Source organism: Passer montanus, unplaced genomic scaffold (assembly GCF_014805655.1).
Source record: "Passer montanus isolate IOZ18808 unplaced genomic scaffold, ASM1480565v1 scaffold13, whole genome shotgun sequence".
Taxonomy (NCBI): Eukaryota; Metazoa; Chordata; class Aves; order Passeriformes; family Passeridae; genus Passer; species Passer montanus.
The window spans coordinates 3,894,352-4,001,235 of record NW_024359832.1 but is presented as its reverse complement, the minus strand read 5'-3'; the positions used below and the strand labels follow the sequence as shown (position 1 = coordinate 4,001,235).

Genomic DNA, 106,884 nt, shown 5'->3' with positions numbered 1-106,884 from the left:
TCACGACTATCTCTATTCTCCTACATTTTATCTATCTATCTACTTCAGGTAGGTCTCACCAGGGCAGAACATCAAGCTGCACCTCTATCAAGCTGCTTTTGGTGCAGCACAGAATGCCATTGGCCTTCTGGGCTGTGAGCACACACTGATAGGTCACGGCCATATTTTCATCTGCAAGAATCCCCAAGCCCTTCTCTGCAGAGAATGACATCTTCTCTCAGTCTGGGCTCATGTCTGGGACTGCCCCAACCTAGGTGCAGCATGTTGCACCTGGACTTGCTGAAACTCATGAGGTTTCCATGGGCCCACTTCCCATGTATGTCTAGGTCCCCCTGAATGGCATTCCTTACTTCCTCTGTGTCACCTGCACTGCTCAGCTTTGTGCCATTGGTGAACTTGCTGACGGTGCATGAATGTCATTGTCCGTGTCCTTGACAAAGATATTGAAGAGCATCAATCCCAAAACAGCTCCCTGAGGGACACCTCTTGTCACTGACCTCCACCTGGACATTGAGCCATTTGCCACAGCTGTCTATATCCATCCAGCCAGTTCCTTACTCGTCATATAGTCCACATCTCAAATCCATGTCTTACCAATCTGGACAGGAGGATGTCATGTCCTTCATCATCTATGAAGAACATTTATGTGTTTCTTGTGAGAACATGTGACTTTACAGGAAAAGAAAGGATCATCTCAGAAAAATCTACAGCTTTTCCACTGAAATACTTGGAATCATAATGCTCACTTTAAAACAAATAAAAAAACAAAAACAAAACCAAAAAATCCAAACCCAAACCTTACTAACAGTATAGTCTTCTGTTTGTTTCTAAGTAAGCTTTGTTACCCCACATACTCCCACTAATGAATTAAGCTGTCTGGTAGGAGGTTTCTTGTGCTCCACATCATTCAGTTGTTAGTTTATACCCAGCAGCAACATGTTTTATAACCTTCAGAAAATATGAAACATTGCCATTTGTAATATGAATACATTAGGGTATTCTCATTATATAAATGGGAAATCTGTTAAACTCTCGCCAAGCTGAGGAATATTTTCTTTTCAATATATTGTTTGTTTCCTTTGGGAAATACTGTCTTTAATAAAAAAGTACCTTCATGGAGACTGTAATGGGTTGTTTAAAAACAAGAAAATGAAAAACCCACACACAAGTCCTAAGAGAGAAGACATGAAGGGAATTAAATATTTGTGCTGTCAAAGCATTAAAAACAAAAATACAAAATGTGCTATATTTAAATTAACTTTAATAAGAAGTACAAAAAGATAATGTTAAGCAATATTTTGCATGTGGTTAATAAATATTCTTCAACAGCAAGCAGTGACACATTCAAACATAAATCCAGTTATTTCTTTTACATTTTAGAAAAGTAACGATTTTCCCAGTTAAAACAAGGTCACAAATTACAGAATATTATAATCTTCTTTAATTATTTATAACTATGAAACCTACTAAATAAGTAAACTGTCACCCAGAAGATTGTATATGACATTGATGTTCAAGGTTAAGTATACTTACATTTATCATGCAGTTTCTTATTGTGCATATTTGATTGGTGTTTAATTTCAAAATTATTGGTTTCATTCTTCCCATTCCCTTTTTTCTTTTTAATATACTGGGAGTGCCTATTTTCCAAGTCCTATACATTTTCACACCCAAGTGACTCACTAAAGTAGATGTGTCATACAATGCATAAATGTTTTCTGACTCCAGCCCAGCTGAGAAATTGCAAACTATGTATGAATCAGAGACCGCTTTGTTTTTACTATTTTTTTTAATCAAGTATAACAACACTTAGTGTAATCACTTCCATCAAAATTAAAGTGCCTTCAAATGTTTCCTAATAAAGTGACTATTTGGAGGGCAGAGGGTGAAGGGGTGCAGTTTAGGAACTGATATTTTAACAGTTTATAGATACGGTGCATATGTATTCTAACAGATGTAAAGTACTACATTGCATTCCGTGCTATTGCTAAGCTACAGTAGCCTATAAACTGAAAAATTCAGCCAAAATGAACATCTAATAAAGACTATCAAAAGCAGTTGATCAAAGTAATATCTTGTTCCATTCGCTATTTCCATCCATCCTCAATGGCGTAGTTTGATGGATAAAGTATAGGAAAGCAAATATAACACTTCAACCTGTTGAAGCTCACCCCTTTTAATATCAGATGAATGAAAGCACTCATTGCAATCATTAAAAACCTTGAATGCATAAGGACACACTCCAGAACACCTTATCAAGTAAAGTATTCACATTATTAATTTGAAAGCAAAATAGAACTTTAAATTATCCAACAATAAAAATATAATCATATATATTTATGTAGACTCCAACACTAGAGGAAGAGTATACATTATCTTGCATATTTTAAAGCATCCTCCAAATTCCTTTTTGTTAGTGTTATCACCTCATCCTAACTTAGAGCATTTTTACAATATTCTTAAAGGGCATTAATAAATATCAAGAAAAAATCAGACAAAGCTCTGTATTCCACTCTGGTTGACACTTCTTTTAAGGGTTTATTTTCATGGACTAAAGAACTGACAACCCATATCCAAAAGAGAGGCCAGGTGTAGTTAGGTGTACTTCTCTTCTGGAAAAGTCCTTACTGACTTCACTGATAGAGATAAATAGGATGAGGATGTAAATTAGATTTATTTTAAATTCAGTGCGAATTTTGCCCTGATCTCCACCAGAGATGTCAAGCCCTCAAAATTTATCCTCTTCCAATAAGATATAATCACAGATTCCAAAAACATCAGTTAAAAGATTCACCTAGAAAATTTGAATCTAGAAAATTAAGTAGTTTAAAGTAGAGAGAAAACATTTTATGCAATTAACATATTCCAGGCATTGTAACAAAGTTTTGATCCTTTAACTTCTATTACTAAAGACCCTCACTGATTCTCAGATGGCTGAAATTAATAATTTGATTTAGAAAATAATTAAAAGTTCTACTTGTTAGGGAGTTTGGGTCATCTACAGAAATGAGGTGGAAATTTCCTTGACTGAAGAGAAAAAAAAAAAAAGAGATATTAAAAGGATGTAACTTGAATTTATATTGTGGACTAAGAGCATTCTAGAAGAAGGTTCACCCATGCTGGGATGAGATGGAAGGAATCCTAACACTGCTTTATAAAGAACCATTAACTTTACTCAAGGCTGAAGGGTGATCTGACTTTTACACAAATTCACGTAATTATTTTAGCATTTAAATATGTGTAAGATAAAAACTTTATATGTGACATGAAATTATACTACATTCAGAGAGTCTATTTAGGTATGTTTAAGCATTTCTACAATTCTTAAACTGTGTTTTTTAAATGAAGCCATTTAACTTACTGGGTTTATTTTAAAATGTTTTCTTCCTCTACTTTAAAACTCATTGCATGGCTTTATAAATTTTAGCATTATGTGTCTGCACATAATCGGGCATAGATGATGATAGCTTCATATCCACACTGAAATAGTCTTTCATGCAAATTTGTTAGGAGTGGTAATGTTCAGCACCATGGACTTCATCTCTTACGTGAAGGCCAAGGCAAAACCTGTGCACTACTAAGCTTTCAGAATAAGAATGAGAGGTATGGAGGATGAGTGCTGACTCTCTGCTTAAGTGAAAGCCATGCTTTTTAAGAAAACAAAGTGTAGAATTAACAAAATTCTACTTAATTTCTGAAGCTTCTTTTCTCCTTCCACCCAAGATGTCCCAAACAGCAGGAGACACACAGTATTGCATGGTCTGTTTTCACAAAGCAGTCACTAGAGGCCTCTCACTTTCAAAGGCACAACTCACGTCCCTCAAGTTCAGTAGAATTATACAAGTATTTCCATTTTATGTGCTCTAGAAGTTACTGTCCACAACTCACATGTGGCAGTGAAGGCTCAGAACTGAAGCTGAAACAAAAATACATATTACCTCCCTCAGCGACTTCCTCCTCAGTTATCTCACATTCCACTGCCATGGTAACAAAGCCATTTGTGTGCTTTCTTTTCTCCTTTCCTCCCCCATACATCCCTACCTCCTCCCTGCTGCTTCTCGTTGATTTCATGCAGACAGTTTTGGTCTCTTTTGAAAAGTCTCATCACCCTGTATGTTATCTGTAACCACTGGGAAGGGAAGGTGTTTCAGTAAGGCTCCTGTTCAGTCTCTAGATGCTCTTTTCTGTGACTATATGGGCAAATTGACTCCTTAATTTAGAATAATCTTCAGTGGCATGAGTGGTCTGCCAAACTAAAGCTCATATCTCAGAACCCCTACCATAATATTTTTTTAAAGATGCTCAACAATGCAGCAGTTACAAGCTGAATTAGCTCACATAAGACAGGTGGAGGTAATTTAATTTGCCACAGCATAATTGAGAATTTTCTACTCTTCTGTCATGAAGTCTCCAGCAGACAACTCTGGCTGATAAACTGTGCTGATCTCTACTTTTCATGCTGATTTATAAATTACTGTTAAATTAACTGACACATGCATCCAGAAGTATGTGCCCCAGTACTACACTGGAAGCCTACTTCATAAACCTCATTTAGAATTACTGTAATTCCAATCTAACCTTACCACAGTGTTTTATCTTTGTATTTATTTTATTAATTTCTTAAATCATAAAATATGACATACTGACCCAAGAATAATAGAAGTAGATTAGATTAATATGTCAACCAAAAAATTCACTGTCAGATTCTATGTGCAAGTCCTTGAGAGAGAAATTACTTGCATTTTCTCACTCATACTCCCCACTTGAAGTATTTAAGACCTGATTTACTCAAATTATAGGAAACCTCTACATATTTGGCACATAGATTTGTGACATTAGCTTTAAAATCCCAGACACAGATTCTATAGTAAATGAAGTGACACAGATTCCTTCTAAAGGAAAGTAAGGCCTAACTCTTGTAGTCTGGTACTCCTTGCACAATGCTCCCATTCACTTAAATCTTTACATTTATATTTACTTATCCAGATGGTAGTCTTACAAATTTACAACTTATGTGTACGCAGCTGGGCCACTGTAAATGTTTGAGCAGTGAAACAGTAAAGCATACTCCTTCTTCCCATAGAATGAGATTGCTTTAATGTTGACCAATTTACTAAATTTTCTGGAGCGTGCCCATTTAAAAGCCCTGCTGATGCCCACAATAACTACAGGTATACATTTAAAATGTTTTGGATTTTTTTTCACTAAGTTTATATAGTATGCCTACTTTTCTATGTAACTGGGCAATAAATGTAACTTTACCACGTGATAAACATGTTTCTTCTACTGACTCAAGAAAGGTTAGAGAAAAGGGTCAGTGAATGAAAAAATAGTTGTACCTAATGAAAGTGGAAGCAGGAGGGCTGACTAACATGAGACAGCGTTGGGCTTCTTGTGCAAACTGAAGATGGGCTTTTTGCAGGCAGCTCTGAGTTACCCAGATGGCATTTTCCAGAGAAGTCTTGCTGGAGATGACTCTATCATTAAAAGCCTTTGAGGAGGTCCCATTCTTGGATAAGGATGCAAGATCCTTCCTTATCAGGTAATTCAACATGACTGAGCACACTCATTTGGCATGGGGAGACTTCTGACTATACAGTGTCGTGCATGGAGAAATACACAACAGTTTCAACACTGTGAAGGGTTTGAGTACCTGGGATGATGTAGCCAAGGGTGAAGCACAAAACTCTGCTTCTCACACCCCAGTCTGGTGAGGTTTGGAGAGTCCCTAGATCTTGCTGATAAGAACAGAAGGTAAGAGCTCTCACTAGGTCACAGGAAGGAGACCTCAGCCACAGAAAACATAATTGAGCTATTCAAGTTCAAGAGCATTTTAGCAGGGGCCTCCATTAAACTATACAGTCAGAGCCCTTTGCCAAAAACAGAGCTAAAAGTGAAGGGATTTTTCTACAGTCCTAATATTTACAATTATTTGTACATATGTACATATTTATATATTTATTCATACCTCGACAATGTGATGTTGAAGGGAAAATTTTTAATTTACAAATGAAACATTTTAAAAATGTATGCTTATACCATGAAAAACCCTTTTTTTATTGCTTGCCTTCTAGCCTTTTGTTCATAATCACACTATTGCACACATCTCCATGTTACATGGAAGATCTACATTTACATATAAATATATATGAAAATAAGGATATTTTTATTTCAATGTTCTGAGTAAAGTGCTCATTTTTAAGCTACTGTTGATGAGAAAGGTTTAGTCTGACAGTTTAATTAGAGGGAATTCAAGGGATACACACCTTGTCCATGCTTCTCCCTTTCTTTTATAACCTACTAAATGTCTTTATTTTACTGATGTCAACTCTGTCTTAACTATTAATTCTATTTATAATATGCATTTGTGACCTTGGCATCTATACTGTCACACAAAGTACAAAACAGAATCACATCCAAAGCAAAGAAAAAGCAAGAAAATAAAACAGCAAAAGAAAGCGGTGTTTCTCTTTGTTGTTTTTAGCACACTTCCATGTCTTAAGATACTCTTTTATTTGATTTTAGAAATATTTGTACAACTTTTTTTAAACTCTGAACATATCTATTTTATGCACTATACTCAAGTTACTGTACAAAACTGCAATAAATGACACTATACGACTACATATGTCTCTACTAGAAGACATCATCATAAAGGTGTATCTTTTTTAAAGGTCAACTAATAACTGCTAATGTATGTGTGAATCAAAATAGTTTTCATTGGCCAAGTATACTAAAATCTAAATACAGTACACAATTATTATTTATGCTATGATTTACCAGGCCTTTAGGGGCATAAAGAATCTTTGCAAAGGCTCAGAAGAAAAACAATTTTACTGATAGTATTAAATGTTCTTATAAAATTGCCAATGGCAGATCCAATTTTGTTGTATTTGTGTATATGAAATACAGTTGATGCCTACTGATGATGCATGACCTTTTATTAAAAAAATAACATTCAAATCTTAGCAAAATCATTTCTAGTATACAAAGTTGTTGTAAAGTTATGTCAGCGAAATGTAAAGTTGCAATTTACAAAAGCAGCAGTAAATTTTATTATATGGACATATTCCTGAACTTAAATCATGGTTCTTGTTTCCCTTGAAAACAGTGCTTCCTGGGACAAATACAGGTAAATATTGTAATGGCAGACTTTAGGAAAACATTAAGCAAAGAAAAAAGTATATTATATTACTGATAAAATTAAACCTGAAAAATGTCTGAGTGATTCTATAAACCTGAAAATTAGAACAAAATTAAGAACAAAATCAAAAATAATAATTAAAAAAATCCAGCTTTGCTGAACCAGACAATCCAGCTTAATAATATAAAATAAATAAAACAGTGAAAAAATAAGTATCTCACTAGCAGAAGTTGGTTGATATTGAATTTGATTTACCCTTTTCCCTGAAATCAATCAGATGTATTTATTAACAACTTCAAAGAGGACAGAAGTAAGAAACTTGTGGCTTTTGCCATACAGTAGTGTTTACTACCTCCTCAATCTAACTTGTATCCAGAATGTTTGTGAAGAGCAGAACTGTACGACCTCCGTACTCTGTTATGTACATGGGTACTGCTATTGTATGAAACAATTACACCTTTTTAAAAAAATCACTTTTTTAAATGACAGTTTCTTTCACTAAAGTAGAATTAGTTACTTTATAGAAAAATATTTTAACTTTAAATTAAAAAAATACTGCTCCTAAATAATTATGTAAGATCACATCTTCATCTCATTGTACGGAGAGAATATAATTCTGTATATTTGAATCCTAGTTTAACAGAAGTCCCCTGGGTTTAACTTTTAAAGAGCTGGCTGTATTTGCCATGGGTGCTATCTGTTTACAGACCCATGAATTAACGCTGTGTCCCTCCTTTGGAGACACACAGACAAGACATTTATATACACACTGTACAGAATGGTTCACAGATTAGCAGTTATTAGTCGGACTGTACATAGCGAACAACCTATCTGATTAGAATGATGCTTGAAGTCCTCAGTGCAAGTCAGCTTTTAGGTTGATGGTGCGAAGCCAAGTAAGACAGGCTCCCTGTTTAAATATGTAGCCCAATACACTAAATTAAAAGTACCAAATAAGACTGGAAACACTATTCTAGACATTCTGTCAATTTTGCTAACACTGTTGAATGTCTTCTTTGCTTCTTGTGGCTTCGCTTCTGGTTTTGCCTTGTTGGGTTCTGCAGTTGTAGCACTCTTGGAGATGGTTGGTAGCACTGAGTCCTTGGTAATATTTGGAGCATAGTTGGCAACAGCCACTGCATAGGCATTGTTTTTCTTAATGACAGATGCTTTTTCTTTTTTCTATTGGAAGACAGCAGGAAGTTAAATATTTCATGTGTATTTGCCAGAATAGACTTAATAAAGCATAATTTCAAAAGTAAAAGAAACAAGCGAGCATATTAAAATAAATACCATGCCAATAACTTCAGATATAAAGAAAGACATTTCCAGTCTATCCAAAAAGAAGGTTGAGGTGACAAAAGATTGCTCTTGCACCATCAAATGCCCTATGGAAGTTATGTGAGGAAGTCTCTGTGACTGTGATTGTAAGCATAACTGGAGAACTGCTGGCCTTTCTGTGGTGGCTTTGCATCTGTCTCCTTACAACAGAATTGCAAGTTCTTTACAATGTTTTCTGTGAAGACGACCCGTCAGTAAAATTAAAATTAGGCCACCTTTCTCACATTAAACTAGCATGGCTATTATTTGGGCATGTCATAACATACCACTAATAAATACATGAATTTCAGTTAAGGGTATACATTTTTTAGAGACTCTGGAGAAATGTGTTTACACATCTATATACATAGACACACATAGAGAGAGGTCAGGAAGAGATTGCAATTAAGTGAAAGAATCCAGACCGATAGTTTTAGAACTGAGCTGAGATTCAGCCCTAGAACTATTTCTGTTTTTCATAAATTATTGGTTAAAATATGCTTAACAATGACGAAAACAGGACTAAGAACCCAAAAAACAGCAGAAGATAAAGACAGTGGGATGGAATTAATGTAATGAAGCTCAGAAAAGGGAAATTTAAGTGCTGCACCTGGGGAGGAATAAGCTATGCACCAGTGCAGGTTGAGGCTAATGGCTTAGAAAGAAGCTTTGTAGGAAAAGCTCGGGGGTCCGGGTGGCCACCAAGTTGAACACAAGCCAGCAGTGAGCCCTAGCAGAAACAAGGGCCAACAGCCTCCTGGGCTGCATCACACAGTGCTGCCAGCTAGCCAAGGGAAGTGATCATTCCCCTTGACTCAGCTCTGGTGAGGCAAATCTGCAGTGCTAGATCCAGTGCTGTGCTTCCCAGGTCAAGAGAGAATGGACATAATGAAACTGCTCTAGTAAAGGACCTCAGAGATGATTTAAAGCCTGAAGCATGTGAAATACAAAAGGCCAAGAGAGCTGGGGCTGTTCAGCCTGGAAAAGAGAAGGCTCATGGGGAGTCTTGTCAATATATGTGAGTATCTGAGAATAAAGATTAGGCTTTCCCCAGTGAAATACAGTTGAAGGACAAGAGGCAATAAGCACAAAATGAAATACAGAGTATTCCACTTAAGTATTAAAAAACCTCCCATTTTTACTATGAGCATGACCTAGCACTGGCACAGGTTACCTAGAGAGGTTGTGGAATCTTCATCTTCGAAGATATCCAAAAAATATCTGGACAATGACCCTGAGCAACCATCCTAAGTGACCCTGCCTGCACTAGGGGAGATAAACTCAATGATCTCCAGAGGTCAATTCCAACTGCACCAGTTCTGTGTTGTTATGGAACTGTGTGTGCTTTCAAAGGGCTACAGTTCAGCCAGGGGCAGTTCAGTGGAGAGTCCATGTGTACACATGGGCACAGGGATGGACAGGGAATGAATACAGGCTTGGGGTTTTAGAGCAACACATAGGTTCACAGACTAGTTCTGCAATAAGACTGTAATGCTGTAAATTAATCCAATGCTTTGCAGCAATCTCAGACTAAGGAATTTCTAATAACTTACAGGAAAGAATGGAAGGCAGTTTCTCAGGAAGCAATATATATTATTTACATATATATAAATATAACATATCATTTATATATAAAACAATACAATAATAAAATGTATGTATATATATATTACATACTTGTATGTATTTAACATACATAAAATATATGTATGTAATTTAGAGACGAGCAAATAAATATTAGATTTAGTCCGTCTCTTCCACAAAATACAAAATTAAGCAGATGAAAAAATAGCTAAATTCTGGATCATATATAAATCATCAGTTGTATTGGTCTGTTTTGATTTTTCATCTGATAGAAGTGACACAACTAAGGGAATTCTCATATAGGTGCATTTCATTTTTTTACTTCCACTGGGAGGCATCTATTCCATTTGCAATTTTGGTTTTAAATTACATCCAATTTGATATTTATCTGGGCCATCTAAAAACCTTGCTCAGATCTTTATGGTTAGATGTTGTGCCTAAAACACCTTGTCTTAGGAGATGGTGTCACATGAAAAGAGAATCTGGGAACCAGTTGGGAATTCAACACTGTTGCTTATCAACTGGAGTGTGAAAAATAGTTGATCAAACATGTGGCTTTTTCCTGCACCTTCCTTCCTGTGAGGCAAATTCCCTGTCAACAGCACTTAGACAAGAGTTTCCATATAATGTGAACACAGACAATTGCCACTGAGAAAACTTATTTCATTTTAATTAGTGAAGAGTAAGTCTGGCTTTAGGTGCACAGATGCCTTCAGCTAAAAAAAAAGAGCAAATTACCAAATCAAATTATAGGAGGAACACTTTAATTCATCTATAAGTCCTTCCTTTCAGACACAATTAGTGTGTTTTTAAAAGGTATCTGCAATACCATTATGAGATCTGCATAATAAAGCTGAACCATATTTTTGTATAAGAAGCTATGGCTATGTTAAAAGCTTATCTTTGTGTTAAGTCACTTTGAAGAAAGAAGAGAACTGGACACATGGATGGTGTATAAATCTTAAAATGTGATGGATGCTATTGTCACTCCTAGGGAAGAAATACTGCCTAGCTGTTAAACAGTTGCCACTCCTAGGATCATGAAACAACACTGTTGTACTTTAAAGGAATGACCAAAGGATGATCAGGGAAGTTTATAACGGCTTCCTACATTATTACAATTACAATTGCCATTATTATAATAATGGCAATAACTGGCACACAGGGCAACGTGCCAGTCTGAAAAGCTTCACTCATGACACACTGATAAACTCGCCCTGATCTACCTCTAGCAGGAGATAACAGATACTGAAGTTATGGATAGTTCATGCCCTTCCAGAAGTCACAGGGAATTATGAAGAATGAACATTTCTTCTAATTCTCCTTTACTATTAACTGAACATTTTGCTTCTTTATTAATTGCTTCTCTGTGAATTGCTTCTTTATGCATTTAAAATGATGAGAAATCAGTTAATGAAACCTGCTTCACATTTAATATAATCATTTAGGAAGCAAATAAAATTCTATCCTATTTTAAGAAGGATCACTGAAATCTGTGTATTTTTCAGAAGAAATCTGTTTTCATTGGTAAAATCAAGGACTGAGATAGGAAAAAAGGATAAAATATATTAAGTCACTCAAAACAAGTGAGCTTAAATAATTGTTCTGTGTTATTATAATTCTAAAGTGCAAATACACAAATTTAGGTGTGTCACTAGCTCATTTCTATTTGCAAAATGAGAAATTCTATCAGGTCAAAACTTCTTCATTCCATCACAGTATAAAGACCAGAAAATTAAGGCATGACTGTGTTTCTGTGTGGTCAAAGCATCAACATGTCATAGGTGACGAATTTTGTACATCTGCTGTCTAAAGTGGTTTAAAATTAATGTCTAGCTATCAGTAGGAACAAGTTTCAGAATACTGGAAATGTTAAAAAATTCTAGATTTTGTTTACTTACAGATATGGATATTAATTTGCTTTTCTAAACCTTACATAACATGAAAATTAATATACATTATATATTTCTGTTGGGTTTTTTTTAATTTCCAACTCAACTGAATTAAAAAATACAAAAAGTGATCCACCAATATAATCTGGATTGAATTTTATGAATAACCAGATAAATGGTTGTATCTGATGATTTGAAAAACAAGACAGACAATTCCCAAAATAAAAAAGTAATGTTCTTGATAACCAAATCTGGATCAGTGAAACCAAATGAGATTAGCATAAGGGCAGAATTATTCCTGTTAAGGACAGAAAACACATGTACATTCTTTTGATTTAAAGCTTTTTTTATATATATATATATATATAGCAAAATATCATAACATATTAGAGCTGGTTTAGGTAATTGACTGGAAGTAGGACTATTTCCTTAGGACTTACCTTATCATTCACTACACTTTTTCCATCCCAGGCCCATCCTCGTTTTGTGAAATAATTTACAGTTGCAAATTCGATTAATGCAGAGAATACAAATGCATAACAAACAGCAATAAACCAATCCATAGCTGTTGCATATGCTACTTTGGGCAGAGAATTTCGAGCACTGATGCTTAGTGTTGTCATTGTCAACACAGTTGTTACTCCTGCAAAGGGACACAGAAACAGAATCAACAATTTCACTTGGATTTTCAATGTTAGCAAAAATAAACCAAAAAATATCATGGTATGCTTCTGAAACACAAAGAATTTTTTTTTCTGTGTTGGTGACAAACATTGCTAGAATTGTATAAAATGTTGTATCTGGATTTTCCTTTGAAGTAATTTCAGTTCAATTTCTTGTCTAAACTTTCCTTTTTAAATTAGCTGATGATTTAACTTACAGAATATATTTTTCTAACCTGTCAGGGCAGGATAGGTTATTGTAAGGAACAAAATTAATAATTTCTTTACAGATTCATAATATTTAGTAACATTACAGTAATGTTGATTAATAAGTTAATGTTTGGTAGCTGGCTTCTCTGCAATGGCTGCAGGTTTGGTACCCATATTTTCTGAAATTACCACACAAATACACTTTTTTATGTATGTTTTTTCTTTACAGCTGCTGTCTTACTAACCATTCAGTGACATACTCAAAGACATAAAAAGGGTAAGCTCTCATTCAGGTAACATGGATTGTATTCTAGAACAGCATTGATTTGATTTACTATTGTAACTGTATTATGCGTCAGAAAACAAGAGCTGGTGATACAGGAAGGCTCTGCATTCACTGTAGCAGTTACTAAAAGAACTTTGCAGTACTTTTTACATAATGAGGACCCAGCAAAAAAAGAAAAAAAATACCTCCCAAATGAATTAGGAAGAAGATACATGGGAGGAAAGGAAGAGAAGAACTTTTGTCTGAGTCAGATTTAGAAGCAGAAATCCTCAGCCATAAATACAGTCTCCATTCCTTAAGTAAATCAGTTCTCCCACCTCAGGCTGAATCACACTTAGACAAACTAAACTATTCCCTTTGTGGCACACCATTAAGTATGTCTGCAGAACTAAAGGCACCACAAAGTGATATACTCAGCACAGATCAGCAAACCTACACTTCACTATGACAGGCAAAGGAGATGCCATGGCAGAAATATTAGTAACAGCACATCACAGCTTCAACAAATACACACTCATAAAACTGGTGTAGGAGGCTTCCCAAGAGAAAGTAAAGTCACTCTCCCTAAGCCAGATCTTCTGCTGTCAGCAATCTGTCACCTGGGTTCTGGAGGATCAACACAGCTCTGATTTTCCTTCTGCTACAAGAAAAGAAGCAATTTTATCCACGGTGTGAAACAGAAGAGAGCCAGCAATTTCATCTACTGAGACCTCCTCAGACTCCACAATTTTCATCCCTGCAGTAAAGATTCTCCATCTCTGAAGGTGCCACAAAGGGTGACAGAGCAAAGCTAAGTGGACTCAGCCTCAGTGCTCTCAAAGGTCTGTGCAGCAGGGAAAACAACACACAGAAACATCCTGCTGAGTCACACAGGAGACACTTTAGCAAGCATAAATCTCTAATTTTTTCAGCCTCCATAAATTGAAGAAGTGGATGGCCTGGAATCAGCCATGACACTGTTGGCATCTACTAGGCTATACAATGAAAAGGAAGCAGCTATCATATGGAACAGTATGAAAATCTATAGTCAAAATATATTTTGTAAAGAACTTAGTCTCTCCTAATGCTTACAGAACATATGGCTTAATTATTTTCAGCACCTCAGGGAAAAGACAGCCTATCTTATGTTTATAATTATCACATGTAAATTTTAACACTGATCCCGAGCTGCAGATAAATCATTATAATTATACAGAGGTATCAGTAAAGTGAATGTTTCTCAGATATAAGGTGACCTTATTCACATGTAAATATATACAGTTGCTAAGGTATTGCTCAGTTTAAATCCCACTTCATAGAGTAAATTAATCTTCTGGAAATCACATTGACTTCTTCAGAAATCTGATTTAAGATTTAATGCTGACCTTTCCTAGTCCCAGTTAAAACATTGTGAATTTGTATCTTGTTACCCATGCTACCACTTGACAATTTCTCTAAAAAGTTCACCAAGTTACACCACTTTGTGACCCAAATGCTAATCAAGCAGCACATTGTCAGACCATTGCCAACATACTTTCATTTATTCCTTCACTCTATAAATTCAGCAATATTCTAGCTACCACAGTCATTTAACCCGAATTGAATGGGAAAAATTGGACAGAAAATTTCATCTGTAATATCTGTCAGTTTAGGATTCTCTAGTCCTTTTAGATTGCTATTATTCTTCAGAGAAAAGACAGATGATTTTGCACATTATAGTTAATTTGAAAAATCAGTTTTATCAAGTCTTCTTTATGAAAAAGGACTGAATGGAAATAACTGCCTCCTTGCCACTGCTAAACCTGAGAGGACTGAAAAGTTATTAATGTGGAAGAACATGGTCAACTTGAGAAAACAAAATTAATTTATTTCACAAAGATTTAACTTAAAACCTCACAAAACCCATACACTGATCAGAACAAAACTGTTCCTCATTGCTCATCTAATTCATAGCACTAGTGAACTAAAATTGGTATAAAAAACAGCGAGTAGATTGTAGCCCCTACTATGAAGTGGTCAATAAAACCCCACAAACATTTAAAAGGCTACGTAAAGACTGAATGATATCTCACTATGATGTAGAAAAAACAGTTTACATACAGGGCAAGAACTCTCTTCTATAGCCCCGTACCCAGCAGATGTGGCAACTGAACTAGTACGAGAAGAAACAATCACGTATTATTTTGTAAGGGACCATGAGCAGTCATCAGTTTGTCTTTGAAAAAGATACAAAAAATAAACCATCCAACCACCTTCTTTCTCCAAAGACCAAGCATTTTTTACTTAACAGTAAACATCCTTACAAGGTTTGTTCTCATCAGTGCATGTCTACAAAGCTAAATATCTTCTATCACTAAAGGTTTATCCACTGCAGCCAAGACTGGAGCTATTTGATTGCCTGGGATTTCTTTTTTTTTTATGGTGCTACTTTTGAAACAGCATTTGCTTACTGGAGAGAGAAAATCCATCTCCAGAGCTGCAAATTCAACAATTTTCACTGGCACTAAACTTATATATCTGGAAAATAGCAGCTCTGTTATGCTTATAACAGTGGAAGAAGTAACCTGAAAAACTAAAAATGTCTAACTAGAAACAGAGAGTGGAAATTGGAGGAGTTAACACTTAAATATTAAAGTTATGATCTGTCAAGATGACTACTTTATGACCACATTTGTTACTTATACGTAATGATTGAAGAACATATCACAAAAGGATTGATAAACTTTTTTTTAAATTTAGGAAATTATTTTGTTTTATTTTTTTAACAGCAACTGCAATTGTGTTTTGGTAATTAGATATCCCAACCTGGTCCAAAACCCAAAGATATTCATAAATACAAATAACAGCAGAAAGAAAAGATTGTTGACCATTTCAGAGATATAGATTGCCACCTCATTTTATCATTCCAAGACCAAACAGATACAAGTGCAAACAAAAGTTTCAAAATTCTGTATGTAGCATGATATTAAAGCATTGCATCATAGCATTTTGCTACACGCAATGATGTTTGCTGTTATTTACTCAATGGATATGTGTTAGCAGGGAATGCAATACAAAAGGAGTGTTCTGTGATTTTGCTCCACCACCAGCAGGTAAGTCTGAACAACTATTGAGCAAAAGATTATAGGAAATAGCTCAAGCACTCTGTCTACCCTTTTCACTAAAATAACAACACTAACCAGCCTTTTTAAATAGCTTGGGAGGCAAGAACCATAACAAAATCTATTTCCAGAAAAGTTGAATTCAGTCAGCTGGGTAAGCTGCGTGTCCATATGGTGAAGTCGGTACCATGCTGCTTCACTGTATCAATACTGAGCAATGGAACACAATTTCCCATTGAGCAACAGACAAGCTTATTCCCAAAGCCAAATGGCAAATGGCTATTTACCCCAGCTCCAGGAAAAGTTGCATGCAATTATTCCACCCCTGGAATATGAACTAGTGTCTTCACACATAACTAAGTTGAGGAGACATATTGGTTTGTTTGCAGCCAGCTCAGTCTCTTACTCAGGGCTAGTTTTCCACTACCCACTGCCTATCACTCTATTATGATACCTACATTTAGCAGGAATTCCCAATTAAGAAATTATAAACAGAAATGTGCAAGTGGCAGGATATCTCCAAAGGCACAAAAGATAATCCGCAGCACGTAGAAGGAGAGACGAATAAAGACAATTGAGATTTTTTTTTTCAATGAAATGGGAAAATGTACTTTGTATTTAAAGAATTGTTCAAAAGGATGGGTCTCTATTATTCAATTCCCATGTGAAAATAAGCAGAGAACAAATTTGAACTTTTCTTGGGTTCCTCTTTTTGTAGTGTCACAATTAAAAAGTTGCTTTGGGTTTGCATGGCAAGGTTTTGGTAGTGGGGGGCTGAAGAGGTGGCTTCTGTGAGAAGCTGCCAGGAGCTTCCCCCATGCCTGAGAGATCCAAAGCCAGCCAGCTCCAAGAGGGACCCACCACTGCTGGCAAGGCCAAGCCCAAGGACAACACTGGCAGTGCCTCTGGGATCACATATTTAAGATGGAGAAAATATCATACTGAGCAGAAGCAACTGCAGCCAGAGAAGACAAGTGAGAATATGTGACAGAAACAGCTCTGCAGACACCCAGGTCAGTGGAGAGGGAGAGGGAGGAGGCGCTCCAGGCACCAGAGATGAGCTCCCCCTGCAGCCTGTGGTAAAAGCCATGGGGAAGCAGCAGTTTCCCCAGCAGCCCACTGAGAGGTCCATGGTGCAGCACAGATTGACCTCCAGCCCAAGAAGGACCCCACAAAAGAAGAGCTGAATGCCTGCAGGAGGCTGTGACACCATGGAAAACCTGTGCTGGAGCAGGCTTCCAGCAGGACCTGTGGCTCCACAGGGGATCCATGCTGGAGCACTCTGCTCCTGAAGGACTGCAGCCCATGGAAAGGACCCACATCAAAAACAAGTGAAAACGACACAGGAACTCAGAGTAACAATAAAATTATCACAGTGAACTGACAAAAGAACATAGCCATGTGAATTTAAATATAATAACTAATAAGACTAATTTTTGTTCTTTCCTGCTTCAGTTAACAAAGATTATATACCTAACTACCTTTATTTTATCATTCTCATTGATACTCCATGTGAGTTAAAGCATAGATAACTGTAGCACTAGGAAAACTAATTTCTGATTTTCTGTCACCTGCATCTAATGCTGCTATTCAAACACATGTGATGCTTCTAAGTGCTATGACCCATTAAAAATAAGCAAGAATCCAATAAGCTGCACAAGATTAGTTTTGCTAATATTGTTGACATTAAATGCATAACAATAAACACATTACTAAATGAAACAGATTGTAATCTTGCACTAAATGAAGGCATTATGAACCAGTCTTATTCTCTTTCATTAAGAATGCAATCAGATTTATATGCTAGAGAAAACACATTCAAGACTTAGTTAATCAACGATGACGAAACTTTCTTTTTCCAATAATTTAAAGCAAAGTTGAAGCAATAGAGTAATGTTAAATAGATGCCATAAAGAAAAGGGATTAAAGAGCTCAACTATAAAATAAGCCTCATTATACCAACCCCTAATGTTAGCCTAGAACTTGAAACCACATTGCAAGAGAATAAAAAGGGAAAAGAAAAGTAATTTCTTTCACCCATGAAATAACACATGCTAAGTGGTGCTTTGAATAACTAGAAGTTATGTTTCATTGAAAGGAACAGTATTTCAGTAGTTGGTCCTTAGCTCTCAAGAAGGTCATTGAAATAAATTTCTCATTGATTTTCAAAAACACTTTGTCAAACCCATAACTTCTGTTTAGTTATATTTTAAAATTGATATATTTAATATACAATGCTAAGACGGGTATCTAACAAGTGACTACTCCATATAGAAACTAAAAATTAAGTATGATCAATAAAAGTGTAAAGGAATACCCCCTACAATTTTTATATTCTCTGCTGAATGTAGCTCATTTCATTAATGGAACTGCAGTATGAGCTTCTTTTGTCACTGGATGGAGCCTGCTTCAAAGAATCACCCAAATTAAACCTCGAGTGTACCAGCCCAGCTCCAACTGACAAGAATATTTTAGTACACTCAAAAACCACTAAAGAGCTAGAGAGGAACTTTGTTATGAAACTCTGAGTAACTGCACATTTTTGTAACACATTCAGGCAAGAGACCAGAGCATATCAGAAATCCCAGTGACAACTGCTGCCAGTGGGAATGGAGAAAGCCTGGGAGATCCACTTGAGGCTGTGTACTTAGAGAGCCCATTGGCAGCTTATGCTAACAATCTCATCTAGAGTGTAAAAGAATGTTATGAAATAGCTCCTCAGGGAAAATCCAACCCGACCCAATGAAAAAGGCTAAGCCTGAGGAGCAAATGCTGCATGATGGGACTATGGTTTCTCCAAAAGGCAGAGCCTGGATGTGTCTTGTTTCCCTGGGTGAAGGGTGCCTGGAGGGGACAGAGCCCTTAGTGGCATACAGGGTGCATATCTGTGTGGCAGGAATAAAATACTAGCATAAAACTGCTATGTCTGCCATAAACCCATCGTTTTTAGTCATGAGATTTCAGGTTTGGTGTCACTGAGTGGTGTGATTCTGTTCTTGTGGCCCTCCTATGCACTTCCCTCAAGACATCCTGAAGCAGGACACTTCATTATCCATGTTACACTAAACCCCAGGAGAGCAAAGCTGCCATGCAGATACTACTTATTTCTAAAAAATATATAAATTAAACAGAAAATAAATCAAGAACAAAGAAGAGGTGTGCAGGAAGGGACATATTTCAGGAGAATTATCCCACGACCTTGTTATGGATGGAGTGCCTTGTTAACAGTGACACATAACAGAAAGTGCATTTTAGGAAGAGCAGATGTGTGAGATTTTTTTTGGAGAAACCAGTCACTCTGTCCTATATGTATTGGAGGGGATACAGAAAAGGGCAAAGACAGAGATACCAGAAGGATTTGACAGTGTAATTGCAAGGCTGGAAAACAGGAGTGTACATTTTCATAATAAAAAATGGATCAATTCACGGAAGATTTTGAAGACAAAGAATCTACTGACAGCTGCCTGGTAGAAAACCATGGTAGAATTCTGGTCCCACTGAAACTACTGACCCATTTCATCTGACTTCTGTAAGGCTCATATTCAAACCTGCAATTTTTACAGTGCTTTGTGTGGCATATTCTCTACCAGGAGAGACAGTAAATGCTTTGTTGTGCATCATATTTAATATGCATTGGAGTTTGGCCTATATTTTGAAGAGTACATGGTGCTTACTGATGACTAAGCATACAATTTTATGCAGCATTTTTGATGGCTGATTCCATTCAGCCAATAATTTTATTGTGCTAATCTCTTTTTCTTTAAAAGCAAACAAACTAAATGTACTTTGCTTTGCAAATAAGAAAGACGTTTTTTACTTTGAGAAACACCATTTTATTGCTTGCTGAACCTGTCTGCTGGCTCACAGTACTCTCCAATTTGAATCAGCGAAAAAGTGTTGCCCAAAAGCCCAGAACAGGGTTTCTTTAAATGAACTTCAGCTTGAAATTTGAACAAAAATAATTCAACAAATTCAAGTTTAATTTGCCTAATTTACAAATAAATTTAGAAATTTGCCTATCTACCAAGTACCAGAATACTTGGATAATACCAAGGTAAGTAAGATATTTCAGAAAATCATCTAAGTTTACTAAATTTAGTTTTTAAATAGAAACATTATCGTCTTTTTATATTCTTTGATTTCTTTTTCCTCTTAAGAGTCAAGGATATGAGGACAGTTGGCTTGCATGTACTAATTTCCAAAACCTTTGGGATTCTCAGGAGATGTGTGAGCTGCAGCTGAAAGTTGTTTGGACTAGAAAGCATATCACATTCTACAAACATTTTAACTTGAATGAAAAAGCCCTTTTTCAGAAGTACTTTCTAGCATCTTCAGCTACTGCAAACAGAGCTAATGCTACTCAGTATACTCACCAAAGACTGTCCTGGCAGGTACAGATTCTCTGTTCAGCCAGAATGACACTTGAGACAGAATGACAGTCATGATACAGGGGAGGTAAGTCTGAATGACAAAATAACCAATTTTTCTCTTCAAGTGAAAATGAGCCGTCATTACTGTATATTCACCTAGGTGCCACAAACAAACAAAATACAGTGAAACAAAAGGTTATCAACTTAAGAAAGTCCATTTCTTTGGTAAGAGAAAGTTTGCTATATTCATGTGAAACAAATGTTCTAGGGTTACATTGTACCTAAGATATTTTGTAATAAAAAGCATCCTATTGAGTATAAGAAAGATTTTGTGTACAGTTATTTCTTATTCCCACTGTGTTCCATGAAAGTGGAACAGTGAGTGTTAAGGAACTTCCAGGAAGTTTTGTTTGCACTGAAAAGTACTTCAGCCTTGAAGGCTTCTGCTTATAAGCAACTCTCTGCATTCACACACCACCTCTCTGAGAATTTAATCATGGTTAGAAAGCAGCCAAGGGGGCCATCACAGCCTGGCACGTGCAGGAAAACAGTCTAGAGTCTAGCAGAATAGTCCAGTATTTCATGTCAAAAACATGATGGAAGGGAAGCATGGTTGAAACCTGTCTGCTTTACCATTTACTAGACAAAATCTATGTCACTTGCAATATGAAATTTAACAAATATCCTAACCCTGGGTTACAAATGTTAGGATTAAACATGAAGCTCCAGATAGCATTTTAAAAAACAGTTACTTAGGGCAAGTTCACCTATGCCATCACCAGTTAATTACAATTCGAAAGAATCAGTGAAGTGCTGTTTTGTGTTACTTGTACAGTACATGCCTAAGAGATCACATTTTGCAACATTCTTTTTCAGAAGCCTGTAACACCACCTGGGATATAGTTTTCACAGCCAGTAACTGCCTTTTTCTCCAAAATATTTCAAAATATCTTTTACTAACCTGTACTTGACTTAACTGTCTCTTTTCCAATTGTTTGGCCTAAAAGATCATACTGATTCAGTCTTGACCCATCTGGTGCCACTTGCACTGAATCTGAAGCATTATAAGTCCAAATGTATGTCACTTCTGAAGTTGTGTATGCATCTGTGAGAAACAAGGTAAAATGTGTTGCCAACAATTTAAATTAAACAGCATCCATCAAAACTCACAGAATTACAAGAGCCACTTATTTTTAAAATAAAAACCCCAAAGAATTTAAAATTATGTTATAAAAAAATATCTTTGGCCATTTAAAATAGCTTTACTGTAAATTAAGTGCCTATTGCAGCACAGGAAGAGGGCACTCACTTGTGAACTTATTAACTACAATTTCTTTCTATTAAACTAAAAACAACATGTCTTCTACATGGTTAAAATACTTGTCAGAGATTAGATATTATATGTATCCTATAATTTGTGATAAGGCAGATGAACAGAAGAACCATTTTCAAGATTCAGAACACACAAAATTTTTAAAAATTCATTCCTGTATAGTTCTGACCTTCCATTGTCTCCACACTCAACTTCAGGGATGTGTCACAAGAATTTTATTGTTAGTTGAAATCCAGACTTAAATATGGGAAGCCAGCAGTGAAAACACCCTGGTACTTTGTTCTGCCTACCCTCTTAAATCTCACTAGTGTTCATTATTTTGGGGGGCACACCAATATTAAACAGGCTGCTCTCTCAGTACATTCATGATCAAACATACATTTAGTCTGGTCTCTCAAAATAAACTAGTATGAAAGCAAATCAACACTGTATTTTAAACAGCACTAATGCCTCTCCAGTAAGTAAGAAAAAAAAAAAAAAGAGTATGTCCTGAAAGTTTTTCCAGTCTAATATGCTTTTAACAAATGGAATATGAAAGAAAAAGGGTAAACCACTGATGGAAGAAGTTGGATGTTCATTTTGATTGACTGAGACAAGTACATTTTATATCCTACACCATAACTGCAGTGCAATTAAAAAGTAAAGCATTATTACTGTTGGTCTGCAAACATTTTCACTTGAGAAATCTCTAGAGGCTCAGAAAGTAGCTTCTTCATGCAACTAGCCATAAATTGCATGACTAACAAAATCTAGCAGGTGGGTAGCAAGTAGAGATTTTTAACACTTCCCATGTGTCCTTCCCGCTTAACACAAAAAATATTTCTGCTTTAGTGCAAAGCAGCAGTATGGCAAATTGGGCAAATAGTTGATTTGTCTCCATTCTCTTCACTGTCAGCTAGACTTTTTGAAAAGAATAAAGAAAAGCAATCTATTAAGCTACAGCTTCTCCCATACATTGTTTGGCTTTTCTCTTATGTATAAAAAGAGACATTCATACACGCTGATGATCCTCCTAGCAACGTAAGATTAGCAGCATATGAAGAGCTGTGACAAATGTATACCACTGGCAAACTTGCCTTAACCAAAATCCTCAGGATTCCTGCTTATTTTCACCACTATTCTTCATTCAAATTCTATCCCAGACTAAAAGGTGAAAAATGCACAGTTGACTAGAATTGAGTCCTAGGTAAAGAAATAAAATGTGTGTGAAGCCATTCAAAATGAACAGAAGAGTCCCCTGAATGTGCCAACAGGCACGAGTGACTTTGAGGGAAATGAAATACACTTTTTAAAATCACATTGCTCACATTTAGAATTCCTCTGATTATTGGAAAATCATAGGCAGAGAAAAAAAGAGCAAGCTGGTAAGAAAAAACAAACAATCAAGACAAAAGGACAAAAAAGGAAGTGACTCACACAAAGTCTAATACATCCAGTAATAAGGGTTTCCAACCTAAAACTGCTGCTGAAGAAAGCAGTCTTTTGGCCTGAGTATAAGTTCCATTATTACAGGAGTTTTCAAATTGTTTTGAGTCTTATATAGGAGTATTTTTTTCCTGCAACACCTTATAAATCCAACATGCCTAGCTGGGCATTTATATGTAAATATTATTAGTCAGTGGCTGATTTTGGCTAACATCTCAGCTGATTTAGGCTGCATTATGTATCACAAATATAATACTGAGGGGGCAGGAAAAGGCTCCATGATGCAAATAGTATTCATTCTATTCTTTTATCTCCATAGCTAAGATTTCCTTCAAATGTGGAAACATCATCAGAAGCAAAGGCTTTGTTTAATTTGCTACAAACTCCAAGGAAAAGGGATGTTGGAGCACAGTGGAGAGAGTGTGCCCAGTAGCACAGTGCTATGACAAGCATCATGTGGCTAATGAGGTCCTTAATGGCAGCATATCCCCTGTTTTGTATTCTGTGGGTGCTACAATTATTGTAAAGTCAGCCAGAATTTATAGGCTTTAACTTGTTTCCTCAAAAAACCCAATTTCCTTTCCTGAGCACAGCAGAGAATGCAGGCGGCAGCCAAAGGAAGAAAAAAAAAACTTTTAGAGTAAAAAATCCAGGAAATATATATAATCAAGAAGAAAAACAATGCCTGTAATCTAAGAAGGTGAAATAATGCTGCTTTTAAAAATAATACCAGTGAGGTCAAATTCCACCTGTCTGTAACATGAATATGCACTGAAGAATAAATTTTTTTGTCAAATGAAGCCATTCGTTATTGCTTTCATTGAATAACATTAAAAATACCATTTACAATAAAGAGAAATTAAGTTTTGGTGATAAATTTAAAAAACCCACTCACTGAATTCCTTGATCTGCTCTTTGTTAATGCTACACAGGTTATGTGCACCCAGTTCTGTGTTGGTCAGTATGATTTACACACTGCAATGAAAGTAGACCAGTGCAGTGCCGATCAGGTGCAGGTGTTTATTGTGATTGGAGCAATTAAATCTTTAAAATACACTAGAAGACACAATACTTGAATACAGAAAATAGATTTTGATGTGTCAGGATACAGATTTTTTTTTTAAGTCCCATCTTGTGGTTTACATTTCCCATGTAACAATTTACTGAAACAAAATTATGCTGAGAAATGTTAGATATTCACTAATCAAAGGTTCTACTTCCCATTATATACTTACAGCTGCCAAATTTCAGTGGGCACGAGTGAGCATCCATAGGGAAGTCCTCCAAGTGCATTGGACATTCAGCTTGGACTGTAAGCCTAAAAGGCAAAAAATCTCTATGCATTTAAGTAATTTAGCAGGACAAGAAAATCAGTTCCACAGAAATGAACAGAGTTCATGCCAATTTAGTAGACTGAATTGAAATTTTAGATTAAACTAACAAGAATTTAAATCAGCTTTTACTTCTTCCATTTTATGTGTTCCTTTGAAAAGCATTTACTTATCAAGTACCTGTAAAAGTTGACCTCAAAATTATGAACAAAGGTCACTTAAAGAAAAATACAAATTAAGTGCTGCCAGGTTGTTAAGAAAAATAATTTTCTTCTCATAATATTCTGTGGTACTTGTGTGCTACTATAGCTCTTAAAGGCTCATTAAAAAGCATCTAAAATACAATTAACTTGCCAAAGAACTCTAGTCCAGTCTTTTAAATTAATTTTTTTTACAGTTTGAATTGAAGATACAGAGAAAAAAATATTTGTGTTCTTTCAAAAGATTGCTGCTCCTCATTCTCCATGTTACTAGTGATTATTATTTACATTTATGTAAAGTGTGACAGTATGTTAACAAACATCCACTTTTGCCCATTTTTGTGAAATATCCCAGTATCATATAAGGGGATTACTACAATAAAAATAATTTAAAACAATTTGAAGAAAGCTTTTCATGGACTTCCCCATTATTTTTAATTAAAAAAAAAAAAAGAAGCCAAGGAAAACCCCTATGTTTCTCCTTCATATCCTTTAAGTCTTCTCTGGGCAGAGGATTTTTCTATATGTCTTTTCTTCCTCTTCATCAGTTACAGCTTTCTGTATTCCCAGTGATTCTTAGTCATTGTATTCTCTGCCATATTCTCCCAGTCTTCCACCAAAAAATATTTCATAATTCTACTCCTCCACCCCCCAGGAATGTTTATCTGAATTCAAGGGGCACCAAGAGATAAGAATCAGCAAACAGCTGAAGGCAAAGGAAAGAAATGAATGAGCCCCTGATGTAAATCACACAATCATTTTATGTAGACATGATAAAAGTATTTGTTTAAAATCTAGACAAAACAGTTAGATCAGTGTACACATTAATCTCATACCCTGAGAACCAACATACTCACAAGCAACAAAAATGCTTAGTCAATTATAATTAACCTGACCCAGTTTATGCTTCATAATGGTTTCAAACAGTATTTCCTATAATTTATAGTATGTGATTATTATACTCTCTGGAGAAAGAGAATTTCAGTCATCCTAGATAGATAATTCTCAAATACTGATTTGAGCCAAGGCAAAAATACAATATAGGGGGCCTGAATTTACTTCAAGCAAACTTTCCTGAATCTCTCCAAGCACTACATCATCCAATATCATCAGCAGTCTGCCCATCAGCACTCAGCAGTGTAAGGGTTTCAGAGCTGTGTAGTAAAACTGGGTTTCAGGGGTGCTGGCATGGCTGCGTGGAAAAAAGTACCAGAGTACATGTTAACTTTGAAGCTCACATTTTTCTATCTTACTTAGGCTAGGGATTTTAAGTTGACAGTCATGACAACTTCAATTTATTAAGTATTCTCCAGGAAAATCAAAAAAACTAAGCCAGGGGCTTCTGGAAACTTGGGTAAAATTTTTTAAAAAATTCACACAGGTAACATTATTGCCAAAAGAGTTACCAAAGAAGAAATCAGTCTTATAAAAATGCTACCAATATCTGTGTATACGTGATTTTTTATAATTTTCCGTATTCTATATTCCATTTTTTAAGTAAATTTAATACATTTTACCAGCTGAAATATTTATCTTAGCTACAAATAATGCACAGATGGAAAAAAAATCTAAGTTAAATATTTTAATTAGATATAAAGAAACAGTAATTACACAGTAAGACATATTTTCCCTTTAGCTCTTGCTGAAAAGAATTTGAGACCATATTACCTCTTCATTCCTGCTTTGTTTTTTTATTCCCCTGATCTTAATAAAAAATTTGCTTAGAGGCTCACATATTCAGTACAATGGCTGCAGTAACAGGCTAAACTCCTACATTATTTTAGTCATTATTAGACAGAGTTGGTAAACTCTACCTGAAGGTCTCACATAACTTTATTCAGGTGTTCAGTGTCTTCAATACATTACAAAAACTGGGGCACACATAGGGAAACTGATCTAACTCTTTATCAGCCAAGAGGCTTTTAACAGAACTGGAAACAAAGCATGCATTTTTCTAGCTTTCTTTCTGCTTAGACAAAAGTAAAACAAAGGAGAGTTCTCCTGAGACCTCATTTAATTGTTCAATGGAAAAATCACATCAAGAAACAGCATGAGAAGAGTAGAGATGAACAGACATACCTCATGGTGTACAAGAGTGTCCCATCGTCCTGGATTCGTAGAAGCTTGTTTGGCATTGTCATGTTATGAGCCACTGACTTCTTCCCATTGTGAAAAAATGTATCTGGGGTCCAGATTTTGCTGGCCATTAGGTTGTTCAGTCGAAGAATGTTCATTGGGCCTTTAAACTTTAATCTCTCATCCTTCCATCGCTGACGGAAGAACACATCTATCGTGTACTCCTGTCATGGAATAAATATATGCTTTTTTTGACACAATGAAACACTAATCTGCTTGCTGAGAACAAAAATAGAAAAGCTTTGTTTGCACAATTCCCTCGGCAAAATTGTCAAGGGAGAACAATCACCATAAAAAAATTGTGTAGTACCGAGAATAATAAGCAGGAAGTCACTGTATTAAGGGTATGACATTCTTCTTCATGATTGCTAGGTGTTGCTTTTATATTGAACTCTTTCAATATTTATATCTGCATCTGATATAAAAGTACCCGTGAACTGGGTAACTAGAGTAAACAAAGTATGGAAGGAAAGTAAGGAAAAGATACACAAGATTAAATAGCTCTTTCACTATGTCCTGTAGAGTAACCCAGCATTTCAAAAGCATGGAGAATGGCTGAGCCTGGGAGTAAGGAAACAAGGCAACCCATAAGGGGTACACCAGAACAAGCAGAATGATACAAGATTTTTCCAAAGAGGAATGTAAGGCTCTGTAGTGGTGTGGATTTTATGAACAAAAGTACATAGATAGGAAACAACAGCTGCTGATTAACAGGTGACACACACTGCCTGGTGAACCTTACTCTGATGCCTAGTCTTGGGAAGGCAGAAAAGTGGGGGAAAAAGGATCCAAGCCAAACCAGACGGATGACCTGGACCAGATGCCTGCGTCAACAGGCTGGGTATCCCATCTGCTGGGTTTTGTACTGTTTAGTTGGTTGCTGGCTAGGGTTAAACCACAACACAAACAAACAAAAAACTGATTAAACATTGATAATGTGAATTCATCAGCTATCTTCAAAATGGAACTGTAAATGGATTTAGTGTTTTGCTTCTGTCAGCACAGCATATAAATTGGATATGGGAGAGCTTAAAAACTATGTTGGAAGTAAACTGTATTTGGCGTATTGGAAAATGCTACCTTGGTGCAATTTTGTTTTGTTGGACAGGTACAAAATGTGGTCTCATGACTTCAAAATATTAGTATGCTGCAACAGTCTGTACTACTGCAATTGCTCTGCATAGACCATTTTCAAGTAAATTACTTTGAACGGACAAGGCCTGATAAAATTTAACCAATATAAAATTTTCAAGGGATTTCAATATAAAAGTGACTTCAAGGAACTTATCAGCCTCTATCATTTTCTGCTGGCTCCCTTGTGTGCCGATTAACAAGGCTTAAGGTTCTTCTCCATCAATCATACAGCAATACAAAAGGAGTGCTGACTATACAGAGACAGGTGACAGCTCTCTTCAGCTCCTTTGGTCTGAGAGCCAAAGAGCTGTGAGGGCCTTTTCCAGGTCAGGGCCAGAGGCTAAGGAGAGAATGAGGAATAAAGGAAAGAGAATTTTATTATGTGAAGGAGCCTGACAGGAGAGAAAGCAGTTCTCTTTATGAATGGCGACAAATGCAAAGAGATATTTTGGAAATTATGGGTACTTATAAACTAATCTGACAAAAACCAGAAGCTCAGTTTTTAGCTATACCAAGAGGTAATACATTAATAAAATTTTGACATTTTTCTAATTAAAGTTTTAAATTTTAAAAATAATCTTAAATAAAACTATCATGACAGTACACAGAACTTTTATTTGCTTGGTTTTCTTTAATCCCTTTTTCTATTTTCTCTAATAATATTTTAATAAATATATCTCTCTAATACAAAACTATCAACCTGTAAAACATGCATTTCTTTGATATTATACTTGATTTTGTTCAGTACCTCATCACTGCTAGAGACATTGCCTCATAACAAGTGGTTTGCTCACTTCTCTATGATAGATCACATTTAATTGTCCTTTTTTATTTGCTGATTTATATGTTGTTTTATTTGTTAGAGATCATGTGACTTAAAATCCCATTTACAAATAACAAGTTACCTATCGGTTCAGTTGCAGACCAGGGAAAGTGACAAAATGCATAATACCATGGAGGATCAGGAGCAGCAGGCGAGTATATGAAATATGGATAGAAATACCAGGTAATTAAAGGAAAATTGCCCTAAGAGCCTCCTTGTAGTTTTCATCTGAGGGGCACTACCAATAAATCATTTTTATGTTAAGACTGATGTTTGAGGTATGAAGAATTGGGAAGAAGAGCCTGAAGGGATTAAGACTGAAATTCCACTGAAATTCAACAGGAGTGAGTGATATGTCCTACAGGTTCTTTTGACAAACACCTCTGCGCATAAATGATTAGAATATAAATTTGAACCTTTTTGCAATGTTTCTATCAATAAAGAACTTCAAAGATCCCACTTTTTCACTGTCTTTCAACATACATAAAAAGAATTACAAAAGAAATAAAATAGGGAAAAAAGAGGCATGAAATACCACTAAATCAAAACAGCAACATTTCACAAAAACCCGCATCTGCTGCATGGCAACAGCTAAGGAAGTAGAATGAGTGGGAAAGAATGAGAAGCAGAATGAGCTGCAGCCTTGAGAGATCCTACTGGGAAATCTCTGACTGATGCACAGGTAATGGTTAATGGCTCAAACACTGTTAAGATAATCACAAAAGGACTTGCCCACTATGGCAAACTGTATAAAGAAGCAACTGCTCATCTGAGACCACAGAAGTCCCCTCTCTCCCTCTCCCACCCCTGTGAATTCCTGGAAATTTGGACAGTAAGTTAAGCTTCCAGAAGGGAACTTGAGATAAGATAAAGACGCTACTATTGTCCCATTATCTCAGGTCTAAGGAGAAGTAAACAAGGCTGAAGCAATGTATCCAAGAGAAGCCAGCTCCACAGATGTGCTGTAAATAAGCCCTGGCTGGGTCTGGCAGGGGGAGACCATAGCTGCCAGGCTCATTTCTGGGATCTTCCACCTGAGGACTGCACTCGATCCACAGCTGAAACACATCCATGGTATTGCAAAAGACAGTGTAAAGCTGCCCTCCCCAGGAGAGGTGTCTGGGCACTCCCACTGTAAATTTGAACATATATTAACCCATCATTAATACTAACATACATATTAACTCCATTTCTCATGGGCTTCCCCCACACCTGGCAGATCAAAACTATGACCACCACTTTGACTAACAAACACTGAAATTACATCAAGTCTTCTTGAATCCATGTGTGGTGATATCTTTCTATTCTCCTTTCCTTCTCTCATTTCCTTACAAATTTTCTTCAGTGTTATTTTTATGCTTTTGTACTGCTATATTGCTATTGATACTAATAACCAAAATGGCTACATACCCCCTTACCATTGCAACCAAAATTTTCCAAAATTAACTCATATAATAATATAAATATAAATATAAATATAAATATAAATATAAATATAAATATAAATATATGAATAATATGTAAATATATAAACATGTATGTATGTATGTATGTATGTATGTATGTATGTATGTATATATAAACACTGGTCATTCTGTGTTGTTTCACCCTAATCTGCTCCCAGGATCAATTAATAAGAGCTTGAATTACCCTCACCTTTAGGGTGGTTTGTAACACCATCCGGACTGTGCTGGAGACCTTTATTTCAGAACATCTCATTTAAAAAATGGAAACAGGGAATAAACCAAGGTTTGGTGCGAATGATGACAAACACCTTCTGTTTCTATTTACCAATAGTAGTAAAATTTCACATAGTTCTTAAATAACTTATCTTTCTACAGACTTCTTTGCATTTTTTTTTTCAATGGAAGTATTAGGATCTTAATTTTGTTACTGTCCATTTAAAATTATGATTTAAAGCAAAATACAAACCCTGCCTTTGCATCCCAGTGCTATATTCACTGATCCTGTGTTCCTTTCTGTCCCAAATCTATTATTTTTATGATCATGAATATCCCTACTGATGTTTCCCATATTAAAAAATGAAAAAACAGGAAGGTATTGAAGTGCATTGGATATAATCAATATGATAAAAAGGCAGCTACAAAAAGCTGCTACATAAAGATTTTGAGACTAATTCCTATTCAATATATTAGATATATACCACTTTGTGGTAAATGCTGTGTAATGTTTACTTTTCAGTCAAGACTAGTGTCCATGACAAAGGCAAATCTGGACTCCAGAAAAAAACCTCAGATTAATACCTGACACTAATTTCATTCATTCTGCAAATATTCTCCTGTGAAAAACATCTTTTCTCTCTGGACATGACCTATCCACTCTGCAGTATATAGTGCAGTATCTCCACAAAATCACAGGAGAACATTTCCAGGTCTTCAGAGGACTCCTGTGATAATTTCTAGACAAGAAAGGGCTTCCTACTGTGTTGTATCTAAAATGGTGCTTATACAGCCAGACTCTAATGCAGTACAATTAAACATAATCTTTCAAATATGTGTTCTACTACCTTACATGAAATTTTAGGTACAGGCAATGAGATTCTTGCTACAGTTTTAAGAAGCACTTGACCCTCTGCCAGTTCAATGAAGAATAAAATTGCAAGGAAATTTTATTCCTCTTTTAATATGCAGTTGTTGTGCATAACACTATGCACCATAAAAAAGATGTTAGTGTCTCTGGCAGAGGCTTTAACTAACTTGAGTATAGGCAATCCCTCCCCCCTACGCGAGAGGTTTTTTTGGTTGTTTTTTTTTTTTTTTGGGGGGGGTTTGGTGTGTTTTTTGGTTGGTTGTTTTTTGAGGGTTTTTTGGGGTTTTTTGTTTGTTTGTTTGTTGGGGTTTTTTTTGTTGCTAAGGCCAGATTTGTATGGAGGTTTTTTTTGTTTTTTTTTTTTTGGGGGGGGGGGGGTTGGTGTGTTTCTTGGTTGGTTGTTTTTTGAGGTTTTTTGGGGTTTTTTTGTTTGTTTGTTTGTTGGGGGTTTTTTTGTTGCTAAGGCCAGATTTTTATGGGAAAAAAGTTCAAACAACAAAAAATGTACTCTTATCCTTTCCAATAATGGTTGGCAGATTTTGGCAGTTTTAGCATCTGGAGTAAAGATGGACATGTTCCAAATATCTCAAAAATTGTAGGTGTCCATTAGCAAGCAGCATTGTCCTGAAGCAGATGGAACATTTTATTAATTACCTTCTGGAACACAGCATTTTGTTTAATGAATAGTTCAAGCCAGAGTTCCTCATTCCCTAATTGTAAAGATTTCTCTGAGTCACTTAGTATATTTGTCTTTGTCCTGAACACTCTTAAAGCCCTTAATGGACATATATATATAAAACCAAAAAAATAAATTTTAAATACTGTAAAATATAAAACGTTTAAAACACAAATTAAAAAAAAAAAAGCAAACAAAAGGGAAATGGCACATACAGCTTTTCGCTGAGTCCTTAGAACAGTTAGAAATACTGTGGTTGCTACACTGATGAGACAGTTCAGATTCATGGACCTAAATGTCACCTAGCTAATATAGGGACTGCATATTAATATTTATTTTTACATCAGTATAATTTCTTAATTTTAATTCTTAAGACATACATTCTTGTTTTCATATCTACCTTAAGGAAATGTGTAATTTTTCGTTTGGATTTGCTTAAAAACTCACAATCTTAGTATGTAACTGGTGCAGTAGAATACTAAGATGATTGATATGTATCTAAGCATCAAAATTACTTTCAAGAAAACCAAGAAGGACTTTAGACAGAAGATTCAAAAAAATGTAATTTGTCAAAGAAAAACAATCTGCTCATTATGTGCACTCTTACCATAACCTGATATTCATTGGCGTGACAAGTGTAATTTTTTGATGCAACTTCTGCTATTCAATTTATTAAACCTGCACACTAGATATTTTCAGTGAGTGCTGAAATTAGCTTTCCAGTAGGAGGATCACATCACTAGTTGGTTGTCTTGGTGGTTGTCTCTGTGGGCAGATCCATGCATGGATGTGCAGATGGCACACAGAAGGACTAACACACTACAGCAGTCTGCATAAGCTACTTCATCACTGCACTGCTTGCTTTGCCTAGGCCCACCTACCAGACTGGACAAACAATCCATCTCACTTTCTACTTTTCTCTTCTCTAAAAACAAGCAGTTGTCATACAATATGAGGGCTGAAAGGATTCTCCTCCAAACCCCCTCAATGCTCCAACCATAAGCACTGACTGCTCAGGCTCTGTACAAGCACTTCTCAATCAACATCAAACCTCACAGAGAAATAAACTGAGTCCATTTCCTCTTCTCCAAAACCTACCTCCTGATGTGTACACAACACAGAACATAGAAGGAAACAGCAGACAGACAGAAATTCCCTTCAGGTCCTTCAGAGTGTGGATCTTACACACTAGTGACTAGAAACCTTGAAAATATCCTGATGAATGAGGACTGTGGTTTGAAACTGCCCTGTTGGTTAGTTTTTATCAAAACCCTTAACAGCCCTGTTAAAAACTGAAACACAATCCCATCACTACATTTCAAAGGAACATGTATTCGTTTTTAAATACATAAGAAATGTCTGCCAGATACCTATGCCCTTTCATACTATCAAGAATATGTGGAATATTTCTAGGGAATTGCAGCACAATTTTTCTCTATTTGAAGAACTCATTTCAAGCCTTTTATTTCTGCCTAATCCGTCAACTTCAGTTATTTTTATCTAAGCATTTAATCAAAACATGAAGTATTAAAAAAATCTGGAAAGAATGTGTTCAACCAGTTTGAACAATAGTGTCTAGGGAAGAGAATGTCTTTCTACTCATATTCATTTATGAAAAGGACCTTCTCTGAATAATTTTCTCTCTCTTTTTTTCCATATACCTGATGTAGAGTGAACTCTGAGTCTAAAAGAAGCATCAAGGACAGATAAGAGAGTTCTGTAGAAGACACAAATAGGGATTACTTAGAAAAGAGACTAGAGGACGTTCTTCTGCTGTCACTGAAAATAAAAACACTTGTCATTATCCCTTCTTTATTCAGACATGGAGAAAGAGTAACCCTGAAACAGAGTGGATGCCTGGTGCCAGGAACAGGAATCCAAACAAAGGTACAGAGCGAGCTAACGGCAATGACAGGCTTGGACACTGCCTCTGACAAATCAATCTCCAATACTGATTCCCTTGGCAGGATGCACAGAGAAAAAAGCCTTCCCAACAGAATGAAAGGATAGAAACTCTGCAAGAGATCATCTGAGATATTCTCATCAAAATTTCAATGTATGGATTTAACTTGCAAAGGCAATGACCTGAGCCCACAATATATTGACTTTTCAGAAATATATCAATTATAAAAACACAACCTAGATGTTCCCCAATTCTCCAAAAAAATTCAAAATGTATTTTTATTTCTTTTACTCTTTAGTCTTCTCTTACTGAGCTCAAATAGTAACTACATAAAAGTAATTGCAGTACTTTTTTTTTAATCTTTCCGAAAATTAAATCATCTTGATGCATTCCCTTATCCTGTCCAGACTTACATATCATACCAGCTCTGTAAAGCTTCTCTTAAGTTAAGAAATTCTACCTAATAATTAGACTCTGAAACAAAGCTAAAAAATAAGTTGCATACAAAAAACATCCCCAAACAAAATGTGAAATACAAACTGAAAAAGGAAACAGGGTTCCAAGTTCATTCACTAGCTCTAAAGAACCATCCTCAATTGTAGTGATGAATGCTGTAACAATCCTTCTGATTATGTCTGTATTTGACTTTCAGTCTTCACTGAGAATTTCTATTCTGAATGTATTTGAAAAATCAGAAACACTTATTGCCATTTCAGTTGAAAACTGATGAGATGGAAATGTGTGTAGTGATGAACTAGCTGTGTATGGTGATCTCTACAGAGAAATGTTCCTGTTCCTTGAATTCTAAGTGAAAAATGGGAATTCTATCATCAAGAAATTAAGAAAATCTGTTGTTTACAAGTGACTTGGGAACAAAGGTGCAACCACAGTAAACAAAACTTCCCAAGAACAATGAAAATCTAAGACTGCAAGATGAAATACAAAAGTTTCAGAAGGCTTCTTAGTTTTAATAGTCAAGCTAAACTGATTCAAGTCCTGCCACCTACTAATCGTGTGTTGGAGGAAAGCAGGAAAGACTGCTCCCAACAACAATCAGAAAGACTGTTCTGAGGCAAAAATTTGCTAAGTCTTGGCAACTCTTTCTTCACAGCAGACCTTATATAAAGGGTCTCAGTACCTGCATAATCTGTCTTACATAAAATAACTGTTGCTTAAGGAGTAAATAGATATCATTTATATATATTTTTTTTTTTATTATTATTTTTTTTTCAATTGTGGACATCAGGACTTAATTTGTTTATGGTTATGGGGGAAATTTTAGGAGCCAAAGTATCAGGAGAGCCTGGAAAGACATCAAGTCTGAGAAAAAGAGGTAAAAATACATTGCTTTCAGTGATGAAATTCAAGTTAGCAGCATGTAGATTTATAATGAGGGTGCAGTCTCCCAGATTTCAAATAATTAATTTTTAAAAACAGATAAATAATCAGGTTTAATGTTCAATCCTTTTATATCCTACAAATTATAGTCCAACCAAGTTCATCCCTTACCTCTGAATTTTCAAAATTAAACATTTTAATTTCATGATAAATGCTTTAATTAGCCTCTGTAACAATAATTTAGTCCTATAACTCTTCAGAAAATTAAGAGATGCTTTGTTTTTCAGTTGTTCTGTCCAATTTTTCATTTGTTTGTTTTTCTAAATAATGCAGCTTTTCTTCTCTCGGGCTAATGTCAAAATCAATTTTTATCACTGATTGGGTTGGAAGCCTATAAGGCATAGCATCACAATACTGAACTTGAACATTTCTGAGAAAGAACAGCTCAAAAAGACAGAAGAGTGCAAGTAAAATCAGTTTAAATCCATGTTTTTCTTTGCTGTCCTTGATTCTTACTAGTTTGCAAAAGGAAGTTGAAAATCCTTATACATTGGCACTGCATAGTTGACATTAAATAGAGTGGTTGACATACAATAGCTTTTCTTTGACACAAATGATATAGATACCTAAATATTTTTGTTCATTTGAAGCACAGTTTGCAACTGACTCCTGGCCAAGAGAGAACACATTTGGTAGCTGACTATTCTGGTCAGAACAGAGAGTAGCATCTTTTGAACTTAGTCAAAATGTTAATCCACTATAAGGACCAAATGTTTTTGACTCTTAACACATTTGGAGAAAAATCTCAGCCTCAGCTTCCACTTCCTGAATTTATCAACAGCAACTTCAGCTGGCTTAAAATCAGTCAAATTATCCTACAAATTATAGTCCAACCAAGTTCATCCCTTACCTCTGAATTTTCAAAATTAAACATTTTAATTTCATGATAAATGCTTTAATTAGCCTCTGTAACAATAATTTAGTCCTATAACTCTTCAGAAAATTAAGAGATGCTTTGTTTTTCAGTTGTTCTGTCCAATTTTTCATTTGTTTGTTTTTCTAAATAATGCAGCTTTTCTTCTCTCGGGCTAATGTCAAAATCAATTTTTATCACTGATTGGGTTGGAAGCCTATAAGGCATAGCATCACAATACTGAACTTGAACATTTCTGAGAAAGAACAGCTCAAAAAGACAGAAGAGTGCAAGTAAAATCAGTTTAAATCCATGTTTTTCTTTGCTGTCCTTGATTCTTACTAGTTTGCAAAAGGAAGTTGAAAATCCTTATACATTGGCACTGCATAGTTGACATTAAATAGAGTGGTTGACATACAATAGCTTTTCTTTGACACAAATGATATAGATACCTAAATATTTTTGTTCATTTGAAGCACAGTTTGCAACTGACTCCTGGCCAAGAGAGAACACATTTGGTAGCTGACTATTCTGGTCAGAACAGAGAGTAGCATCTTTTGAACTTAGTCAAAATGTTAATCCACTATAAGGACCAAATGTTTTTCACTCTTAACACATTTGGAGAAAAATCTCAGCCTCAGCTTCCACTTCCTGAATTTATCAAGAGCAACTTCAGCTGGCTTAAAATCAATCAAATTCCCCTGGAAATAATGATATTTTTTTGGCAAAAATACTGGATACTGGAAAAATACAGCAAATATGAATGAAAACCCAGAATGAACAAGGACTGAGTAACAGATTGAACATCATACCATATTACCATTAATGGGAACAGCTAGTGAGGAAAACAGAAACCTCACAAATTCATAGTAATTCAACAACAAAGGTTAGAATTAAATTTTATTAACTTTCTGTATCAACACTATGTGAGAGCTGTGTTCTTAGCTCCAATCCACCCATCACTGCCTGTGTGCCACTTCCTTCTTCCATATTGTAAACACATATTAAACAACCCCCATGTCAGTGAGTCTCCCTCCTGTTTTCAAAAGCACCCTTCTTCTTCTAAGTACCATTATGCTTCACAATATACTAACCAAGGAGGAAAAAACAAACTGCAAAATTGATCATGCAAAGGGGTGCAGTCACACACCTGATGATTTTATCACTATAAGAAACCCCAGTGGAAGGAATCCAAGTGCAGCAATAATCAGAAGAGTTTTGGGCAACAGCAGTGTTCAGCCTAAATACCTCATGTGACTGAGGACCTCACCATTTACATTGTACCAGCAGTGGAGTTCAGGAGATGGGACTCAACCTTCCTGAAAAAATCTGAGCTTGGGATCCTCTAAAAATTCTAGAAGACATGGGCAAGAGTCAAAATTATTCTTCCAATAAAGCCTTTTAAGGAAGAAATTAAAAAAATATAATATCCCAGAGTTTCCCACATTTACAGAAGAAAATATCAATGAATCCTCTGTATACTAGTTTAAATTATTGATTCAGTCATGCAGCTCCTAAATGAAAAAGTACTCATGGTTAAAACTCTAATGTCACCTTCATGTTCGACAGAATATGCGATGGTTTGGAAGCTATTATTTCAAAACTCACATGTTGGAATTTTCTCATTGACTGCTCATACGTTTCAAAATTATTTTATAATTATCAACAGAACAAGCTAAATTAACCCTGAAGCTTGTAGTAATAAGAATTAAACTGCTCTTACTTATCTATCTACTTATCTGCAAACAAACCTACCCATTAGAGTAACAGCTGGCATTCTGATGCACTGCACTCTGCTTTGATTAACACCTCTGCATAGATCTGTGCACTGTCTGTATGTCTATGCAAGCAGACACGCAGAGTTCTCCATACATTTATCCACTGATGTCAGAAGTGTGTTGGGAGGGAGGGAATAGGCTCTGGGAGCTTTTCATTATTTTTCCATTTAAGCACAGATGACTTGCACATCCTTGGGTAAGCCTCCTTGTGCCTCAGTACTCATCTTTAAAAGGTGATTAATATCATCTCCCTGTTACACAGGACTACCATAAATGCAAGACTTCTCCACTCTAAAGTCATCAGATACTAGACCAACAAGGTCAAGATGTTCATATTATCTTTGTATACAGCTGTGGATACTTTTTTTACAAAATTATTAACAAATTAAGAATGATTTCATAAACCTAAAATCATTAGAAAAAAGCACCTTCAGGAGAATCAGCAACATGTACAGTAACAAAAACAAAAGTCTATTTCTCTTGTGAAATGGACTTTCATGGCCTTTCCTGTGAAGACTTACTCGTGTATTCATAACTTTCAAAACAGAGCTTGAAAACTGAAACTATCCCACACAAAAAAACCCACAAAACCCCACCAGAATATATTTTCCAAAGCTCTGATTACATGGTAGTCAGTAAGCAAACAACTTTTTAAATGTTCAATGTACCGTGAAAAATTTAGCTTCATACACTTGTTCACAACATCATAATGTTCCCTGTTTTGTATGATGCATAACCTGATTTTTTTCATAGAAAAAGAAATGTCTGATTTTTTTAAAAAAAATATTAATTTTTAATACCTACAGATACACCAAGGCAGTATTTAATACGTCTCATACATAATAAAGAATATTTGAAACACTTCAAAAATAATTTCTTGCAGGATTGGCAAGGGTGGTGGAGAGACTGAGATGTTAATGGCTAATGGCTCAAAGAATCAGCCATTTGCAAAAGCAGCAGGTGCTTTGCTGAGGATGAGCACAGTAACAGCCCAGGTGCAGAGGGTGTGAGCACCAGGGGATGACGTGACAAAGCGGCCTTTGCTTAGCAAAAAGCTGGGGTTTGAGACAGATGAGGAAAGAAGCCAAAAAGAAGCAGATCCTGTGAGGTGGATTAATACTTTTTATCGTGCTGATGTCCTTCCTTACACAAGTGGCTCAGCTGTAAAACTCCTCCCCACCTGGGGGACATACTGGGACATTCACGCACAGGCCTGAAGATGTTCTTCCCTTCTGATGGGGCATAAGGGGTTCAACTGCACTGAGAGGCAGTTGTCGTGTCTTAGAAGGTGTCATAAACCATCAAAGACCCCCAAAATACTCCCAGAATAATTTCTGGGGTCTTCCACCAGAGGACTGCACAGGATCCACAGCATTGCAACAGATCCAAGGTGCTGCAAAAGACAGCATAAAACTCCCCAGCCCAGGGAAGGTGCCTGGAAATTCCATCTAAAGCTAAACATATATCAACCCTCTGGAATTTGTGTTTTGTGGGTTTCCCCCACTCCCTATGGATCAAGATACCAATTAGACCAAAGGACATCAAAATTGCAACAATTGAGTCTTGTTACTAAATCCACGGATGGTGGTATCATTCTGCTCTTATCCTTTCCTACTCTTTCTTTCTCCCTTTTTTCTCAAAGTGCATTGTCAGCCAGACTAAAAAATTCCTGTCAATGCCCTAGTAAGTGCCTTGTGTCTGGATTTGTTAAGGTTGGCTAAGTTTAAGTTTGCTAAATTAAAGTTTGTGAAGTACTTACTTTACCTGGATGTTATTTTAACATATGTCATGTATCTTACTCTATCTTAACATTCTACATTTTGCAAGTAAAATTTTCTTGTTGACTCTTCTGAGAATTTTGTTCTCTCCTACACATTCCCCAGTCAATTAAACCAGGCAAGTGAACAGGAGCACAACAGGTAAAGTAAGTTTGAGATTGTTCTTCCCTTTCCTTTTAGAGAACTATATCCATCAGATCTTTCTAACCAGACAATTTCTACAAACAATTCCTTATAATCCAGAGCAATATTCTGAAAGTTTCTTTCTTTTATAATGTCACTGACCCCTTTAAATGCCTACTAAACAATACAAATTATCAAGGACAGACCTGTAAAACCCCACAATCAAGTTGATGACCCAGCTTCCAACTTGTCTTTCAAGAAGTTTAATTTAGATTTGTCTCTCATCAGGTCCCTCAGTCTATTGCCAATATTAAGAGTGCTCCTTTCACTCCAGACTTTCATGTGGGAGGAACCCAGTTCATCCATCTCAAGATTACTCCAGAACATGAAGCAAAGTATAGTCAGTGGGAAAATCAGAAGATTTACTGGTCTAAACTAAACAGCTAACATAAGCACATTTATCATGTAAAGTCCATTAAACAATTTCCAAATTTCAAACTACATGGGGTTTGGAATGTTCTGATTTCAGTGAAATTGTTTCAAATTCATCCACAATAAGTAAAACAATACAGGTTTAAAGGAAGTTTATATATATCTTACACCATCTACCCGTATATGCAAAAGATTCAGGAACTCACCATATCAGTATCTGACACAGGTCCAAAACTGGTCACATAGATGTTAGTGAAGACTTCAGTAATACTATCTGATATAAAAAGAAAAAAAGACAAGCAAACATTTTAAATTTGTAGTACTTTTTATAACTCTCTATGCAAGATTATGGGACATTTTGAACAGGTGTCTCTCCTTGTTTACTACCCCTCACCAATGTCCTGTTGTAAATACTGGGGTTTCTCTCCCACTTAACACAGAGGTTAACAAACAAGCATTTGTCCCACAGAGTAGTTTGTTTAAGTTTGTTCAGCTATACAATCACCAGCAGCTACACACATATATCCCCTTTCTCTACCAGCAAAAATAACCAGAGAATCGTGGAAGGAGAGTTCTGAACACAAAATTCCTCTGTTGCAGAGGTGTTACCTCTGTTATTGCAGATTTCTCCTAGTAAAGCCTTTTTAGTTGAAGACTGTTTTCTACATTCTTAATAGCTTTTTCAAAGAAACAGACTAGAAAAGGCAATTATTGACTGTACCTAATGTAACCGAACAGCATCCTACTTTTCCGTTGGGTGTGTTTTTAAGTGGCACATATTTTAACATAACAGTTCCTTTCCTTGATATGCAATGCTCCTGATACATTACTGTGGTACTGTGAACACTTTGAGAAAATGTCCTTCCCCATCATTGCAGTCAGACAGCCATGAAATCAGAATATTAGATATTGTACTGCAGGGAAAAATAACTGCTTAGTTTTCTGTCTTCAGTTTTCAATTAGGCTCAAAATAGAATGATATTCACTAAGAGGGGTAGTATGGAAAGGAAATTTCTTAACAGCAGTTGCCAACCACAGTCTGCATTCTAGACAGTCAGCACAAGGAACTCTCTGCCTTAAAGCCAGCTGCTGATTGGAAAATAAAAATTTGAATATAACTAGGTGCAATTTAACTCATGGCAAAATTTCCCATGCCCAAAAATAATGCAACTTCCTGTTGTTTAAGTGATCCTGAAGTTATATTATGATTATATTTCCATAGTTAATAATTATTAAATGTGGGTAGCTAATAGTTTCTGTTTTCCTGAAAGCTGCCTTTTAACAAATACATGATAGAAGAAAATTTTACTTCTAATTATATCGAGGCCAACAGTATAATCCCTGCTTCTTACTGGGAGAAACCAGTGGTGCTCACTCATGACAGCAGAGTCTCTACCAGCCACCAAGAAAAGGCCAGGACTGCTCCATGAGCAGCTGAATGGGGAGCAGAGCATTTTCAAAGGGATGTAGCTGCAAAGATACAGTGATTTCAGACAATTTGTGCAGCATGGGCGAGGAATATTCTCATCTATAAGGAAACTTCTTTTTTCAGCCAAATGCTAGAATATGGGACTTCAAAAAGACCTTCCTACCAAAAAGAGTATTTTTCCCAGGATTATGTCTGCTTTTTAAGGAAATAAATAAAGACTGACTCCTAAAATTCCTCTGCATGTCCTGAGATATGTTTATTTGTATGTTAGAGACTTCTGGAATTCCTTATGAAGCATCCTTACACAAGCTGAGTAGATTTCTACTCCAAACATCTAACAAACAAATTTTAAGTCAGTGGACAGAAAAGGTGCTGAGTCTGCACTGCTCTTGCTATTCAACAAGGATAAAGTACAAGTATGGCTGAAGGATCCTACAAAAGCCACAAGTACATTTCAGACGACTAGAGACTTCATGCTGCCTGTGGGAGAGTCTCCAGAAACAAAAAATATTATTATCTCCAAATGGTTACCTGGCACAGACCAAAATGAAATGGGAGAGTGACAAGAGAACTGCTCTTCAGGAGGTAAAATGGAGCTGCAGGGACTAATTGTGGAATTTGGCCTGTACTGTGATGGTAATACAAAATATTAATTATAATTCCATGAGAAGCACTGGTGTTACAAAAATACGACTGACAATCAAGTATTCCAACAGTACAGTATCAAGGCTAAATTCAAATATACTTGTATAACTTGAAAGAACCCTACTACAGGCAAAAATAGTCACATGGCAAATCTTTACCTGCACCAAATGCTTGGAAACATGGTCCTCTTATAACCTGACTCTGTTGTTGCCAGTTATTTGTATGTGATTTATTATTTGACACAGAGGAATGATTTTAATATTTGCATAGAATAAACTATAGGACATGGAATCTTCAAGCTTGCCTTGCATTCCAAGATTTAATTTTTTTTAAAAATCCCACATTCTGTTACATGATTTCTAAACTCTTCTGGATCTATTTTTCCATCAGAAATGAGCAGAGAAGACAGAAAGGAGAAAAAAAACATATTGACCACAACTTATGCTATTAGAACAGTCTATCGATTCCCCCTGTTGGTTTGTGTTAAGAAAAAGTAAACTAAGGAGGAAATGGCAGTTTTTTATATTTTTGCCTCTTATTTTCCAAATTCTGCATAGTTAAGAAGTTTCTATTCATACCTTACCTTCAAGAAAACAAGTCTTTAAATACAAAAGAAATGTAATAAATCTTGAATTACTCCTGTTACTATTTGTGTTAGCAGCCTGAATCTTGTGTTTGTTTCTTCCTTGTTACTTTACATAGTGCTAAAATAAAGACTCCTCTAAATTAAAAATTTAAACTTGAGGGTTCAAAATCAACCTCTACAAAAACAAAAAATACATCATCCTTTTTTTTTTATACAACAGATATTGTAGCTATTGCTTTGAAGGAGTATATGCTTATGAAACAAACAATTCAGAAGCACAAAGCACAGTTTCAAATGGGCTCTCTAATCAAAATTCATCCAGCAGGCGTCACAGTCACAGGCTTTTTATAACTCATATTCTGTCAAGAACAGCACCAGTCATCGTACTTAGCCCACCAGAGATTCAAACCATTCTGGATCATCAGTTCTTGTGGAAAAGCCAAGGAATATACTCAGCTAAAAGATGTTCATGCAACATGTGTTTGCATAACAATCTAGCTTGTTTTTTTGAGAAAAGTTAAGGACAAGCTTTTCCTACTGGGATTACAAAATTTGTTTCCTCAAGTGACACGTAAACATGTAACTAAAAGGCCTGATTTTCAAAAGTGCTTAAATCAATGGAGACCCATATTGAAAAACAGTCATGATTTTAAAGAACCCTCTGTTGGGAGGAAGGGTGGCAGATTCATTTATACTTGTGGGCTCTTAAGTTATTCTGAATCACTGCTTTTGAAAGTTATGCAAAGAAATGGGAACAGCAAAGGGCAAGGATGAAATTTCTATTGAAGATGCTTCTTTTAGGGGAAAAAAATCTCAGGCAAAGAATATAACACATAGCTGCCACCATCACATGAAGTACTCTAAAATTCTGCAAAGGCTATTACTGCACCATTTCTAACTTGCTTTGGTAATAAATATTTTTTAAAAAGCCCTATCTGATGTAGATTAGACCAATTTCTCAGATGATAGAAGCCAAGGGTAAACTGACAAAATATAGTCAATGAAATTAATGATAAAGGAAGGAAGAAAAGCACATCCTGTGGAAGTTTAAAAAAAATGCAGTAATTATTAAGATCATATTGCATTTGGTTCTCAAACACTGGTTTCTTCTGATTCCCCTTCCTTACTTGAACTGACATGGTATCATTACTGGAAAAAAAAAATCAAACCAGAAAGTAAGAAAAAGGAATACATACATCAAATTGAAGAAGTTTTATACATCCTTATTTGTCTTTAGCTGGAATGTTTGCTGTGCACTTTAATTACATCTAGGATTTTAGAAAACATTATTTACAGCTCCTCAATGAAGATAATAATTGTATTATCCTCAATTTTCCTTGGGAAGCTAAGGCAGAAGGATTAAGTGTAAGGTGACGTACAGGTGTTTGCCAAGTCTGGTTATAGCTATCCAACACTAAGTAACCACAGTGGAAAATGTCAGTATCACTGACTTGTCAAAAAATTAGAAAAGTGGTTCAGAGCTCAGAGTTTATATCAGTGGCATCACCAATTCCTTTATGCCGACATTCCCCCTGTTGGGATACCCTGTCTGATGGTCTGAAATCCTGCTGACTTGTGTGGCTGAAGTCTAAACCAGTCCAGGCCGAGTAATGGAGATGATCAGAAAAGTCAGATGAAAAGGCTCCTCGTGAGCATTTACCAGTTTGTGAAAGTGCTAAGATTCCATAAAGGCATTTAAATTTTCAATGAGTTCCTTTGGTCTGCTGTCTGACAGCAGTTTTCAAAATTTTTTTGAGTTCTTTCATATGTCCCTTCTCAGCTGCCTGCATCCCTGACAGGGTACACAGAGTTCCAGTCTGTGATGTGAGGTAGATAGACATGCAGGATTCTGCATACCTAAGAGCTCTCCCTTTCCTGGAGAATGCTGAGAAAGCATTAACTTTATTGAAATAAATTTTCAGAGTATTTCCCATATTCGAGAATGACCTGAATATTATTCACTCTCCCTCTCACCAAAATAATCTAGAGTCCTTTCTTCACTGAGGTAGGGACAAAACACACATGGCTCACTCTATGTATGTTTAAAAGAAGAGAAGAAAGGAGTGTGATCTCTGCAAAATCTTCAGAAAGGTTCCAGATGTTTGTTTACATGAAACTGTAAACTGAAAACTGGCTATATTATTGATTAATGTGCCAAGGCTGTTTTCACAAGAAAACAGACCTGGAAAATTGCATTGGGCTTTTTATTTTTTTTAATTTCAATTTTTATTCAATAAAGCTGTAAATACAGGTTTTGGGCAGCTAAAATAGAAGACAATCTCTTTGAGGTAATCAAAAACCATCAAAAGTCTTCTTGCTGGGATAGAACTTTTAAAGTATACATAGGCAGTTCTAATGTATACGACAAAAAATATTCAGACGAACATTATTTTAAATGTAGAATTAATAGTGCCGTGAGAACACTGGAAGGCTGTAACTGAAAGGCTGCTAAAGCATGCCAAAAAAAAAAAAGAAGAGACAGAAGCAAAAATAAAATACTGCTCTTTAAATAAATATGTCAACAACAACAAAGAAAAGGAGGTCAAGTTGCAGTGATATGGGAAATGTAACTGAGGATTTCTGAGTTTTTGTGGAAATGCTGTCAAAAACTTGATGTTAATTTAATTATTTTTCTATAGAAATTTATTTATCTGGAATTGACATTGTTCTGACATTGTAATATGGTCTCCAGGGGCATGCTTGGCACTGTTGCCCAAAGGCCTTGAAAATGTCATTCATAATACAAGTCAGAAATTGCACAGGTGAAACAGCTAGAGTCTTAATCCATCAAACACTGTTCCAACTCAACATGCTGCCCTTATCTGACAAGCTCCTTAGTGTGTCTGTTGACAGCTCAAGACACTGACTGGCTGGCAGGGAATGGGGGTCAGAGGAGGTCATGCAACACGGAGCTGTAAAAGCAGCAAAATCCGTGGGAATGCAGATATTTCAAAATCATGTTCTGCCATTTCTGTATTTTTGGTTTAGGTGGTTTATGCAACAATTTTATTTATCCAACTTCAGCGCCTTCATTCATTATCCACTATTAAATTACAACAGTCTCAAAGCCACATATGCCCTACATAAAACCACTTCCAATTTGTAAACTGAAGTCATCCGTGAGAAGAAAAAATCCATCTCTCCCCTTGACATTGGTACTTCACTTCCAAGGGCCTCACTTTATCCATGAACTATCAATAAGAAAATTTCTTCATATGGGTGGGCCATGATTGTATTTCAAATCTCCATCTTTAAAAAAGTATATGTAGAATAAGCCTACCAGTTTAACTTCTGGAGCTTCTAGTATAATACTACTAAGTATTATATTAACAGTTGCACTCTTGGTTCATGGGGGTATAAATAAGACCAGAATCAGACACTGTACTTAATTTCTCATGGTGTTGACTGGAACAAGATTATATTCTGGAGAAAATGTCTGGAGGAAGAGACAGGAATTGAAAGTCATTAGGCTAAGAGACTGACTTACCTCTGAAGAGCTGATATCTATTAACAGATATTATATTGCTTATTAAATTAATGACAGCTCTATATAAAGTCTATCAGGGGCACTCCAAAGGCCTATTCAGAACTTATTAAATTCAGCAGCCCTGTAAAGCAGTACCATAAATATTATTATGTCATTTACACTAACAGAATACTTTGGCTGCATATAAGCCCACTCTTATTTCAGCAAAGCAGCATTCATTATTCTAAAATAATTAAAACGTGTTCAAAATGACAAGAATTTGCTACAAGACAAAAATTCAGTTAAACATTAGTGTTTCTTTAGAGATGAGTGAGACTTTTTGACTATCAGAAAAACACACTAACCTGGAAAAAAGAATTCAGCTTAACTGTCAACACCCTTCTCTACTGTAGCAAAAAATATGACTTGCGAAAACATTCTCAGATATGTTTTTAGCTAAACTAACAGCTTTTTTAGGTGTAGATTACCCACAAAATAGAATTATAGGTGCATAGAATTATATGTAGGCACATCTGCAACACAAATAATGTGATATATTATCATAATCAGTATTTACTCTTTGTGCTGTATGTAGAAGATGCTGGTGCAAACTGCCTTAGCACCATTACCAGATATCAAACGAAAAAAACAAAAAGTTCTGTGCTGAGAGAACCTTTACACATTACTAAAATAATTTTCACATGTATATGACAAATTTGACGTTTAACTCTCAGTCAAAAAGAAGAGTGTAGTTCACACACAAACGTTATATTTACTACATTTTCTTCTCTCTCCCAAATGACCTTTAATTTGCAAACCTTATTACTTTAGATCAGAAATTTAAATTTCCAAAGGGTCCTATGAATGAAGAACCTTGGATACAAGTGACATCTGAGGTGCAGTTTTAACTTCATTTTATGCTTTCTCCACAAATTTGAGAAATTTGCTCAAGGATAGTGGTAAAGACTGATTTTGTTGCCAAATTATCTCTTAAAGTATATTGGACAAGCTGCACAAAATTATTTAAGCTCCAAGTTTCCATTTAAATCAATCAAAGTTATTCTGAATGTCTCTGTGGTCCAGATCATAATGACTAAATTTTGCACTTATATTTGTCTGAATCCCCTTTATTTCTAAATTGCTTTCTAACATTGTCAGTACCTAAAATTCCCTGGCTGCTTATATTTCCACCTTAAGGCTAAAATATCCCAATGCTGCCAAGCAGCCTAAAGAACTGGCTCTCAACCAAGTCCCAGCGAGTTCCTCAAACTATAAATAATTACAAATTTACTGAGCCAGAAAGATTTTGAGAGAGAAAGCAAGAAAACAAGCAAGAGACTGATTCCACAGCCTAGCAGCACTCATGGGATAGTGCAGACTTAAACTGAAGCCTCTGCTCAAGATACAATTATTTACACAAAGCAGAACAATTCCTTCCAAAGACTGAGGAAGCATGCTGTGTCTTAGAAAATTCACCTTTGTGGTCAAGACAGAACCTGACACACAGTAACTGAGTTCATGTCTCTGCTTTAAATTAGAGCATGCACTTGACAAGAGCTGCTCTCTGTTTTAGAAGTTTCCATTAAACCTGACCATCAGCTTCTCTCATGGCTCTTTTCAGGAAAGGAGGAATGACATGAGAGGGAACACCCCTGTGAAAAGATGAAAAGGAGACTGGTAAAGTTTTCACACCCAAACTTGGTTGTTTCACATGTATTGGTAAGGAAAGACTTCAGCTGCATACTCCTCTTCAGCATTTTTAATTACTTAGCTTGACAGATTCCTACTCAGTTTGTCGACTTCAAGAACCACATTTGTAGACAGTTATGCCAACACCATCTCTGAGATGTGCCAACATGCCCAGCTTTGTTCATGCTCCACATAGGATGCCCAGCTGTTGGAAGCAATGAATTCCACTATATGTGGCGTCCAGGAGACGTGGAACTGACAAACCCTCATCCTTGTGGGGCCAAATGGCCAAAGACCATGAAAGCTTCTATAGGGAGCAGGAAAAAAGATATCTCAGTCCATGTTCTGATACATATGTAGCTATTTTATACAAATAAATAAGTAAAACATCTCCAGTGGAAGCAGCCACTTCCTCAGAATTATCAAAAGCCCCGTGTCTACATAAAAGGTTTGGAAAGTGGCAAACATGGATTCAGATCCCTTTTCCAAATCAGGTAGGGAGTAACTGAGACATTTAATCCGGAATGTACTTTATCCCTGATGGGAAGGCTGCTGTACCAACTGGTGCAGCTCACATCACATTGGGCCAATAGACCAACCAGTGTCTAGCCCGAACCCCGCCACTACTTTAACATGAAAGAGATTTCAAACAACCCAAAAGTGAATAACTTAATTGGTTCTTTGCACTGGGAAAGGAAGATATTTAGATACTCTCACTCATTACTGTTGAACTTGATAGACTTTTGTCACCTCCGGCAACATTTTGACAATCTCAGAGGTATTGACTGCCAAGTGATTAAGAAAGCAATTAGCTATCTAGACAGCTTTTTGGATTTTTTCCCTATGATTTAAACAGAGTATTCCTCCAATTTACAGGTTCATTGTAAAGGTATTAATAGAATATGGATGCTTTGGTTGTATAAATACTTGTAAAAGCTCGGTAGTTATGAACACTAGTGTTGACCATTAAAAGGGGAGACACAAAATATTAAAAAGAAGTAAATTAAATCATTGGAAAGAACAATCTAAACACATGGGCAATATGAAACTTATTCCCATAAGACTACAATGAAATCCACCAAATCTCCCTTTCTTCCCTTTTCATTACATCCTCACATACCATGAAAAAAAAAAAAAAGAAAAATAACTTAAAAGCACGCAGCTTTAAAATAAACTACCTATGTGAGGAATTTTTAGTTCAAGTTGCACAAAATGTTCAAAAGAAACATGAAATTGAAAACATAGTTGAGTTTGGCTGGAAGAAATGTGATCTTGCTGAAACAGATAACTTAAATGTTGAAGTAAAAAGAATTTAGCTAACGCACAACACATTTGGCAGCAAACCAAAACCACATGTCACACAAACGAAAACTAAAACATCAGCACTAAATCTTGTTCCTTTAGACACTACAGCTTCCATCAGGATGAGGAGTGTTTATAATTACCAGGCTGAGTAATAAATATGACTCCTGCATTGTTTAGATCAACTGGATGAGCACGATGGAGCTAAAATGAACCAGACTGCCCAACACTCTCCAAAGAATGAGACAGGGAAGACAAAAAGAGCACTCAAACAAGTCTGGAAGTCTGGAAGGGAGCAGACTTTGATAAAGTAGAGCAGTAATTATTTGAACTGACCTGAATTGGTGTCATCACACAAGTAGAGAGGGCAAAGTTATTACTCGCATGAGACCGTATTTCTGTCTACTCTGCTCAGAGATTTGTGCTACTAGAGAGAAAACCATAACATGTAGGTAAGGCAGAAAAATTCCCAAAATTATTCCAGATTGCAGAAACTCATACTCAGAGGTCTTTATCTATCTTCTTTTTTTTAAATGTTTGAATTTTATTATCTTAGTACTAAGAGTCATGGAACACCTTGGCAAATTCTGCTGAATTACACTTCTAGGCTAATTTCAGGTTTAATCTCTGTGCTTTATTCCAAGTCATAGCATTTATAAATCATCCCATTTGATACACTCACTCTGACAGTCCTTCCTGCACTTCAAACCACATCTACCCCTAACAGCAGTATCATTTTTAAAAAGTAGCAGCTTCCAGTTTCTCTTTGTAGACATAATGCAGCCAAGTCTGGGTTTCTTAAGAAGTGCTTTTCTTGTATAGTGGCTGTTGGCTTTTCAAAAACTTTTTTTTTTGCTAGCTTACTTGCTTGCCCATCACTTACATAGGCCCAGCTGCTTTTCTAACCAAGATCACTCATTCTGGATTTTATCCAAATTCGATTTCGGAAGCCACTTTGGTTCACATATAGATATTAAATATGTAACATGTCAGCTTGCCAGTGAAAGTACAAGTTATGAAAGGACACTGTCCTTCAGGACCTTCCCACATTCTAAACAAAAAAACCCCTAAATTCTTGTCATTTCCTGGAAGAACATCAGAAGTCTTTTGCATCAAGCACCTGTAAAATGGCCACAGAATTCAGTGGAATGTCCGGAAACTGTGATAATATATTATCACACATACATAGAGGACAGATATGCATAGATATATATATATATATGCATATGATACACACAGAGCATTTCATTCCTTGGCTAAATTTTTTCTAAGCTAAAACAGACACTGTCACAGTGCTTATTAGCCTTGTTAATTATTTAATGAGGAATTTGGGTAGCATGCCAGAGCCCACTGAAGTCAGTGAAAAAGTCTTCACCTAGTGATTACCAGCTTCAGCAGAAGCCTTTGGATTATGTCTGTCTCTCTGGTCAGCCATGACAAAAAAGTTGCCACCCTGGAGCTGACAGAAACTGTGATGAAGCTCTGGGAAGGATTGTCTTGCTTGTTCTGTGGCAAGCACTCACATCACCAGAAGCTGGCATCTTCCCAAGGCTTGCTGCTATCAGAATAAAGCAGGAAACTCACATGTTCCAAAGTCCCAAAGGCTGATGGAGATCCTCTAGAGATCAACAGACATTAGAAAGCATTGAAAATGAAGATCCTTTCAGACAGATTAATTTTAATATCTGTGCTTAGTGTCTGGGTATTATAGTCCTGGATTGTATAGTCATTAAAAATGGAGCTGCAGCTCTTTTATCTTTTGCTAGCCTTGTACTTTGCATTCAAGCATGACAGGAACCAATGGCAGAAAAAGGTAGTGCCTTTATTTAATAGAGCTGCATATTAGTGGGCACTTTTAATGCATTTTTTTGAAGCCAGATCCTCAAATATATTTTTCATATGTAATGCTGTATGAAATTCTATAATAGTATTTCAGAAGACTGTGATACACTATAAAAAAAAAAAAAAAATAGACAGCGTTCTAATCCTTCTATCAACGAGGCAGCAGTTCCTATTTCAAGCCAGGTAAAATAACTGTGAAGTACAGGAAATTAATGTTTATCCAGACTACTCTATATTCTCAAAAAAGCTATCCAGAGGAATTACTAAAATCAGACAGAGGTTGTGTGCATGTTAAGACCCTAAATACCTAGCATGTTTTAGCACACATAGACACACACTTTCCTCATGTATTCCTGAGCATCACAGTTGCCGAAACGCAGGGAAGGAAGGAGTAGAGTTATGGTTTCAAGACACAGCACAAATCAGACTGACTGCCAAGCTGTCTTTAATTTTTTGTTTTTAACATTTTTTGCCTGGCAGGACAACTCCAGGGATGGTCATGGGTAATAAGCTTCCTGCTAAACAGGAATCCTGACAAACAACGAGTTCATGGCTTGATCCAACAGAGAAGAATTTTAATACTTCCACAAGCATCTCCCAAATAAGCAAAAAAATACTGGCATGGACAGCAATGAAGCAATTTTTAATTCCCATTTTAGCATGTTACAGAGTTGTCAGTTATTCTTCTGTTATCCAGTTAATACTAAAAAAGGTCTCAGTCTAAGGCTGTGCGAAGTGTCTACAAGAAATGTAGTGTAGCACTCAAAAGTCCCACAGCTGAGTCACTTGAATGTCTCCAAGCTACTTTAGAGATAACAGTGTTTCCCTGAATCTCCTCTAAAACATACTCCCAGGACACTCCCAGAGCATGGATTAAGCAGCCTCAAATTTGTCTTTTATTTTTGCCTGTGACAAGAGAATTTGCCCCTGGCTGTCCATGGAATGTTGAGGATCCAGTAAGTTTCTATATGTGGAAAGACAATATATTTGGGACTGGAATCTGCTTTTAACATTAAATTAAGATATTGGACTTTTTACAGGCATAAATTAAAAAGTAGGGTGGTTTTGGTTTTGTTTTTTTTTTAATTTGAAATAATGCCTAATATGAGTTTAATCAGAATCCAGTTCCTTAAAGTGCATATTGTTCTAATCAGAAACATTTGTGAAAATGCAGGTAATATCTACTGCAGATATTATTTTAAACCAGTCAATTGCTTTAAAAATAGCATATCATACAGTAGCAAACCAGATTATCTATTTTTTTCCTTCTAATGGTCATTAAAGACAAAATGTCTAGTAAAAGCATAAAGAATTCTCTGACAGCTTTTAGCACCCAGCAGATGAAAAGGGATTATAAAAAATGTGACCATTTCCTCATCTCAAATAACAGGCATTTATATTTCTCCCTTCTCTTCTTATAGATTTATTTATTTATTTATTTATTTTCCCAGGTGGAAGACTCTTATCTTTTCCTTTCAGAAACTGCATGAGACAATGCAGTACCAAATTCACGTTTAAAGACCTGGTAAAATGAAGTTCACTGTTCTATGCTCAGTTAAAACTATTGAGACAAACAAGTCCATGAAATGCTGTGGAATGCCTTAGGATAGCAGAGAGGTTATATAAGCACAGCATTGCATCTATGACTAAAACCTTTGATTTTCTCATTTATGTACGCCACAATACAACTCTCTTCAGCTGCTTCTCATTCAGTGAGACTTGAAATTATTATTTCAAATAGTTGGAATAAACAGGCATCTGCAGTAGCCTTTAGATTGTGACTCAGAATGAAACATCTAGAACATTGTGCTGGTGTATTAAGGGTAGGAATTGTCCCTTGGACCCACCTCTAAATTCCTGAAAAAAAAAGCAGACTTTCTCACCTGTTTCATTCCTTTTCTGCTCTCTGGTGTTGTGCTAAGAGGCTTACACACTTTTAAGAGTGAAAATAATAATAATAATTATAATAATAATAATAATAATACTTCCCAATTTCCTGATAGAAGTCTGAGGAACCTATTGTCTTAGAACAACTGAGAATAGATACAAGAAAGAAAAAGGAGGGAATGTGTTAGAAGACAATGACCCCTCCTGGATGAGAGAATCAGCACCAAGCAATTGAGACAAACAAAGAAGAACCAGCAACATTCAGGCCAATCATTCAGTCAGAACAGACATTGCCTTCATGTCATCTAGGTATTTAAGAGATGGACAGTATGCAATTTTTCAAATTAAAACAAAGAAGGTGCTAAATGAAGACAGTTAACTCCAGGAAACTACCTTCACATCAAAGATCATAAATGCAAGCAGTCTATAAAATTTTACAGCATACACCAGTTTTTAACTGATTTCTATTGAACCATACATGAAGGTCAGTGGTCCATAGCACTGAATTTTATCTTCAATCAAGTATATTAGCCACAGCACTACAAGATTATAAAGTACTTAATTTACAGTCTGTGAAAAAACATAGATTGAGCAGATGCAACAGGGGACGCCCAGGTTTTCCCAAACAAACTGCAGATAAGGACATGTGATCTCAACTGCTTCAACAAAAAAAATGCATGGGGAGGACCAAATATGTATGTATATATATTAAAAAATGAATGTAATTTGGTCAGACTAGATCCAGTCTCTGCAGCTGCACAACTTCACTAAAGTGTTCAATGTTCTCTGATGTGCACAATAATCCCAGGCAAGAGGGGAATTGATTTACATTGCTTTCACAGTGTTAAATGCTCTAATTATTAAATAGCCCTCAACATATGGCAAGAAATTAAGGAATGTAAATCAGGAGCCATGTGCTACACAGTAATCACATAAATGGTTCCCAAATAGCAATACCACTCCTGGAAGATTAGCAGAATCATACTTTTGTGATTTACACACAATTTCCACAAACTAGTGGTGAAATACTCTGCATGATAAAGTAAACTATTAATAGGGAAGCAGTGGTAAAGAAAATTTCTTTTAGCTGGTGATAAATTTCATTCGAGCATTAACATGGGAAAAAACAGATATAAAAATGTGTTTAAAGATTAATCTTGGCATATTAAAGTCCTTTGATTCTTATAATTAAAATTTATTAGACTTTTGACAGTATTAATTCAAAATCTTCTGCTGATGCTTTAATTTAGCAGTTTGGTGAATAGTACAGCAACACATCCTCTATACCTGTTTCTTGAGATGGATGACTCATTGTCGAACAACACTAATATCAGAAATTTAAATGCATGCATATACCATAATGATAAAATTTCTTATCTATTCTACCTTCAAGTTTCCAAAGGATATCTGAAAAAACTATCATACAGCTGTTTAAATCTGCCAGTTGTTTAAAAGTGGTCAATGGTTAGTATGACAATTTTGTCTCCTTCTTTCACTCATCATCTCTTTCATTCTGCCCTCCTTCCCTTTCCCATGTTTCTTATTTATAGTGGTTTTTCACCTTGGTTTGTATTACCCTAATGCTAGATTGTTTAAAAAGAGGGTTTTTTCTGCTTCATGTATGGTATGTGGAGTATTTAGAACCTACTGTTAGATATTAATTGTAGCCATGAATACTGACAATTAAAACAGATCAAAATACTGGAGGAAAAAAAAAAAAGCATGTGCTGTTTTAATATACAGACAATTACAATGTCCTTCTGCATGATCCTTTCTGATGAAACACGTCTCTCTCTCTCTCCACACTATTAATTCTAAAAATTGGATGCACTAGATTGTGCATAGAAAAGGTTATTCTTAAAGACAGTCACGAAGTGGCAGCATTGCAAGTAAACAGAAACAGGAATATATAGTCAGGAGAACTGTCAGAAGCAACAGATCTGTCCCAGACCAGTCAACAACACCAGAGAACTGCGCTGGCACAGAAGGAAGACCATTTAATCTGTGGGTAAAGGATGATCTTGGCTTTCTACCTACCTAGGAGTCGGCCTTCACATCATTTCAACCTCCTCCATCCAGTTTCACTGGATAAGAGATCTTTCAGGCAGCTGGATGTCAGCAGCTGTACCTGGGAGGAGGGGAAGGCAACGCTGGGTATCCAGCCACAAAAAAACAACAAAAAACACACAGCTGCATCTACATGGCAGGTCTCACCTGGACTTGCCTAACACTATACTTAGACAGAATTAAATAAATTCATCAAATCTTGCTCAAAAAAGACAGATGGGCATTTCTTATAAGAATGGATAAAATAGATAGGTATTTAGAAAAGAAAAAGGCAATATAAAAACAGAAGAATGAAACAGGAGGAACCTTGGAAGGTGTCTCAGGGCACTTCAGAATGGTTGTGATTAGAGGTTCCTGGGTGCTTCCTGAGGAGGTGTTGATCTCCAGGATACACAGTGTTGTGCAGCTTTTCACTTCCCTGTACACTGCTGAAGTAAACTGAAAATAATTTGATGAAATACAGTGCCTGTCCTTTAAAATACTGTCTTTTCACATACTTAACCCTTTCCAGGACTTCAGCATAAGGTGACAGTAAGAAAAATGTGGCTAAGACCATAAACAAGATATTTCCTTTTCATTTTTGCAGATCCTGTTTACCCAAAATCTTACATATTTCAGTGGGGTCTTTACAAATAATAAGCTCCAGAGTTGTACAACACTGTGCATCCTGCTGTTCCAGAGCAGTATAAACTTTTCATTTATACATACTTTTTTCCTTCAGCTGTATCTTCAAGATCTAACATACTGCTTTTTTTTTCACCTTTTCCAAGTAAGATGGAAAGCTGCAGCCATTATTTCAATGTCTTGCTGGCTGTCAGTTAAAGCATCTTAGAACAACTGCATTTAAAAAGAACCTTTGGAAGGTCCAAAGCAGGGCAATCTCTGAAGACACATCAAGTTACCCAGGTCATATTCTGTCAGATTGTGAGGGTCTCCACAAAGATGGAAACTCCACCACAACTCTGAGCAGCCATCATCTCTGTAACTGTTGAAAATCATCAGCATTGGCCTAAGAGTTATGACTTGGCTTAGTAAAGTTAAGGAGAAGAAGAAAATAATTCCTTTTTTTTTTTTTTTGGTCCTTTTAGATTATGTCTCACAAAGAGACAGTATTGTTACTCTGTTTTGCCACCATCAGGCCTTGAATGCAGTAAAATCCGTTGTGCTATGCAGGGTGAATTGTGTCTTGTGGCAGATTTTTCTTTATAGGTGCTAAAATACAGAAAATATATTTAAATGTATATTTACCATTAGAGGGCTCCAGAACAAAGGTTACAAAAAATCCTACCTTTTCTACACAAAGAAGTTGAAGGAGTTATACATGCCCATTTAATCCCAAGTTTTTAGTTTTCATTGAAAACAAAATGTCAAAAATTGCCAATTAATTGTCTTGAAAGTTATACTTGACTCTTTCCTTAAATATTGGTTGTTGCCACACAAACAGAAATCAATATCACTAAATAGCGATTCTAGTCATATCAGTGTGGTATAATTGCCATTTTTCCTTAAATCAAACGTATTCTAAGGTCCATTTTTTCACCTTTGTAAAGTTCAGTGTATGGCAAATATTGTCTACATCCCATACATCTAAACCCAAAATGTCAAAGACCATTGCTTTATTATAAACTGATTTAATAGCTCTTCACCAAAATTTTCACAATATCTTTAGGTGATTATATAACTGAAAAAGAGATCTCTATAGCTTTCTTCTTACATTCTTAATTAGCATTCTTTTTTTGGTATATCTTACTTAAGAAAATATTTGAAATGTAATTTTCTGTGTGTCTACTGTAAAAAGAATATACAGAACTGAGAAATCCATGGGTGCATCACAGCAGTAGACATGAAAGGTTTTCCCTGATATTCTTTACAAGTGTAACCCTGAACAGTATTAATTTTGTATTGCAAAATCTCTTTGTTTCTACAGATTGAATAATAATTTTTTTCTTTCTAAGCAACATATACATTGATTACTACATTTTAAATTAACATTTTGCTTGGTTAAAATCCACTAGTACAAACCCAAGAAATCCATTAAAATACCCAAAGTTATCCTGGATGAATTTCTAATACGCTTAAATATTTCTGGAAATGTTTTAGATTTACATTATTTAAAAAACAATTATATTTCCAATTCAGGTAGCTTTATGGCAATTGTATCATTACACAAGGGTAATAAAAACTTTGGCACTATGATATTGCATTCCTTAGCTATTTAAACTAGTCAGCCTGAATGAGAAGTGGTTGTATAATTCAGATTAAAAAAAATCATTGCAAGATTTAACAAGATAAAAGGCCTTAGAGGAAAGCAGTCAACAGCAGAATACCTTGAATACCAGCAAGAATACTGCTTCTCAGACATTTCCTAAACAACCCCAAATAACTGCATCACAGAGAAAAGGTGATGGTTTTGATGTCTTTGTCCACCAAGTCTGGCTGAAAAAAAGGAACCACCCCATCTGTCTGATTTACAGTGAGCACCAATGAGCCACAGAGAAATCTGCAGTATCTGCTTTCACAGCATCCTTGCAGATAAGACAAAAGTAAGCAAAGCTCTAATTCAGCCTTGGTGTTGTCAGCAGTAATTCCAGCATTAGAAGCAAATGCCGATGCTTTGCCAGGAGAGAAATAAAAAAGTGCTAAATATACATATTCAGTGAACTGGGAGAGCCTCCCAGACTAGCTCCTCTACAGGCACATATAACCACTGTACAGTACCTACATTTCTGACAACTCATCTGAGGCAGAGCATTTGAATCTCTGGGATGGTGCTATGCAGGCCCAGGAGTTGGGCTCAATGATCCTTGTGGGTCCCTTCCAACTCAGCTTATTTTGTGATTCTGTGACTTTTTTGCTTTGCACTGTGCAACACTTTCCCCAATTGCCCTACACTGCACAGTTGTAGCATTAATTTTATTTTTACATCTTCACTATTGATTTATTCACAGACTTCCAATAAATAAATAACCAAATAACCTCTGTATAGCTACTCAGCCTTATTCTATATTAGACAATTTTTCTGGTTTGTTCTTTAGTATCAAAGAGATTTCTGTAGGATTTTTATCCTTCCACTTTCCTAATGCATCACTCCCTGGAATACTTATAGCTACTGAGCTAGTTCTGCTCTTGCATCTTAGCACTGTCTGCATGCCCTGGATAAGTTATTAATGAGATTTTCATATCCTGCTCTTTATTGCTTCTCCATTTTTTACAAGGAGTGCTTTTTGCCGATATACATTATCCACAGCTCTAATAGAAGTTTCTCATTGACTCCTCTGAAAGCACCATTATGGCCAAATTCCATGTGGCCCTTCCAGGTATGCCCAAAAGAGGAGCACACATACAGTAGTTTACCCCTTTGTGTCCCAGCATAGCTACAAAGACAGTGGGCTTTTAGAAGATGCAAATGCTCCTCTGAATTGCTCTGCACTAGCACTGGCAGAGAGATATTCCATTTCCAAAAGATTAACCTGGCTCAAAAAAAGGCTAAGGAAGCAACCAGAGATGAGATGGGGAACTGCACTTTCTTCCTTTAAAAACAGTAGTGGAAGATTTCTAGCAGTGCTCTGCAGAAAAAAAAAAATAGACAAAGAACCTTCCTTTATGATACTCTGAATTTGCATTAAGCATGTTTGGGGCTGACAAACACCACTAGGTTTGGCTAGGGGACTAGCCAAACTAGGATCCCCCAGCTAGGGACTGCTATAGCTACAAACTCTTCTGAAGCTCATTAAAAACTCTGAATCACAGCAATGTCTAAATACAGTGCCCTAAATTCAACATATTCCAGATTATCAGTATGTGACCATGGCTGTGTCTCCTGGCAACTGAAAACCTCCAACTATTTGATAAACAAACACACACATATATATGGATACAGTACTTCTGATCTGTACAAGAGACAAAGGTAGTCTGTGAAAAAATGGGTTTCCCTTGTGCTCATATTGGTGAGCACATCACACAACTTTTAATCACCAAGTCTGATATTCTACACCATTACACTGATTCTGTGCAATGGAATATCCAATTCTCCGAAGATGAAAGGTCACACCTGCAAGTGCTCACTGCTGACCATCGCTCTGATAGAAATAGTCAGCAAGAATTCCCCTCCATTCTTTTCAGTTTTCTTCTTCAACTGATTTACAAATCAGTTGGGAAGAAAGAGGATTTGGTCTGTCTGTATGAGAAATGCAATGCAGATGCTTGCTTAAAGCAATCAGGACATTTGGAAGCAGAGATGGTTCCTTCAAAATAGATTCACAGTGCATTTAATTTTCACCTACCTACTATCTTATCTTCCTTTTTTTAACAACCAGCATTCAACTCTTTGGTTACAATAAGAATGCCATTCCTGAAGCTGGTCAGACTGACCACAGTTTGCAGAAGGATCCTGACATTTCCATAAGTCTTTTCAATGTCAATATAGCACTTGAAATTATAGGATATGAAGTCCAGTCTTCTGTCCTTGTAACCTCCCTTTTCTTTTGTTTTGCTGCTTATTTGTTGTTTTTTTTTTCTACAACATTTAATTTTCTGTTCAGTTCTGTTTTACAAGTTTCCGAGAGTAGAAAAGACAGAAGTACTTTAGCTGTTGGAAAGGCTAATTTCAGATGTGAGAAAGTAAAGAAGGCTGGATAACTTATGGAGATAGTCACAATACTGAAGTATCCAGCATGATTGTGTCTGTTTATGGGGCAGAGGGGAACAGACAGATAATTCAATCACTAACAGATATTTTTGTTCCTTGCTTAGTTTTAGTGCCCATTAATGTGTGGATTTCCTTTGCTACATGCTAATAAAAAGCAAAGGATTTATGAAAAAATGCTACCCTAAGTGTATTGCAAACATACAGCAAATAAAAAGAAAATACCTTCATGACTTGTAGAAAGTCATTAACAAATAAGGTCTGTATGACATACCATTTGCATAGCTATATTTCATACAAATTAATGCTAATGACACAGGAAAATTTGTTTTGAAGTCAAACTTGTAATTTATTTTGATGACTAAACAGAAATGGCATGGAATGTTTGGGTAAAATAGTTCACTTCAGAGCTGGAAGTGCAGTCAAGAGTGTTCCAGCTGCAATCCTGTGCTTAGCATAAAATGAGTACAGAGAAAAGATTATCTCCCTTTGAATAAACCTATGCTCATCCATATCAATACAGCAGGCTCAGGTATATATCTAAGTCATATGAGATGTCTCTGGCTTCAGGGGATGGTGCAGTGTCATCTCCTCCCTGCCCACACCCATTTTGCAGGTCATTTCATCACTGTAGTGTTCATACATCACTCAGGATCTCAGCTGGTAGGACAGCCAATAGCCAACAGCCAAAACCTGTTTATCTGACTGAGGTGTGCCACCAGCAAAGTTAAACCTTCCTCAACAGCCTATAGAAAATAGTACTGTTTTGAATTGCATCAGTAAAGCATCAAGTTACATGCTGTCAGTACTTACACTAAGTCTCCCAGTAAAATTAATTACAAATCTATCCTTTAATTCAAGAACTACCTCCCAAACAGACATTTACTTAGCTGAATTTAATATATAGACTTTCAAGAAGCCTGTACATTTCCCTTTTGTTGGTCAATAACTAGATAAAATGTCAATATCAACCCAAAACATTTCATTACTAAAGGAGCAGTTTTCTACCATGAGCTAAATTCTTGCTGTAAAACACCTCTGAAAATGTCTTTCACAGCAAGTGAAAGTGGGCTGATGAACAGCTCTTGCTTTCAGATGACTTTAGAAGGATCTCAGACCCTGGACTATTTCTGTTTTACACGTTAGGCCAGATTGTGATCCCAGTCATAGCAGTGATATGTGCATGATAATGCAAACTGCTATGCCAAAGTAAACATTCTGCTGCATTCAAATGAGCTATTTCAGATTCATATAAAGGGAAGTGAAACACAACTGAGACTAGGTATCTTAAATTAATGATGTGTGGCATGGTCAGAATGCAGTAATCTCTTGCAAAAACACTTTTAGAAATTCAAAGGTTTACTAGGCATGTAGTGTTAAAAAAAAAAAAAAAGGTTCATTGTTTCCACATCTCTTTTCAGACTACAGGTCAGTATAGAAAAAGGAATAAACTGCTAGAAAATTCCTGAAATATGAAACTACATAATTACTAAGCAATATGTACAAAAGCTTTGTTTGGTCTGTTTTGTATCATGAATTATCACAACTGCCATTTACAAGTGCTCTTTTAAACTGTAAGAATCCATCCATCCACAACTGAAGTAGTCTTGAAGATTAAGATTAATGTGTCATGAATCACCACGGTTTAATATGCATGACACAGTTTCATTTCACACATATTCTGCATGGGTTGATTGCTATGTATACCAATATCAAACATATGTTAATTCTTTAATTTTTTTGCTCTCAGAGTATGTTTTAATTATCTATGAGGCTTCATAAAGAAAAAGAGAGAGGTTATTTTGAAGCAAATTTAGTGAAAGATATAAAAGAAAAATCCATTACATCTTTTCTTTATTTCATGTTCTCAACAATATTATTTCAATATTAAAAAAATACTTGCTATGCAAAGAAACTGCAGACTGCTCTCATTAAATGGCTCATTCCTTGTAAGCAAGAAAACTTTGACTATTTTTCTAATAAAAAACATTATTTTAAAAGCCCGTCAATTCAACATGAGCTTGGTGATATGAAATGTTTCTGCAAGTCATTGTATGTTTATACTATCCCTAAATTCTTAAATTTGAGTATTTTGCAAAGAAATCAAAACTGCATGTAAAACATTACTATATAAATTCTAGCATCAATGGTGCTATAGGTCCCCTGTATCATCCAAATTAAGAAATCTTTGACTATAAAATATTTCACAAGCCTTCAGTGTAAAGAGGCCAGAAATGGAAATGAAAAGACATCCTAGTTTAAAAGCAATGTATAATGAGAAAGCTGTTTTAGTCAGCATCAGCTCCCACTTTCTGCTGTGTCAGATTCAAGCCACAATTCCCCAGGACCAGAACAGCAACAGAGCCACAGGTCAGGATGGAATGGTGTTGGATAAAAACTCTGAGCTTTAACTAATGCCTAATTTGATCAGAGCTGTTATTGTAATTTCCATGGAAGTTGGAGCATGTCTCTAGCTTTAGGCCTGATCTTCCTGAAATCAACAAGAACAGGAATGGCTCCCAAGGATTTTGAACTAGAATTAGTTGCACCAAGCTGAAACAGTCTTTAGGTTGAAAATTACAATTACCAAAACTGTTACAAATAATAATAATGGCAGTATAAGTGTATATTTGAATGATGCATGTCAATGTGAGATAGTATAAATACAGATAAACAATAGTAGACAAAATATGGTCAAAACAAAGATATTCAGCCCCTCCCTATGTCATAGAGATTTTTCTGTACACAGTAATATTTTCAACACCATAAAATTATTTAAATTTCTTGCCTATATAACATATACTGACATAAGATGGCACACAGCTTTAAAATCAAAATGAGAACTGACATTTTGAAAATAACTGACAGTCATGGCACAAGAGTGCAGTGACCTCTGTCCTTCAATATTCTCTTTTTCTGTATTTTTTTCCAGCTGCTCAAATAAGTGCAAGGTGCCCAAAAACGAAATGTATATTACCAGTGACACCCTAATTCCAAAGAAGCCAAAATCACAACATTTTCACTGAATTTATTGGGCCAAGGAACAAGTCTAAAATGTGGAATTTATACGCATCTCACAAAACACTTGTGCAGATTTCTGAAAACATACACCTATCAGATTGCAGGGAATTAAGCCTGTATTCCTTGTTCAACCAAAATTCCCTGACTGGAATAACAGCTTTAGATGTTATTTTTGTTCACATTCTGTTTTACTATGTTAAAACACCAGATTTTTTTTTCCTTTTACTTAAGATAAATGTGTGAAAATGCCTTCTTTCCATTCATAGATGTTATCTTCCTCAAACTTCAAATGATTCATCTGGGTGAATGTAGTTATAAATAATTTATCAAGATACATACCAGTTGTTAGGGAAAAAAAAACCCTGAAGGAAGAATATCACTGCATAAAATCTGAACATTAAAATTGATTTTTTTAAATCAATCTTTAATTGGTTGTATTACCTCCTAATCCAGGTCTGAGGCGATTATCATAACCATCCAGAAGTCTGTCTAGAATTCTTGTGAAGATGGTGATGTTATTCTTAGCTTCGTCTTCCAGGGAGTCAGCCAGCACTGATCTAAATGGATATTTTACATTTTAGAAGGTGCTAAGTATGTTTTCACATACACGCAACATGCATTTTTTTTTTTTGGGCTGGCCTTTACTTGCTGCATTCCAACAGGAAAGGTGTATTTAACAGTATACAAATACACAATTTATATATAACAAGTTCAGACATATAAGGGTCAACAGAATACTATTTAAAATATCCAGGAAGTAATTTTCCAGTAGCCTCTACTTGTAGGCATCATTGCATTACTGAGAGTGCTGCTTCAAGCTCCACAAACACTGTTAGTGGAGGCTGTGCTGGTGCAAAACCCTAGAAGAGCTTCCCAGACTCTGGTGGCATGTCTCTCCTGGGCTGATAACCCGGGATCCCATGCACAAAACCATCTCCTTCCAGCTCTATCTAATCTGTCCTCACTTAGGCATACTCTATCTCTGGATAAATCCTGTGGATTTGCCTCCACCCAATGGTCATGTAATGTACATGACCAGAAGAACTAACATGAGGGAAAACTCCAGCGATCATGCTCAGGGAGTCCTCTGACGCCAGCAGTTGGTGGGAGGGAACACCGGTGCTGACTAGCAAGCTGCAGGATAGCTGTGGACAGCCTTCATCTTTCTAAAATCCTATTTTGTCATAAAAAGCACTATCTGATATTCCATTAGATGCAGACAGACCTTATAGAAGTTGGAGGGAAAAAGGAATCATAAATGAAGTGTCAAGAAGAATCTGTAGATCACTGATTGTTTCAAACTTCCCCAATAAAGATACATCAGAGCCTTTATGGATCAAATCTCTGTGGGACATGCTATAGGGGCTGGAATATGAACCTGCTGCCCAGCCAGCCGTGGTGGCCCACAGTCTGGCACCTGGGCACCCAGACCAACAGGGCTTGTGCCAGGGAAACCCTGACATGCAGAAAGCCTTACACATGCAAATGTTACTGTGCCAACAATTTTAAGCACAATGCTTGTGAAATAATTGAGCTCATCAGTCTTATCTACTTAAAACTAGCATATTGGTATCAAGGAAGTAAAGCACCATATGCTACTTGCATTACCATTTACACCTTTTTCAGCTACCTAAATTTTTAATCCTAAATGCTTGTGTATTAATAATCTCGAAATGAAGGCATTCTGAATGCCATAATAGCCAACATGTTTTCCTCCTCCTCCTCCTCCAAACCAAAAGTAGGTCTGGGTGATATTTTCTCTAAAGCAAGCTATAAAAGAATTAAAGACAAGGCTGTATGTTGGTCCCCAGTTCAACAGCATAAAACAGTATTTAAATGTAAATCATTGCAGTCTGTGCTTTCCATCATAAAAAACCATAGAATCGAGCCAAATCAGATAATTTGCAAAGAACCCATGAAAATGTCATGTGTGATTTTATTAATGTGTCAGTTTTTTCTTAGTTGCAATTACTGGATGGTTCCTTTTTGGTTTGTAAAATGTACAATTCTACTCATGGACTACCAGAGTACGTCTCAGTTTTTAAACTCAAGATTCCACTAAAAATATTAGATCAATACAATTACATCAAGTTAGGGTCGAATCTTGCAAACTTTACTCAGGCATAAAGTCTTTAATAATGCTTATAGCCTCTTTGACGTCAGTAAGATTACTCACTTGAGTAGGGTTTGCAGGATCTGGCCCACTGTGACTCAACTAATACTGCACCAGTTAGGTATAAAGTGAAATAGAAAACATAGTTTCAGAAAATATTTTGTTCGCTGGGAAACAAACAAAAATATTGGAGACACGTTAAATCATGGGAAATTTGCATTATATAGCATACAGTCTTTACCATATTAGGACAAGACGTACTGCAGCCACAACCAAAGCAAGTAAATCAAAGTTACAAACTACAATTAAATATGTGTTTAGGGACTGTGAGCAACACAAAAGTATAATGTAATAAAAATTACTTGCTCTTATACTGTCACTTTAGAAATTGAGAACTTTACACAACATAAGAAAAGTTGATTAATAAATGATGCTATTGTTTTATTATATCTGATTGTGAAGTTGTATGCTATCTCCACCTAGAGGTTTAAGGCTTAAGCATCATTTTGAATTCTATTATGTTTGACCAAAAAAAAAATCAAGAAAAAAAAAAAGGCATGCCCATATTAATAAATATATGAGCATTATTTTAAGGACAGTGATTTGCAGTGTGACTTCATAAAAATCTGTTTCTCCATTTTGTATGGTACAGAATCACAGTTATGCAGTAACTCAAGTCTTTAAGATCCAAAAAGGCATTTAAAGAAATTGTTATTTTCATGATGGAATAAAGCATCGATTCACAAACCGTTTAAGGACAAGACATCAGGCTTTTATGGTCCCTAAACTACATTCTACTGCATTTGCTCTCAAAACTATGTAATACTGCATTCAAACAGCTAAGAAAGCTTTTTTATTACGTTACTACTTTTATAACCCCCCCTCAACCAAGCTTACCCTTCTCAGACTGTAACATACACGTTCGCACTGAACAACAAAACTAAATATCCTCTCACCTTGTTGGTAGCCACACCAATAAAACGAGAAGAACCAACTGCATCTCGGAGGGTGCCAGTTTCTTCTTCATCGCTGCTCTTTGCAAAACCTAACGGTGCAAGAAAAACACAAACCCACTCTCAGCCACAGTCAGTCTCCGCCAAGCAGCGCTTTCAACTTAAACCCGAGGAAAATATGTCACTTCACTGGAGAAAGGAAACCACTGGATTTCCGCAGCACTTTTCAGTACTAGCAACTTATTGTATCTCCATCTTTCCCAACGATCCTGCTCTGTGCAAGGAGGCAATGTATGATCAGAAGTGGCATGTGAGCCGGCGCATCAGATGCTTTCCTGTTCCGTGATGTGAAAGCCCCGAGACGAAAAGGAACAAAAAATAAAAACCGTATGTACGGGAGGACGGGGGTTTAACCACCCCTCGCCTCACTACGGCACACCGCAGCCGGGGGGGCGGGGGGCGGGCGGCAGGCAGAGTCATGCCATTCGCCGGGGCTCGGTGCGGGGACCGACCGCGGGCGAGCCGCCCCCCGTCGCCGCCGAGCGCCCAGCGCGTTTGACAGCTGCTNCGCCCGCGGGGCACCGGCACCGGCACCGGCCCGGAGCGGCTTCCGCGGCCTCGGAACCCGGAGCGGGCGGGCGCGGCGGCGTCGCCGGTGCGCGAACGAGAAACGGGGCGAAAAGCGCTCGCCGGGCCGGTACAAGACATTGTCCGTAGCCCGCCCTCCTCAGCCTGTCAGTCGCCTCCGGTCAAGCGCGCGTTCGGCAGGGCACAGCCCCGGCGGCCGCCCCGGACTGCGGCGGGAGCGGGGAGCCGCCGGCCCCGGCTCCCAGCCCGCTCCCCCTGCCTCATTAACATTCCCTTCCCCGCTTGCCCACTGGCACGCTCTAATTGGAATGCAGAGAGAAGAAAAGTCTGTCATTTAATGTGAGCTCAGGATGAAGGCAGACAAGGAAACGAACCTCGCTTGTATTTTTTTCCCTTTTTTCCCCCCTCAAATTGCATTACTTTCTGTTGTATTGTCTTTTAAAGCACGTTGCCCTCCTTTCGTATATGCAGCCCTTCTCTGGTAGTAACTGGATCGCTGCTGGGATTCATTCTCATTGATTTCAGGTTTTCCAGTACAAGTAGAAGAGGACAGGCTTAATAATTAAAGATAAGGGTTTATATTTAGTGTACCCTCATTTTGGATTGTTAACTCGGAAATAATTAAATAACACTGGCAATAAAAGTTCAGCCTCTTTTTTTTTTTTTTTTTTTTTCACATTTTAAACCAATCCTCATCTATCCCCTTTCCTTTCAATCTCTTAACTGCCCAAATCACCATCTCAGTTGTCCTCTCTTAATGTCACCGGTCCACTTACTGTGTTTAATTGAAATTATTTTTATGAAGTTTGGTCCTGAATCAATACCAGTTCCAAAATGAACATGTGAAATAGGATGCACAGACATGGAGGGGGTTGGGGGTGAGGGAGGGGCAAGGAAGGAGGGGAGGGAAATAGGAGGGAAGGAGAAGCAGGGAAAAAATTTCTTAGGTTACTTATAGAATTGGGGTGTTCCTACTTCCTAATTGTTGCAGTTTGCAATTGGAAGTGTCCTTGTTTCCTTCTCCTTTCATGGTTTAATGACTCCACAGTAGAGGATGAGAAACAGAAGAAGAAAAAAACTTGGGCAATCAAGACAATTTGTTCCTTCCAACTTAGAGATATTTTGTAACTTGGAGTAAGACTGAGAAGAGAGGGAGAATAAACTCAATGTTGTTGTTTTAGAATAACCTGTAAAATGACAGCCCAAACCATGGAAAATGACAAAGATGAGTACACAGGAGCAAAACCTGAAATCTGAAAAAACACTCTTTCAGCAGCCATGTAACCCTGGCTGTGTCTAAGACACAAGGCCCTCATGTCTCCCTGTCCAGATGTGAAAATGGGCTCTGTTCATTGTCAGTTAGGTATCTGTGGTCAATATAAAGTCTTCTTTGGATCTGCCTGTAAGTCCCACTTGTTAGGAATTAACAACTGTTACTAGATGCAGAATCAATCCTCAAAGTAAAGAAAACTAGTTTTAACTACTGCCCTAAGAGAAAGTGAGTTCACAGATATCAAAATGGAGGGGAAAAAAAGAATCACTGAAAGTGAAGCTTCATGATTTATTCTTTTATGAAATACATTATGTAATCCAAGCAGAATGATTTCTTTTTCCGCAGGTATTCACAACATTCCTTCTCAAAACACACTTCCAGTAATAATAATACCAAAGCTATAATCTCATTTTCATATGTAAGTTCCATGAAAAATTAAAAACCACATTCATTAAGGAGAGCAGTCACAGTGGCTCCTTGTTGCTGTGATAGCACATTGTCATTCTTCAAAGGCCACACAGGATAGGTATGTATTTATACTGAGCTTGTGCTCATAGCCTTTCCCAAGGAAAATGTGCTGGTTTTTAGGCTCTAATCACAATTATTCCCCATGATGTTCCTTGAGATTTACCATAGCTTCATGCACTGAAGTCATGCTTCAGATCTAAAATTTTAAAATAACCCCTAATACCCATTTTAAACAAATTGGACAGGCCTGTGAGGCATCCCAAATCACAGGAAAGCTGAGTACAGGGACAAACTATGGACAACATGAAAAATCAGAGGCAATATAATTACTAACAGAGAGAAGGCTTTTTCTGCTAGGCTCACATACAACCTGTGCTGCTGGTGAACTAGGGAAGTATTTGGGGAGAGGACTGTGGTATTGCTGGGCTGTTATTGCTTTGTTGGGTTACCCGCAAGCATAGCTCAAATGTGTTAGATCTAGGTGGTTAGAAAAAGTGTGCTGGAGCCCCCTCAGGTGCACAGTCAGCAGGGAACCCTTCTTCCCTTCTGCATTATTATTTCTGGTATGGTATTGAATGCTGCCATTCGTTATTGAATTTCAATTAACTCTAAGTGATATGAGGCATCCAACGCATCACCTGGGTTTGTGAGGCTCTCCTGAGCCCTGATGAAAGCACCCTGGAAGGTGGGGAGTCATGCCCTTGGTTTGAATAGGACTTGAAATAGTCAAATAGGACTTGAAATAGAAAGGCAGCAGGTCTACAAATTGTTACTTTCAAAGTATAAATAAAATGTTTTACTTAAAAGGCTTTATTTCTTTTGTGCTATATTTGCTGCAATATATAAATAGAATTCAATGCCTATTTTGATATTTTAAAAAATCTTAAAAACAAACAAAGGACCTTACAATCCTATTATCCCCCTTGCCGAGGATCTCAAAACTCTGCACAGGCTGATAAACGATGTTTCAGAATTTTTTTGTGAGATTGGAATGACTTCCTCTGTGAGCACAAATTGAATAGCAGGGTAGGTATGTGACATTTCATAACCACTTCTTACAGTTTAGAGGTAATAGAAACACAGGAGAGGTTGAGCCAAGGCCTTAAGTCATTATCCAGACAGCAAAACACTAGATTGAATGCTTCCTTTAAAATTGTGCTTAAAAGAATCATTTATATGACAAAGTTACACCATCCTTCAGACAAGATAAATTGCTTAAAAACAATACCTCAGAATTGTAGCCACTAGGGAGGTCACAGTAATAATTTTCTGTCATAGACATAATCAAGTAATGCAAAACGGAACTTAATACATAATTCTGATCTAGGGTACATTCTGCAGTATAACATTTCCAGAAAAAATTTGGCAGATTGAGGTAATCAGCATTTACTTTGTACTGCTTGAGAATAATCCCCACCCTTATATCTAGGCCAGCAGCACTCTGAGCTGTAAGGATATAAACAATAATCACTGGAGTTAAATTAAGTGATGCATATGTGTGAAAATTGAAGTGATATATCAGAAATTTTTGTATGTGATAAGTGTATTTTTAAGTATAAATTATGCTTTTTATAAATATTCTTATCTCTAAAAAGGCATAAAACATATTTCAATATTATACTAATTTTTTGTATACTGTTTCTTCCGCTTAAAATTTCTCTTTCTATTAATTAAATAGTTAAATGTAAGTTCAAGTGTTGAGATATATATTCAATACATCATTTCTACGTAATTTTAAATATGTATGTTATCTTATTTTTGTAAATAATGATGAAATAAGATGTTGGGGGAGGGGGGAATTAGTTTTTGACCCTAGACTGGCTCATCATACAGGTACATGACTGCCAGTCTGAAAAAAAAGAAGAAGCTGGCTTTTTTCAGGAGTCCCATAAAACAATGATGGAAATCAGATTTCTGTAAGAAGACTCAGGTGTCCAAAACTCCTCCTCCTTATGCAAAAATACAGCACAAATTTCTCAGAGTTGAAATAATTTTGGGATGCACCATCCAACACTAGATGCTAGTGTAGCAAGGAAACAAAAAATCTTACAACTTTATGCAGCACCCACCATTGTAAGGATCTGAGCAACTCTTAGAGTTTTCAGTTTGACTGTGTCACTTGTGGATTGGGAAGGGTTTCTGTGCTTGTTCAAAAGCTCTAGCTATCATAGTCTTCCTGACTGAAGAGCAAAAGCAAAGGGCCAGTGCCAGCTTTATTTCAGCTGGTGTAATCGGCTTTAAGTTGCTTTCCAATGTGCACTGAGAAGTTCAGCAGAACAGGAAATTGAAATGAGTTTTCCCACCTTAAATATTGATGAATGTTTCTTCTTTCCCAGGATTATACTTCTCCCAGATTTGAACCTTAAATACCAGAGGAGGATTTTTCGTTTTCTCCAAACGCAAAGATATCTACAGAAGGAGTAAGCAGAGAGTCTTTGCTGTCTATCAGGAGCAGTGAAACTTTCCTCATCCTTTTAGAGTAGATCTTCCTTGGTGGGAAAAATGCAAGACAAGCGACAGAGGGCAATGTAACACATTTACCAGCTGGGACAGGAAAGATCTGCTAAATAGAACTGACTAATCACTCTGGGTCTGAGTTGAGAGGAAGGGGAGATCTGCTTTTATAAAAGCAACACTTTTCTTCATCTGCAAATCCCTGTTTTCTGTTTTATAGCTTGCAGCAAAATGAGACCTTTGCTTGAGTAGACAAGACAGAATGATGAAAATTAAAATATATGTTAATTTTTTCTATAAATATAATTACTTTTGTGTTATTTGTATAAATACAGTTTATCTTTCAGCTGTTCACTCAAGTATTTTTTGGACTCTTAAGATGTTTTTAAGGTAAAGAAACACAGATTATGATGTTTCATGTTTCAGGTGTCCAGTTTGGGTCAAGTAGAACTTGTTTATTAGAAAGACAGAAATATACCTAATTTCTAAAAATCAGTGTTACAACATAGAACTACTTTGAGTTCTCCTTTGGTTGAATGTATTTTAAGGCTCAAAACCAAATCCCTTTGTACTGCTACAATGAGATTGATATTCAGAGAAAATTTTACAAATGTAGGACCAGTCAACCTTTTTTCCAGGAATAGAAGGAGAGGAAAGACACTAGACTTCTGCCACTTTGTGTGGCCTAAAAAATTGCCATGTGCTGACTTTGCAGCCTGGTAATATGAGAAATCATTTGTCAGTGGTCATCTTTGTTTCTGCAAAGGCCTCATCTCCCCTTGTCACTAGCTGATACTGGCCATCACAAATAATGTTTGATGCACTTAAACTTATCAATGACCACAGGATCTGCCTAAGCCTCGGGGCCTCAGACAACTTCTTAGAGAATGTGCTTCTGCACATCTCCTTGCAGCACCACAATGCAGGCTGTAGGCAGATGACACAATTGAGTGGTGGTATTTCTGTGTTTAAAATATCTATTTAATTACTTAAATTCTGCTTCTGGGGATCCAGTAACATGAAAGATCAGTTAAAATAAGCAGAAAGCCAAATGGAGTATAGTATGACAAACAAAGGGTTTAAGGAGGGATGAACTTTTCAGACAAACTGGTTCAAAAATACTGTCTTTTGTAAATAGGCACAAGTCACTCTAGAACAAGAAGCACAATACAGACATTCAGATTGCCAGAAAATTGCTGAAATTGGCAATTCTGGCAGTGCCAGGTTTTGAGCGGAAAATAATCATGGGGTGTTTATTCCCACCAAGAGAGCATTTAAATTTTAGATTAAAAAAAAAAAAAAAGCTTTCTAAATTCCTTATTAAAAAAAAAAAAAATTCATCTTTTGGCCTTATTTCAGTTCTCCTCACAAAAATGGCCAGAATTCTGTTAGCAGTCTGTTCAATAACTGCTCCTAGTCAGGAAAGCTTTTGTTGCTGATCCAAGACTACATTATCTTGGGTGGCAAAAAGTTTGCATTTTAAAAATTATTCTGCCTCCCAGCACTTCAAAGAGTTTCCTCCTGTCTTTGACTAATGTTAGCTAAAACACACACAAAGGTGTTCTTCTATCCGTAACAACAAATAATCCAAAGACAGTTCTAACATGAAATGTCTTGCCTAGCTTCAGCAAGAACAACAACAACAACAAAAAAATCACATCACTCGTTCCATACTTGAGTTAACACAAATGCAGCTTCTTCATTGATGGAGTCTAGGAGGAGAAGTGTTGTGCTATGTCCCATGTTTTTTAGAAAAAAAACCCATAAACCATATAATTGCTTAGGGGTGTAGCTGTAGTTTATAACAGTCTGCTCACAATTTGCAGAAGCATGGAGCTATATATATCTGGATTAATTAACTGCCATTACAGTATTTTTATGCATTTAAAAGAAGAATTTAGCTTTTCAGCACACTACAGATGACATATTATGCAGGATGACAATTAAATCATAGTACAGACAACTGCATAAACAAATTGCTGTGCCTGCTTTAAGTATTGCTGCTTCCTGAACTGCCCCTTGCTGCACCAACAGATAGAGAGATCAGAAAGCTTCCAAGCTGGGCAGATGAGAACCACCCCAAGACCTGAGGAGGTGGTTAGTTGGGTGCTCAGCCTGCCCTGCTGGAGGAGATTGAATTACCCAATGATTTCTCCTAGCATGCACCTAAGCTGTCAGTATGAACCCTTCCTTCACTCTTCCTTGCTTAAGCACGAGAGATCTTCCTGTGGATGAAGGTTCTCCATCTCATCTCTCCTCACTTCCAAACATACAGATGCCATGTACAGCCCAAAGCCTGAGAAAAAGTTCCAGGCTTTGGCCGCTGTCAGTCTGGCTGCACTCCATTGCTTTGAGACTGCCCCGTGCTAAAATAAATAAATAACCAGATAAATGGATGACAGCTCATATAAACAGTCCTGATTTACCTTCCTCTCCTTTCAAGCAATGAATCACCAGTGAAAGGGTGATGACTCACTAGGGGAATCCAAAACATGTTTTCTCTTTCATATGTGAGTCTGCAGTAGCCATCCATGCTCCAATGGGGGAGAAAACTGGGCTGCATTTTAATATTCATTTTCACAAAGCTGAGTCAAAGCTGCTGGTAAATGCCAAGGGATTTTCAAGGAAAACCAGCTGCCCTCATATCTCCTGGATGTTGTGGGAATGTATAAATAGTTGCACAAGGCAGATAGTTTATGTCAACACAGTATTTTATTTGTGAGAGTCTGGGTAGCAACTGCTGGACACAAGACAGCATCTGCAATAAAAATAATATGCTATTGTCTACAAAGTGTTACTCAAAAGCTCTGCACGGTGCTATTCAAGTTTGCCACACAAAAAGGGCTGCCCGGAGTAAGAGTTCATTAAACATCACCAAGATTATTTGACAAGAGAACTTATGTCCTTTATAATTGATTCTGTGGTACCTGCCTTTGTGCTCTGAGCTCATTCTGATGGTCTCTGCTGTCTCACTAAGAACCTGGACAGGTTGTCATCTTGGCCTGGCCAGTCCTGGCGTGGGTGGACAAGTTGCATGCCACATTTTGGGAACATGGCATCAGGCCCCTCTTCCCTGTTTGGGTTTCCCTTTTCTCTCTGCACAATTTCCTCACTGTGCCACCTGGCTTTAGAGGCTTGCTTCAGTGCAATGCAAGTCCCTTTTTCCTGGGAAGCCCTAAGGGATGCTGTGGGTGCACAGGGACAGCTCCTTCCCCACCCTACCTGGGGAGTACAGGGCCACATTTAATGGTGAAAGCTTTTAGCTAACCCCAAATTTCCACTGTACTGAAAAGCAGGCACAAGCATAGCCATATGTCACAAACATGCTCGTTAGCTGGGACAAGATGCTCCCCAGCACTGACTGTCCCTCAGCACCTCAATCTGTCATCACAAACACCAGAGGCAGAGGGACAGTGATCTGGGATGCAAGAGATTGAAGAAAAGAGTAATTTTTTAATCTAATTTACTGAATCACACAGCTTAAACTTCCAGCTTTACAGTCCTCACAGAATTCCCACTCCTCTCTTTTGCTTCCCATTTACCACAGGCTGCAGTTCACCAGGAACCTCATATTGTCATATCATTGACTGTAAGTTTTTTAATTATGTATTTGCCCAACAGGATTATTTCTACCAAAAAAAAGTGTATGTGGCTGTTACAATTCCCAATCAGTTTATCTTCAAGGAAAAAAAATGTAGCTGAATGGAATCCTATTTATTTTTTGAAATTTTAAAGGACTAGCAGGGGGTTCTGTTTATATAAGGATCTTTCTATTGCTCCAAACCTAAAGCCTACATTAAAATCTGTAGCTAAAAAAAGAGATCAGTCTACCAAAAACCAACAGCGTACATTCAAGAAACTGAATGTCTTTGTGCACTGTTTATATCAGATGTACCTGCAGCCCAATTTGGCAGACTTGTAGCTTTCACAGACATTCATTGGAGTAGTTTTGGATTGCAGAAAACGTCTTTCTTCTCTGGTTTTTACTCATGAGGGACTGGATTGAGTCCCTTATGAGTACATTCAAGAAATGGGAAATACTATGTTTTATTCGTTCTGCACAGCGGCACATTGGTCTTTAATTCAGTATAAACAGAGTGTTTCCTCTAATTAATTTTATCATGCATTTAAAAAAAATTAAACTGAAATGGATCAAGCTGTTCAAAGAAACTGTAGAGTTGGGGGTTTCTTTTAATATAATTTATTTATCCAATTGTCTTTCTTCTCAGCTTCCTGCATGTTTTACCAGCCTGTTCCATTTTAAGAAAAATATCACAGGCTTCAAGCTGCTCCTGTGTTACATCATTAAAATAATGGTAAAATTACTATTTCAAAGTTAATTGTTCCTAATATTTTAATTTTGTGAACACTATTTTAAATGTACAATGAGTCTTTGGTGTTTTATCCCTTAAAGTGAAAAAAATATTTTGGCAATAAAGAATTTTGTACTGCGCTAGTACACCAGCCGCCGTAATAACAAGTCTCAAAAATTATAAACAATACTTGTAAAGCCACATAAGTCTTCTCAAATGACACAATGTGGTTTTATTTGGCTGAAAATGAAAGAGGACATTTAAGTTTATTCTGAATACTATTCAGACGTATTTAAACAAAGACTGTTTGCAGTTTTCATTTATTTTATATGTTTTGTACTTCAACTCTGACAAAATGCACTTGGTAAAATATTAATCACATGCCACCAGTTGCATAATGTTGTAGTGTTTCCTCAAATTTTTATGTACCTCTGAATTCCAGTCAAACCCAAGCTGCAGTGTTAAAACTCCAACCAATTCTCATGACTTCCATAGGACCCATAATTCTTTCCAAAGGTTTTCACTTCAGAGACTGCTTCGAAGGTGAGGCCTCTGGATGTGTTTCACAGAAGAATGACAGGAACTAGCACAATATTCCACCTAAATACCTGTGCTTGAGTGAGAGCATCTGTATACTGCAATTTTTTGGGAAAGAAATGTGAAGAAGCTTCAAAGCAGCTCAGATTCTGTTAACAGTGTGGAATTTGGCAATAGGAGCAACAAAAGTTGCTTAAAAAAGTTTGCAGCCTTGGGATGGCAGGATGAACTCTCAGTGGTAGGTAACTCCATGGCTTTAGTGCTATTAACCCAGATTTCTCTGCAGGTTGCTCTATACTGGATGTATCAGGATGAGTCCCCCTAAAAACTTAATGATTTTCGTACAGTATTTATGAAAGATATTTAAGATCTAAAGTTTTGCATATGGTCCACAATCTCTTTTCTGTACCTGTGATCTGATGGACTGAGGAGGTAGAGGAAAATTAATACATTATCAACTAAAAAAATGGAATTTTCTACATGTATTGCTTTTGAAATAATCCTGAAGTATTATAAGATCATGGAAGGACTATTAACATAATATATTTATACAAGGACGATGTATATTTAATCAGTACTTAATGGTGATATAATAATAGGTTTCCCCATAGAGAACGACAATATGATTTTCATATTCCTGAATTAATAATCTTGCAGAATACTGAAGACCATTTTTACATTTCACTCACATGGAGAAAGAAGAAATCTTTTTCTGAGCAACTAAGGAAACCTCTAGAACAAATCAAAGCTGTGAGCAATGAGCACAGAGAACTAATTAACTCAAGGCTAGTAACCCAGGAAAATTAATGCTGGACTGGGGAGAGTTCAAAGACTTTAAGGGTAACAGTTTAAAATGAAGTGTTTATGGCCTTGAATAGTTAAGACCTTGTGAATGACTATATTCTCTTCAGAAGGCATGAAACATCAAAGGAGAGTGGAACAGAAATAAATCTGTGCATAAAAAGAACTCAGAAAGAGAAAGGAAGTGCTTTCATTGTGTTAACAAAAGGGAAAGATTCCTCAAGATCCTAAGAGCCTACTCAGGAGATAGTGACCACTACTACTGCACTATCAATAGGGGCATGCATGCAGGGAGATTGCAAAGGATCACGTGCAGGGCTGCAGATATGCTGGGCACCCCTCAGGTGGTGTGTCTGGTGGATGCTCCAGCTGTGTCAGGATCTTCAGCCCAGTGTGTCCCAGGTCTGCAAGTAGCTTCTTTTATACTGTTCCTAAATTCAGTGTTCATTAGCTAGAAACAGAGAAAAGAGGTGCTTCTGAATCACTGATGTAAAGTGGCACTGCAAAGCAGTTATGATCCTAGGACTCACCAGGAGGATTTTTGCAGGAGAAATAAAGTTGTAGTACCTCAGTATATAATCTTATGTGGCATCCTATAATAATAATGATCAGCTTTTAAATGGGTGTATCAGAAGAAGGAATTGAAACTTGGAACATCTGTTCAAAAGGGCAATGGAATGACAGGATTACTTACATTACAGAAGAAAGTCAAGAGTTTTTTCCTTGTGCCTGCTACAGTGAAGGCTGAAGAAAGAGGGGCAGAAAAGGTAGGAAGCTCTGACAAGCTGTCTTTAGGAAACATCAAAGCAAAAAAGAGATTTTGCTGTTGAAGGATAAAAGAAGTGGGTAACCACAGGTCTCGAATAGATGTACCCATGAAAATAGAGGGTTTCTAGCAAAGCAGAACAACTGCAACAGGAGACTGTGAGAGAGAAAAACACAACTGTTGGTAACAAAAAGGGAGTCAACAAGCTGTTTGAATATAATTTTTCTGGATAGTTGTTTTGGGATATATTTCTCATTCTTTGACTAAACTTTGAAAATACTGGAAACCCCTCTTTTATCATCTTCAACTCCATTTTCTCCTGAAAGGCAATTTTGACTAGGAAAACTATAGGCAGGAGCAGAGTGAGTTATTTTACTTCTACACATCTTGAATGTTTCAGCACTATTGCTTGGTGGTAGAAGAAAAAATCAATGATAGCAATAATTTTATAATAAATATGGTACAAAACTGAGGAGCACACTTTGTAATAAGTGCCTACAGACACTGGTGATGGGTGTTAGTTTGGCAGCACTGGTAGCATCTATTGCACAGATATTTAAATACTATCACTGTCCAGATTTTGGATGGAGCTGTCTTGCAGAAAATTGTGGTTTTGCACAAATAATGTGTACACTGATTCCTTACACATGAAACCTGCCCTTTTCCAGGCACCCACACTATGTCAGCTCATTATGGTTATGAAAAGGATATAGTATTAAAATATGTTACCATGCCTGCTCTAGAGCTTTTAAACACAAAATTTCTTTTCCTCTTTTTTTTTTTTTTTTTTTTTTTTTTTAGATTTATTAGCTGGTTGAGACAAACTTCTTCCAAAAAGACATAGAGAACAAATTACAGTTCTTTCTCTTGTTTTGTAAGATTAGGATTTTCCCCTTAATATGGCTCAATATGGATTCAGTGGCATCACAGTTGTATATTTTATAACAACATATATTCTGAATACCTCAAAAGAGTAAGATACATGCTGACGGAAGTCAGAAATAAGTGAGGTGTCTCAAACTGTCTCATAAAAATGTACACATGGATGAAGATCAAGTTTGGATATTTTCTGCTGAACAGGAAAGGATTTTTACAAAACTGTCAAAGTATTTATTAAAAGTATTTTTTTAATAACATAGCATCTCATTATCATTTTACTGTATAGTAAAAATTACTGGCCCTAGAGCATCACCATAATTTATTTGATATGCTACTACCTCAAATTTATTCTTTCTCTATTAGAGAGAATAAGCCATGACATATATGTGTGTATATATATATATATCTATCTACACACTAAAAAAGTGTGATTGATTAGGCCTGATTTTGATTAAGCAGATATGTGTTGTTCATTTCAATCCCAAAAGGGATGGAAGGTAAAAAATTAATGAAAAATGTTACCAAAGTCATTTAAAAATGAATGTGATTAGATTGCATATCTTTCTTACTGTACCCAGAACTCTCAAGAGCAAATGGCAAATGTATTCCAGCCACTGGCAAGCAAAGATTAGATAATAAATCTCAGAAAAATGAGAAAGGTTAATAGAAGACCATAATAAGGAAAGAAAATTATCTCATGAATTCAATTAAGAACTTTGATATCTAAGGCTAAAAGTAGAAACCAGAGATTCAGAGGTACCTGGACATGGAATTGTATGTCATTGAAACAAGAAATTATAGAATAAAAATGCTTTTTGGTAGAGAGGGGTCAGTTTTACATGGGTAGAAGAGGGACAGAAGTATTTAGTCCACTGAAAAAGCTTCTTGACTAGCTGGATTGGATGTGTTGCTGTATTAAAACTGGACTGAACATTTGTGTGTTTCCTACAGTGTGATCCTCTGTCAAAGCCAGTTTCAGTGGTCAGGAATACTCCCTCTTTTCCTTGTTTCACAGGGGGGTGTATTCTCCAGTGAATTCTACAGCCTTGTTTCTAACCTTGATTAGTTGAAGAAGATAAATAGATAAGTATAAATAAAAAGAAGAAGCATTTTTCTCTTGCTTTGGTCTGTTATTACTATCAGATACAGTTAACAGAGTAGCTCACAACTTCTATTAGCACACTTCCAGGTCCTTATCCAGAATTAAAAACCAGAAATACAGAAAAGCTTTTGCAAAATGTTATTTTATGATTTTGTTAAAATCATAAAAGACAATTCCCCTATTTTAAAGAAGAAAATACAGGGATAAATGTAGTAGGACGTTCATAAAATTTGAAGTTAGAATATATGTCTTTCTGCAGCAAAAAAGCAATTAAGCATGTGGGAAAGAAAAAAAAAAAAGGGAAGTGTCTCCTAGAGCTCGAGGAATAGTTGTTCACACACTTGGCCAGAAGAGGGACTGCTGATGTCTGAGCCATGCTATGCCCAGCAGAAGCTGCTTTAGTTATGTCAGAAAGGCATTTCCAGGACAGCCCTGCTGCTAGGTAGAGGAGTTTGCCTTTGATACTAAACTGCAGCACGAAAGCTGTACACCTGGAGATGCAGTTAAGTGCCCAAGCTTTCAAGAAATGCACACACACCTCAAAATACTGCATCGTGCCTTAATGGATGAAGGGGTTTATTTAGATTTAAAATGACAAAAGACATTTCTCCAGGCTTAAATGAATTGATTATTCAGGAACTACAATACAACTAAATCTCAGCAATATCCAGGCTGTTTGTATGTAGGCTGATACTACTCAGCCAGTGTCCAGCATTCCTTTCCCTTCCTCTTCCTCCCTTACCTGCCAGGCAAGCCTTTGGCCCTCTCTGCACGTTCTCTGTTTCCTTTTACAAGTCCAGGCTGGACCACTAGTTCTCCCAATACTATGAATGCACAGTGATCTCTGTTTTAACTTGTATGCTTTTATGCTTCCAGTAAAGGGCCCAAATAAAGCTTTGAAATATGTATTTTTATCATCCTTCTCTCCCTCCTTTTATATAATGACCTAGTGCACTTTGGTTTCAAACATTTTCAATTTGCAGGCCTCTAAAACCCTCCCTGTGGAGATATATAGTGAATTAAAGCCTGCAAATATTTCACGGTTCCATTCTTAGGACCTTTGAGAAGGAACCCATAGACTTTACAAATTAAAATCTACCATGGTGTCCAAGCCTTATCCTGATTGCAACCAATGAGTGAATGTGTCCTGTGACTCTAATTGTACCATTTGATTTTCCAGGCTTTCCTAAAGACAGAAGGATATAATTCCCATTTAAACAGTATTAAATTGGTGAGAATTTACTTATACACATATATTGAAGACAATTTTGTATTTCCCCATCAAACCTTTGCCAGTGGTGGTTCACTTTAAAGGGATACAACTATGAGAAATTCTTCCTTTATTCAGCTAGAATGTCTTTATTTCTGTCAGTGAAGTGCAAACATATCAAGAAACTCAAGAAATCACTTTAACACTATACATGTACTTTACAGACAGAGGAGTAGTATTCTGGAGAGCAAATTTGCCTTCTGCATGTGCAGCTGTACCTCAGATAGGGCACCCAGGAGGAAAATGGACCTGCCAAACTCTGTCCCTCATTTTTACAGTCCTTGGTATGTGCACAGTCCCTAGGTCCTAGGCACCCTGTGCTGAGAGCGGCATTTGAGGCTGTATCCAAAATAGGACTTAAGCAGAATCCAGACCTCATGTTAGACACCTCAACACGTGGGGCATGCAGAAAGAGGGAGAGCTCAAACAATGTGCAGAACAGCTGCCTGTTACTTACAAACATCTTCTACTGACCTTACTACTTTAAAAATCAAGCTGGTTTATATTTTTAGAAAATACTGAGTCACTTGGTTCTTACCTTCTAGGCAGATATTTATCTGCCAAATAGCTTTTGACTCACCTCTCCCATAATGGCACCCTGGTCACTGTCCTACATCTGTGTGACACTATGGGAACTCGTGTATCAACATACAAGAGACCAAACTCCATCTCAGTTATGGGACCACAGGCTGCTATATAGAAACAAGGGGAATGACCAAACAGGGTGGAGATTGTGAGAAGATTCAAGGCTATTGCTATGAAGTCATGCTTCTTCAAAGATATTTCCAGAAGGGATATATTCTGGAGGAAAAAAAAAAAAACAAAAAAAAACCAAGAACAAGCAAGCAAATAACTTCCAGAAGGGATATATTCTGGAGGAAAAAAAAAACAAAAAAACAAAAAAAACCCCAAGAGCAAGCAAGCAAATAATCTCCCATCACACACAAACACAGGGTTTTCATTTCATTACTCTGCACTTCTCACTGAGATTTCTGAAGAATATGCCTGGGGAAAAATAGAGAGAGAAAAGTTAAGTTACTCTTTCTTCTCCCCATATGCTTCAGATTTGTCTAATTTGAATGAAGAGTGGTAGGTGGGTATGTTGGATTTTCAAGGACACTTGCTCCAATTGTACAGAAAAGCTCAGCATTCATTCTGCTTTTGGCAGAGCAGAAAGCATGTAAATAGCTAGCAAAATAGAAACACCAAAATCTGTAGATCCTTACTTGAACTGAATGTCCAAGCTTCTGCCTATAGGTGACAGACTCCATTCCCCACTGGTGCAAATCCTTTTAATCAATGCATTTCTTCAAATAATATAGCTGTAAAATAAATTAATTTGTGTTTGAATTTCTTGTGCTGCAGAGTAATATACTTCCTATTGTCAAAGGTGTCTGATACACAAGTCACACAAAACATTATTTGGAGAAAAAGTTTAAAATCCAATGGCTTATGCAACATGAGACAGGAAAGTGTTGCATGAAAATACAAGCTGTGCTGTGTAGAGGTTTTTGCAAAGCAATCACTGGTTTTAAAAGCTATTTCACAAGAGTATTTAAAAGAGCTGTTAACCCAACTTCTCATTCACATGTAGGAGTTTTATAAAAATTCACTTTAGAATATAAAGCAAATGTCTCCCCAGCCACTTCAAAGAGATTGTATCCCTTGTTGTTTCAATATATTAAGATGCTGAGCATACTATTTTATGTAAAGTTTTAATATGACTAATAAGTTTGAATTAGTGTGTTAAATAATCAGCTCTTAAAATAAGTGAGGGAAGAGACAAATTAAGGCATTGTTATGTTTTTCTTCCTCTGAATTTATAGTTCTAGCTCTGCTATTACCCTCTAAGCCTTTTTTATGGTGCATTTGTATGGTTAATAAGTACTACAGTCCAAATAAAAGTTTAAATAGACAACAAGAATAAAAAAAATTCTTACATTTCATCAAGCCAGGGACACAAATATGTCAGATATATTTGAAACCAACTACATTAGTAAATTGCATTCTTTTAGAACCTTTAACAATAAAGTAAGTCGACTGAAAAGCCATTTAATAAATTCAGTCATCATGGTCAACAGAAATCTTTTCTCTCTGGTTTCAAGAGACATGACTGCTATTTCATATCATCAGTATTTTTGCCAGTGAACTCTTGTGATCATACTGCCCTTGTTTGCAATACTTGCTTCCATCCCAGTGGCACTACTGACTATATGAATGACTGCTTTTTGTGCAAAGATCACACGAGTTACACAGGGTAAAGAATCTGTGTTAAATATAATCAAATTTCAACACTATAAAATTTGTGCTATAAAATTACAGCTTGGATAATTTTTGCCTGCTTGCAGTCAAGAGATTTAAACAAGCATTTCCAATAATCTCATTTTAACATTTTAGATTGGCACTTTACAATAGCTTTAGTTGAGTCAATTAAATGTTTGGGTACCAGAATGAGGAAGGAAGGGAACTTTATTTGAATTGATTGACTTTTTCAACTGCTCTCTGAAATACATCCATAGCATGCTCACTATCCTTGTCCTACTCAAAAGACACTATTTTGACTGTAAAATGAGGTTTCAGCTTCAACATCAGATAAGAGATGGGAACATAGGAATGCCAAATTATTTGCATTAGCTATCTTTTCTTTTTCCTTGAAAATTATTTATCTCAAAAAGGAAAAAAGGGACTTCTAATCAGACATTTCAATTCAGTAGAACCCAGCACTTTGCCATCCTATAGACACTGGCTTTCTAACTGATAACATTGTCTTTTCAAATATGTTTGAGACTGCCTTGACATGAGAACTGCTATGCAGAAGAGCATGGGTGAAGTACACCCAATAAGTTTTAGAAGGAAAGCTTTTTATTTCTTTATGCAAAAATATAACTTTTTCTTTAAGAGCTTGGAAAAGAAGATCACTTTCTCCCTTGGAAATTTTTATTTCAGCTCTCAAAAGAATTTGGAGACACCTAGAATATTTTGAGTCTTTATGCTTAGTTGCAATTAAAACCTTCACCAAACTGGAATGTGTCTTCATTGCTTAACATTGAACTGTGGTGACCAGTGTGAGCTAACTCTCATCAGGGTGCTTGAGCATCTTTAAAGAAAATGGATGGAAATCCCATCCTATCACATGTCTCTGCTCAATTTTCTCTCCATTCCAAATGAACATCCTTTTTACATGGACACTTAAGCATTTCAAGCTTCTAGATGCATCTCAAGTTCCTTTTTTCCCATTCACTATTGCACAGGAATCAGTACAACTGGCATTGTAGTCTTTGTGCTGATGTGTAGCGGTGGAAATCTCTGTAGTGTGTATGTCTGGAAGATATTGCTCCCCAGAAATAATGTGCCTAGGGCAGCAACAGGAGGACACACCAAGTTAATTTTCCATATTATCCACTGGAAAAAGACATTTTAAATGAACAGATTTTAAAATTAATAGATAGAGAGTACATCAGCAAATTGCTCATCTCTCCAATTCATGCTATTGAAATAGCACTTGGGGACTGTTTTGTGATAATCTGGTGATTCACAGGAAAGAGCTGAAGGAACAATGTCCCCCCTGTTGACAATGACAAGCAAGAATGAGATTTCTTATTACTGCTGATGTACCTGCTGAAATTACTGCTCAAGTACTTTTTGCTATTGCTGTTTTTCCTTCTGTTGTAATTAAACAACACCAGAACACTGCCTTCTGATGTGTTTCAATTAAACCAAAGTCAGATTCTCCATTAAATCCTATCCAAGAGCTTTACAAAAGGAGCAATATACTAACTGTAACACTCTTTCAAAAGTTTTTAGCACTTTCACTATTTAGTGGGGTCTTTATGTCAGAGAATTGCATTTCCAAGTACTCATGAGAGTCTCAATCTTGTTTTTTCTGAGGTCACATCTTCATTATTAAGACTGCAGTAGGATTGCTGGTTGATCCTAGAGGTACCTGGAATGCAAGGCTGCCAGCATGTGACCTGAGTATTTGTCATGCAACAACTCAGATAAAATTCCATTTTCTTTCAATAGCTGATTTGATGGAAGGAAAACAAGTGTGGAAACACACTCCATGATTTTATCCAAAACTTCAGCCAGATTCACAGATGTGATAGTAAATGTAATTTGAATGGCAGTATCAGGTTTATTAGCTAGTAGCTGAGCAACATTTTCTTTCTCTGCATACATAAATTGGACTTGTCTGTGACTTAAGTCTTCAGCCAAGAGCCCAGCCCCTTCATGGATCAGCAACTGAGACCTCATGCCTGCAGAGCCAAGACCTACTCATATCAATCACAAGTCATGGGGAATGGAGCCTTCACCCTACTCTTGGACACTGAAGTACTTGCCTCATTAGAGGGAGTATGAAAGGTGATTATTGCTTAAAAGGACTAGGATTAAATTACTGCTGTGGGATATGTAGAGCATGGCTTTTTTAACAATGAAATTTGTTCTAAGAAGAAAGTTTTCAAAGTAAAAATAATACCTCAGCACCAAATCCCTTTCAAAAGGCAAAGACAGTGGCAATATATTACTCTGCACCTTTCTCTAAAATCAAGAATAAATACGGTATATCCTTCAGCTACTTCTTTCTAGACACCATATTGATATTTATTATCTGTAACTGAACAATATACAGCAACATTCTGCAATGAACCCCTAGTGATACTGTGTTCACTTAAAAAACACAGTAAGTTTTGCGTCACCAGCAGATATATGGTTTCTGCTCTGAGACTTTTTTTGACTGAAGAATTTCTTCAATGGTCATTTCTTCACATGCACATATAATAAAATACTTGCACAAAGAATTTTAGTTAACATTTACAAATATCATAAGAAATAAAGAATGGTAATGATTTTTCTTCTTGCTACCTATTTAATTGAAAAATTATTCTAGGTGTTATGATGGAAAGCAGTGAATATAGAGACTCCAAGAAAGAGTAACAGCAAAATATTCCCAGATACAGTGAAGGGACATGACATTAGCAGCTATATTTTTTTGTGAGAAAAGGGGAAAAGTGATGGTAATCTTTGAAAAATAGACAATAAAGCAGTTTGAGTGCTCACAACATATGAGACTTCAAGCCTCAATATGTTGAGCCTCTGTTGAAAAAGAAAGACTGAGATTTACTATGGAAAGAATAAAAAGAAGCCATGCATGAAAAGCAGCCTGGGTCTTGGAATCCAGTAAGAAATGAGGGTCATCTTGTATTTTTATAATCCATATCCCTGACAGATAATAACACTTTGAAAATGTTTGTTGCTTTCAGTTTTATTAAATTCCAACAAGTTACTTTCTCATCAATCAAATAGGCAAGACTATAACTTGATTGTACATTCTTCAGCTGGACTGCAATAAATCAAGCCCACAGTTGAATGAGTGTTTAATTATGTGTTCATAAACTGTAGTGCATAAAGGAATTGACCTATTAGGTCATATTTTTTACTTCTTATTTGAAGAATTTGTTTCTCATTAACCACTGACTAGCCACAGTGAACTTTCTTTTCAGCCCAGTGTCAGGACAGAATCTCACCCAGGAAGATCCTAAGAGGAAGCTGTATGGGGGACAGCTGAGGTCACTTGGTCTGTCCATCCTGGAGGAGACTGAGGGGGAACTTCATCGCAGTGTCCCCCTTCCTTGTGAGGGGAAGAGGAGGGGCAGACACTGATCCCTTCTGTCTCGTGACCAGCGACATGAGGAAAAAGCACAAAGCTGAGTCGGGGGAGATTTAGGTTAGATAAAAGGAAAAGGTTTTTCACTCAAAGAGTGGCTGGGCACTGGAACAGGCTCCCCAGAGAACTAGTGACAGCAGCAGCTTGACGGAGTCCAAGAAGTGTTTGGGCAATGCTGTCAGGTACAGGGTGTGACTCAGGGATGGGTTGGGCAGGGGCAGGAGTTGGACCTGATGACCCTTGTGGGTCCCTTCTAATTCAGAATATTCTCTGATTCTATGAGTCCATTGACTGAACTGTCAGCTTGAGGAAAGGACTCCATACCTTGCAGAAAGAGGATTCATTTACATTCTGAATATGTACACTTCTGGCTTTATCTTGAATTTGTGGTATTTGGCTCACATGTGAAGTGAGTACAAGACTGAAGAAAGCTTTATATCAAGATACGAGTAGCAAACTTATTTTTACACAAGAGACTGGGTAAAAAACCACAAAGAGTAAGAACTTTTTTCATCTATTGTGACAAGAAAAGCCACAGGATAAGATGATGCCTTCCAGTGCAGCCAAGAGCAAAAGGATCAGAAAAATATAAATTTTCCAGAATGGATTGTGTGCCCAAAAGGTGTCATGACATCCATTTTTAGTAAACTTAGTAAATAGTTGGACCATAACCAAACCACAGTGGTTCACAATCTTTCTACATTATTTATTGAAAAGCATTGGCCGCCTGGGGTTTTTCTGCTTGCTTTTAGGAATTTTTAGCCTAATGGATGATCACATGTAATCAGTTCCTTGTTAATGCAAACAGTTGAGTGCATTGGATTTTTTAAAGCTATCAGGCTATTGGTAGAGGTATCTCAGACTCCTTATGCAAGTCATTACTGCCCCAGAGGGAGAGTTTCAGAGATGGACTTCATATTTTGTAAGGACAAAGCTATTTGGGATGTCAACCCTAAGATCTATAATCATAATTTCTCTCCTACCGATATCCTAAGAAATACACCATTAAGGACTATTCTCCCATCTTCTCTTGTTCTCTTGAGAAGAAGCCAGGAAATCTACATTTCCAGAGTGACTCGGTGCCTGAAGGATGATACATGATCACTGCCATCAGTTAGTGAACCACTATGATGAGTAAGTCATGAGAGGAAAAGAAGTTTCTAATGTCAAAACTTATAATGCTTAAAGAACAAAAGAGCTACATCAGATAGAATCCAAATAATTCATCATCTTTGACCCCAGCTTATGCATAAAGTACTTTAAATGGTAAGTCATCACAAGTTTTGTCCTGATCCTAAACTTTCTTCTGTTATAAAAACATGCCTTTCAATGGGCAGATAATCACAACATTAGGAAACCTATATTCTCTCTCTTCCACCATCCCAGCCAAGGCTGATGATGCTTCACAGAATTTGATTTCTCAGAAACAGCAGGTCTTATGTGTACATGCCGCTATGTGTACAGAGAACAGATCACCCTATTACAGTGCCTTTCAAAATCAGTGGAATATTCTTTAATAAATTTGCATAAGGGACAGGCTCAAACTGTAAAGTAAAAAATAATGTATCAATTCTAATTCATGATGCCAAAATCTTTATCTCACTTAACTTCTGCTAATATATATGAACGTTTGGAATCCACAGAGGTTCCTACTGGAAAACCTAATTTAGTCAGAAACCCAAGAGTTGCCACTAAAACTGTACCTTAACATTTTGTTGAAGAACAGTTAATTGCATGCTCTTTAATCAACTTCTAACTTGCCACAAGAAAACCATATCCGCACTCATAGAAGGTGATCTGAGGGCAGTAAAATTGTACATATAGTGCAACTTTGAGGGTGCCATGGAAGAATTGCAGACAAATTTGAAATATTAACTTCAGGCTCTTTACTGAGCAACTAAGACTCTTGGTGTGGGAGGAGAATGGTCAGATCCAGGCAAAGCATGAGATTTCCAAGAGGCATGAAGAACATAGATGTTTCCATCTTGCACACCTGTAATTGGTACTCTCCTGGTGCAACCATTTTAGCACAGTAAATGAGACACTGGCTATTTTTACCCAGGTCAATTCTTGCCAGACTTGATCAGCTTTGCATTTTTTACTGGTTGGAGCCACATGATGGCTGCCCTTGCTACAGTGGAGGATACTCTTCCATGGAAAAAAAGTGAGAGAATGCACAAAAACCCCCAGTGCTATGCTTCCCCTCCAGAGGGCAGGGAAAACTGCTGAAATCGTCTAATTATTTTTGTATAATTTTTTGGGAGTGTGGAAGTTCTCCTGTTGAATCATGAGCATTGGCTGCATAGTAATGTATCACTGCTTGTACAGAAAAAATGTGGGTCATGATCTTTGGTGTACCAAACATCTATGATTTCTGGGCAACCTCAAATGCTCAATATTTTGTCATATTCTGAGACATGAATACGTTGATACATGAATATAGGCTAGTTTAAATTCATAAGCAAAGTATTTATTTACAGAATCCCAGGATAAGTGTTCTCCTATAGCATGTCCAAGATCTTAATTTGCCTCAAATATGTGTCCTTGCCAAGGACATATCAGAAGCCAGATAAGGTAATTCAGAAATTTATTACAGCTACAAGGCTTTGAACTAAGACAAATCAAAGGCAGATTTTAAATTCTAAGGTAATAAGTCCTTAATATCCCTTTGGTACTTGGCAAGTGCAATATGTTGAGGCTTTTTCTGTGGAGTGTGAAAGGACTGCATATATTTCCCAAAATCAAAATGTATTTTGTATTTTCTTTCATTTAGAGCAAATTAACTTTTTTCCCCCCTTCAGCATCTTCCTAATTTGTTCTGATTCATCAATGTACTCAAATTTAAGGCTACAGATGAGAATGTAGAGTCAATAGAACTACATGAGTCCCCAAGCTAAGGAACATGCTTAGACATATGTGGACTTCAGCCTTAATTAGTTTCTAGCTCTAGTAAATGCTTCTTAAGACAAGGGAAGGTACAGATTACATTTTGGTTGAAGCATTTCATATACAGCAGGAACCAGGGCTATCTTGTACTAGCCATGAATGTCCTAAGGAATTAACCAGCGTCAGGATAACACTTACCAATGTATTTATTTATTTTAAATAAGGAGAGAGAGAGAAGACTCCTAAATTTGGAGTTATCCTGACATTTCTAATACTACCAAAAAAATGGCTACTGAGAATGAAACAAATAAAATCCTGAAGATAGAAATGCAACCACATAAGCAGAAAGAATGGCATACCTTCATTTTTGGTGAGGAATTAATTTATATCATCACATTAGGTCTCTCTACCTATTTCTTCTTGCAGATTAAACCAAATGAGTTGTTTAAACTCTGTTTACTTAATGGAGGAAGTCACTGCAGTTTTTTAGAGGAAAGAGTGGAGACAAGAGGATGGGTTGACTGACTCTTGGAAAATATATTAATTATGTTTAGGCACCTCTGTACATACACTAGGAATGCTAATGGGAAATCAGAAAAATGCAGGAAATTGAACCCTCTGCCTATAGGACGCCAGGACAGAAAATTTCTGTCTGTGTATGTAAGACTACACATGAAGAAAGGAAGAAGCTCTAGTGAATAAAAGGAATAGAGAAATGGTGGCTGAGGAGTGAGTTCTAAGAACAACCTTCTAAGCAATATTTTAACTAGATGCTAAATTAATTAGAAGCTGATGAAATTAGTTTAAAAAACACACCTATTTTTTTCATGCCAGCTCAAGTCATAGCTTCCTGAAATCTTCATTGCCACATCTTCCTTTCTTATTCTTCAAACTGGTATAGAAACCTCTGCAAGTTGCAAGGATGTGTGATGCTTTTTGATTCTGTTCTTCATAATTTCTGTGCTACTGGGTTGTGCAAATTGTCTACTTCCAATATTTTAAACTATTTCCTAAGACAAATAGTAAGAGTCAGAAAATCACTGGAGTAATAAGTTTATTGACAAAGATAAACGTAAGAGAATAAAGAAATGAAAAAAGACAGAGGTATGTACACTTTAAATACAGAAGAAAGCAGCTGTTTGATGAATTTGCTTTCCCAGAGCAAAAGTCATTTAGCTTGTGTTTAAGAATAATGGAAAATAGTAAAAATAATTAATAGAAACAGATATCAGTGGGGCTACTTAAGTAAGAAAAACTAATATGGTTAAGTACTTGAAGCGATATAACATGTAATGATGGATACTTACAGGGAACTTTATGTGTTCCAGGAACTGCACTTACAGCAATTAATCCTTAGGACACCCCAGGGAGACGACTTTGTAAGAAATAGCTTCCTGCTCAGTTTGCAGAAGGGGTTCCAAGCGTGGAAACAAGCTGTCATTGTAATATGCCCAATACTAAATAGCACTTTGATAGGAACAGCAGGGCAAGAACTCCTCAGGTTCTGGGTTTCTGTTCTGCATTCATGTCATAAAAGTGGCAGAACCAGAGTGATGTGGGAGATAAATGCACGCAATTATTTTGTGTGTTTGTGTCTGCGTAGTCTGTTCCTAAGAGTGGATCGCATACACTGAAGTCCCATAGAAAGATATCTAAAAAAATATCAATGCAATTTTCAGGATGTAAATCCACAGCTTTCCTTCATTATTTTCAGTGCTGTGACTAATAGAAATTTAGGCTGATTTTAAAAAGTTTAAAAATAAATAATATTTGGGTTGTTTTGTTTGAGTTTTTATTTCAGAAATAGTAGGGAGAGAAGAGTATTTCTTTGCTGATGTTTTAAGGATGAAACAGGATCTGGCATAAGTTGAAAATATCTCATATTTTCCCTTGGTATCAGCGACTCATTTGAACAGAAGATAGACAACAAAAAAGAGAAAATGTGAAAAAGGGCAAAACAGAATATAATCAGAAAGGGAAGGAAAGAAACTTAGCCTGCAATTTGACATTCCTGTCTTATATTTGAAATACTTGTTTCTTTCCCCCAACAGACTCACATAAGCAAATCTTCATCTACCTTACTGAGGTTCACACAATAATTTTATGTGTTCCCATTTACAAGAATTTTATTGAACATAGCAATTATAGACTATTATCTTTATTAGCACTGGGTACAAGTAGTAGACCAACCTGCCATTATAGAGACAACAACAAAATCATTCCTCCTTCAAACAACTTATACATTCTTTTTAATGGGATGTGTAAAATATTATAATGAGAACAATTCTGAATTGCAGTGATTTTCCTGATTAAATGGTGGCAGGTACAAAAACTTCAAAGACTATTTTTTTCTTGTAACTCTCACATTTAAAATAACCAGAGTTTTAAAGCAAGCTTGATAGAGAATTAATATGGGCATGGTCATTTTTCATTCAGACAATACATTTTTTTATTTGTTCTAAAACAAGTAAAAAAGGAAGAATCTGATATTGCATTACCTGTGTGTCCTGAATAATAAAAATTGAATTATCCTGTCCCGAGTGTCAGTGATAAGTCTATGGACTTGAGCTTGCATGCTCAGAATTTCTATTGTGATGTTTTCACAGTTCCTGCAGAGGAGGGATGTATAATAGTTTTTCTTAGGTAATATTCTCTGTCAGATATGCTCAGACATTGTTTTTTGTATTCTGTCATGCCAGCTGGATCCATAATCCATTCCTGCAAAAAGGACAGTACAAAGACCAACCATACTCTCAAAGCAAAAAGTGACTCTTGAAATCCAATCATGATTTGAAATACACCTATTCAATTACCATACTTTTCTCCTCAAAGAAAAAAAAAAAAAAAAAAAGAAAGAGGGGGTGAAGGAAGAGGAAAAAAATATTAAATATTATTATGCTTCCCATGAGGCTGTGGGCTATACACAATTTGAATCTATCCTGTAGTTTTATGTATAGTAGCTCTCCTAGTTTGCACTTCTACTTTTTTTTATTCTACATTTCCTCTCATTGGAAGAAAACAGTCATGATGTATCCATAATAACTCACAATTACAATCATACATATTGCAATGACATGACCTTTTCCCAGAAAGCAGGAGATGTCAGATTTTTTATTTTTACTATTTTGCCACATACAGTCTCTGAGAAAGAAGCTAATGCGAAGTTGGAAGTCACAAACTCTATATTGCACATAAGCAATGAATACTCCTCCTAATCTAGGGAGATGAAGTTCACTTACAGCCTTAAAATATTTGAAGAAAGAGCCAGAAGCCAGGAAGACTAATTAAGGAGCATGATGGAAATAAGTGTGTGAGGTTGCTACAATTCTAATTAATTAGAGGCAAATTTGGAGGGAAAGAGGAACTAAATCTAACCCCTGGTAGCAAGGGATGAAAAATCATCATTCTTACTACTGGTGTTCACGTAGCCTCACGAGAGAGGAAGTTCACAGCCATGCATAAGAAAACCAAGAAGAAAGTCTACTGAGCACAATGACAGAAACTCACTCTAGAGACAATATGGTTTTAACAAAGACCAGAAGAACTTCTTACAGAAAGAACTGCTAAAACTCCCAACAATATAGGGTAATCCCCCAGCAGCTATCCTAGCAGAAATGCTCAGGCAGTGAAAGAGGGAGCTTTAGCAGAATCCATCTTTAACTAAAGAACAAAGAGGTCCAATAAGAGAGGAAAGCCTCCGAGCAAATGGTATTCAGAACATCAGAACATCTGAGCTAATTACCGTGTCCTAACAATGGGCAATTTGGAGCAAGTAGGGAATTCTTGCAGTGCCAAGACTGAGGCAGAACTGCACTTTGTGGTGGCTTATTGGTTTGGGGGTTTTAATTTATTTTCTGACTTTTATGTGTTAAAATTTGTATTTTAAGAAAATTATTTTTAGCCTGAGCTGAATGTGGCAATGAGCACTCTCAGACTGCTTCTCAGAAATGCCCAGGGCTCATCACTAAGCTATTCCCAGCTATTACCCCAGTTCTTTCTTCCTTATGGAATAACACATCACAATACAGTGAGGACTGAGGGCAGAAAGCTCAGCCAAGAGAAGGGTTCCTGTAAGGGGGTATTGCCAGGAACAACTGAGATTTGTGGTTTACATCAAAAACGTCCTGAAGTGTGCAAGATGTAAGTGCTGCTTTCATCAAACAGAAACTAAGGAAAACTTGTTAATGTCTTTTTTTCCCTTTTGGTTTCCTCCTTCTCCTCCCCCTTCCACAATTCTCCCCCTTTTTTCTCCCCTTTTTGAGAGGAGTGCTTTGGTCTGAGGACTAATTCATCTCAGAAAAGAGGCCAGACTTTGCTGTTAAGAGCTATAACTCTTTCTTTGCAAACCTCTTTTCTCCAGACTTCTTGTATCTTTAAGACAAATTAAATTCCTAAATAACATGCTTGGGGCTGGTGTTAGCCCTAAAAGTTCTGATCCTCCACTCACGTAAAGCATAAGAAAAAATAATCTCAGCAGGAGCAGTCTTGGGGGAGGGCTTCTAGTCCTGATTAACAGCAAGTCCCAGCACTTCACATTCACTGCCATTTGTTTCTGCAGCACTCCAGCGACATGTAATTCCTTATCCTGCAGGTGACAGATATCTTTGGTGTTATTGCTGCTCTGTGGGCAGTAAATCACTACTCAAATATAAGCTTAGGTCATGCCATGTGACAACTTCTTTACTTATTTGCATCACTGTAAGGCAGCCTGGCAATTATACAGAAAGTATGTTACCATGGCAACACAGGGAAACTGCAGCATCTAAAAAAAAATTAGACTGCAGAATTACTTAACATTTTATTCTCCAAAGACTTCAGTATTCTGAGTTTAAACTTTGCACAAAAAATCATAACAAATGGTGCCTATTTCATAAATAGTGCTTCCTACATATTTTAGAAGTAATTGCTTCTTTACATCAAAGCATTTTATATTTTCATCTTTGTGGAATTACTGAATACAGAGTTTAATGAGTAAAATACTCTTCTATCCCCTGTCCAGAATTTTTTTTTTTTTTTTTGCAAAAAATACCACTTATTAGTCAAGTCAAATACGGTAATTATTTCAGCACAGTTAATGCGTAAGTCTCCTCACACACCTCCCACACAAATGACTGCAGACAGCTCTGACAGAGCCTGAGTCTTGGTAAAGCTCTGGAACAGCACAAAGGAATAGCTGACATATTAGTCTGCATAGGATGGGAAGAACCAAGCAGTCTGAATTGTGAAAAGGGACACAAAATGTAACAGGGACACAGCTATCCAATGTGCAAGTCATGGGCTGGCACCCACCGTCTCAAGATAAAAAACACCCTGGCTTCTAGCACAAGTCAGAAGGTTCCTTCTGGCTTAGTGCCTAATTCAAAACTCAGACTCAGACAATCAAAGATGGCTTTATCATCCAAGCCCCACCAGCTGCACTAGTTTTGGATGTCAGATGTCACATTGTTTTAACCTTTTAGTCATGTGCTGGTGATCAGGAAAGCAATGGAGAAAGTGCTGCTGCAGACCCCTCATAACCCAGGGTTTTGTAATAATTTAGTATAAGCTATTGCTGTCATATTATTACTATAAATAGTAGCAATACAATAAAGAACACATACAATATTAATGAAATTCAAATTAATGAAAAAAAAAATCACTATATCCCAGGGCACTTTATCTCATGCTGCTACCATTTCATCTCACAAACATGGTCAATGCATCAGAGGCAAAAGCTGCTTAGTTCCCTAAGAGCTATTCTGTTCCTCAGAACAGAAATAGTTATAGGCATACATGAAGCAGTCATAGTTTTAGGACACCTTCCTTGCAAACAGAGGGCAGGCAGAGAGCCCTTTTTGACAAAAATGGAACTGTGTGACACAGATACAAAATTTTAGAGGAGCCCATTAATGCATGACTAATGCTCTCCACTGAGGTAAATACTCTGGCTTCAATTCTTTTTCTAAAAGATTTGACACTAGTAGCAGACTGATTTAAAGTCTGATTTTGTAAAACACACCATTGATTTGTTCATTGGTACAGTCAATAGAAAAATACGTATTGACATCTGAACATCAGAATTTTAAAAACACTGCTGTGCAGTGTCTCTGATCTACATTTCATGCTAATTAACCTATATATTTCAAATGAAAACAGACCTTGATTCCTTATCAAGAAGCCTAATTATGTTACCTATATTGCATTTCTGAAATAGATGATAAAGTCCAGTCTCAAGTCTTTGTTAGCACCATTAACAAATAAAATTCACAAAGAGCTGGTTAGGAACAGAAACACTAAAAATGTCCGAAGCATTTGCACAATTAAAACATACATAATTTAACCACCATGGCATATCCAGAATTATCCATTGCCTCACTATGGGCAATAAATATGCAAAGAAAAAAAATTCTAAATACCCCACCTATCTTTAGGAAAATTCTACTGGCATATCCAGAATTATCCATTGCCTCACTATGGGCAATAAATATGCAAAGAAAAAAAAAATTCTAAATAGCCCACCTATCTTTAGGAAAATTCTAGATCTTAAGGCCAACAATACAGCAGAACGTAAACAGTTTAATAAAAACTCAGAAATATAAGCAGCAAGGATATGCAGACTTTTGTTCCAAACAATAAATCCATTGAACAAGAACCAGATTGCCAGGCACAGGAAAGAGCAGAAGCAGCAAGAGGAGGAGAGGTAACACAAGGGGATACTTGATGCTGTCAGGGAGTCTACTGACATGTCAACCGGAGAAATAAGATGAGAGCTGTGAAAAGAAAGTGGTAAACATGAAGCAACAGCTCAATCATTAACAAGCAACAGCCAACTAATGGGAAAAGACATTCAGCTACCAGGAAGTCAACCCTTAACTAAAAGTGCCACAATGGAAAGGTGACCACCTGGCCTGACTGAGAAGAAAACAACAACCAGCTTCACATACCAGCAAAATTATAAGAGGAATTGGGAGGAAAAAGCAGGAAGAAGGGAAGCCTGAAGATAAAGCTGTAGGAGGGTTTTGGCCACATTGCAGACATTACTTGAAACTAATTCAGTTTTGACCACAGCTTCATGTGGTTTGGCACAGCATTCACGATGAAATGAACAGATTTACAAGTATTAAAAAATCAGTGGTCCATCTGGAGAAAATCAGGTATCATCATAGGAATAGAATTACTTACCACCTCAGGCTAACTGCTTACCTATTCCTGTTTGTAAAAGTGCTGAATTGAGTGATATTTCTGTCCATAGCATAGGATTGCTTCCATACCACAGCAGTACTTCCCATCATGCCAAGGCCCAAATAAAACCACATGTCTAACTACAGAGAGGGAGAAAATACAACACAGTGACATTGACATGGGAAGTGAGGAGTCAAGCAGGTTCAATTCCCTGCCCTGCCACACCCTTCTGGCATAACATTTTACAAGCCAATTTGAGCATTTCAGGTCCTTCCTGTATACCATGGTTCATGGCTTGTCACTGGGCTCTGCAGGTGTTATACAAACCTGCATTAGGATACATCCTGCAGTCACAATGGAAGCCTTCCTATCTGTTGGCTGAATATAACAATCTCTCACATCCTATAAAAATGTGATCTGGGCAGAGATACGGATGGCAGAGACCTAGTGAAATATTAGGTCTGTATACCCTCTTTATTCACAGAGCACAAACTGTTGAAAAATCTGGTGGATATAGGCTGAAAGGAATGTACAGCCACCTCTACAGAAAACATATGGCTGAATTCAATCTTGGTGTAAACAAAAATACTCTAAGTTTCACACCATTTTTTTTTCTTCTTTATATTTCACACTTTTCCCAATAGCTGCAAACTATCGTCAAAGCCCATCACAGATGAAGTCATTTCTGAAGCCAAGCTATGCATTTTTAACGCCATTTTATCTTTTCCCATATGTCACTCTATCTATTTCTGTTGCTGTTCTTCACCTTAAGCTGATTATGTATCTGGTAATTCACTCTCCAGCAAAGCCTGATTCATCTGTAACCACGTAAGGACAGATTCCATGATGAAATCTTTGACTGAGATGGTTTGGAGGAGGGAAACTTCGCAGTTTCCTCCAAAGATATTTTTTCAAGGCATTCCGCTTCTGAGAAAAAAAGCTCTCTGAAGCCTGTGGAATTAACATCATAAATAATACAAACCCTAAGGCCAAAATTGCAAAGCAGAGAAGACTGTTTCTGGATATGTTTTCTTTCATTCCCCTGTGCATATTTTTTCCTTTTTATGGACACACTTGGGAGTGATAAGTTATATTTTACTGTGTCTGTAGTAATTAAAAAATTATTTCACCAATTTTAACAGATACCTTTCCATACTGTCACTTTTTTTTTTTTTTTTTTGCCTGTATGTCTGGTCTTTTGACTCTAAATCAATATTTTCTCCAATATTTACTCTTAATGTTTGGAACTCCTGGATATGTTTTACCATCAAAAGCAAAACCAGGTCATTAAATACCTATACTGCTTGAGATATTTTTATTTTTAATAAATCTGTTAGTCCTTCAGCTCTTCTTTTTTTTTTGGTGCATGTGGTATTATTCTTTCCAAGTAAATGTGAATTAATTTTTGTCAGGTGATTTCATAGAATGAGATAAAACACTAAAATTAAATCCAAAGATATTTAATTTCATCTGCTGCAGTCTGTACAGACACTGATTTTCTACTGTACTTTTAAAAGAACAATTAAAAACGTGCCTAATAAAAAACAACTTTTATAAGAATCACGACAATTACTGCTCAAAATTGTTTTATATATTTAGAGAGACGGTTTTTGCTATGATTTTCTTATGTTTCTAGAAGCAGAAGTTAAATGTGTGGAAGGCCCATTATTACCTTGCCACCTCCATCCCTTTCTTCTCTACTCCTAATTTACTAATCAGTACAAACAGGTGTTTTTCTCCCATTTTCAAGCAAGTGACAGATTGTGTTCACCCTGAACACAACAGAATACCATAAATTCTCCAGAGCAGCAAGTCCCCCAGGCTCTGCTTCAAGTGTTTCTTGACTTGCTCTCTTGTCCTCTCCTGAAATTATTTCTGTATGACCTTTTCTTATTTCTAGTTTGTGTGTGCACATACAACAAAGAAATTTTGCAGAGAATCTCAATCTTTGCCATTTTCAATGCATAATTAATTCACTCCTCTTCATTTATTAATGAACTAATTTCTTGCAAAGGTTGAAGTTATTAAAAAATGAAAAAAGGCAGAACTTTTTCACTACATGAAGGGCTCATCAGTAAAGAAATGTGTTTTGTAGTCCTAAATCTCATAGGAATCCACACACTTCAGCAATGAATAACAGAACCTGAATGTTTGGGGGAACTGGGACGTGACATCTGTTTTGGACTTGTTTTCGCTTCTTCTTTGAAAGCCATGTAAGCCTGTTTAGACTCTTTAGAGGAGGAAAACAAAACCAACCCCTCAACTGTTCCCCTATAAACATCCACAGACAAAATCTTCTTCACAGCACTTCTTCTTTGAAAGCCATGTAAGCCTGTTTAGACTCTTTAGAGGAGGAAAAAACCAACTCCTCAACTATTCCCCTATAAACACCACAGACAAAATCTTCTTCACATCTTTTGAAGATGTGCCTCCCCACCTTCACACATATGGATAGTATTTATTTTCTGAGTATCAGGAAAGCAATTATTTGAATTTGTATTAAAAAAAAAGAGTTTTATGATCATTAGCATCCTGGAATGGGAAGCTCAGGATTTCAGGTGTCTAAATCAGGAACTATAAAGGCCTAGCAGGCTATGTCCCAGTGCAACTTTTACCATGTTGGAGCAGTGCAGTTGTGCAGGTTTGGCTCTCTGTTCACATACATAAATTCTCCCCTATACACAGTCTGATCACTACACTGAGCTGCACATTCTTTCCTATACATTGCAAGGTAAGGGGAAGGGTGGTAAGGGAAGATCCTGTATCCACACTGCTTGCAGAGACATTTTTGAATATTGCATGCCACTAACCACATCCTCTGGATTATGCATGCCTCCTGTCCTCCCTACCCTCTTGCATGATTGAATGTTACACACTGATTCCAGATCAGGCTCACTCTCTTTTCACTAACATTACGTTCTCATTTCTAAGTTCTTTTAGAAAATGGGTCTTTAGCTCATTTGACTATGTGATATGCACATTTCTAAAACAAAAAATAAGGTCAATCAAGGTCACCATGACTAATGGAGCCTATTCTAAAATTATATAGCCCAGATGTGATTTTTTTTTCTTTTTTAATCAAATGTAGGACAAGAGTAAAGAGTACTTGAATTGACACATTAATATAGGAGGCAGACTATGTGAAGAAGGAATTAGAGTTATAATCAAAGCCTGCTGCATAAGAGCAAATTGCTTCAGCTATGTTCAGAGTGGAGCATAATTTGATCTGTCTATCCATTTTGATTTCTTTATTGCTTTGTTACTGAAGACTTATATTGTATTTCTATACACAGACACACAAGCTGTAAGCAAGAGATCATAGTTACTGTTGGCAAGGAAACAAGTTACTGGGTGCTGAAAGTCACATTCCAAATTAAAATTATATTAGTATTTGAGCCAATCCAAATTTATAATTGTCAGTGAGTTTTTATTTGTATCTACTTAGAGCAGGAAGTCATTAATTGACTTGAATATATTTGAAGGATATAAAATATATTTGAAATATATCTGAAGGAAAATTATTTATTCCACTAGTGTTGAACTCAGGGAGAGATACAAGAAATAAATTGCTAAAGAATGTGTGGCCTTTCCTGCAAAAAAATCAAATCTATAAAATTGCAACAGCTTTCCTCTCACAGCTTTCAGTAACTTTTGAGGAACCAAGAAATCAAAACACAACATTTTTTTGTTCGTTTCTGTTAAATTACTCCTTTAGACTGCACCTGAATTATTTGCCTTCCCACAGCTGCTTTCCAGAAAGAATACAACTTTAATTTCTCTTTCTCCTATTCTTGCTCATGTTATATTCACATGCAGCCCTCCTCGTACCCCTCTGTTGGAGCCCCTTCATGTTTTGTGCAGTTGTTCCAAGCAATTCAGCACCTCTATTTCTCCTTACATTTTAGCACAAGCAAGAAAAAAGATTGGAAATATTCACTGGACCAAGGCTGTACAGACCTAGCAGCAAAAGTGAAAGAAGATGTTTACTCTTTATGGCTCTTCTGAGGGCTTCAAAAAGGAGCCAGGAAGGGATGTTCTTGTGTACCACACATCAATAGGATACTGACAGCATTTTCCTGACAGGAATTGTTTGTTACCCAAACAAAGGCCAATTACATGGTCATTAAACAAATTTTATTTTTCCTAGATGTAAAGACCTGAACTTGAATTGAAGCATAGGGCTACACCAGTTCTTTCTGAAGTAACATTTTTGGTTTTCCTTCCATATAGCAATTAAAGAGATTCAGTAGGGATTACTGAAAATGTTACCAGTTTATGTGAAAATATTAAATGTGAAAATATAAAGTGTGGCAGTTCAAGTGATAAGTGGAACAAGTCAGCATTTTAACTTTTCCACATATAAATCAGTTTGTCACATGTGTCTTATTAAGATATTATAACTGAAGAAACCATAATTCACTTCCCATTCTGCTCTCATGGTAAAGCTGGTATAGTCTGGGAATGTATCATCTCTGCTTGAACCACTTCTGGGAGTTACATGCATACTGTATAATGAGACTAAAACTTCATGTCATATTTTGAAAATGGCATTTATGGTCTATTTACGGCTTCACAGTTCAAGGTCATTTATAGGGATCATTATCTCCACTTATTCTGCTCATTCTTTCAATAGTTTGACATAGTCAACTAGCAAGGTTTCTGAAAGTATTAAAGCACAAGTTGCCTTAGTTTAAAATAAATGATAACTTGGATACATTGTGGAACTTCAAATAAGAAAAAAACACATAATTTATAGACATAGAATCACAGAATATGCTGTGTTGGAAGGGACACACAAGGGTCATCAATTCCACCTCCTAGCCCTGCATAGAACCATCCCCAAGAGTCGAACCATGTGCCTGAGACCATTGTCCAAACATTACTGAGCTCTGTCACCCTTGGTGCTATGACCACTTCTCTGGGTGGCCACAGCACCAAACCTGACAGAGCTGGTTCCAGTACCCAGCCACCCTCTGGACCTTTTCCTAGCATTCAACCTAAACCTCCTTTGACTCAGCTTCATGCTATTTCCTTGAGTCCTGTCACCTATCACCAGTGAAGAGATCAGTTCCTGCCCCTCATCTTCCCTTCATGAGGAAGTTGTAGACTGCAATGAGATCTCTCCTCAGCTGTCCCTACTTCAGGCTGAATAAACCAAGTGACCTCAGCCACTCTTCACAAGGCTTTCCCTCCCACCATCCTTGCTGCCCTCCTTTGCATGCTCCCTGATAGCTTAATGTCTTTCTCACATTGTGGCACCCAAAACTGCACACAATATTCAAGGTGAGGCTGCCCATGAGCAGAGCAGAGCAGAACAATCCCCTCCCTTGCCTGGCTGGTGATGCTGTGACTGATGCCCCCCAGGATAGGGCTAGCCCTGCTGGCTTCCAGGGCACTGCTGGGTCATGTTCAACTTGTCATGGACCAGGACCCCCAGGTCCCTTTCTGTGGCACTGCTTTCCAACCTCTCGTTCCCCAGTCTATACACACAACCAGGGTTGCCCCATCCAAGGTGCAGAATCCAGCACTCATCCTTGTTAAACTTCACAGGCTGGTGATTGCCCATCTCTCTAATTTGTGCAGGTCTCTCTAAGGGCCTCTCTGCCCTTGAGGGAGTGAACAGTGCTTTCCAACTTAGTGTCATCAGCAAACTTACTTGGTATTCCTTCGAGTCCTATGTACAAGCTGTTAATGAAGCTGTCAAGGAGTGCCAGGCTGGGGATGGAGCCCTGTGGAGCCCCACTGGTGACCAGACACCAGCTGATGCCACCCCATTCCCTGTAACTCTGTGCCAGACCTGTGAGCCAGTTGCTGACCCGGTGTCTAACGTGGTTATTCAGCTGTGGGATGGACATTCTGTCCACAAGGACACCGTGAGACACAGCATCAACAGCTTTGCTGAAATTCAAATGATCTGCATCTACTGCAGCTCCTAGATCAGCTAGGTGGGTTACCCTGTCATAGAAGGAAATTAGGTTGGACAAGCAGAACTTTCCCCTCATGAAGCCCTGTATGCTGTGACAACTGACTGCTTTGTCCTAGAGATTTTTTCAATACCACCCTGAATAATCTTTTTCACAATTTTACTGGGTTCTGAATTGAGACTGACAGGCCTGTAGTTTCTGGGGTCCTCTTTCTTTCCCTTACTGAAAATCAGGATGTTAGTCAGTTATATTATTAAATACAAGAATATATAATTAAGTAAGAATTTTTAAGCTTTTTTTTTTTTTTTAAGATTCCTACATTCCTGGAATAATTATTGAATTCTGTATGGAAAATGGCTCTTCTAACTCTATGTCTTATGCAAAAAATATTCCTTATAATTTTAAGCTCAAATACAATTTTAATTTTTTTGTTGTTGTTGTTAAAAAGAGCATATTTTGGAAATAATGAACAAGAAAAAGATGCTTAGGAACAAGCTATTAAATCTTACTACATGTGGGAAGATGGTTCTAAATCTCTTGGACATTTTTCAGCCAGCAATATGTCATAGACTTATTTTATTAAGAGCTTTATTTCATCTGAATAGAAGGAAAATTCTTACTGATTTAACTTCATTAGCTATGCATAACCATCAGCAAATTTAAAGAATAGAATTATTAGACAGTTTTCCTGTTCCCTCTAGAGAGAAATTTTCCTTCTCTTTTCAGAAAGCTGTGCAGAGCTGCCCTACTACAAGTATTAACCTCTTAGCATCTACAGTAATGATACATTTTCTTTCTCCTCTCCTAATAAAAATAGGTGTTGATTACTTTAATTATTACTTCTTAGTACTAATGGCTCTTTATGCAAGTGGATCTAATAGCACTGAATTATCAGTACTGATATATCCATATAACTCCAACTATGAAACTACCTGGCATCAGGTCCTGTGCAATGCTGTGAATCTTATTATTTTTAACTTTATATGTCTACAAAAAAACCCTTATTTACCTACAGATGATCAGTAGAAACAAGTGATGGACTAAGTTATTTAAAGATATACATTTCTTTAGTAAGCACTAGCAAGTAAGACACACATAGCCAAAATATTTGTATTTGAATGTAAATACAGACACTGGCTACACCAAACTTAAACTTTGCACGTGAGGTTAGAAAATCTCAGTTTAAGTTTGGTGTGGTTCCTTGCTGCAGTTTTTAAAGGTGCCTCACAACCTAATGATGATGAATTTATCATAGTTGTGTTCTCAAGGGACCTCAAAGCCCTGAACTCATCAATTTCAGTAGGAAATGCTTGGTTCTTTCAGAAATACCTGTAATATTTTTCTGGCTATATTCATCCCAGAGTCCCAGTGCTTTGTAAACACTACTGAACATAGCACAGCACTTTGTTAGTGCATGGAGGTGTAGACAAATTAACCAAACCCATCACACAGGGATTATTCTAGACAGAAGACTGGTGATAGCTATAGGCAATTTTTATAATTAAAATAGCTAATAATAAATGGCAATTCCTTCATTCCTTCTGCACTGTCAGCTACTACAACAAGTCTCCTTTCTGTTGCATTTCACTTTAAACAGGTTTCAAAAGCAGGATGCAGAGCCACATGTTCAGCACCCATATGGGAAGTGGAGCATGTCCAATCCCACTGTGCTTGGGAGCCATGGGCAGAAGTGTGGCTGCCTGAACAAGCTAAGGGAAAGTGTCTCTTGCTGACTCTCCAGTCTTCAATGACAGTGTGGGATTTTGTGCTATTGGTGAGAAATCAAGCAGCAGGAAGCCAAAACGTTTTCTAGAAGAGTTAAACGTTTTCCAGCCCTGAAGGTACACTTTGTTTTCTCCTTACTTTGAATGCTTTTCCTGACCCTCTTGCAATTTCCCTTTCTTCTGTGGTGTTTGTTTCACACTGCTTTCACCACACTTCTCACAATAACCAGTTGCTCTACTTGTGAAAGATAATTTCATGCTATGTTGGTATATCTAGGAGAGATGATGCCACAGACAGAAAGCTATGGAAGCTTTTGCTGTGTGTGGTTTCCTGGAGACCTGACTTCAGTATGTGTATGTACACAGTGTTTTCCTCTTTCCTCTCAACCAACCTCAAACCAGAAGGGATGTTTCTGAAAAGAAAAATGCAAAACTCTGTAAAATAATTTAAACCCAAAACCATTTGGGTCCCCAAATTACTGGTAACAACACTGGCAACTATTGTTACTCACTGCAGTGGGTAATTCAAGGGAGTCAAGGAGACTGACAGCTCTCTCAGGGCTAATAACCACTGAAGCTGAGCCATTTTTTCTATAGCTAAAGTACTCCTACAGAAGCTTGAAACAGCAACACAAACTTCTGCTTTTCCTCCACTTAAAAAATATCTATATTATTACCTGTTTAGAGCCTCCAGCGCATTTTTCTGCTTTCTAACCAGATTTTGGTCATCATATACACAGTGAGGCATATGTCATCCTTGCAACGGATCTCCTTGCTTTTCTTCTCCTTTTAGGTTACCTACAAGAAAATAATTTTAAAAAAAAATCTAAATAAAATATTATACTAGAAAAAAAAAAAAAAAGGACTTCGTTTACAGTCAGAAGACCTAAAGATCTGAAGAGAATTTCTGATATTACAGTGGAAGTTTTCTCCTTCAGAGCCTAGGTGTACTTTCACACATTCCCTGAGTGATTCATGGAATAGTCATTAAGTTGATGGAATAGCTCTAAAGGACTTAAATAGATTATACCAATTAAGTTAAATTAAACATTGGCAACACGTTAAAGTCATCTAAATTATTACACACTTCAGAAAACATAAAGTTATTTAAGTAGAATATGGATTGTATCTTAAGCAACCACTGACTCCTTTTTTTCTTTCCAATAAGGCCTGGGTCGAAAATCTATTCTTTGGCCCTCCAGTTTGTCTGCACATTTTCTCTCAACAACAATAATCCTGCTCTCAGGAGCATGTGTTTTCCTTAATGCAGAGTCTCATTGAGAAGCAATGCACTGATGTCTTTGGTGGAATTTGGTGCTCAGCATATGCAGCACTCAGATGTGCTATGAATAGCGTACATACAAATCACCTCTAAATTTGTTCATTCCAGTAGTGTAAATTAGCAACATTCTGAACAGATTTTTCAAAGCATTCATCACAGAAAAAAAATTTTTAGATCTTCTATGAATGCTAGTTCTGCTTTAGTATCAGAGCAATACAAATCTCTGTCTTCCTAAACTTAATGGAACATGCTCTTCAGTCTATCACAAACAAGACTAACCTGAGAAGTTAGTACTTTTTTTTATTATTCACTTCACTAAAGCAGTGCTCTAACTCCACTAGTGCTCAAAGTACAGCCAGTTAGCCAGCTGTATGTCTGTTCAGCAACACAGAATCTTTTAAACCTAAAACACTAAAACAACTGTTTAAAGACATGTCGAACTATTCTGTGGTGTATAGAATACTGAACAGGAGACACTGTTTGCTGGTTAATGATAAGCAAGAGGTATAATTTCCTACCCATGAAAACAGTTAATTTTTTAGGACTTGCATTGTTGTTATTAATGCCTCCTATTAATTTGCAGTGCACAGCAGTGCATGAAAAAAGACTCACATAGAAAAGACATAACTGAGCTGAATTCCATGGGATTTTGCCAGGAAAAATCCATTCCTCAGTTAAAGAGTGCAGAATTTAGCACACAGACATTGACCATTTGTCTCATATACAACAATGTATGATTTTTCTAAATTAAAATTTGACACTAACCAATTTTATTTCATCTTCCCATCTGACAGACAGCAGAAGTATGTATGTTTATATCCCTTCTATAATTCCCACTTCTAGTACAACTGTAAATACCGTGAAGAGATATATAAAATTTTAAGACTCTTTGGGTTCCTGTTTGCCATCTGTCTGCAATGATATCTTGGGGCAATACATGATAGAGTTTAATTATGCATCTCAAAAAAATCATAAGTGTTTTTTACTTAACTTCATGTTGAACTGATTGAATGTTCCCTTGCTGTCAGCATCTAGGAACTGTGAACATGAAGAATTAAAAGAGACTCCAGGAAATCATCTAGATTAATCTCCTCTCAGAGGCACATAAATACCACTTACTGTCAACTAGAAGGATACTCTAGTCTATGACTTGTCAGTTTTGAGTTGTGTAAGATGGACAAACATCACCTGAATTTTTTTTTTGTGAAAACATATTGAAGTCTTTTCTTATATTCAGTAAGGATTAAGTATTGCTTATTGAGTTTAACTTGCAAAAGCGGGCCACAGAAAATAGCCAATTTCACTTATTTTAACAACATCAACAGTGCCATTCCATGATTCCTGGGTAGCAATTAGTGAAATTTCAGTTTCTAGTTTTGGTATCTTTAAAGTCATTACTATAATTCTTCCCAAGGGACAAATTCCTGCTATTTGTAAAGACACACAGGAATTTTTGCTGCCTTTCCTACAAAAGAATGCAAAACGGACAGGGCTGACTTCAAGAATAATTTTTAAAAATCCCAGAAAAATCTCTGGTGGGAAAGCAGATAAGGCAAAAAGACTATGAATTTAAGCATAGCCCAAATTCAGTATTCAAAGGGCTTCTGGATCCAAGATAATTTGCTGGGTCAGAGCTCATTCAACTTCAGGGAAGGGCTCAATTTTCTTGCTCATCTAACAAGATGAACAAGGTCTGAGATATCTGGAAAGGTTTAGCTGACTTTT

At 36.7% G+C, this 106,884-nt stretch overlaps 1 protein-coding gene across 1 annotated transcript; it reads right to left on the bottom strand.

Moving 5' to 3' along the window:
• Positions 1-1,244: 1,244 nt before the first annotated feature.
• GABRA2 (gamma-aminobutyric acid type A receptor subunit alpha2) lies at positions 1,245-66,633 on the bottom strand. The gene is made up of 9 exons (XM_039699021.1): positions 66,070-66,633; positions 63,442-63,557; positions 40,628-40,695; positions 26,917-27,137; positions 24,542-24,624; positions 21,510-21,653; positions 20,552-20,704; positions 12,381-12,583; positions 1,245-8,326 (listed from the first exon to the last, which is right to left on the bottom strand). Exons 1-9 carry the CDS (start codon positions 66,138-66,140, stop codon positions 8,018-8,020), a joined length of 1,368 nt encoding a protein of 455 aa, XP_039554955.1. The 5' UTR covers positions 66,141-66,633; the 3' UTR covers positions 1,245-8,017.
• Positions 66,634-106,884: the final 40,251 nt, after the last annotated feature.

Bases quoted from the DNA above. Each gene is read 5' to 3' on its own strand.
- GABRA2 (XM_039699021.1), bottom strand. From the start codon at position 66,140: ATGAAGAAGAAACTGGCACCCTCCGAGATGCAGTTGGTTCTTCTCGTT. The intron at 40,696-63,441 runs GTAATACAACCA...TTTTTATATCAG, and splicing joins CCTCAGACCTGGATTAGGAG to ATAGTATTACTGAAGTCTTC. The intron at 20,705-21,509 runs GTTAGTAAAAGA...TGTGGCACCTAG, and splicing joins GACAGTTAAGTCAAGTACAG to GTGAATATACAGTAATGACG.